The sequence below is a fragment of the Centroberyx affinis genome, unplaced genomic scaffold, assembly GCF_046629955.1.
Source record: "Centroberyx affinis isolate AG114_WGS23_722 - 3 ecotype Tasmania unplaced genomic scaffold, CSIRO-AGI_Caff_v1 ptg001062l_1, whole genome shotgun sequence".
NCBI classification, from domain to species: domain Eukaryota; kingdom Metazoa; phylum Chordata; class Actinopteri; order Beryciformes; family Berycidae; genus Centroberyx; species Centroberyx affinis.
Genome location: NW_027279612.1, coordinates 65,583 through 205,000, shown reverse-complemented (window position 1 = coordinate 205,000; position 139,418 = coordinate 65,583). Strand labels below are relative to the sequence as shown.

Sequence of the window (139,418 nt, the reverse complement as noted above, 5' to 3'; positions counted from 1 at the left end):
GGATACTGTAACGCATCCAGTCAATGGATCCAAAAAGCTTCCCTTTGGTTAAGTGGAAATCTACACTTCAAAAGAAAAACGTCAGTAACTTTAAAAAAAAAAGAAGGGAAAAATCCACCTTGAAACAGTCGCTCAGAATCAAAGAGCGAGGGCTTCTTTCTAGAGCCGCCATTTTGCACCGAGAGACGTTCAACAATCATACAGGGAGAAACCCATCGTAGAAGAAGAAGAGAGAGACCAGTTTCTCCACCCACAGGAGCAGGAGAGAGACCAGAATGCACTGCAGCAGAGAGACAAGGTTGGGTTCTGAGTAAGGAGCACGACTCTCACTTTATCTCGACTGGATAGACTCTTGTTATCTCTCTCTCCACCTACATGTTTAACCCACAGATGAATGCGACTTGCAAGTTCAGGCCTGTTCTGTGGGGGTTGTCGAAAGGCATTCTGGGTAATGTAGGAAATCGCTAAAGTAGAAGCAGACGAGGCAGGTTGAGGGAAAGTGGGTTCACCAAAAAAAAGTAAATGACAACACTTCATCACAAAACAGTGTGAGAGTGTCTGTTCAGTGTTTTTTTTTTTTTAAGTTTAGTCTCCATCTTTGTTGCTGTGGTGTTTCTGCACTGCACTTCCCAGGGATCACCTGTCAATCAATCATGGTGGCTGTCGCTGCTCATGCTCAACTACCCAGTTCTTCTTCTCCTTCTGTTTATTCCAAACAAACCGGAAACGACGGAAGAATAACCGACTTACTAGGTCAAGAAATCATATTTTCAAAGACCTTCCAATAAGACATTTAGCTGGGCAGGAAAAAAGCATTAAATCCATTATTTCTGAGTTTCCCACTGAGCTGTTATTGCCTCTTGCCTTTCTAGAGCAGATATATACCGATGATGGATAGTTACATCCCAGGTGCTGAGATGTATTGCAGCGGTCTGTGTGTTTCTGTGTGAGAAATCTCCACAGCTGTTCAACTAAAACAACTAAATCCTCAGAAGAAACGACTCTCTGACCCTCTGAGCAGCTCTGCACGTCCAGCAGAGGAAAGTCGTCAAACTGTCGATGCATATTTGCATATTTGCATTTTGCAGCGGAAGGAGCAATTCGATTCTGTGTGCGGGTGTAAATGAAGTGTGGGGAATTCATATCAGGGATCTGAGATGAATAACATTTACATTTTACATTACATTTAGGCATGCAGAGCGACTTAACACTCAGCACAATAAGCTTCAGCTCCTTGATCATCAACTTCACAAGCAAACAACAGTAGGGAATTCAATCTAATCCGATCTAAGGCTATGTACACTTTCATTTCCAAATCTCATATCTTGGTGTATGTCTCCATCCATTTTCAAGCCGTTTATGTGACCAGACCAGACATGTCTTTCCCCCCCAAAACCTCCTCCAGCTCCTCCTGAGGAATCCCCAGGTGCTCCTACAGACCGAGGCAAATACCAACCAAGTCTGTTGCTTCACTTTCTTTCCTTTATTGTGGCTTTATTGAGCTTTTTTGCTCTTCGCCCTGATTAGAAAACATCCGATCTGTGTCATCATCAGTGGTGGAAGAAGTACTGAGATCTTTTACTTAAGTAAAAGTAGCAATACAACAATGTAAAGATACTCCATTACAAGTAAAAGTCCTGCATTCAAAATCTTACTTAAGTAAAAGTACATAAGTATTGGCAGCAAAATGTACTTAAGAGTATCAAAGTAAACGTACTCATTATGCAAACTGTCCCCATTTAGAGAGTTATATTTTTCATAAATTATTGGAATATTAATACTGATTTATTGACATACATGTACATGTAAGCAGCATTTTAAAGTTGTCAACGTGAAGCTAATCTTAACAATTTAGCTTTACTTTTGGGTAGTTTAATCTATAACAATGCTATTTTATAGTTTATAAGGATGATCAAATGTTTTAAATATTGATCTGAAAAGTAACTAGTAACTATAGCTGTGAAATAAATGTAATGGAGTAAAAAGTACAATATTTCCCTCTAAAATGTAGTGGAGTATAAGTACAAAGTAGCATAAAATGGAAATACTCAAGTAAAGTACAAGTACCTCAAAACTGTACTTAAGTACAGTACTTGAGTAAATGTACTTAGTTACTTTCCACCACTGGTCATCATCTGTAGTGGAATTTTCTGTATTTAGTTCGTTTAGGTTCACGCTGCCCAACAAGCGAACGGAGGACTTGCAAGTCACATGACTCAAAAGCAGCTTGTTTCATTGGACAGATTTTGGCAGTCGGGGCATCAAAACAAATCCAGCTCCAGTTCCTTACTTTATCTCAGCATGATGGACTCTGTGTCTCTTCTTCTGTGGTGTTCATACCAGTTAAGAACACATGAAGAAACAGCTGAATATGAGCATCAGTCCAGACTTCGTTTTGTTCTGCTTGGTTTTTCCAAGCATAAGGAACTGCATCTGTCTCCTTCTACCCATAATCCCCTGTGTTTTGGGGTTGTTTCCTGTATCTGGTAGAACACTGTAGAGTCTGAATAAACCACTCCAAACATGCTTGGTGTGAACGCAGCCTAAATAAATCTTCCTCTGACTCTGGAACGATCATGTAAGATGGAGGACTGCTACAAATACAAACCAGAGCAGAACAGAGGAAAGAGAAGGGATTTCCTCTGACTGAATAACAAGAGTGTATTAAAGTGAGTAGAGGAGGGAGTCATGATTCAATCTGTGATATAATTCATTTTGCATTAATTCATCTTAATGCAGTGTGCAAAGGGGGCTTAAGCCTCCACCTAGACTACATAATGTTTGCAATCTGCTGAAAAGACTCGGCCTCGTATCACACTGAGCAGCCTGGGAAACAGACGCTTGACTTGCAGGAAAAGAGACAATATGTGCTTCATGAAAACCTTTTATCCTCAATGTCTGTGATTTTCTCACTTGGATCTGCATCTCTTAACACTTTCAAATATACTTACACCCTGGCAGATGAATGAAAGTACACAAATTCTCTCCTTTCTTACTGAAAACACACACACACACACACACACACACAGAGAACCACACTCTCACTTAATGTGTTTCCCTAATTTTCTATTTATATGCATTTTGTTGTTTTTGCACTCCTAGTTGTTTTGTATTCTTGTTTTTCATCTTGATTATTTCTGACTGTCATTCTGGTTTCTTTCCTTTGTGTTTTCTCTTATCCAAGGGTTTTTTTTTTTCATCGTTTCTGCAAATACACTAAACTAACGTAACAAAGGCCGAATCCCAACAAGCACACTCTTTGATATGAAATTTCACGTTTCATTTCTAAAATATGAAATATAAAATGTTAAATTCTTGCTCAGCACATAGAGGTTTATGTAAATTTCACAATCTCAGGACTCATGACACCTGTTCAAGGTGTATTCTATAGTTGGGCATCAACAGTAAAATAAAAAACTCTCTTCTTAGTTCCTGCAAAGCTGGCATTTTGGTGATAAAAGCTTTCCATACAACAGCAACAGAGCATCTTCAACTGCTATCCTGCAAAAAATTTAATTTAAACTCAAAATCTCTTCTTTTTTTTTTAAAGCAAGTGAAAGATTCTGCCAATGGGATGAGATAAGCACCATTTGTTCCCAGTACAGTATCAGGAATTCTCTAAAAATAAGTGTAAATATCTTGAAACAAGTCAAAATAAGACACATCATTACACTAATATCAAGAAAATTATTCAAATTAGTGAAATTCTCTCACTTTTTTCACTTGTTTTAACCAAAGATTTTAAGACTAAATGACTTGTTTATGATGCATATTTTTGCAGTGTAGTTTTCCCAGGTGTGTGTGTGTGTGTGTGTGTGTGTGGCTGCCGGACACCCAGCTGTGTTAATCCCCTGAGGCGCGGCCTCCTGGTTGGAGGTTAGAGGGTCAGACGGCTCGACGCTCCCCGACTGAACCCGTCTCCGCCGGGGGTTCAGCCAATAAGAAGCCAGAACCCCTGTGACCTCATCAGCCAACGTCTGTCCGGCCATATGTTCACTGCGTTCAGGGTATCTATATTTGTCTGCTTGCATTAATCCCACGTATAAAGGCTTGTTGGTGCGGGGGGTTGGTCCTGGATCAACGATCGCAGGTTGCTGTCAGAGTTTTGAAATAAAACTGATCATCAAATGTGACTTTAGAAAGAGAAAGACTTCATACACACATAAATACACTATATTTACACATGCACACAAGGTCACCTCCTCATTCGATATTGTTAAACTGCTAAAATGTTGTTATAACTCTGTCCATTTTCAACCTGGACCCTGTTTTCTCATCTTTTTCCATCATACCGATCGATTCGGCCCGAAATCTAATCAATGTCTTCCCTATAGAGCCTCTTACACGTTGTTTTCCTGGCTGCGGCTCTCCAACACAGTCCTAACGGGCTGATGGACTCTCCAAAAATCAACCCCAAAAAACCACTCAAAGCCTGTCTTTTACAACACACTGACTGCTCAGTGTGTAATGAGACATGTCGGTAAAAAGATGTAAATGAAAATTAGCCAAAGTCTTCATACAGTTTTGCCAGCATGTCTATACTGGCCGCTGTGTAAAGTAGTGCAAAACACATACTTAAAGATCAAGGACTCACTGAAAATATAAACAATACTAGCATGTAGTAAGACGTGTAGAAAAAGAGGCTTTGAGTGCTTTTGGGGTCAATTTATTGGGGTATCCATTTGCTGCATGCAGACAAGCAGAAGATTCAAGTCGCTCTACAATGAAGCAATTGACGAGATTCTGTTTAGAATCGACCGGTAGGGTGGAAAACGATGGGAAAATAGGGTCTGGGGTTGGGTAATTAGGGTCAGAGTTAAGTTTCTGCCCTCGATCCTCCTTGTCAAACAGGTCAGGGGAACTCTGCTGTCCTCAGTCTGCTGCTAAACCAGTTCACACCAACAGGAACTGCACATTAACCCAGTTACCCAGTATCTGATCATTAGAGGTACTGGCACAGTGGAACCTGGACTGGAGTTAAAAGGGGAGAGAGCTTCTAACAGCTGTGGCGACTGCATAGAGTGTGTGTGTGTGTGTGTGTGTGTGTGTGTAAAAACAGGGTCATTTGTTTTAGTGCTTGAGTGTGTGATTGGATATTGATTGTGTATGCATTTGTTTGCGTTTTACATGCCTACATTTAAACATTGAGCTGAGTGTATGATATGGATCGGGAGCATGTGTGTTGAGTGTGTTTGTGTGTGTGTTGAGTGTGTTTGTGTGTGTGTGTGTGTGTGTGTGTGTGTGTGACTGGGTCAGACTCAGCCTGGGCTTTAGCAAAACTCATTTAATCTTGTTGAACGTTCAGCTCTTAGCCAAGCGGCAGGCGAGAGTGTCTGAGTGTGTGTGTGTGTGTGTGTGAATGTGTGTGTGTGTGTGTAGGTGCCTGAGTCAATGACAAAGCTGATCTTTGCCCCAGTCTCCTCTTCCTCACTGTAAAAGTCAAGTTACAAAACCTGTATGTGTGTATGAATATTTCTATTCCTATACATCATAATAAATCTAAAAATTAAAACATCTTTCAATATGTGTAAAATAGAGAGGATCCAGTCTGTAAAAGTGTAACAATTTTGTCAATCAAAGACATAAGATACCTGCTTTTTTTAGCTTTGTGACATCAATAGTTTTCTAACACTATTTCAAATTATGGAGATCTAATTTTTAAAACAAGTGAGCGTTTAATTCACCACTACAGTTAGAAAACCACGACACAACTTCCAGTGGTTTGATGCATGTTTGAGGAGCGCACACTGGAAAGCGGTGCGTTCAAATCCCTCAACCGGCTGGGAAAAACGTGGGTGTGGAAAAGTGTTAAAAAGTAACGCTCTCCACTCCTTCAGGGTTCAGAGTGTGGAAGTGTGTGAAAGTGAAAAAAGAGCAGTCATCTTTCCACGGTTAATTAAAAGTTAAAGCACAAAAAAAAACTTAACACGATCTGCCATCTGCGAAATGCCACTAGTGCCTCAACTGTTGTGTCACGCAACAGATTTTAGCAGCACGAAAAACAGCACGCCTCAACAACATGACTGTGTGTGTGTGTGTGTGTGTGTGTGTGTGTGTCAGTCGTGACTGACGCCAAAAGCCTGTGCGAGGGTGAGTAACAGTGAAGGAACGAGGGCCGGATCGCTGACACCAAGACCAGCGTCGAGGACTATAGGAGCCCGCATCCGCCGCCGTCATGACGACAGCATCCCCGCAGCAATCTGTCATCCGTCCTGTAACCCCCCCCCCCCACCCTCTCCCTCCCCCCCTCCCCTCCTCCCCCACCCGGCACAGCAGAGCGGCGGTGATGTAACAGGGCAGGCAGCCTGTTTGTCTGGAGGTGGTGGTGCTGCTGACTATCTACCTAGCAGGGGCTGGCTGCTGTCCACACACACACACACACACACACACACACACACACACACACACACACACAGAAAAAGACAATTCACCTCTAGCACGATAACTATAAAGATAACTACAACTATTAAAAAATGGAAATCGTTCTAAGTAAATAAAAATGTCTGTGTTCCCACTACGGCGATAACAACAAAAAACAAAACGATAACTATATTTTTTGGGGTGCGGATAGAGCTGCAACTATTAATCGATTAGTTGTCAACTATTAAATTAATCGCCAACTATTTTGATAATCGATTAATCGGTTTGAGTAATTTTGTAAGAAAAATAAGTCAAAATTCTCTGATTCCAGCTTCTTAAATGTGAATATTTTCTGGTTTCTTTACTCCTCTATGACAGTAAACTGAATATCTTTGGGTTGTGGACAAAACAAGACATTTGAGGACGTCATCTTGGGCTTTGGGAAACACTGATCCACATTTTTCACCATTTTCTGACATTTTATAGACCAAACAACTAATCGATTAATCGAGAAAATAATCGACAGATTAATCGACAATGAAAATAATCGTTAGTTGCAGCCCTAGTTGCAGAGACGATAAAACATTTTCAACCAATTAATTTCAAGATTATTGTTTATCGTCTTTCAGTGGAATCACATTGTGATAGTGTGATACACAACGCTGCTGTCTAAATTGATGATAAGCTAATTGTATTTAAAAACTCTGACAAAATGAGGCATGAAAAATCTGTGTATTAGCTGAAAATGTCTTGACATCACAGTTTATATTAGCATGCAGTTCAGTGCAACGAACATCCATTTGATCATTTAACGTGATTTTGCAAACATAAACCATATTGTGATATATATACCGTATATTGATATTGAAATAATCGTGGTATTGATTTCCAAACCAGCATACATGCTCAGTTTACTTTCTCTGGATGTATAAAAGCTAAAAACAAATAATCAATCTGTCAGAAAAGTGTGTACAGCCTAATTTTTGTATGCGTACACTCGATGTAAGACTGCATTTATGACTGTTTGACTCTGTGTATGAGTGAGTCAGAGGTTCAAAACCCTGCAAAAGCCGATGTCTGTCCTGTCTAAGTGCCTTTGAGCAAGACGCTGAACCCTCTGCCTGCTCACTGTTATTCACTCTGGATAAGAGCGACAGATAAGAGCCTAAAACTGGTGAGGAGTGTCTGATCCTCTCTATGATTTATTCTCTCTCCAATTATAAACCTGATTTTCTCGAATACTGACACACAAACCCACTCAAATGCTCCAAATATCTGCCAACTCACATCTTAAATGCAAATTATGCGTTATGTGTCGTTAACCGTAAAGCGCGGCGGCGAGTCTGTGAAAATGAAATGTGAACCGGCCTTTGCGTTCCCCATCAGAGAACGTACTCACGGGTTCTTCATTACGAGCCAAATTATGCATACAGAAGAGGAAAACTAAAGTATTGTGGGCGTTTTCATTTTCAGATTTTGCATTAATATTTGACTTAGCTTTATGCATCCATAGAAGGGCATGAGATGTAAACGCATTAGCAGATTGCCTGATCCAATTGAGTCATCGGTGTGAGCTACTCCTCTCCGACTCAAACCCCGATGTGTCACTACAAGCTGTGATCTAGTTGCACAAACCGGTCGGTCTCTCACTCTCCTGCCTCGGGCCTCACGGCGCAGAGTTCTTCTTTCACTTCGTCCCAATCTGACGAGAGGGAACAGTCCGTCGGCCATGTTTACGTTTTAGGGCATTTTTTTTTGCTGATGCCGTTATCCAGAGGAGCAGGGGGGAGTTCAGTGTTCGGACAGTTCAACGAGATGCACGGACACACCAACAGTCCAATCAATACGGTCCAGTTATCTATCATGTGACCGTCAATACAGTCTGCAAAATTGATCCTATGATATTTAAAGCTGCACCGGGCAACTTTGCACATTGGCAACTCCAAAATGGCAGGGAGAGGTTTGAATATCTGGACTTCAGTACCCAGAAATCCTGTAAGGGGAGGTGTAAGAGGTTTAAGGCCCTTTAAAATTACATATAAAACCAATTTTGCAAACACAATAAACATGAAAATGAAAACAAGTGTAAGGCCTGTTACAGTATATTTCAATGTTTCAACTATTTGTCAATGGAAAACCAAGAAACCGCAAAATTCTCAAGACCTCGACAACTGAGAACTGATCAATACCTTTAAAAAAAGCCTTGAATTTAGATAATATGAGACATTTTATGACCTGCAGACACTCTGTAATTACACATAAACCCTCAATTTTCATCAACAAACTTTGGTATTTTAGGTATTTATCCAGATGAGATGGCAGGTAAGGGTTCGGTGTCTTGCTCAAGGACATGTGGCTCTCAGAAACAAACATTTTGGCTTCAGGACGGTTCCTCTCTCGCCCTACAGCATGTTCCTGCGCTTTTAATTTCTGAACCCTCCTGCGAGGCAGTAAAAATGTCACCAGGTTCTTTTAACGCCTCTCTTAACTTTGAGGAACGACGGTTTGAGGGACGAGGGCGGCTGAGAGGTGAAGTGTTAAAAAAAAATCAGAAGGGGGGGGGAAAGTCAAACGAGGAGAGAGGAGAAAGGAGAGAAAATGAAAAAAGAAAAAAAAACAATGCCACTGGCCTTCCCACCATGCCGTGTTACGTAACTGCCTCATAAAGCATTACTCACTGCACTTCAGCCCCCTTCCAAATGCCTTCTGCATTGGCAACGATTCTCACGGCTCGTCGACAAGAGACAGAGACGAACAAACCCCCCCCCCCCCCCCCCCCCCGTGTTTCAAAACGTCCCGTCTCTAAACTGGTGGGATGCACAATTATGAGGAAAGAAAATATCGAAATATTGACTAATTCCGCAAAAGTGTGGTTTTAAAAGGTCGCTTTCTAAACAAGTTATGCAGACTCAACAAATCAAGTTGCATGTTGGATAGAGCTGCAACGATTAATCGATTAGTTGTCAACTATTCAATTAATCGCCAACTATTTTGATAATCGATTAATCGGTTTGAGTACTTTTTTAAGAAAAATAAGTCAAAATTCTCTGATTCCAGCTTCTTAAATGTGAATATTTTCTGGTTTCTTTACTCCTCTATGACAGTAAACTGAATATCTTTGGGTTGTGGACAAAACAAGACATTTGAGGACGTCATCTTGGGCTTTGGGAAACACTGATCCACATTTTTCACCATTTTCTGACATTTTATAGACCAAACAACTAATCGATTAATCGAGAAAATAATCGACAGATTAATCAACAATGAAAATAATCGTTAGTTGCAGCCCTAATATTGGAGAGAATATTTCATTTTGTCCAAACTGATTAAGTCCCATAAGCATTAGCGTCTCATTTTGTCTCTACCATACAATTTTTTAACCATTTTTTAAGCAAAGAAGAACAAGTCGTGTCTTCCTCACGTCTCGCAATTCCCGTCTTTATCGCAAGAGTTGGCGACAAAACACAACAACCTGATCTTTCTGTCAGTGGCTGAAGTCCAAGCAGACTTTTTCTGCCAAATCCCCACTCTTCCTCTCTCTTCCTCTCCCTCTCTCTCTCTCTCTCCTCCACTGACCTGAGAAATCCGCTGCAGGAGGCCCGGCATGTTTACTCCTCATCCCGGTCTCTCGCCTTCTCCGCTCTATCCGCGGTGTCCAAATGCCGACACTTTAACAGACGTGACGAGAAAAAACAAGCGCAAGTACGTGACGCAGAGGTAGCTCTCTCTCTCTCTCTCTCTCTCTTCTCTTTCTCTCTCCTCTCTCTCTCTCTCTCTGTAGCCTTCCAAGGCTCCAGGCTGGTGGGAGAACCGCCAAAAGCGAGGCCTATTCATGAGATATGAAAAGAGTATGACGAGCTTAAAACCCGGTTCCTGTTTATCTGCCGGCGTCACGCCATTCACGGCGGAAAAGACGTCAGATGAGAGAGCGGCGGAGACGTGATAGGTTCACATGTGACAGGCATGTGCCGCGAGAGAGAGAGAGAGAGAGAGGTGGTCGTCGATCGCCCCGCCGATAACCTGGCACGCCAACCGCCATCCTTTTTGCACATGTCAATCAATACCGGCTGGGATTGCTGTGGAAACGTGACGGTCTTCAGCCGCTGGCAGGCAGACCATGATGTATGCGTGTTTGTATATGTGTGTGTGTGTGTGTAAGTGTGTGTGTGTGTGTGTGTGTGTCAACAGCACACAGGGCGTCACGTGTCCCAGACAGACTCTCTGATGAGAGGCAGGTCAGATCCGTCCAGGGGGCAACAGGCTGCTATCAGTGGAAACGGCGACATGATGTTGAAAACAAGATGGAGGAGGAACGCTGCGCTGCATTCAAAGTCAGAAGTCGGGAAATTCAAAGCTGATGGTGGGTCAGAAAAACCAGGGGAGAAACATGGACGCCCGCAAGGTTTCGTTCCTGTTTGAAATGCTAAAACATTAAGCATAAGTCAAAGAAAATCTTGTAGGCGTCCATGTTTCTCCCCTGGTTTTTCTGACTTGGCTGTAATGTAATGACCTACATGTAAATCTAAATACACTTAAGTTCAGCATCACATTTTTACGTAAAATCCTGTTCCCCATGCAGCAGCTAAAGTTATGCCAGTGATATTTGACACCATTAGCTAGCTAGTTAGCATGTAATGCTAGCAACCGTAAGTGCAAGAGTACATTTAAATTTGATGTTTAGCCATTTACCACATAAGTGTTTTGATGGATTTAAGGTCATGTGATGCTGAAAATTGATCTTAAGTGTATTTAGATTTTCTTTGACTTTGACGTAAAATCCAGCTCCCCATGCAACAGCTAACGTTGTCAACGATATCGGTAGCTAGTTAGCAGAGAGAATTAGCGTAGAGTAAGTGTAACTTTACAGTTCAAAGTTATAACTACAGTATTTACGAGACAGGTGTTGGATAGATTTAAGTTCACAAATGCTGAAAATCGAACTTAAGTGTATTTTGAGGATTATAAACATGTTAAAGTGATGCTGTGTAGTGTTTACAGCATTTACAGCTGCCATGTTGTCCGAGTTTCCTATTTGTTATTTCCACTTGAACGGCCGTTTCGTTGCAGTTTTCCTTGTAGGAAGCTGGAATTTCTGACTTGTTTTTGAGACTAAATGACATTCGTTTACTCATTTTCCAATTTCTCTTCTTGTCAGTTTAGCCTGGTGAGAAGAAACTGGCAAAAACATTACTGGGGGGGGTTCATTGGTTCAGCTCACTTATTCATATCCGGATTGAAGGGAAAAGCAGAGTGTCATAATGTTTAGAGAGACTGTTGTACAACCAGGTTCACAGGTTCAATCCCCCACAACAGCCATGAAACCTGCACGAGAGCATCAGGAAAAAGTGTGAAAGAAAAATGTATCGTTTAGTGTGAATGTTGACCTTTATATTAGAGGCATAGAAGTGTTTTTGGGTTTTGCTGTTTGTGAATCAGATACTCAGCCTGCTGACCTGCAAGATACTCTGGATAAGAGCGTCAGTTTCTGAGTACCGAGGCCGATATGTAGCGGCTTGAGAGGGAGATTTGTGGATTTGTGAGAAGCGTGGGTGATATTATTATTAAGGGGTTAGTTGCAGTCCAGCAGGCGACGGCCTCCGCTCCGAACAGACTTTTCCAAAATGACCTTTCTCCACACAGAGGCGAGCCGACTGACCGCGAGCGCTGCAGCGATGACTCAGCGCTGACAAAATGTTTGTACACTGCAAACGCCGTTATTTCAGTTCGGGTTCAGCTGTAAATCCCAGTCATTCTCAAAATGAGTGAGAAAAAAAAAAAAGATGGAGTGAGATTATTTCTTTTTCCAACGCAGCTCGGCTTGATTTAAGAATTTCCTTCAAGTGACATCATGTTGAATCGAGGCTTATTTCAGGATGATTTTCTTACTTATCCTGAGAAAAATCAGATTTAAAGAACGAAAACAAGATTATGACTTGTTCAGATGAATATTCCCAATCATTCTAATAATGAGTGAGAAAAAAAATCAGATGCAGCTCAGCTTCAAGAATTTCCTTCAGTCAAGTGGCACTATCTTTAATGAAGCATGATCTGCCTTATTACAGGATGTTTTCTAGAAATTTCCTAAAATAGGTGAAACTGGATTGAAAACAAGTGACACTATCTCACCATTCTGTGACTTGTTTTTAAGATTTAGGTTTTAAAGAACGAAAACAAGATTATATCACTTGTTCGGATGAATATTCCCAATCATTTTCAAAATTGTGAAGTGAGATTATTTATTTCCAAGAAAACTCAAGAATTTCCTTCAGTCAAGTGACATCATCTTGAATCAAGCACAATTATTGATGATTTCCTGAAACAGGTGAAACTGGGGACACAATCTCACCCTTCTAGACTGATTTTCTGACTTATTTTAAGAAAAGATCAGGTTTAAAGAACAAAAACAAAGAGTATACCACTTGTTCAGATGAATATTCCCAATCATTTTCAAAATGAGCGAGAACAAAAACACCTAATTTCTTTCTAAGAATTCCCTTCATTCAAGTGACATCGTCTTGAATCAAGCCTCCTTCTGGACTGATTTGTTGACAAAAAAAAATCAGGTTTAAAGAAGGAAAACAAGGCTACATCACTCGTTCAGATGGATGGTATTTGCAGGGTTTTCTGGTCCACACTCACCCACAAACAGACGCAGCCTGCGGAGAGATCAGGCACGACCGCCGGTGCCAAGAGGCTCCGGCGTTCTCACACCTCCTCAGACACTTATTGAGCAAACCGTTATATAAGGCCTCCAGTGAATGGCGCTCCGATTATAAAAAAAACCACGTGTGGCTGCTGTCGTTAGCGGAGGCTGTTTCCACTGATTGGCCAGAATGTGGAGAATCTCCTCATGGTGAGACAGGGGAGAGGGGGGGGATCCCAGATAGATAGAGAGGAGGAGGAGGAGGAAGCACACTGAGCTCTTTGTCTGTGTCTGTCAGTGTTGCCCTTTGTCCCCCCCCCCCCCCCCTCTGGCAGACTGCAGAGAGGACGAGGACGGCCCCGAACGCTCGCAGGTCGCCTCTGGACAAACTACTGCAGCATCCAGTGGAGCAACAGTAGAGGAATGTGTGAAGGGTTAGCCCAAAGTTTAAAAAAGAGAATCTGACAAATGGAAGATTTGAGAAAAGGTGGACAGCTACGTTCACACTGCAGCTGAAAGTGTCCCAAGATCTGATGTTTTCTAATCAGTATTAGCAGTAAAAAGCTGTAAAGAGTCGCATTCTTTTTCGATTCCTACCTGTATCAAATGGACGTGTGCTACAAAATCACATCCTGAAGCAATCCGATCTACATCCACCTTGTATCTGAACGCTCAAATCAGATTTTGTCAGCGTTTCCGTGACAATAAGTAAATCTTCCGTCATTCACCTGAGACGGTTGTCGTAATTTTGGTAGTCTGGCTGAGCAGCGTTAGCATGGAAGACAACGAGACACAACAATAGAAAGAAAGGCAAATAGTGACTTGATTAGTATTTTGGGAAACGCCTCAGTTCAGTCAAACCTGAAGCGGAAGAGGTCTAGGTAGAAAAACGGAATGATTAACCGGTAAATCGTTCCATAATATACTGTACAGTAGCTCTTCTAATGTCCAATACCAGGCTAAAAGAGCATTTTCCTAATACAATTCTGAAAGTCACATCTAACTTCAAAAATCAAAGCAAAGTGAAATTATTCTCTGCTTTTTTCAGGCAAGGAGTGATGTTAGATCTCATTAACAGAGAAAAAAATGGTTTTCATCTTAATCATTTTGGTCTAAATAAGTATATGAGGTGATGGATCAGATCAAAACTCAGTATCTGACCAGTACTAAATTAGTATCACATGAGAAAATTTGCTTTTTTGTGTTAATAGTGTGCAAAGCATTGTGGGAAATATCATTTCTAGTCTAAATGCGTACAGCAGTTTTGTCTTAAAATACAAACGGCCTGGCCAGATAAAGCAGGTACACCTCAAATAGCTCCAGCTAGATAAAACCATATCCGCTGCAGCCGGCATGCACACAGGAGCTGCTATCTTCCCCGTGTCTCTCAGGATGTGAGGAGGCGGATTCCCATAATGCCTCATTCACCGTTTCCCAGGAGTCTCGGCTGCCCGACTCCTCGGCTGAGCCTGAATCAGCTGCGGCGGTTTCATTCATCGGGAAGGAAAAGAGCTCAGACTGGAGTTCAATGGACAGAGCGAGGCGCTTTGGATAAAAGCATCCACAAAATGGCATGCAGTGTAATTTATATATTTTATAACTTTTTGTTTACATATATTTATACACTTATATAGCACACATATACACTTGTATATAGGCTACTCATTGGCCAAAATAATTGGAAAACCAGTTGTCCATAAAACATAAAAGAGCTGTCACATGTTTACTGTTTTGTGACTTTCAGTTCATGTGCAACTGTTAGATTATGGCTCGTTTTTTTTTATGAGCATGACTTTTAATCATAATTATCTATTAATCATATTATTATCAAATAATTTATGAATCAAATGCTACGGAGCCCCTAAAGTCCTGAAAAGTGATATTTTTTTTATCTTGTGCGCACAAGTTAATTATCTTGTGGGAACAAGTTATTATCTTCCCACAAGATAATTAACTTGTGCACAAGATAAAAAAAATATCACCTTTCGGGACTTTAGGGGCTCCATAAAATGCTGATATTTTGCCAATAATAAGTGAGTAGGCTATACTCTCCAGCTAATCTAGGACAAAACAGTGTCAGTCTCTATACTCTGCTATATATGGATTCCAGTGAGTGAGAAGTGGAAAAACTGTCATGTCATGTGCAAGTGTTGGATTATGGCCCAGTTATTATCATTGTTTATCATTATAAACATTCAGTACTTTCACAAATGCTTTCCTTTTCATCGTCGCCTCCAGGGGGCGTAAACATGCGGATTGGAATAGTTAAGAGAAGAAGAAGAAGAAGAAGGAGGAGGTTTGGACTAGACAGAGCGTCAGTCCGGACTCAAACAGCTGAAAACTGGATCCCAGTCCACCTGAACTGCTCGACAAAACATCAAACTACTTCATATATATTATATTTCGCTTACAGAGCCGACAAAGAACAGAAAGACATAAAAGCCCATGTGGAAAAGCTGCAACAAAGCTGTCCAAGGCAGGAGCGGTGACACATTTCTTGATGGTTATATTGATTTATGAAGTTAGTATTGGTATTAGGGTTGCAAAATTCCTGGAATTTTCAAAGTTGGAAACTTTCCATGGGAATTAACGGGAATTTATGGGAATTAACGGGAATTTATGGGAATAAACGGGAATAAACCAGGAATTTACTAAATTGAAGGTATGCTCTTAATAGGGAACTTAAATATAGTTGGCGAAAATATATTTTAGCATAATCCTGACTAAAACAACCAGATATCATGCAAGTACAGTTGAATATCTATGCTATTCCTCAATCACATGCACACATAGCACACTGCTTACTGCAGGGCTATTGAGACCACGCCCCCTACATGCAACTCAACATTCATGTTTTTGTTCTTCAATGAAAGAATTGATTGTTCAATAAAATATTTAACACTTGATAAAGTTCTACTTACAAATAAATCTGTTTTAATTGTATTATTTTGGATGGATGTCTGCTTATAACAAAACAAATATTTATGCTTGGATATGATACCTTTCCATTAAATTACCCTCAATTCCCAGTTAATTCCCATAAATTCCCATTAATTCCCATAAATTCCCATAATTCCCATGGAAAGTTTCCAATTTGGAATATTTCCAAAATTCCCCAGCTTAACTTCCCATGGAAATTTACCGGAAACTTTCTGGAAATTTACCGGAAATTTTCCACCCCTTTGCAACCCTAATTGGTATTGTCAAATAGTATAGTATTGGTAAGTCAAAACAGGTACGGGGTTAAAAAAAAATCATATTCCAGCCTGTGGGGATTGTTTTTGTTTTCATCTCTTCATTCACACACCGAGTCGTTTATTTTTTTTTTACTTAAACGGGGATCGAGGAGAAAAGCTCTGTCGGCGTTTAATCGTCCTGCCGCTGATCACTTGAGTGGAGTCTCTGGTAGGTCGGAGCGGCGTTGCTAATCCTCGGATCCTGCGTGGCCCACAGATACAAAGATAATGAGATTTTGGCTGAATATTGTGCGGCCGGAGGCAAGGGCGGTCGGTCAAGGCCTGGATTAATCTCACAGGCCACACACACACACACACACACACACACACACACACTCTTACTGCATCACCTCTAAGACTGCACAATCAGTCGAACACCAGAAATATTAAAATCACTGACTGCTGCAATTTCAAAATCCCAACAGGCTGCTTTTTTTCTTCAGAGGAAAACGTGTTTCAGACAAACTAATAACAAGATATTACAGCGCTGTGTGGAATCCCAGGCCTGCAATTTAAGTTGCATCTCAGAAAAAAATCTTTAATTTTGCTCAAACTGAGCAAATTATGAGCATTAGCATCTCATTCCCTCTTGGCTGCAGAGTGTTTCTGAAGTTCTGTAGAAAAGGCCATGTGAGTCACAGTTCACATCCTAATTGTGCAGAAGGATTTTGTCAAACCGATATGTCAGGTTTACTTTCTCCCAGCATCACCTCCCTTTTCTTATTTCTTTCCGGATGTCTCACTCCCTGATTCCCCTCTCCTCCTCTTTCTGTAAACCGTGACTTGTGTGGTTCAAAAATGCAACAAAGAGGAGGGAAAAAAAAAAAGGTACGATTTCAAAAAACGCAGATGACTAGATCATCTAAAATGCCACAATTTTGTCGGCAAACGTCCGAAGATGTGGAAAATATTCCCTAACGAGTGACAGCAAGGTTTCAAACCAAAACGCCATACAGTACATCTGTTCTGTGGTGGAAACCCCCCCCCCCCCCAAAAAAAAAACACGTGTTAACCTCACATTCATGCTGCAACATTTTCCAAAATACAGAGGAAAACACATTCATGGAAGTCACACACGCCATGACAAATCCCACTTCCACGCTGCCAATCATCTCATCAGCCCCGGGGGATATCACACGTTCCCTCTTCCCCCTCATCTCCTTCCTCCGTCTCTTCATTCCAGGTATTTTTTGGCTTGTGGCGGCACGTTGCAGGTCCTCGGAGTGGTGAACGCCATTGTTTGCCTCCTCTCAGAGGACGAGTCATTCTTACGTAACCGTAGCCGCCCCCATGCAACAAAGGCTTCTGTTTTTCACACCGTCTTAAGCCCTCGCTTCTCCACTGAACACCCCCAGTCCGCCGCTGACGAGTATCAATCCTATTTCTACTAATCAACTTCAGCGCGTTGGCGGCTCCCGGTACCCGTTTGAAAAATGCTGAACTTCAATACCCAGAAATCCAGTGCAGTGAGGTCAGTGAACGTCACACAGCTCGCTCATGTTCACCAACCAGCCGGTCTGTGATGCTTTAAACCAAAGAGACGAGAGAGGAGAAGATCTAACGCTGGTGAGTCCAGCTTTCTCTGCTGCTGGTTAGGAGACGGTTTGGATTTCACTCTGAAGTTTGGATTCGCTCACTTTCTGTGGTCAGAGAAGTGACCGTACCGAAATACATGGGACACGGACGCGACGCGTCACGTAGGCGAGGCGGAGCGGGGTTTTTTACCTGCTACACAGACTCCATCTTTGTATCGTGTGGTTGCGTGCCACATAGATGATCGGTTTCACTGTTTTTTGAGTTTTGCCAAGTGATAATGCAGTTGGTTATGCAGGGTTTGGAAGTGTAGGCGATATTTACTGGTACTGAATTAATTAACTAGATCGTTTTAACTACAGGATCATGGATACACATTGATTTGATTGATTTATTTTAATGTGCAATGTAAAAACACCCACAGGGTTGCTCTGCTGCGTCACATTGCCTCTGGTACAATGAGGTATTTATTTTAATCATTTTTAAACAGATTGTACTCGTTTTTTACACAGTTCTATGGAGTTTTTACCTGTTTGAGGGCCGTGTAGCAGCTTCAGTTGATTATAATGGACGCACTCTGTTGCGGGCGTTCTGCAGAAGACGTGTCGCACCGGGTCCGTGTCCCATGTATTTCGGCCGTAACGCCGTTGTCAAGCTGTTGTCAAGCTGTGCGCCGGAACCAAGGAGGAGTAATAACAACAATGGCGGCCGCTATAGACAAGATAGACGCTGCTATCCAGGCTGTTCTAAATCCATTAAAAGTCGTCGTACTTTGTTCTTACTTCGCTCCGTGTCGTCAAAGATGCTCTATACTTTCTGAACCGTCTCTGGTGTTGTCATGGCTACGCATCAGTGTCGATTTAAAATGACGTTAGATTCAGGCGGATACGTTGGTCTCTAGTGATTGGTTAGGGAAAATCGAATCCCCCTCCCCCACGGAAATCGGTTAGAGTGGAGGCAATGTCAGACTGAAGATGGAAATGGAGTGGAACGAGTTGACAATTCTGTCTGATAACAGGAAAAAAACAGGTGTATTGCTACACAAAACTCTTCCCTAGTGCAGCTTTAAATAAATTGCATATTATTAAGGACTATTGGCTTGCTGCTGGACACATCAGGTTGACAAATTAAAAAGGGGAAAGCCACTGATTTCCCCTGAGTGAATCTCTACCGAAAAACAACAAAAAAGTGTAAGATAAAAAACACATATAATCATGTCTAAAATCCTCAAATCTGATCAATTCTTCTTCTTGGCACATAAATAACATTCAGCCGCTATAGGCTTCCTGTAATAATTAACCAAGTGAAAGGCTAAAAATGAAACCAAAAACTAGGTTAAAAAAAGTTAGGGGTCACAGCTCACCTCTCTGTGGACGTACAGGGTCACAGGCCTGAAAATGACAGCAACATCATGGGAAGGGAAACGAAATCCGCTCACAAAAAGATAAAATTCATTACATTAAATGCGGAGAAAATGCAATAACCAAAGCGACACAACATTGAGAACTAACAGGACCGACTACAACAGCAAAGAAATGAATGAAAAGTGTCACGAGTTAAGAAATTGGCTAATGCGAGTTAAGAAAGGAGTGGCATTTCAGTTTCGCAATGTCACCACCCATCAGTGACTGTAATAGGAACCTCAAGAGCATCACAGTTACCACAATAATTATAATGGAGGCTGTAATCTGTTTACATGTGTATGAATTATGTCTTTTGTTCACATGAAGTGTCAGGAACAAACAATAAATACAACCATCATTATGATACCTGGCCCATAATCCACTGGGGGAAAAGCATTTTAACAAAGCAAATATTGACCGCCGTCTGCTTGTGTGTGTGTGTGTGTGTGAGAGAGAGAAGTGTAGGAGGGGATGACAACACTTTAACAGATGCACACACACTTCTATTGTCTACAGTACACACACACACACTCACACAGACACAGTATACACACAGATATGCACGTGCTTTAATAACCCATGATCTCCACTTGCCCTTACATGCCAGCTCCAATAACAATGCGGCCCATGTGTTCACCCAGCAGGAGGATCAATGGAGCTCAGAGTGTTTCCAACATGAGGAGCTGCTATCACGCACTCCCATCAACACAGTTATTTCCAGCTTAATTGCCTCAGCCGCCGTAAATAATGAAGCGTCCTCGGGCTGATAACCACCTATCAGAAAGCGGGCTGGTCGCCAAGAAACGCCCCGATGAAGCTACACGAGTCACAACTGTGAGTTCATGTGCTATTCCTACAGTCAAATCGATATTTGTGGACAAACAGCTCTCTCCCGAGGCAACTAAAGTATTAATACTGTGTGATGTCTTCAGTCTGCTCCTTAGACAATGAATAGAGGCCTCGCCACAACATTACCTCTTTCCTAGCAACTATGTCTGGTGCCATCATACTGTATAACAAACTGGAGAGCTAGCTGAAAAAGCTTGTTGTGGTGTGGCTGTAGATCCATTCAGTAACATTCTCAGCAATCTCGGAACCCATTGTCTATCGGTCTGGCGATGATTAGACTCTTGGGGCGTCGGCCAATATTTCGGGGTTTCCGGTGTAGCCAGCGGACATCCGGGCCAAGACTTCCTCTCCGTGCGCTGGTCATTGTTTACAGTCTGATTAGCAACTTGAGGCGCAAGAATGGAGTTGGAGTTGAGAGACGACGTCTCATATGCAGATATCTGTTTATAGAGATTAGCCGAAATGTCGTCTGGACCTAAAACACCATCGATGTTTGTGTATTGTGTGGAGAAACGTTCGACTCTCGCATCTCAAGTTGCTAATCAAACTGTAAACAATGACTGGCGCACGGAAGAGGAAGTCTTGGCCCGGATGTCCGCTGGCTACACCGGAAACCCTGAAATATTGGCCGTCGCCCCCCAGAGTCTAATCATCGTCAGACCGATAGATGATGGGTTCTGAGATTGCGTTCTCAGTAAAAGTGAATAGTGTGATAAGGTGGATTTGTTTCCAAATGTAGGTTACTGTGACACAGTAAACTGTCTTGTCTTTAGCCCTAGTCTCTACTCCAAAACACTCTGAGTTGTAGCTTGAGAAGAGTCAGCTCAGTTAACCTGAACAAACTGTTAGCTAGCTAACTAGCCAGCATGTTAAATTGTGACAGCTATAGCCACAACTAACACTAGCTTCTACTAGATATGTTAGCTAGTGTGCTAATCAGATGTGTTGGTTAGCTGACAAGATACTATGGTTAGCTAGCTAACAAGCTGACATTATCTAAACAGAAAATCAACTGGATGTAACAGCCAGTTCCCAGCCAAAAAGAGCACAGAAATTAACCCTGTCTGCTGAGACGGCCAAGTTATACATTTAGACACGCAATCAGTCATTCACAGCCATTGTTTCCCAAGAGCTGTGGACCTCCAATATGGCCGCCAGAGGGTGCATAATGGGGAGCGTATCTATGTTCCCAGGGTCCTATGTTCCCCAGTTCTACATATGTGCTGTCCCAGGGTCCTATGTTTAACCCTAACCCCTAACCCTAACCCCTTACCCTAACCCTAACTAACCATATTAAGCAGGGTCAGGTTCCCATTATGTGCTATATAGAGCTGGGGAACATAGGACCTTGGGAACATAGGTACCTGGGAACATAGGACCCTGGGAACATAGGTACCTGGGAACATAGGACCCTGGGAGAGCACATATCTAGAACAGGGGAACATAGGACCCTGGGAACATAGGAATGACTCCGCATAATGTCACCTAAAGGCCCTCAATTGGAAAAGATGGGGTAAAGGTGATTATGAGAACATCCAAGGGGATGAGGCACAGTTTTGGTTCAGTAACGATATATTATACTACTTGAAAACAAAGCTCATTGGAGCATAAAACTCAAACATCCTGCATCCACAAAAACAGTTTTGCTATGGTTTGCATAAGTACTGCACATTTCCAAATCTGCACATTCTGTACATGCTACCTGAATAAAAAAAACACACCAAGACAATTTCTGTACAGACAGAAAACTGAACATGTTTATGGAGAAAACAAAGCCTCAGCCTCTGCAGTGGTTTGCTGGCTGAGCTAGTCAAATTCTTCACACCAAACACCACTGCATGGACATCTGCAACCAGCCTAAAATATCACATTGGGCTGTGTTGCCTTGTGGGAAAGCGTCTCCATTTCCTTTACCGGTTGATTGCCTCTGTTTACATCTCCATTCTCAGGTGTATCAAGACCAAAATTGCTTGTTTTCAATCAAATATTTTAACTACGACTATGAGTTTGTTTTTGACTCTTCTCTCATTTACTGCAGGCTGCCTATTCTTCTTCTCTGCACCTGTCACCTACAATACTCCGGCGTGCAAAGGATGTAATGTTTCAAACAGTGCATCTGGCTGTAATAAGCCTCAGGGTCGAGGCGCACCGCAAGACTTCTTGAACTAATTAGCTCGAGTCCCATAAGTGCCAGTATCATCATTACAAAAGCCAGAGTGAGAAAGCCTGTGAGAGAAACCTGACATGAATACGCCGTCTCCTACAGGTTCTTAGGTTGTTCGGTGATGACGGCAGACTGGAGGCGGCAGGATATACACATCAGCTTTGGAAAAGTAAAGGCAACACAGGAATACAACTGATCTGTGTGTCCATCAACAGCTGAAGTGCTCATGAGCAAGAAAAGCAGCTCAAACCCATTCCCATCTGGCCGTGTCATTAGAAATCAGAAGGATATGGGAAGACGTCACTGATGCCGCCATTTTCTGCACATAAATGCAACACAGTAGGCAGTGAATATGCTTTTTCATCAGTTTGGGGAATCTATTCTTGGTGGGCCATCACTATTCATTCTGCATATGAGAAACGCCTGTATGGGCCGACTGCGATAGTGAAAACACACTCGTGGATTCTCTCAGTTTTAAGGAGTCGCCACAGAGCCTAGATTGCAAATATGATTTAATTCACAGCATAAAAACCAAACAATTCAATGAAAACGTCTTCATCAGTGCAGCTCAGACTGGATACCATTGGCTCATATTGATATATGAAAGAGGGAACACACACCAGTAGACCCAACTGCAAAGAAGAGCATCCTCAACCGTACTGTTACTGTTTAAAACTGACGTGTTTTGACATTGTCTTTGTCAAAGCTTTGTGGGAGTTTTCGTGCAGATTGGACTATTTTTAACAAGCAGGGAAGGCCGCTTTGTTGCATCAAACTATCCTCAATCATATTTGCATATTTCAATGAGACGAGCTCACTGAAACTTTGGTTTTTATGCATTTAACAAAGCGTAATTTTTTCCCCATCGAGGCTACAAGAGTGTGGCGATTCCTTATGTTTCAGCAGGTCTCGTTCACTTTCCCTGCTCACATTTTCCCACTTGCTTTTTGGATTCAAACCGGCAACCTTCCAGTCATTTTTAGCGTTTGAATTCAGTGTTTGTGTGGCAGCTTCACTTCCCATATCTCTTATGTCTTTCAATGAAAAGAGTCGGTGTGTTTTTCAGGGTGACGGACAGGAGAGAGACAGGCTGAGTGGATGGATTTCCAGGTTAGACCGGTGTCAGGTTGCTGCTCTGCTACCAGAGGGATCAATAGACAACTGAACACACACCGTCTGTCTCATTAACACACACAGCACCTTTCTCCACACAGGCTCTTTCACAAGCCCAGACTTTATCCTGAACTGGTTGATTGGTTCTGTGTGTTTCGGTCGATGTTAGATCGACCAAACCAAAAAGTCTGTATCACTCTACAGCTGAAGATTACAAAAGATCATCATTTGTGAAATAGCAGAATCTCTACATCTACAATGCGTGATCGTATGTGTATTTAGGACAGAGCAGAGTATTTTTTTTCCAAACTTCCACACTGTGAAGTTCCCAAACAGTTCAGAACCTGAGGCTGGGTTCACAAAAGACTTAAGATAGATATTTAGTTACGTGGGAAGAAATTTTAGCGAGTTCCCCAATATTTTCTTAAGATTTGTCTCATCTCTTACGAACTTATATTGGTTTCTTACATATTGGAGTGACTGTATTTATGGTTTATGCTTCTTTTCATGAGACGTGAGACAGGCACCAAATAAAAATAGGGACAATCTAAGTTTAACAATAAAATGTTCAGCTTAGAATGTAAGATTGACTCAAATCTGAGAATATTTTTATTGTCAGATATGATTTTGTCCAGAATCCCATGACTATCTGTATTGTAGGTGGAGAGATAACAGAGAAACTATGATCAAAACAGTCATTCTTCTACATTCTCTAATTGTATTAACTTCTTATAAATTAAATAATGGTGAAGTTTAACAATTCATCAGTTTGCTGGGGACCCCCTGGAACCCCCTCAAGGACCCCTGGTGGTCCCCAGACCCCACGTTGAGAACCACTGGTCTAAAATGTGTGTTTAAGTGAATGAATTTAGAGGCTTACCTTTTCACTGCAACAATTATAAGACAAGTTGAAGGTTTTCATAAAGGAATGAAAAAAATTAAGAACAAATTTGAGAACTTCGTTCTCAGAAATCTAATTTATTTGTCTTTGTGTGTGTGTATTGTGTATTTGTGTGTACGCATGTATAAACTGTATGTGTGTACATGTACAATATGCATGTACTGTATGTTTGCAGTACATGCAAATATGTTGTTTGCATGTATTTGTGTACATGTATTTACATGCTCTCATTGTCTTGCTATTCAATCTCTCTTTCTTGTCTATAAAGCAATGTGTCCTGGAATGAATTGTGTTGTATAAATAAAATTTGACTTGACATTTGTAAGTTTTTTTCTTAGGAAGCAAAATAAGAAATTGAAGAAAATGAAGAAAATACTCTTTTCTTATTATATTTTGATGAATAACAACTATTTTTAACTTATACACTTAAGATATGTTGTCCTAAGAGGGTTTTGTGAATCCGGCCCCATGGGAGTAATAAAATTCCCGTTCCACACTTGCAGATTTTCCAGACCTGCATAATGTCTCTCTGCTTATCAGATGATATGAAAGCTACAACAGGCGGAAAATTCTGCCTTTTCCCATGAGACTCGGACAGATAGGGTGTGTGTGTGTGTGTGTGTGTGTGTGTGTGTGTGTGTGTGGCTGCTGTCAGCGAGCCTGGAGATGCCGTCTCGTCTCTGTTGACCCACTAGCGGATACACAAAGCGACAGGCCACGCGGCATTTTATTCCCCCCCGGCGGGCTGCGGAGCTCCAGCCTTGACGGGGCGCACGGCATGCTGGGATGCCGGGCCCGACGCGAAGCGCATACACAAAAGACAGCGGAGCATCAGCTCAGGGCCTGCTGGGGTTTTATCAGGCTGCGACTCCTGGTTTCTGCTGACATTTAAAGGAGAAATCCTCCCAGTGTTGTAATTTACTTTCTTGGTGAACCCACTTTCCCTCCACCTGCCTCGCCTGCTTCTACTGCAGTCACGTACGTTTCCCAGAATGCCTTTCAACAACCCCCAGAGGACGGGCCTGAACTTGTCGCGTTCAGCTGTGGGTTAAACATGTAGGTGGAGAGAGAGATAGTTAGAGCAAGAGAGTTTTTCCAGTACAGATGAAGTGAGAGTCGTGCTCCTTACTCAAAACACTCAACCCTGTCTCTCTGCTGCATTGCATTCTGGTCTCTCTCCTGCTCCTGTGGGTGGAGAAATTGGTCTCTCTTCTTCTTCTACAATGGATTTCTCCCTGTATGATTGTTGAACGTCTCTCTCGGTGCAAAATGGCGGCTCTAGAAAGAAGCCCTCGCTCTTTGATTCTGAGGGACTGACACCAAAACCAAGACGTTTACCGCTGAGGTTTTACATCCTGAAACATTTTCTCATATCAAACTCCACTGGAGCTGCTGGAAATATCTGGAGGTGACGTCTCCTCGTCTACGATTGGACAATTATCCACGAAGAAGAAAAATACAAACAAACAACAAAATGGACCCAGAAATGCATGTTAAGTGTTAAAGTAAGGGACTGTTCCTTTTATATGCTGCTGGTTATGATCCAGACACAGATGGGGAGATTAAATCAGTCTCTTCTATATGTTCAGTCTAGACAAGACCCCCCCCCCCCCATTTCCCCTCCCAAACACACTTTAGGCTATGAACCCCCATAAGATTTTGTCTGAGGAACTCCTACATGGTACAGAACTGTAGGTAGAAAGAGTGAAACCTCTGATTACAGAACAGATTCCTACATTATTCTCTCACTGTCCTCACTTCAAATAAATGCAGTAATGTTGAATGTAACTGGTAACTGGTTATGCTGGTTATGTTTTCATGCCACAAACAGAAACTCATCAGGGCTTCAGACCTTCACTTAGGGATCTGTGTGTGTTGTTGTTGTTGTTTAGTATTGAATCGTATAACGGCCTCCACTGTACATGAAGAGTAGGGCAGCAACTAATGATTATTTTCATTATCGATTCATCTATCGATCAATTCAGTCTATAAAATGTCAAAGATAATGACAAATGTCCATCACAAGTTATGAGAACCCCAAAGTGATTCTTCAGATTGCTGATTTAAAACCAAAAGTATTAATTTTATAACGATGTGAAATGGAGAAAAGCAGCAAATCTTAGAATTTGTGAAGCTGCGGCCAGGAAATGTTTGGTATTTTTACTTGATAAATGCCTAAAACGATGGATTAGCAAAATCAAAAATCGCTTAATTTTCTGTCGGCTAACTGATTAATCGACTAATCATTTCACCGCTAACGAGGAGATCATAGTGGTCAGAACAGACACCTATGATATGAATAATCACTCTTACACATTCTCTAAATGGGATAATCTCCAGTGGATTAAACTATAATGATATTAAACGCGTCCTCGTTTTGCTGCTGACCCCTTCAGGGACCCCTGGGAGACCTCAGACCCCACTTTGGGAACCTCCGGTGTGGACATAACGGATAACGGGAGTGTAAATAACGAATACAGCATCACTGAACACAACGTCCCCATGCGCTCATCCGTCCGCCGCTGCTGTAACGGGAGGCGGCAGACTCTGACCGGGATGATCGACCCTGATGCGGTCGGACATCTTCCACCTCGCCGTCCATTCCCACAATGCCCGCTGACCCCAATTAAGCCAAATATCTAGGCTAAACGCCCTGCTTCAACAGCACCGGGCGCGTGGCCTAGCCTCCATGCGCGCGTCCCCGTTACCCCCCCATCACTCGTTTCATTAAAGCAATATGAGGTTTTGAAAGCAGATGGATGTGTATGTGTGTGTGTGTGTGTGTGTGTGTTATTATGGGATGTGTGTATCGGCTCTCTCAAAGACAAAAGAGACGCGGACTCACCATCGCAAAGGCTCAGCATCGTGCCGCCGCCGACAGGTTCACGCGCCGCATCCGCTTCATCCCCGACAGGTTCGATGCTGCTGGGAAATTAAAGCTCCGGATCCCCGAGGAACACCGAGCGTCTTCCTTCCATTTTCCGGTTTAATTCCCCCTCGGTGGGCGATGTTTGCCTGCAGGGCGACCGCACCGCTCCTCCGAATAAAACAACACACTATAGAAGAAGGATGAAATATCAACCTGCCTGCCAGCACCATGTGTGTGTGTGTGTGTGTGTGTGTGTCTGTGTGAATGTCAGCAGGCTGGGGATGAGATGTGCGCTGCCTACATGTTGTCAAGCCTCGGCTCTGGATGGATATTAGGCACAAACACACACACACACACACTCACACACTCACACACACACTACACGGTACGTCGGGTAAAGAAGGTGGTCTACACTGCAAGAAATGACGAGCTTGGTGTCTAATTTTATCCTGAATCCGGACTTGTACAAACCTGCATTCACGTGCTATCCGACAAAAAAAAAAATGTTGTGGATCAAAGATTCTTTTTTTTCCCCCCACTTTGTAAATGAAATAAAAAATTATGGCATTAATTTATACAAAATGGAAAAAAAATGAAGTGCAGGCAGTAAAGACATTTGACGAATTAGATGAATTTTTAATTTAATATGGGTTGCCGAAATGAAGCACTTGGCTCTTTTTAAAAAAAAAAAATTTTTATGTATATATATTTATTCGTCTTATTTTTTAGGCTAAATGTTATTTAGTTAGCTGTGATTTGCTGTGTTTATGATTTAGGCTATATGACTCTGATGAGCAATATGCAGCTATTTCTCTTTGTATTATGAATTTTGGAAGGCTATCTTGTTAATTAAAAATAAATTAATGTGCTATCAGATCTGTCTGGGAAAAAAAACAACTTTGAAAGGCGTTCATGTGAAAATTCAAAGAAGGAAATTCCACATGACGATCATTCAAAGTTGGAAAGTTGGAAATTTTGCTAGCCGAGTTTCCGAGTTATCATGATGCAACTTATGACAACCTTTAACCTAAGTCGCACGTGAATGCAACACTTAACAGCCAATTTGGAGGTCACTGATGTTGAACTTTACCACCAGCGCCTGAACGCACAATATTTCACCATATCTTTAGTCAAATTAGCTTTTTGCCATGGCAGATAATTTTGCTAATACAAAAAAATGAAACTTGTTTTGGGATAATTTCCCTTGTTTCAAGCAAAATCTCTGAAACAAGTGACATCATCCTGAGTAATAATAAATAAAGTCGGAAGATGTAGGAAGACATTTTGAAGAAAAATATCCCGAAGTAACCTTGATGTCTGTCTGTGTAAAAGGTAAAATTACATGCAGAGCTCGTCATTTTTTGCAGTGCCTGGCAGCGGCAGGACGCCCATCACGCAGCGCTGGATGAGCGGCGTCAAGTTAGACAAAGTTAGCCGTATTACGACAGGAAGTTGGGTGATTTTGCCTTCAAAATAAAAGCAAATAAATTGTGAGGAGACATCCTTCTTAGTTGCAAACCTGGGGCACGTTCAAAGTTCGCACCGTTTTTCTACGTTGCAAAACGTTTTCCGGCTGAACGATATGTTTGCTCATAAAACCTTCATGCTTTCAACGCGCTACCGTTTCCTTTTAAACTTCCTGTTTGCTACGTTTTGGGGCAATTGAACGTGCTCCTGGTAGGTTTTGGTTTATGACTTTACAACTAAGGCAACGGAATCACATAAATCTTTATGGCAGAATTTCATGGTATACATCAGAGTAAGCAGCATCAAACCATGTAATTTAGGCTATATGGTGTCTTTTATGTAAGAGTGATACACAGTAATACGAATATAGGGTCATTTAAAAAAGAGTGATCTATGGATCAAATAAACCTAATGAAACCCAATAAATAGCATTGTATGATACAGCACTGTGATCTTGTATATTATAACGTGCACGTTTAATCCATATAGCATGTATCTTATTTTGAAATTTGGTATGGTGAATGGTGGACTTACACTTTTAATTTGTGAAATGTTCAAAGTTGATTTGAAGAAAAAAAAATGTAACTTTTACGTGTCTATTTTACCACATCTATTTATTTGTACACGGCGAAGGAGGAAGCCATCATATCAGATCCCGTCTTCGACCAGCTGTTTCTTGCAGCATGTGGTCAAGTAACGTGTTAGGACCATTTAGGCTAAAACAACAAAAAAAACATGTATATATATGTGGCATCTTACATAAGTCCATATGGCTATGAAAACAAACCCTTAAAGAGTCTTTATTTTCACGCTTTTGTGTCACTACAAAAAACATTACAAGACATGCGCCAAAAAAGATTTTATTTTGAAAGTTCAAACCGGAAGTAGTGTTGTATGATTGTGTCAGGCTTGACAGTGATCGGGCTGTACCACGTCTTCACAACGTGCAGGGCCGCCTGGGTTTCAACTATTTCTGTTTGTGCGACATTTAAGGCGATAACAGTGTTAAGATACTATGAGAGCTAAACAATAATCCTATAATGCATTTTATAAGGATTCTAAGGAATTTATTATAGGAATATTATAGTGATACCATAGGAGATACAGATGGCATTAAGTAAGATAAAGTCTTATAAACTGACTATTAGGCACTACAGAGACACTATAAGTCTCTATAGGAATATTAAAGGAATATTATACAGATTTTGTCATCAGATATAAGCTGTCAGCTCAGTGTTTCCCTATATGCATAAACTACAGTTTGTCCATTTTGACTGAATTGGCCTGCCCTAGATGTAACAAATGAACTGTTGTTGTGAAGCTTAATTCACCTGAATTCACCTGTATGAAATCATTATGGGATGTGTTTCACCTTTGTCGTCAATAGGGGGCGGTACACACCAAGAGGACACATGCATGTACACACACTTGTTTTGTTTTTTTCACAGATTGAAACAGTTACCAGTGACCAATCCAGTGTAAATCAATGACCAAAACCGAGTTTAATTTACTTAAGTTAACGATTCTTTAAAACAGATAAACAGTCTAAAGTCTAAAGTTAGAAATGATTTCCATTATGGTCCTTGATGGTAAAAAAGTGGTAAGATGGCAGCAGCATACAGAAGAGTCACAATATACACTTCAATAAAACATGAACACAGTCATCTACAAATAAATCTTATGCACAGGAGTTTAGCAAGCTTTCACACACACACACACACACACACACACGCACACACACACACTTATAGCAGCACAATATCAGAGCCTACCATCACTGTAAATACAGTATATGTATTGATTATGTTTCTTATCATGCAGAAGGCAAAGTCTAGAGTTGAGTTCATAGTTAAACACCCCAATAAAAGGCAGGATTGATTGAGCCAAGGTCCTTCCACCTGGCTGTAGGGAAAGTCATGTATATGTGTGTGTGTGTGTGTGTGTGTGTGGGTATGGGTGTGTGTGTGTGTGTGTGTGGTAAGAGCTGTCGAGGAAACAGCAACAGAGCGGAAGCCACTAATCAAACTAATTTGTTTGTTGTAACCAAACTGCCTTCATGTCGTTTTCTTCTTCTTACACAAGTCTGAAAAAAAAGGATGGAAAGTGAAACAGATTACTATTATTAACAATATCGTTTGGTCCTGATACACGTGACAACACATGGTATGCAGAGCTGAACCCACTGTCGTTTCACATACTGTGATATTAGATGTTTTGAATAATCCTCAGTTATTGACTGCAGAGTCGTTCTTTACAGTTTTATTGCCCAATCTCTATCAAATCTTGCAAAACCCTCAGGGAAAATGCTGGCTTCCTGCATGGAAAAATGACCTGGAACGGCCTTCAAATTGTAATCCCAAGCAGAAAACTCTGTAGCAAACACTGTAAACTCTACACAGCATTATTTTTAACATGCTTATAATCCTCAAAATATACTTGAGTTACATTTTCAGCATTGCATGACCTTAAAACATCAAAACACCTGTCTGGTAAATGGTTAAATACATAAAGTTGAGCAAAGTGGCATCAGCCGTACTGATTTGTCACCAAATGCTTCGGGATTCAACACACTAACAGCAAAAGTACCAGATTTGTTGCTAGTTGCTTCGGAGAAATAAAGTTGCCAGTGTATGGAAATTTGAAATGGAAAACATTAGGGATGGGACGATATGTTTATCTCACAATACGTTTCGATACGCGATTCACGATTCAATAGAAACGATGTACGATGTAATAAATATAAGTTCAGTGACAACGAAGTCTGACTGTGCAGCATTCTGTTTATTTCTGAGACACAGATCTTAACACAGATATAAACAATTTAAAAATGTCATTACAAAGTGACAATAATATAATTTGGATGGAGAGCTTGTGAGACTGTGATGGCCTAATATCCCGATTCATTTTTCTGCCGTATTGTCACTGTTTTGTATCGCGATATATTGAGTTTTGATATATCGTCCCGTCCCTATAAAACATGTCATGTTCACCAGCTCAGCGGCGCCCTCCTCAGGCCCTGGGCAGGAAGCGCAGGCTGATGGGCTTGGCGGGGATGAGCAGGGTTCGGGTCTTGGGCTCGACGAGCGGCGCCCCGTCTTCAGGCTGGACCTCGTAGTGCTGCATCAGCTGCGGCAGGAGGAGGGAGAGAGAGAGAGAGAAGAGGGGATTTAACGACTGCCGGGGTTACACTGAGGATTTAACCGATTTTATTAAAGAGTCACTGAACACCACACACACATCTGTACAGCCTGACATCTAAAGGGAACAAGCATGCTACTGAAATGGCCCTCTGCTATTGGCTGATCTTTGGTGCCAGGTGATGTCACCACTAGGGTCAGGGTCAATTCATTAATTAACTCATGAATTCCAATTCAACTGATGAATTGGAATTGGAATTTGAAAAAAACAAAACCTACAGGAAACAGTATTGGAATTGAATTGGAATTTCAAGTTTAATTTGATTCTGTGAAATTCCATGTTTTTTTTAGTTTCTGAGATTCCACATTGTGTTATATATTATCAACACTGAATATCATAAAATGTTAAAGCAACCTTTCAGGTGGTATTTGATGCTTAACATGTAATGGTAATCCATACATTATGATTGAATGTGTTGATTTGTTGAACTGTCTTTTATTTGATTCATAACGTTTTGATTCATAATGTTCAGGGAGTTGAGACAAACTCTCTCTGGGAGACTTTCACATTCACACTTCCAATTTACCATGTGTTCTGAATTCAGTTCATGAATGGACCGACCCTCTCTCTCTCTCTCTCTCTCTCCCTCTCTCTCTTCCTCTCTCTTCCTCTCTCCCTCTCTCTCTCCCCCTCTCTCTCTCTCCCTCTCTCCATCTCTCTCCCTCCCTCCCTCTCTCCCTCTCTCTCCCTCTCCCTCTCTCTCCCTCTCCCTCCCTCTCTCTCCCTCTCTCCCTCTCTCTCTCACTCTCTCTCTTCCTCTCTCCCTCTCCCTCTCCCTCTCTCTCTCACTCACCCTGGACAGGGCGAAGTACATCTCCAGCTCTGCCACCCTCTTGCCCACGCAGGCTCGCACCCCGATGCCGAAGGGTATGAAGCTGTACGGGTGATGCTGGTACCCGCCGGCCGCCCCCCCACCCCCACCCCCACCCCCACCCCCGGGTGCTCCGGCACGGAGCCAGCGCTCCGGGACGAAGCGCTCCGCATCCGCAAACTCTGCCTCATCGTGACAGGAGGCATAGTGACACAGATGGAACTGAGTCTGGGAGAGAGAGACACAGAGAGAGAATGGGAGAGAGAGAAAATGGGGGAGAAAGAGTGGAGAAAGGGGAAAAGAGAGACAAAAAATAGAGACAGAGAGAGAGAGAGAGAGTCAAGTTAAGTCATCACAAGTTTTCAAAGTGTAACTGATCAACAATCAATCACAAAACACAATGACAATCATGCAAGAAAGCAAATACAACTAAGAGTGGAAGAGAGAGAGAAGGGAAGAGAGAATGATGAGATGAAACGGCTGCATGGAGCGTCGTGTGTTGCATTCAATTTCAATTTAATTTAATTCATTCAATTCAACACACAGAATCAACAACTATATCACCCACAATGCAATAATCATGGCATTAATCTGGAAACTCAGTTTTTGGTTTTGTTCTGTTTTTCCATCTCTAAATTTAGTAATTGATGTTTGATTTACATTTTAAGCTTATGATTTGTTTATCTTATTACCTTAAAAAAAAAAGAGATTGTATTGTGACCTGGTATAAGCAATGTACAGACATAAATGAAATGTGACAATATATAAAAAGTAAAAAATATATATAAAGTATATATGTTATATATTGGGATGTTTCGACCCAAAGAAGTGGCAAATACGACTGGGAAAGTCTGAATTTTCTATAAGTGTTGTCGTTGTGTGAGGTTTAGCGAATGGAGAACATGTAAGTCACATCAGCAACTAATGGTAATAATGATTTATTGATAATTGATTGTTTGTCTTCCCATGTACATAACTAGTATTGGTGTAGGTTTCTATTTTCACTCTTTTAGTGTCACACATTTCTGTTTTCAATAAATTAAGACATCAGTTGCATGCCTGACATGGATTTTCTCCTCATCATTCTGCCACCGCAGCACAAAGTAGCACCTTGTTGCTTAATTTCTAAAGTAAAACATCAGCCCAAAAAGAAAAATACTTTTGTTATGGGGTCCATTTTCTTATTCTTTCCAACCTTGAATGCGTGACAACTCAAATGCAAATGATATGAGGTGTGTGTCATTTGCATTTTGTTGTACTTAATTCTTGAATGTTGGTGATGTTGATGTGGAGCACTTTGTTGTTGTTAAATGTCTGTCTTTAACTGTAATGTCCTTTCTGTTGTGGTTGTATTTGTCTGACAGTTGCCACATGATACAGTGTTGTGTCAGATCCTGTGTGTTGGTAACACCTACCCTCTTTGGGAACCAGTAGTTGTCCACAACCACTTCATTTTCTACAGTGAAGCGGCCGTTTCCAGGAACCACAGGATACAAGCTGCCAGGAAAAAAGACAGTCAGGCTCCAAATCAGATACGGAGTGAAACATTTTACAGTGACAAAATGGTGGGAGAGTTGATGTGTATCTTTTTGGTTGGTTTCACAAGCTAGTTTTCCTGATAATGTCTGATAGGTGGTACAGTATGCTCCAAGAGAACAAAACTAAACAAAATACCAAACACATCTGCCAAGTTTCCGCTGCCACTGGAAGTTGGAATGAAAATTTTGTTATCTTACTTTGAGTGTTTGTGCAAGCCACAGGAAAAAAAAAAAAAAACCACATGACCTGCTTCCTGCATCACTTTGCGAAATCAGGACCTCAGATGTTTTTCTGATATCTGTCAAATGCTTGCTGAGGTTTGTTTCTGTGTCTTTGTTTAAGCCGATGCACCAAAAAAGCCCCAACACTACCTTCCAGATCAGTTTATATTCTATGCAAGAATAACACGTTTACGGGTTGAAACGATAATGTGTAAATTTGAGATTTTTTAGGCTAATTTGCACTCTTACCGGCTTTAGATTTGCATTAGTGTGTGTTGGGTCTGACCATACTGCAGCATTGCCCTGCTATGTCATAACTTGGCTTCAGACACACACACACACACACACACACACACACTTCCTGGCTGCTTGGCCTGTCCTTACGTAACCCTGTCTGTGTCCCACTCCCTCGGTGTGAGGAAAATGCCAACAAGACTGCTGCTTATCAGCTACTGGTGTAATTAGGGCATCTCTAATCACACATGAGGAGGCACTTTGACGCAGACACACACACACACACACACTCTTTGATCAGAAACCCACAGCTGAGGTGTGTGAGCAAATATCCCGGTGATTACTTCCCAAATTGCTCTGAAATAACCACATATTTTTGAGACTCTTGAAAAGCACTACACAGATAAAATGCATTATTATCACAACTTTAATGTTTGGTGGGTCCATGTAAAGCCCACCGCTCACCGTAAGGTCTCTTTGATGACGGCCTTCAGGTAGGGCATCCTGCTCAGGTCGTCGGTGGTCGGCTCCCGCCTGCCGGGACACACCGAGTTCACCTCCCTGTACAGCCGCTCCTGCACCCCGCTGTCCCGCGCCAAGTGGTACAACGTCCACGACAGGGTGTTGGAGGTCTGGGATGGGGGGACGGGGGGGACGACATGGGTGAGGAAGGGAAGGAAGGAAGGAAGAGAGAAGGGGAGGGGAAGGAAGGAAGAAACAGGAAAAACAAGCAAAGACACATCGATATGAACTACGAGGCACTCGGCAGAGCGCGAACCTCCACCAACGCTGAACAATTCTCCAAATTGCAAAGCTGCAGCCTCTGCATCAATTTAAGTTTGTTCATTGTTTGTCTTCTGGGTTTTGATTTTCTGACAAAAAAAGCACCTGAATGCAACGCTGTTTAGCAGCCGACTTGGAAGTCCCAAAGGTCGGACTTTTCCACCAGCACATGAATGCAGCATAATAGCTGTTCCTAAGAAAGGGAAATCTGATGGTAGAAATTCCAAACATGGATCACCACCAACGACTGTCCACCAGATTTCATCCAAATCCATTTGTAACTTTTCCCGATATCTTGCTCACAAACAGGACATTGAGGCCAACACTTCTTTAGCAGAGGTAATAAAAAGAAAACAAAAAAAGTCTTACATCCAATTGCCCGATCATTACAGGATCTAGTTCAGAATCCACAAATGAAAACACTTTATCCATTGTGGAAAAAAAACAGTCACTACATGAGATTAATCATTCAACATCTCCAAAGTAAAGAGGATCCAGCCTGTAAAAGGACTTAAGCTACCTAATAACCCTTAAAAGTACCAGAATTTATTTTCACGTGTCACTTTGTTTTTTTCAAACTGTGGGTATTAATTCTGTAACCAAACACCTCCAGTACAAACATCTGGTGTGAAAAGTGCGGTCGGCTCATGTTACGGCTGACGGTGCTGAAGCGAGCTTGAGGTTGGTGTGTTTGCCCAGACCTCAGTAGGTGAAAGCAGCCAAACAAGCCCAGCCTCGACCTGGGAATGCAACCTGACTGGCTCTGTGACAGTGTATCTGTATGTGTATGTGTGACTGTGTGTGTGTGTGTGTGTGTGTGTGTGTGTGTCTGCATGTAAAAACACATGCAGCTGTGACTGTCTCTGTACTTGCTCATGTTTGTAAAAGAGATTTTATAATAAATTAATTTCGCAATGAACAAAAATATTCATGCCAAAATATGTATCATCTAAATGAAACATTGGAAACTTGCTGCTACAAAGTTATCAATAAATCACTTATGAATATGTCTTAAGCTGTTGGCTCTTTCACCACCCTTGTTTACGAAATAGTCACATTTGAGAGATTGTAATCATCTGCATATTTGAAATATTGAGCAATGAACTTCTACCTTTATTCATCATGGGAAAAGTGACTGAGCACCTATGCTGTTTTTCCAGCAACACCCTGACAATTCAGTGTTATCCCCGTCAGTCTGATGCCCTGAGGTAACTTATATCACACCTCTACTGCATGTCTACACTAGAACAAAGATCAATGTACATGAAGATCCAGAATTAAATGCACTACAGAGTTGGGAAATTGTAATCTTGAGATAGATAGAAGTTACAAGACATTGTAACCTCAGACAGACAAACACACCTTTTATATTCATGCCCAAAGTAAAACCACATAAAGGGAGAGTTTCTACCTGACATTTCAAGGAATATTTCCAAATTTTACCACTCTGTCAGAAAAACAAAAGCTATCAATAGTACTGGTTGAGGATGAAATGTGAATGATGTCGTTGGGTTGCCATAACCTCAGTCGAGTATGCTGTGCCATATGTAAATATAACATTTTTGGAGCTATTAGAATTAATATGATCAGTTACAGACTCATGAATTGCTGTTGAATGATCCTGTCATTATATTTAAACCTGACTGGTTCATGTTCTCAATGTGTCCGTGTGTAATATTGTTGGTGCAATTGTTACCACATATTCCTTTGGCAACACACAGTGTTTTGTCCTGCGAATAAAGCCTATTTGAATTTTGACAACATCCCTACAACCTACCTCGCTCAAAATGAACTGCTGTCCCGGCTAGCAAAGACTTCCTGAATAAAAAAGCCATGGATGTGACAGTAAAGTCTATTTTTGAGGGATTCCATTTCTTCCTGTGGGTGTCAGCTCATTGACAAGCAGCAGAGCGGAGATAAAAACACTGAACTCAGCACAATGAAATCAAGAGGAAACAGAAAGTTTCCTCCTAGGGATCCCCCCTCCCCCCGTCCTCACCGTGTCGACTCCCCCCAGCAGCAGCTCGGTGATACTGATGTAGACTTCGGCCCGGGACAGCTTGTCAGAGGACAGCAGGTAGGTCAGGTACATGCCCTCCGCCGGCTCGCCGCTGCACACCTGCGCTTCAATTTCAGCTACTCTCTTGTTAATTAGGCGCTGGGCTGCCATACACACACACACACACACACACACACACACACACACACACACACACACACACACAAACATATAAGCATGCATCCACCCTTGTGAACAGATATGGATGCATATACAAACGCACAATAAATCTCTCCTTCCTATTCAGTAGAGGGTAGAGGATAAGATGTGACAGGTATGAGTCTGTTTTTAAGGCTTTCGTGCCAAAATCAAATGTGTCCATTTTGGGAACAATTTGTTACCCTGAAGTTCATGATTCAAAAATTAATGGTTCTTAATTTTCTCATTTTGTTCAGCTTAATTTGGTTATTTTGCTCAATACTGTGTAAACCAGTGAGAAGATAAAAGCACAAAGACTGGAGGTGATCATGTCAAACACAGAAGAGTTGCAAAAAACACAAAAAAAAACACTTAAAAAAAAAAGGCCTGGAAAATTAGCCAGCGCTCTCAAAAATAGCTGGGTTTTTATTTAGCACTCACAAATTGGATGCAACCAAATAAAGACACAGTTCTTTCACCTTTCGAGAAATGCTGGGGTTACCGTGAGGATCTTTTTCCCCGTTATTCTGTATTTTGCTCCCTACCTACGTCGTAGAGGTCGTCCCAGGCCTGGACGAAGCGCCTCCAGAAGGGGAGGATGCCGCGGCTCCAGCGGGGGAAGACCTGCAGCGTCTCGGACAGCGTCAGCATTTCGTTGACGGCACCGATGAAGCGCAGCGTGTCTTTGGGGATTTCCTCCTGCAGGCAGCCGAGCCTGGTCTCGAACAAGATGGAGGAGATACCTGCAAGGGACGGGGTTTACACAGGTTCTAGAGTGAAGATGTTATAGAAGCTTGAGAAGTGGGCTAAAGTTTCCTTCAAAGTAGATTTCATACAGAAGAATAAAAAACAGGAGAAAGCAAGATTGTTTAAGATTTCTAACTCCTGGTTTCCATAAGAGTTGGCAAAGCAATTGATAATCATTCAACAAATCAATAATGAATCAATAAAATAATTATCAGCACGATAACAATGTGTGTTTGACCAATCAGATTGCTTATAGTATCTTAAACTATGCAGTAAATAGAATTGGCTGTTATTCAAATCAATGTAAGCCAGGGCGCCAGGCAGAAATCTTTGCCTTCTCCTGTTTTTCACTAGTGCTTTAACAAACAAAAGCAAATTAAATAGGATAAGAGGGTAAAAACAATATATTGTTAAAAAACGAATAGGATAAAAGACATCACATAAGAGCAAGTCTGTAACAATATCAGATACTGATGCTACCCTGATCACAGGAAAAATCGCCCCCCTCGGTATTTGCAGTAATTCCCACCTTCAAAGCCAAACTTGTAGAGCTCGGAGGACAGATCGGACACAGTGGCCTGGTCCGGGCTGCGATGGCGGAGAAGCTCGATGCGTTGCAGCAGATCTCCAACCACCTGGTGGATGATGGGCGCGTAGGCCGTCACTTCCCGTAGCTTCAGCATCTTGGGATTCAGAGCGCTGCGGATTCGGTACCACTGTACTCCTTTTCTGGGGGCAGGAGGGGAACCGGCGTTAGGAAAGAGCAAAAGAGCGTTGAAGAAACTCTAGGGTGTTCTTCACATCACAAACTTAGGGGAACCCATGATGGTACCTTGAGGAATCCCTGGTACCTTGAGGGTTCATGAACCCAGACGGTAAATACACAAACATATAACATATGGGGGTTCTTTATGGAACCCTTTAGGGATATTTTATCTAGAGTGTTGTCTTATCCAGCGTCTTGCTCATGGACACTTCAGCAGGGTGGACGCTTGCCATGGGAGCTTGAACCACAGTCATTGGTTTAAAAGAATGCACCAAATTTTTGGAAGATTGGCCTGTTGGTCAACTTAGCCGTTAAGTGATAAACACACAGACACCAAAATCATCCATGTGTCCATGCATTTGCTCCAGTGCTCCATGCTAACACACAAAAAGTGAGAAAATTAAAACTTGTAGCAGCTCCAAAGCTAAATGGTAAACAATCAATATTTCAAAAATAAAATAATCCTAACTGACACACAGCTAAGTCTGTCATTTTTGTGTAGGAGATTGCAATACAAGCCTTTCCAAAACCAACTACTCAGAAACAAATGAGTCATTTCCTGGGCATGACTGGCTACTGTAGACAGTGGATTCCAGGTTGCTGCATGCTCTCCTGAAAGCCCCTGCTTTGGGCTTATCAAATTCTGATTTGTACACGAACAAAAGAGCCAGACTGATTTTATTCATATGCCTAAATGTGAAGGTTATGAATGGATACTTGTATGTATTGACTCTTTCTCTAAATGGCCTGAAGCTTGGCCTTGCAGAAAAGCTGATACTACAACTGTCTGTAGCCAAATATTTGCTGAAAGAAGTAATTCCCCGATTTGGCATCCCACATGCTCTACACTGTGACAGAGGAGCTCACTTCACAGGAGAGATAATGAGAGAAATGTCATACGTTCCCCTACACCTAACATTAAGATGGACATTTAATGTAAAGCTTTATTTGGTGTAGGGCCAAGTAGGCCTCTGTCTCATGTCTGTTGAAAATAAGCTAGCAAATTTTACAGTTATCAACAGCAACCAATGTTTAAATCTTTTCATATACTTCATCAGTTTCAGTTGCCCTAAATAGGTTTTTACCCAATTGTTTTGTAGATGGAAGCACTAACCCTAGCCTCAATGGCAGTAAGCCTAAAGTCTGTTAACCATAATTAATTCAGGCCCTATTTTGAGAAGTTCTTCAGTAGGAAAATTAAAGAAATTCGTAAGAAATGAGACTGTTACTAAGAAAATATTGAGGAATTGCACTTCTTAATAACTTCCTAAAATTTCCTCTTATGTCATTATTTAAGAACACATTGGTGAATCCGGCCCCAGAGCATTTCCTCATATGGTATAAATTTATAGAGGGGGGTAATGGGCTGAACCAAGACTCACTGCTCCAGAGGACAGAAACATAGAAAGAAGTAATCAATACACCAATCCAATACATTTTGAAAAATTCACCTGGATCCATGCCATGTTAATGCCTCCTTTTCTTATCCCTGGTGTGTTCCTCAGTTAGATGGAAATCAGGTCTATAATTTGTGTTTAATGAATTTTACTGTTCCTCTAGATTAGATCCTACTGTGCCCTCCCAAGAATTAGGGATGCACATTTTCCAAAAAAAACTTGATTGATTTTTACTCAAGTTGCCGATCAAATATCGATGTTTGTTTGATGTTGTTCGATTTTGTCTGTCTCTCTATTCTCTCTGTCAACTCACTCCACATGCAGACCGTAGGCCTGTCCCCTCAGGTCCCGGTACTCCTTCCAGTGCGGCAGCTCGGCCCGGACCGGGTAGCGGCCCTCCTGCCGGATCACCTGGGCTATGAGCTCCGGAGACGCCACGTTTACGATGTCTAACGGGCCGAACCTGGAGCGCCAGATGGGTCCGTACAGACGCTTCTGTTCAACCTGTGACACGGTTCGGTGTTGGGTGTGTTAAAATGAAATAGATAAATAGATAGATAGATAGACAGATAGATAGATAGATAGATAGATAGACAGATAGATAGATAGATAGATAGAAGTTTGCTAGCTTGTTAGCATTTTGTGACTTCCAGAAAAAAAACACATTTTAATGATGATGCACCCACTGAGCAAAAGACGTGATTTCAACGTTGCGTCTATGCTTTAGCTCTCATATAGCCCAGGATCATTACGGCTATGTATAGACGTATTTTAGACCAAGCAGTAAATACATTATTACAATGAATAAACATCTGTAAATACCAAAAATATGCACCAGAGAAGTCCTGTAGACTAGCCTACAAGATAATTATCTGAGCACATGAAGTAATTTCAACATTGCGTCTATGCGTAGCTCTCATATAGTCCAGGATAATTTTGTCTATGTACAGACATCTAATAAACTTTCACTTTTCAACCCCATTTAAACTTAATTTAGCCTAGACAGCTATGGGCCATTTAGACGTGTTTTAAACGTCTAATCAACGTAAAATTGCTCAGTAGGCAGTTCTTTGATAACTGTGAAAAGATAACGACAAATGGTTAACACCATATACATTTCACATAAATTATCAGAATACAGAAAAAGCAACCACAATGTCGATTTTTTGTTTTGCCCATAGAAATACAGAGGGGCATATCACTTGTACAGCACTATGTGGGCGTGGCCTGTTTGAAACGTCACGCCATTCTTATCTATCACAGATCGCGAAGGAGCTACGAATCGTTAACTAACTTCAGGTTCGTTTACTTTAATCAATTACTGTAATGGCATTACTGAAATTTAAAGTAATCATTGCACTACTCGTTAACGGAAAAAGTAATAGATTACCTAGTAATGCATTACCACCCAACATTGACATTTTTCAAACCACGATAACGGTTTGACGAGTTGAAAATATGGAAACGGCTGGTTTATGCGCTGGGTGGTAACGGCTACGGTAGCTATACAGGGTTCGTACGGTCATGAAAAACCTGGAAAGGTCATTGAAATTATCCAGGCCCTGGAAAAGTTATGGAAAATAATATTTTTGGAAAAGTCATGGAAATATAGCTAACGTTGCATCAAATATATTTACTGATTAATCCAAGCATGAAAATAGTCGCGTAAATTGGCACCTAACCATCGCGGCATTTCGGTGGTGCGAGAAGTTAGTTCAGCCTGGCTCATTCTGTTTACATGCTCGCCCACTACAGTTACTTTCTGCTAACGTATAGCAGTTAGTGAACTTACTTTGCCGACAATGTGCCAGGCAAGTGCAGCTTCGACAACCGAAGGCTTTTTAAGGAAAAGTACCAAGACACTGACCCAAGACGTGCTACACACAACCTGTGCTGTAAAACCTTCGATATTTCCAATATGGGAGGGGCCGTGCTTACTAGCCACGTGAGGGGGAAAAAAGCACCAGACCGCAGCCGCTGTTGCAGGCAGCGCGATTCCTATCAGTGAGTTTATGAATGAAACAGCCAGATTGCAGCAAGATTTGTCTGCGGTGAGAGAAAGTGTGCTGTGTGCACTATTTCTCTCTCTCTCTCTCTCTCTCTCTCTCTCTCTCTCTCTCTCTCTCTCTCTCTCTCTCTCTGTCTTTCTCATTCATTCTCTTTGTCTGTCTCTCTCTTTCATTATCTTTTTCTCATGCTCTCTCCCTGATATAACATGTGATGGCATTTTTTATTTATCTTTTGAGACATTGACAAAAATGTTAAAGTGGTATTGGATTTAAAATATGACAAAATCTAGGTGTGTCTGGTGTTTATTTGTTCTCGAGAGGCACCATATGTTTGAAATGCAGACCTAATTTTTACTTGTACAGTGTTACAGTACAAAATTTCCAGTGGTACCACAGAGCAGTAATTTCTTTTGGTCATGGAAATTAAGTTAAAGGTTGTGGAGAAGTCACGGAAAAGTCATTGAAAATCATTAGTGAAAAAGTGTATGAACCCTGGCTATAGTGTATATTTCACAGGAGTTGAGTAACGTTAACGAATGAATACTTCACCCCCAGTAATGGCATTACATTTCCCTCTCTTTACTAATTCCAAAATAAGTGACGAGTAAAGAGAAACGCATTATACTTCTGTGCTTTTGTGAGTAGCCTAACTAAGCCAGCTCTGTGTACTTAAATCTGACCGGAGAGTGATTGACAGTCCTACCTGCAGTGCATGGCTCTTGTCGGCATAGCCCTTAACAAATAACCAGTACAGCGTGGTGGCCAGACTGGGTCCCGGCAGGTCGTCAATAGTTTTGTGCTTCCCCGCTTCAGTCGTCGTCGTCGCCTGTACGTTCAGCTGTCTGGTTGAAGCGGGTCGGAGCCGGAGCTCAGGACCGAGCCGGGCAGCTGGCAGTGTCCGGGTCCAGAGCGCTGAGAGCCGGAGAGAGCTGACAGCAGCCGTCGGGGAGCCCATGGTGAGAGCTGTGCATCTGTATCTGGGAAGTGTGTCTGTTGTTGTTGGGTTTTTTCTTTCTTTCTTCTTTCTTTTTTTTTTCTTTTTTTGGCGGGGGGGGGGGGGGGGGGGGGGGGGGGGGGGGGGGGGTGTTACTTGGTGTTGCGCCTTGCTCAACACCATCCTGCAACATGGATGCTTGCAACTTGCAAAATGAAAATGAAAAATGAAATATTGTATATTTTTAAAATAATGATCTTTTACAATTTTAGAATAAAATTATTTCAGTAGCCTAATTAAAATAAGCCAAGTGATAAAAATGACACAATTCTAAAAATATATAGGCTATATACATATATAAAATTACTATGATTAAGAGATGACTAAGAGTATTGGCAATACTGTAACGCGTTACAGTATTGCCAAAGCTTTTTTATTTTAGCTCTAATTTTTTTATTTTTTTTTATTTAGGCTATAATAATATTAGGAGATTAAAAACAGTAGGTTAACATCCCTATAAACTCACTACTGAGCAGCACAAACACTCTACAAGTCCCTGTAGGAATATTAATAAAGTTTATTATATCCATACTATAGGACAAGTCAAATAAGGTCACTATGAACTCACTATTGAACCGGTGAGTTTACAGTGACCGTATCGTACTTTATGTTACTCTATTTTTAATATCCTATGGTATCACTGTAATATTCCTATAATATTCCTATTGGAACATATAGTGTGTCTGTGCTACTCAATAGTGAGTTTAGAGTGATCTCGTACTTTGTTGTATGTTTTTTTTTATTTTATTTCTTATGGTATCACTATAATACTCCTATAGTGACATTTTGTATTGTACATAACGCCATATCTCACGAGTCAACATCTCATCATCTTCTTCACTGAAACACATTTCTGTTGTTTTCCATCCAACAAAATGAAACACCTGGGAGTTGCTACCATAATTGAAACATAATAGTAGCCTGACCTCATCAAACAATAGCAAATGTGAGACTTTTTGAATTGTTTTCATAATCAAATCATCCCGGGACCAAAATTAAGTGAGTTGAGCCTCTCATTATGTGGAGACCCTTCATAAAAAGCCTTTAGTTTCTATAGTTTAAGAGTAGTTTAAAGAAACATTGATCAGTTGTATGATGCTGACATCTAGTGGTCATGTTGGACTAGTGCTGTGTAGGGATAGTATTGAGCGGCTGTTAAAAATATAAAGATAAAGAGTCATTTGTGAACCACACATGCTACTGGAGGTGATATAAAGAATATAAATATCTAATATATATATAATATCCCCACCCACCCTGTTACAAAAAGCAGGCCAGAAAGCGACTTTTGAAAGCCAGAAACCTCTCAAATCACCCTGGATCCTTCTTCTTCTGTCCAAAAAATGCATACTAACAAACTGGAGAAACAAAAAAAAATCACACTTTTATAAAGCAATGGTATCATCTTATCAGTGAATACATCACCATAGAACAAACCACGATACCTGTATCTATTTATCTATTTTCAGTAAAACCTGGAGCCCATTAATTACCACCTGAACCTCTCTGCCACCTGATCATCCCCCACTTTGTATAACCTGTCTATTTTTTTTTTGTCTACTTTGTCGTGTTTCTTTGCATTTAATCCCCCCAGTATTTGATGATATTATGTCTGATTCATTGTTGTTATTATTGCTGTTATTCATTTACATATTATTTACTTCTTTTTCTTTCTGCACATGTTCAGATGTAGGTTTGAAGGCATGTGTGTATTGTGTGTATTGCTTTGTATCGTGCATGTTCATTTGGACACTGTTCACACTGTCTTGTAATACAAAGCACTTTTATTGCTGAGCTTTCGGCCTTAGGCCATCATCAGAGCAAAGTGACTCACTCACATTTTCAGTGAACACACATTCATTTTTTAATTTCTTTGACATATGGACTTAATCTCTTCGATCATGGCCTCCAGCTGGGTGAGCTTGTTGTTGATGGTGGTGATGCTGGGGACGGGCTGAGGTAAGATCACCTCGATATCCGCCCCGGAGACGGTGGTCTTCGTCTCACACCTTTCTCCAGAGAAACCCGTTGGACATTCACAAATTCTCTCCACGGTTCCCGGCAGCCACTTGCAGGTGCCGCGGTTCTGACAGTCGGGCTGACGGCACGGGTTCCAAAATGGATGATCGATCTTTGGAAGTTTTGCATAAAAGGAGAAGGAGCCACCACTGCATGCATCACTGATGAACGGCGCTGGAGCCGCAGAAAACTGGTCGTTTTTAAAAACATGCAATGCTGCAAAAAACGTTTTTAAACTGTACGCAGGATCTAACTGACTACCTTCGTCAGCAGTACACGTCATTTGAGAGACCAAACTTGAGCAGTACTGATTGTCAAGGCATGTTTGGGAGTTTCTCTTTATAAAATCCAACTGTCCTGAGTCCTGCCTGTAGTTTGTGCGAATCACAGCTACAGTGACCTCGTCAAAGCGAACCAAGGTGGAACGCTCAAACTGGTGGTTATCTTGGTCTGCTGTTTTGAAAATCACCACTATCCAGTTATATGAGCTGTACCTCTTTTGCAGCCCGTCTTTGATTTGTGTGGCTGATTCAGTAGTGACTTCCAAGGTAAGTGATTTGCTGATCTCCCTTACAGCAGGCTCTATGTACTCATATTTATCAGCACAGCTCATCACAGCATCTTTCTGGGCTTTCAGTACCTGGTCAAACTGTTGAACGTTCTCTGCTGCCTTGGCATCACCTTTGTAACCCCTCAGTTTATAATAGAGCTGGTTAAGCACCATTCCTTTCCACAGCAAGCTGTTGAAATAAAGACTGTACCTGCCCATATCATTAATGTCACATTTATACTTCTTGACCATTAAGCTAATCAAGTTTCTGCTGAGAGATGTCTCCCTGACGGTCAAATAAAAGTAGAGACTGGCCACACTGCCCTCAGCGGCTGTATTCTCATAGAAGCTGACAAATTTGGCGGCAAATTCAAGCTTTTCCTCAGTGCTCAGAGCTGATTGGCAGTTCTCACGGAACCTGTTAAACTCATTCCAGGAGTTGAGGATCTTGTTTTCATCTTGAGAATAGATACTGGCATAGTTGTGCCACTCTACATCAGTTTTAAGGTCAGCGATTTGCTGGGAGATGGAGTCCAGCTTGTGATTGACCTCATCAAACTGCGACTTCACATTATCCAAGGGACTGTCTGTGGAAAAAAGGACAAAGATATTGACGATGGAAGCAACCAGGCCACCTATGCCGGGCGCCAGACTGGCAAAGCTAGCCAGACCTTTCAGTATGCCTGTCAACTGACTTGTGTCAACTTTCTCTAGAACCTCTTTGATGACAGTTAGTGAGGCAGTTACTACTTCCGCGGATTTTTCTACTTTCCCCACTGTGCTTTCAGGATAGGGTTGTTGTCTTCTGCTCCTGTGTTGGGGAACCAGGCCAGATAGTGGAGCGCTCTCTTCAGCACCGGCGGTGATGCAGGAGAGGGTGAAGAACAAGGTGGTCAGGCACAGCAGGACCGAGAGCCACGGTGACGCCATGACTGCAAAACAAGATCAGATTGTTGGTCATAGGTGCCTGAGCAATGGAGCAAGTGGAGCAAATGCATCCACATTATTCAATTAGGAAGAGCAAAGTTATGGTTTTGCTACCCCACTTTTTGTCTTTTTAAAAGTAAACTTATCATCATACAGTCCCCGCAATCAGGTGATTATATTTAAGCAGCCTATATCAATGATCATTTTACTATTTTCAGCAAGTGACAAAAACAAGTAATAAAAAAATCACACATTTTTGGACCACCCTTTGAGTTGGTTCAGTCCAACCCGTCGCTGATCGTTTGCCACGGCATGCTTTGGCTGTCAATCACAGTCTGTCAGTGAATCCACACAGGAGTCTGTTACTAAGGTAAGAAACATGCCATGTAGCTTAACTGCGATCATTGACTGAAAATGGAACATAGGAAAAGATAGACTAGCGTATGTTGAATGAACCTGCTTGGCCCACTGACTCCAGCCAAACTTTAAACTAGCTAAAAGTAGGATTGAACTGTCGCCGAAATGACGAACCGATTTGCGAGTCAACGTTAGCTACCGGTAACTTTGCCAATCGAACGTGTTTAATATTATCGGAAGGTAGGTGCGCTCTCTCCAGCACCAAACAGGAAGCAGCAAACCGGGTAGTGACTTTGGTAACGGCTGAAAAAACTCCTCAAATACCGTCTCACACACACATGATAGACGGTGAATTAACAGTGTTATGAGTCGGTGTTTAATTCGGCGTGTATCTGATCCCTCAACCAGCACTTATTTCAGTGAGAAATCTAATTTTTGAAACGGTTCGCCTCTCATTCCCACGGTCTTCTCCCAATACAATAGCGCAGCTAACCAACGGAGGCTGGTAGCCAGTTGAGGCAACAAAATCCAAAATGTAAAGTTTGTACGGAAATGCAGTTATGTGTTTTTACGGACACGTAATGAATTGTTAATGTCATATTTCTTAAAGGGAGTTTGGCGTAATATTTTCCCCGGAGAGCGAAGGGAACTTCAGTTTAATTCACACTGCTAATATGCATATTTTTTAACATTTTGTCACCACTACAGAAACACTAGGTAACTGCTAACGTATGATAAGGTTGTCTGATGTTGACTGCTGTTAGTTATTGGTTTGATTAATGGTTTAATAATGTGTGTTTGTATTGATTACTGATGGTGGCTGATCAGGCTAATTATCAGCTAATTGTACTCAGTTTGGCTGTTTCTTGACTTACTCCAAGAGGTTAGGTGGTGTAGAAATGCAGGAAATTTGTTTTAAATTACAATTTTATATATTAATACATATATATATGTATGTGTGTATATATATATATATGTATGTGTGTATATATATATATATGTATGTGTATATATGTGTATATATATATATATGTACACATATATATTGAACTGCTTCTCACAGCAAAAAAACTCATCTCTGACTTCTGACATGCTATAGTCTTGACTATAATTTATTAATGTCAGCAGTCTGCAATGTGTTAAACATGAAGGTGTGTGCTGTTTTTTGTGCCATCAATAAAAACTGAATGCAGTTAAAATGTAGTAAAGAAGCGCTTTATTCATAATGCCTCTGAACACCATTTTCTTGCTGTGATAAGCAATTTAATATATTCATTTTTTTATCCATAGAAGCAGCATTGCCCACATATTTCTTTTTTTTTTTTTTTTTTTCCCTAGTTAAACTGTGCAGCCAGCTTCACCATGTTGACTTCAAATCAAATCAATTAATTTATTCATACAAAATGATATTATCATTATTATTATTATCATTATTCACAAAATAGCTGTCTTACCTTCAGAGTAACCAAACCTGGTGCAGAGCGCAGGCTTAAGGTTCAGGATGCAGCAAAATAAAGATGATGGTTTCTTCTGTCTCTCTCTCTCTGTCCTGGAGTGGCAGACAGTGTTCGGCTTCAGTTAGACCACTTTATATTGGCATCGCCACAACGCTAGTATCCAATCAGCAAGAAGGACCTGTAAAAGGCAAGAGACAAAAGTCAAACAGGGATACATAGAGAGAAACATAGTGTGTGTGTGTGTGTGTGTGTGTGTGTGTGTGCAAATATAACCACGCAGGGTACAGCAGGACAAAGGGCTGATCGATGATGACTTTGGAAGGGTTGAGTGGGTTTTTCCCCCCAATTCTTGCTTTTTATTGTGCAAAATATCATTCTGGCCCTTTGCTTTCCAGGCATTGATGGATATTGCACAACAAAGTAGTTTGCCTGCTTTTAATCTTTTTTTTAGGGAAGGTTTGCTAAGCAGGCATGTTGTTTTTCTGCAACGTCCTGCTTCACATTTATAGAGTTGCACTCATTCCCACCTGGGAGCTGCCCAGTACAAATCTTCTACTGGTTTCCACTGAGCAGCTTTACTGGAGCAGCTGGAGGTTAGGTGCCTTGCTCAATGGCAACATGGAGGCAGCTGTTGAAGGAGGGGAGAGAGCGTCTCGTTCAAATCTCTCAACTTGGATTTGAACTGGTGTCTCTCCTGTCAATAGTCTGCTTTACACAGCCAACAAGCCGTCAATCGATTAGGGTAAATTTAATTCTAACTATTGTTTCTTTGCTTGATTTTGAAAATTTAACATCAGTGGTTTGTACAGAAAGAGAGTGTGGGAAACGTCATGAGGGGGCATCTTGAAAGAGGAGATATTTCAGTGCCGAAATTCAAAACAGCAATCAACTGATGAGGCCTTTGTAGTGCTAACTAACCCGATCCGACTGCCACCCCCTTCAGTTTCTGCTTTGTTTACCCATCCTTTTGGGAATTGAGGTAAATTACAGGAAGGATTTTGTAAGCATTACTGTCATTGCCACAGCCTGTGCACCTGCTGAACCCTGGGTCGATTTATTTTGCAAGAGCAATACTTGTGCAATTATTTGTCTGGTGCAGAAGAATATGTAGGCGACAGCACAAACTGAGACAGGTTAAAGGGACAAAAATCAGTGCAAGGGAACAGCAGATGACATGCAGCTGTCAGGACACAAACTGTTCAAGCCCTCCCAGCAAGCAATTTTGCGTTTTAAAAGACGTCTAAAAGCCGTCTATACGTAGACCTGACGTCTAGGCTAAAACACTGCTAAATTTGGGCTGTCAGTGAAAGTTTAGTAGACATCTAACCATAGCCCAGGTATAGCCTAGCCATCAATTAGACGGCTATTGAACAACTACATATATACGTCTAATAGACAACAAAATAATGGCTAAAGGATTCTTTTTACTCAAATATAACATGTTCTGATAATAAATGTCAATCCATCCAACAAACAACAACAAACAAGATAAATATATAAAGAATTTATTACAAAAATTACATACAGGAACATTTTAAACAACATATTAAAACATGATAAATATATAAAGAATTTATTACAGAAATTACAATCATGGAACATTTTAAACAACAACACAACTTCTAGGCAGGCTAACCGCTAACCGAATGCTAACGCTAACAGGCACGTTTTGAACGGGCACTGCACTAGTTTTAGGAAATACAGAAACAGATGCAACTTGAACACACATCGTCTGCTGCTGTGAAATGTGCATGAATATTGTGCCAGCACATGTGCTTTCTAGGTAGCATGTTAAGCTAACCACACTATGGCTTACTCTACACTGCTCAAAACAAACGGAACACCGGCACTCACAGAAAATTCATCTTCTAATTTATTATGGGCAAAAAACGAACGTGTTTCAGCTAGAAGCCATCATCAGCGTAATCAAAACAGCCGAAAAAGGACATTTTTATATACAGGTGAGGTTCAAACACCAACCAGAAAAGAGAAAACATACATAATACATAATAGGCCCAAATACAGCCTCTCCTAATGAAGGAGGTGGGGCCACGACAATCAGAAAAACCAATGGCTTGTGTCACAAGCTGAAGAGTAATAAATAAATGAAACTGAAGGCCCAAGACTGGAAACATATAGCAAGACACTATAAAAAGAGCTATACAAACCAGATTAATAAGTGAAGATGCACACACATAAAAAATATAAACTAATGAATGCTCTATGTAAATAGAGGGCTCAAAACTACTCAATGATAGAAAAAAAATAGCCTGAAACAGGAAATAAATTAAGAGCTATATGACCCTGTTAACCCAACTAGTTTAAATTTTACAACAGAGCATCAAAAAACATAAAGAAATACCCTTCATAATGGACATACATACACATAGTATATGGCCTCAATAGAGGAAAAATAGTAATTCACAAAATGCATATACAGAATACAAATATAGCAAGGACCAATAGCATGTAAAATTTTTTAAGTAAGAGCTATATGCCCCCGTTACATATTAGAACCCTATCAGGAGTATATAGAAAAAATATAGTAATATATAATAAAGATAAATAACATGTAAAAGGAAACTAATTAGAAGTTGTATGACCCTGTCAACTAGAATGAAACCTCTCAAGAGAGCACAATCAAATATCATAGATAGCCAACAATGTCAAGGGTAAATTACAAGAAAAATCTAAACTAGGAAACCTAATATAGTGGGGACCCCGATAGATTAAATGAAGCAACCCAACAGTAGTTCTTCATTCAAACCGTTTGGGCTCTCCGTTTGTAATGTGTGAATCCAATATGCTTCCCTCTGTAACAAAAATCTGTCCCTATCACCACCCCTTTTGAAAGGATGTACCATTTCTATACCTTGAAATTTCAGGGAACAAATATCATGGCCAGCTGAATTAAAATGTCTGGCCAGTGGGGATTTGTCATCTTTATTCCTTATGTTACTTTTATGTTCTGAAATCCTAGTTTTAAGCTCCCATTTAGTTTTACCTATATATGCTAACCCACAAGGACATTTCAAGAGATAGACCACATATTTGGTTCTACAAGATATCCTGTTCTTAATGTTGAACTTTTTGCCAGTATGGGGATGTAGAAAAACATCTCCTCTAATCATAGCACTGCACTGGGCACAGCTCAAACAAGGGAAATTGCCACCTGGGGGGTTAGACAGAAAATGTTGAGGGGGAACATAACAATCAGCCCTGACCAAGGTGTCCCTTAGGTTCCTGGCACGCTTATTAGCGAAGATAGGCAGATCTTTGAAGCAATGACCTACTAAAGTGTCACTGGATAAAATATGCCAGTGTTAAAAGTCCCACTGAAACGGAAGTTAGAGCGTCTTTAGCTTCTGTACTGTGACGTATTTCCCAGTGAAACGGAATATTTGAGCGGTAGTGGTGTACAGTTACAAGAGGGATTTAAATCAAATCCTTCGCATTTGATTGGACCGCTAAACAGTGGGCGGGGCTTAGAGTTTAGCACGGTATGGAGCTACAGAGAGAAACGGAGCTACAGTGGACTGTTGGCTCCACACACCAGGTTGAAGAATGATTGATGGGTGGATGTCATGATATTATTGGTTGAAATTGGTTGGTTCATGCTTACGTAAGCACACGGCATATTTTGTTTTACAGGAAGAAAACATGAGTTCATTTTGATATAAGAATACAAAGAAATTGATTTTTTAAAAATGCATTTTTCATTTCATCTCGACTTTAATAACACACCTCTTGATCTCATAGGATAACGGAGAAAACGTGTTTTTTTTGAGTCCCTCTTAGAGGGAGGTTTAAGGGCTAATAAACTGTTTCTATCTACGTTTTTCACTTTATCCAAACTGTTGCTAATCACATGATCATTATAGCCTCTATCTCTGAAACGATTACACATATCAGTAGCTTGTTCTTCAAATACATTGTCCGTGCTGCAGATTCTTTTTGCTCTCAACAGTTGACTATATGGAAGACCCTTCTTTAAACCTGGAGGATGATGGCTACTGAAGTGTAAAAGTGTATTTCTATCAGTCTGTTTTCTATAGACACTAGTATTGAGATGTTCAGTTTTCTTTACAAGCACATCGAGGAATGACACAGATTCTCTACTGTACTCTAATGATAGCTTTATAATCGACATACAAGAATTTAGATGTAAACTGAAAGCCTCTAATTCGTCAAGAGTACCAGAGAATATACAAAATATGTCATCAATATAACGAAACCAACATTTTAACAGAGAGAGAAAAGGGTTACTGTGATACACATAATCATCCTCAGACTTTCCCATAAATAGATTGGCATAGTTGGGGGAACATGAACTGCCCATACTAACACCTTGACACTGCAGGTAGAAAGAATCTTCAAATTTGAAGTAATTTTTGTTGAGAACCAGCTGGGTAAGTTCTACCAAAAAACCAGTAGGGGGGGTCTGATTCTCTCTCAAACGTAAAAAATGAGTTAAGTGCTTCTAAACCTTCTATGTGAGGAACATTTGTGTAGAGGCTTGTAATGTCCATAGTACATAGTAAATCTGTCTCCTGAAGATCCTGAATAGAAGAAATTTTATTAAGGAAGTCAGTGGTGTCTTTGAGATAAGAAGGAAGCTGATATACCAATTGTTTGATATGAAGATCTATAAATTGTGATATAGGTTCCGTGAGAGACTGGTTTCCCGCGACTATAGGGCGCCCAGTGACCGGTTCGATGCATGATTTGTGAATTTTAGGGAGTGTATAGAAAATAGGTTGTACTGGATGTTGCTGCAACATAAAATCAAATTCATTCTTTAATATCAGCTGATCATCTAAAGCTTTACTAAGAAAACTTTTAATCTAGTGGGGTCACAGCTTAGGGGTCTGTAGAAGTCACTATTACCAAGTAGGAAGGTGTGTCTGTTGTTGGGTTTTTTCTTGTTTTCTTTTTCTTTTTTTCGGGCGGGTGTGTGTGTGTGTGTGTGTGTGTGTGTGTGTGTTACTTGGTGTTGTGCCTTGCTCAACACCAACCTGCAACATGGATGCAACTTGCAACAATCAATCAATCAAAGAATGAATGAATCAATGCATGGATACATGAATAAATGGGTAAATAACTAACAAATACATAAATAAAAATATTATATATTTCAAATAATAATCTTTTACAATTTTAGAATAAAATGATTTCAGTAGCCTAATTAAAATAAGCCAAGTGATAAAAATGACACAATTCTAAAAATATATATGGCTATATACATATATAAAATTACTATGATTATAAAAGTGTTGCCAAAAATGTGTTACTGGGAAGAGTATTGGCAATACTATAACGCGTTACTGAAAGAGCTTTTTTATTTTAGCTATCATTTTTTAAAGCCTTTAGTTTCTATAGTTTAAGAAACATTGATCAGTTGTATGATGCTGACATCTAGTGGTCATGTTGGACTAGTGCTGTGTAGGGATAGTATTGCAGCGGCTGTTAAAAATATAAAGATAAAGAGTCATTTGTGAACCGCACATGCTACTGGAGGTGATATAAAGAATATAAATATCTAATATATATATAATATCCCCACCCACCCTGTTACAAAAAGCAGGCCAGAAAGCGACTTTTCAAAGCCAGAAACCTCTCAAATCACTCTGGATCCTTCTTCTTCTGTCCAAAAAAATGCATACTAACAAACTGGAGAAACAAATAAAAATCACACTTCTATACAGCAATGGTATCATCTTATCAGTGAATACATCACCATAGAACAAACCACGATACCTGTATCTATTTATCTTTTTTCAATAAAAACTGGAGCCCATTAATTACCACCTGAACCTCTCTGCCACCTGATCGTCCCCATTTTGTATAACCTGTCTATTTTTTTTTTGTCTACTTTGTCATGTTTCTTTGCATTTAATCCCCCCCAGTATTTGATGATATTATGTCTGATTCATTGTTGTTATTATTGCTGTTATTCATTTACATATTATTTACTTCTTTTTCTTTCTGCACGTGTAGGTTTGAAGGCATATGTGTATCTTTTGCTTTTATTAGTGTATGTCTGTTTATGTGTGTATTGTGTGTATTGCTTTGTATCGTGCATGTTCATTTGGACACTGTTCACACTGTCTTGTAATACAAAGCACTTTTATTGCTGAGCTTTCGGCCTTAGGCCATCATCAGAGCAAAGTGACTCACTCACATTTTTAGTGCATAAACATTCATTTTTTAATTTCTTTGACATATGGACTCAATCTCTGCGATCTTGGCCTCCAGCTGGTTGAGCTTGTTGTTGATGGTGGTGATGCTGGGGACGGGCTGAGGTAAGATCACCTCGATGTCCCCCGCAGAGACGGTCGTCTTATTCTCACACCTTTCTCCAAAGAAACCCGTTGGACATTCACAAATTCTCTGCAGGGTTCCCGGCAGCCAGTTGCAGGTGCCGTTGTTCTCACAGTCGGGCTGACGGCACGGGTCCCAAAGTGCATGATCAGTCTTTGGAAGTTTTGCATAAAAGGAGAATGCGCGTCTACGCGTTCTATCAATCCAGCAGTTACCGCTGATGAATGCCGGTGGATCGTTATAAAAGTTGTTTCTTAGATATATATGCAATGCTGCAGTAACGTCTTTTAATTTGTACCCAGAATCATCATCAACCGTACACATTTTATAGTCCGAACCATTGCACATAGACTTAAGGCATTGTAGGGCTTTTCCCCATATAAATTTTAACTGTCCTGAGTCCTGCCTGGCGTTTGTGCGCATCACAGCTACAGTGATCTCGTCAAAGCGAACCAAGGTGGTATTCTCAATCACGATGAACTGTTGCTCTGCTGTTCTGAAAGTCACCACTATCCAGTTGTATGAGTTGTACCTCTTTTGCAACCCTGCTTTGATTTGTTTGGGTAATTCAGGAGTGTCTTCCAAGGTAAGTGATTTGCTGATCTCCCTTACAGCAGGCTCTATGTAGTCATATTTATCAGCACAGCTCATCACAGCATCTTTCTGGGCTTTCAGTACCTGGTCAAACTGTTGAATGTTCTCTGCTGCCTTGCCATCAGTTTTGTAACCCCTCAGTTTATAATAGAGCTGGTTAAGCACCATTCCTTTCCACAGCAAGCTGTTGAAATAAAGACTGTACCTGCCCATATCATTAATGTCACATTTATACTTCTTGGCCATTAAGCTAATCAAGTTTCTGCTGAGAGATGTCCCCCTGGTGGTCAAATAAAAGTAGAGACTGGCCACACTGCCCTCAGTGCCTGTATTCTCATAGAAGCTGACGAATTTGGTGGCAAGTTCAAGCTTTTCCTCAGTGCTCAGAGCTGATTGGCAGTTCTCACGGAACCTGTTAAACTCATTCCAGGAGTTGAGGATCTTGGTTTCATCTTGAGAATAGATACTGGCATAGTTGTGCCACTCTACATCAGTTTTAAGGTCAGCGATCTGCTGGGAAATGGAGTCCAGCTTGTGATTGACCTCATCAAACTGCGACTTCACGTTATCCAAGGGACTGTCTGTGGAATAAAGGACAAAGATATTGACGATGGAAGCAACCAGGCCACCTATGCCGGGCGCCAGACTGGCAAAGCAAGCCAGACCTTTCACTATGCCTGCCAACTGACTTGTGTCAACTTTCTCTAGAACCTCTTTGATGACAGTTAGTGAGCCAGTTACTACTCCCATGGATTTTTCTACTTTCCCCATTGAGCTTTCAGGATAGGGTTGTTGTCTTCTGCTCCTGTGTTGGGGAACCAGGCCAGATAGTGGAGCGCTCTCTTCAGCACCGGCGGTGATGCAGGAGAGGATGAAGAACAAGGTGGTCAGGCACAGCAGGACCGAGAGCCACGGTGACGCCATGACTGCAAAACAAGAGCAGATTGTTGGTTACATTCCAGCGGTCTGGTAATGATTGTTCTTGCAGTTTATTAAAGACCCCATGAAATGGCATCTTTGCTTCCTGGATTCGATGCATATCCTGTGAAAACAGGTTGTTGGGGTGGGACATAACGCAGTGAGGGATCATTCAAAAGTCTAAGCCAATGTAATATGAGTCAGGGAGAGAAAGGCAATTGTATTTGATGGGAGGGGTGCAAAGAAAATCTTGAAGTTGAAATTTTGAACTCTGAATTTTGAAGTAATATCTCAGAACCCACTGGTGAAATCTTGACGAAACTTGGAGAGATGATCATTTTGGCACCATGTTCTTGGATTTGAAAAATGGACTGATTGGCCTGATGGGGGCGCTGTAATTAAAGGTAAAAATTTCAAACTTTGAACGGCCATAACTGCCATACCACTGGTCTGATTCTGATGAAACACGGTGGGATGATTCATGTTGTTACTAACTGGCCCAAGGAGTGTTTGCATCATTCGTGAGGGACGACATGTTGACTTGTTTCTATCTCAAAAACGCTTATAAAAAGCTTATTCTACTGTTGCACTAATTGTAAGTTCCTACATGACTAAAATAAAACTAAATGCAGTGAATTCTCCCCTTAAATCAGTTCACATGCTAAATAGGCTTAGAAGAAATATAGTTAATGTTTAATAAACTTGGTACACATGCCTGGACCCAAAGAGGCTTTCCTTTTCTTTTTGATATATGCTCTTTCACACCTTTTTTTTTTTTTTTTGAATGAAGATTTCTATTCCATCCTCACTTAAACTGGGGTGAGGAATTTGTGAAAAATCACATTTGCCCTCTACTACTACATTCAGACTGCCACAGTAGAGTAGCACACAGTGGAGTAGCAAATAAGAACCAGATTACTCATATCTTACTATTACTATATCTATGGTCAGTATGTTGATTCCATTTGAAATAAATGGGATATGTATTCAGAAGCCGCACTTCCGTTGATATTGTAACAAAAACCTCATAACAAATGACATGTTTTTACCTTTTGTGGAACAGTATTACATATTTTTGACAGAGGGGAAAACCTTATTTTAAAAAATATGTGGGCAATGCTTCCCACATATTTTAAAAAAAAAAAAAAAGATATATATATATACAGTACATATACTGTAAAAAAAACAAAAAACTCTTCCAATTCCACTCCAGAATAAGATAAAATTTTGTTCAAATCCATTATAAGTACATTTTAGTAGAGATGTAACACATTTAACTCATCTCTGACTTCTGACATGCTATAGTCTTGACTAATTTATTAATGTCAGCAGTCTGCAATGTGTTAAACATGAAGGTGTGTGCTGTTTTTTGTGCCATCAATAAAAACTGAATGCAGTTCAAATGTAGTAAAGAAGCGCTTTATTCATAATGCATCTGAACACCATTTTCTTGCTGTGATAAGCAATTTAATATATTCATTTTTTTATCCATAGAAGCAGCATTGCCCACATATATATATATATTTTTATTATTTTCCCCCCCTAGTTAAACTGTGCAGCCAGCTTCACCATGTTGACTTCAAATCAAATCAATTAATTTATTCATACAAAACGATATTATCATTATTATTATTATCATTATTCACAAAATAGCTGTCTTACCTTCAGAGTAACCAAACCTGGTGCAGAGCGCAGGCTTAAGGTTCAGGATGCAGCAAAATAAAGATGATGGTTTCTTCTGTCTCTCTCTCTCTGTCCTGGAGTGGCAGACAGTGTTCGGCTTCAGTTAGACCACTTTATATTGGCATCGCCACAACGCTAGTATCCAATCAGCAAGAAGGACCTGTAAAAGGCAAGAGACAAAAGTCAAACAGAGATACATAGAGAGAAACATAGTGTGTGTGTGTGTGTGTGTGTGTATGCAAATATAACCATATAGGGTACTAAATAGGACAAAGGGCTGATTGATGATGACTTTGGAAGGGTTGAGTGGGTTTTTTCCCCCCAATTCTTGCTTTTTATTGTGCAAAATATAATTCTGGCCCTTTGCTTTCCAGGCATTGATGGATATTGCACAACAAAGTAGTTTGCCTGTTTTTAATCTTTTTTTAGGGAAGGTTTGCTAAGCATGCATGTTGTTTTTCTGCAACGTCCTGCTTCACATTTATAGAGTTGCACTCATTCCCACCTGGGAGCTGCCCAGTACAAATCTTCTACTGGTTTCCACTGAGCAGCTTTACTGGAGCAGCTGGAGGTTAGGTGCCTTGCTCAATGGCAACATGGAGGCAGCTGTTGAAGGAGGGGAGGGGAGAGAGTAGGGCTGGGCAACATATCGATATTATATCGTTATCGTGATATGAAACTAGATATCGTCTTAGATTTTGGATATCGTAATCGTGATGTGGCATAAGTGTTGTCTTTTCCTGGTTTTAAAGGCTGCATTACAGTAAAGTGATGTCATTTTCTGAACTTACCAGACTGTTCTAGCTGTTCTATTATTTGCCTTTACCCACTTAGTCATTATATCCACATTACTGATGATTATTTATCAAAAATCTCATTGTGTAAATATTTTGTGAAGGCACCAATAGTCATCCCTACAATATTGTCGCAATATCGATATCGAGATATTTGGTCAAAAATATTGTGGTATTTGATTTTGTCCATATGGCCCAGCCCTACTTACAACTGAACATTTAGCCCACTTCGTAGAAAATACCAAGATATATATAAACATCGAACAAAAAGTTCGGAACTTTGTGTTTGGTAGATTATTTCTCTGTTGTAACAATGCTTCTTGGCAATACATTTTATACCGTTGGAAAGCCTGTTTATTTCCCTTTTAAATGGTGCCTCATTTGTAAGGAACATGCATTTGTGGGATGAGCAGCACAGCTGAGTATGTGGGTTGCACTCATGAAAAATTTGCCAAATCTTCTCTGCCAATGCCAAACAGCTTATTCTGCTGTTGCTATTGACTCTTGTTTTGAGCTTCCGGTACCCCCAGGTGCTGACAATCAGGTACCTGATTGGCACCTGCACTGGAACCTGAACATGTGGAGGAACGTTATGTTCAGCGATGAGTTCAGATTATACAACAGATAGTTCCGACCAAGCAATCTGATTGGTCAACTAGACATTTAGAACGTGCTCAAATCAGCATGACAGCACACCTAGCCGTGCTCATCACTAAATATTACTCCGCCATATATTATCATACAATATATTTAAATATAACGCTATGCTAACTCTGTTCAGCCTTGATGTTACCAGACGCTCTGCATCCTCCATCAGCTGTGCCGGTGAGTCGGTGACACGGCGCTACTAGCTTAAAAATACATGTGAAGTTCGCGGACATAGTAGCTAAATCTGTCCATGGAAAAATTATTTTTTTCAGCAGATATCTTAGTTACAACAAGATTGAGCTAGCAAGGCAGTTTTGTGTTTATATGTGTGGTATTTATTCAGTTTGGGAAATCCCGCGATCTGTAGAAAGCATTAGCTCAAGTTGGCTGGCTGACTTAACAGGGACTAGAAATCGTCTCTGTTGCTAGGTTGTTACTAAGGCTCCGCCTACTTGCTGGAGTAGTAAACTAGGTTCCATTACATAGGAGTCTACTGACGTGACTGATTGTTTTCCAGTTATTAGTCAGACCCCATGTATTTCCAGGGAAACGGAGATAACACTAGCAAAAAGTTTTTTATTTTGAAAGCGAATTGCCCCACAATATGAATACATTTTGTTTATATCTTTTATTTTGTTGGTAGCTGTTGTATAATCGCAATATTACACTCGAGGGTGTGCTTTACCGTCATTATTGGCACGACAGTGATGCGGTCAGGACCGAGGCGCTTGCGCCGAGGTCCGTAAGCATCACTGAAGTAACGCACACCCTCTCGTGTAATATTGCTTAATTCTGCCTACGGAAGTTGGATCGTAGGGTCAAAGTGTGGAGAAGACGGGGAGAACGCTATGCTGATCGCTGCACCGATAGAGTAACACCTTTTGGTGGAGGCAGTGTGATGGTGTGGGGCGGCATCTCCATCACTGGAAAAATGAGGCTTGTCATCATTGGAGGCGATCTCAATGCAGAGAGATATCGAGATGAGATTCTGCAACCGGTGGCGATCCCATATCTCCACAGTCTGGGACCGAACTCCATCCTCCGCTCTGTGGGGGCGAGCGTTGTCATCTTGGATCCTCCAAGATGACAACGCTCGCCCCCACAGAGCGGGGTTTATCAGAGACTACCTCCAGAATTTGGGAGTAGAGAGAATGGAATGACCTGCCAACAGTCCTGACCTCAACCCAATTGAACACTTATGGGATCAGCTTGGGCGTGCTGTTCGTGCTAGAGTGACCAACACAACCACGTTGGCTGACTTGCGACAAATCCTGGTTGAGGAGTGGAATGCCATCCCACAGCAGTGTGTGACCAGGCTGGTGACCAGCATGAGGAGGAGGTGCCAGGCTGTTGTGGCTGTGTATGGTTCTTCCACACGCTACTGAGGCTCCTGACTGTTTGTTAAATGAATAAATTCTAAAATTGCCAATATGTCTTGTTTCTTCCTTGTTACTGATAGACTTCAATCATCCAATCCACCAAACAACACCAAACAAGAGTCAATAGCAACAGCAGAATAAGCTGTTTGGTATTGGCAGAGAAGATTTGGCAAATTTTACATGAGCGCAACCCACATACTCAGCTGTGCTGCTCATCCCACAAATGCATGTTCCTTACAAATGAGGCACCATTTAAAAGGGAAATAAACAGGCTTTCCAACGGTATAAAATGTATTGCCAAGAAGCATTGTTACAACAGAGAAATAATCTACCAAACACAAAGTTCCGAACTTTTTGTTCGATGTTTACATCGTGTATCGCCATTCAGCCTAAAAATACAGAGATATGATTTTTGGTCCGTATCGCCCAGCCCTAGGAGAGCGTGTCTCGTTCAAATCTCTCAACTGGGATTTGAACTGGTGTCTCTCCTGTCAGTAGTCTGCATTACATAGCCAACAAGCCGTCAATCGATTAGGGTTAATTTAATTAGGTATTCACAGTGTAGCTGGGAAGACCTATTGTTTCTGGTCAGATTCATTATTATTCTTCTTCGACTATTGTAAACGCCTCTAGCTCGGCGTGTGATTGGTCAAAAGTTTTCAAATTTGGCGCACACATGGCAAACTGCACAAAGCAGGTCTCCAATCAGTTTTTACACATTTCGGCCACAGGGGGGCGCTATTGCGCGCGGCGAAAATTAAACGGTCCTCCCGGCCGTCCCGTTTGACCTAGACACTTGAAACTTGGTATATAGCTGTCATTTGGTCTGCTGAACAAATTTCAAATCGGGACCCATGAGGTCCGCCTGGATAGATTGTCCGCCATCTTGGAAATTTGGAAAAACCTTTGACAATCTTCTCCTCTGGAACCGCAAGTCCGAATGACACCAAATTTGGTATGCGTGGTCCATGGACGGGCCCGAACAAAAATACCATTTTTTGGAACGATCGGGTAAAAAATGGCGGAGTTATTAGCAGATTTTGACAAAATTCGACCTATCACAAGTCGCCTTCACAGTGACCTATGACCTTGAAACTCGGTGGGCACGTGGGTGACCGCGCCCTTAGGGACTGTACCGAGTTTGGTGTTGATGGCTCAAAGAACGACGGCGCGGTACCGATTTCAGTTTGTGCTAAGCTAACCGCTAACGCCCGAAATTGCGTGTTAACGGCGTCTACCCGTAAACGGCGACTCACGCTCGCTCCCGATCGCTCGTGGACGCTTCTCGCACCGGTCCCGAGTGATTTTCGGAGGCGGTCGCTGTACCGGGCGGTCGCACGCTGTGAATACCTGGCGAGGCTGCTTGCAGCTTTAATTCTAACTTTTGTTTCTTTGCTTGATTTTGCTTGATTTTGCTTGATTTTGCAAAATCAGTGGTTTGTACAGAAAGAGTGTGGGAAACGTCATCAGGGGGCATCTTGAGAGAGGAGATATTTCAGTGCCAAAATTCAAAACAGCAATCAACTGATGAGGCCTTTGTAGTGCTAACTAACCCGATCTGACTGTCACCCCCTTCAGTTTCTGCTTTGTTTTATATAACCCATCCTTTTGGGAATTGATGCAGAAGATTGGAGCAGAAGAATATGTAGCCTACAGCACAAACTGAGACATGTTAAAGTTTGTCTCAGGACACAAACTGTTCAAGCCCTGGAGATGATCAAATTAACTGTCCATAGTTTTCCAAACCTGCGCTGGAAACCCTGACTAAAAATCACAGGCGTCACACCCAGATGTGAAATAAATATCTTTTATTGTTTTCATCGTCATAATTGTTGTTGTAATTATGAACACAGAGCGTCAGCTGTTCCAATACTCCAGAGTTTTGCCAAAAAACAGCAACCATTCGTCGGCACCGCTGCGTCTCTCAGGACCCAACCATGCATAAATTCTCCCATTTAAAAAAAAAAGGAAAATAAAAAATATATATTAAAAAAATTATGCGTACCACTGATATACAGATCTGATATAAACAGGCGTATTGGTCACAAACCAATTAGAATTATAAACATGGCTTCTTTTACAATACACAGAGACCAAACGTGTGGGATATAAGTGTACTTTTCTTTAAAAAAAAAAAAAAAAGGGTACATTTTTGTTTTATACATTTGTACATGACTTTTTTTTTTGTACTTTTTTTTTTTTTTTTTTTACCCCCTACAGTCAGAATGCTCAAGGCATTTTGGGCGCAGTGTCCATTGAGCACAAATTGCAGTAAATGCACGTTTACAACCGCTCTCACACACACACACACACACACACACACACACACACACACACACACACACACACACACACACACACAGGAGTGGCAGCAGTGGCTTTAGACACAAAAGAACTTGTAACTTGTAAAACTATCGGTGTATCTTGGGGCCGCTTGCTGTTGACAAATACTGTCCTATTTCCAGGAATCGAGGAATTAATCCACTGTGGTGAATGAGGCCATCTAACGGTAAAAATGAAACGTTACATTCATGGACGAGTCGTCGCTAACTGAACCACAACCGTCAGCACACACGCATCTGCACATGCACACGCACACACACACACACACACACACACCTGTGTAAAAATAAAAAGTCTTTAAAATGTGCAAAAAAGGTCATCATCGCTGACAGAAAGAGACACAAACAGTCAACGCGTAACCAAGCTGTACGAGCGACAGCCGGAGAGGAATCGTGAAGAAGCATCAGTGAATCAAACAAAACGGTAAGCGTCGTACCTTTGAGATAGTGCATAATGGTAGTGCGGATCAAGGTTACCAGTGCTGGCGGCAAATTCACCTGTATCGTTTCTTTCAGCATCTGCATCCATCTGTACCAGTCGGGCGAACCCCGTACTCCAGAAAACCACAACGGTTTTACTGTGGGGAGACTGATTTGCCCATTTGCTTTTGAGAACTTTTTGTTTTTGTTGCGAGGCAACGGTAGCTTTCTGGACACGTAAACTATTTGAAGCTGCATAATGCAAGTGAGAGAGGAGTTTGTTTCAATATGAGCCTGCATATTCCCAGGACAGAGGAGAGAGGCTTCCACAACCTGTGTGGGCCGAAGCTGAATTCATGGCAGCCGGCGACAGAGGCAAGAACAACGGAGTTAAGGTCTGCATGTTTTATACCAGCTGAACAAGAACGCCTGTTCAGAAACTCCTGACTCGGTGAACTGTGTGGAATCTGAACACTTTCATTTCCACTCTGCACATGCTAAGTGGAGGATAAATGAGGGAACCAAGACCTGTTTCCACCAGCAGTTCACATGCATCCTGGGGGAGAGCAGAGCAGAAACAAGTCAACACCTCCAGCACGCCGCTCTCCAATGGACGCCTATCTGATGATTTTAACAAAACATGTAAAAGGGAAAATCGATTTTAAAAATCAGGTTTAGATATTGCAAAGAAAAATGATTTTGTTAAAAAAAACACAGATGTCAGTGTGCAGGATTTACTGAGTTTGAGTATAATGAAAGGTTTTCACCAACATTGTACTTGATTCATGGACCAAAGATTACCAGCAGCTCTAATACACCTGGTTTAGAAATCCATTTTGGACGCAACTCTCTAACCAATTAATTGCAGCCTCTGTGATTTGGAAATTGAAAAAGGTTCAAGTTGCAATTTCTATTTCTTTTTTTAATATTATTAATTGTTCAACTCTTAATTGTTCAGTGTGGCGCCATCAGTGAGAACATTTACATGCACACCAATACTCTTGATTACTGGGAATTTTGGCAATATTTCAGTTATGTTTACATGGCTCGAAGTGAGGCAATTTCTCTAACAAACCAGTTTAAATGGCTTCATTTAATAACCGGCCTACCGCTCATCACTTGCTGCACTGTGCAATTTTGTTTAGTTTGTAAATACATCTGGGTTACTGCGCCTGGTGACCTTTGACATGTACAGTTTGAAAAAACAAAACCGCACATGAAACCTAAGGTGTTTACATGGCCCAAAACATCCAAAGATTGAGAAATCTAGGTGTGTTAAAATTTCAATAGTCAGAGAGTATTGCCTTAATTATGGTAAGATCAAATTATTAGTGTGCATGTAAACATACTCAGTGTTGCAGCTATAGGCGGGACAAACAGTCAAACTAGCACGTGATTGGTTGCTGATAGACCGAGTTGCCCAATAAGTTCAACTTTTCTACACTGCCAGCTGAAGAGACGAGGCGACTGTGGTCAACGTCTCCCAAAGTTTCTCTGGTTGTAGAAGATGAATGGAGTTCTGCCGTTTGCTGTATCTCTCACCACCTGTACAAACAGTGAGTCTACAGTTTATTGGTGCATAGATATCTAGCCTATGCTATATACAACCACCATATATCAATAATATTCAAAAGACCGAGGCGTGAAGGATGCTCGGCCCAGGAGGAGACGGAAACCGCAATCATACCAAGCAACGAACACCACGCTACGACTGCATTGTACTTGTTGAACGGAGCATTTGTGGTGTGGTAAAGTGACAAGTTAAATTTGATGCATTTCTTTTGGCAATAACAGTGACTGCAGCACTGATTATGGGTGTATGGCAAGCTGCTTAGGTTAAGGTAGAGGAACCGAGCTCTGTGAGACCGTGATCTTGTATTTTGTAAACCTCTTCAGTGTGTATCTACTCTGTCAAAACTATGGAGTGTATGCTAAGTCAAAAAATTACATTTGACACAGAGTGCATCGACACGGCACAGTGGTGCCTTGGCTGAAAAACATAATGGTACCGTTTCTAACACTGGCGCATATGAGCAGGGTTCCTACACATTTTCACATTTTAAAAGTCCATACTTTTTCCCAGACCTTAATTTCTAGTGAAGTGTGAAGTTTTATGCTGACAGAGACTGGGAATACAGACTGTCAACTATGTCACTACACTCTACGGTTAAAGATTCACCAGGTTTACAACAACAAATATGCAAAGTGAGAGTGTGACAGCCTCATAAAATGTGTCACGTGGATATCAGAACTAGGTTACTGTATTTTTCCAGACTTTTTGTGCATCTCCCAAACTTAGCAACCTGGAAAATATCAAATTCATTGTCCCTACTACTTTGTAGATTTTTCAGACCTGTGTGGGGAACACTGTGTTAGCACATACTCGCTGTACCGAAGTAACTGGATAACATTGAATATTTTGTTATCTTGTGATGGTTTTGACAAGTCAGTGCAATGACCTGTTAACTGTAAATGTACCTGTGGGCTTGATGGCCGATTTGCGAGCAGCTAGCGAGCCAAATAGCTCTTCAATGACGTAACCTTAGACAGAGCCAGAATAGTTTTTAGGCCAAACCAGCCAATGAAATCTAAATCAGCAATACAACCGACAACACCGGGACAGCGTCATACAGCCAGACCTCTGGCCAATCAGCTGTGAGCTTCCTTCCTGGCCTTGTGCCACTGGGTCCATCATCCAGCTCTGGGAGATGAACTGATAGGTGAGCGTCGACACTCTTCAAATGCAAATCTCCTCAGATAATAACGCTGTGTGACATTATAGAACTACAAAAGCCCAGTGTTTAACGTCTTGACTGGATTTGAATGCTTGGTTGGTTTTCAGTATGATGTATGCTGATAGTGGCTGGGCAATAACACACCTAGCGCTGGAAATTAACTATTTTGTCCACCAGTCACAGTGTGTGGTTGATTCCATTATTATTATTACATTACGTCATTTAGCAGACGCTTTTGTCCAAAGCAACTTACACTAAGTACATTTTGTCAACAGTAGTCAAACTGACTGTATATCTCAGTCTTCATCAGCTAAACCTTCAGTTAAAACTCCAAGCTTCACCGGTCATTTTTGCTAATTTAACATCGTGACTAACCTGTAAAATTGAATTCTCACTGCTAATCCATCTCTCCTGCTTCCCTTCCTCAAAGTAATCTGCCTCGACAAGACTGGTGATGTCATGCGGCAGGAAGCCAGCTCCAACCAATCCGGTCACTGAATACCTCCAAGGAGTAGAGGAGGGAAGGATGCACTTGAAGAGTGTAGACGCAACTGGACACTGTTTCATCTCTAAGGGCTGAAAGTAGAGGCACCAATCCCTGTGTGCGAGTACCGAGGGTTTCTACTTTGGTGAGCTGACGGACCGACGTTCAGTGCTACGTTTCAACCAAGGCAGGAAACTATCTTTGTGAGGGTGCATCCTGAAATTCACCCGCCACCTTCACTATTTTACAGGCCAACTAAGGATATTTGGTTACCTGCCAAAGAGGCTGGTACAGTAGACAGACTTCCCAAATGCAGCCAACATTTACCAGTATTTGGTTGGTGGCTGGTGGTAATTTCCCACCCTGGTTTCAGCGTATCTGGAGCTGAGCTGGGACCAGGTTGATACCAGGAATCCCTGTTACAGAAAAGGCAGAGACGGACGTTAGGGCTGAACTGAGATCAGCTGGAGTCGGGCTAACGGTGTGAAGGCAGTTTATCCGGGAGGCAGAAACGCTGAGAGAACCCCTCCAGCTATGACCGCAAACTCAAGACACGTTCCTACACTGCGTTTAAAAAAAAGAAAAAAGGCACACGGCAAAGAACAAAGATGGGAGATTGAAGGGAAGGAAGAAGGGAGGAAGGAGGACAGACGAGCTGACGGACGGACAGACAGAGAGACAGTTAAGCAGAGAGACAAGACCAGCAAAAGAGAGAGAGAGAGAGAGAGAGAGAGAGAGAGAGAAAAAGGAACAAGGGATGAGAGCAGGTCGGTGAAATCGGTGTGTTTTTTGGGATGGGGAGTGTTCTCTGCATCTCGTGTGTTGTTTGGGTTCTGTTTCATCTATAGCAGCGGGTCCAGGTTCACCCATCGCTCTGGGTTTTGGCAGGAGAGTACATTCTGGGGTCAGGTAAGCAAGGGGGGGAAGGGGGGAGGAGCCACTCCAGAGCCAATCACCATCTAGGTCCACGACACCGACACCATCCCACTCCGACAAAAAAAAAAAAAAAAAAAAGACACGTTCCAGGAGAGAAATCGTACAAACATAAAAAAGGAGACATTTTCAAAGAGTTATTTTCATCGTTTAAAGGGGGAAGTGCTTACCCCCTTTTTTGTGAAATTAAGGTGCAACGTTGCCGAAAAAAAAACAAAAATAACTTTTCATGTCCTCTATGGCAGTCTCTTACAAACAGAGACCCGCCCCTCCCCCTCCTCCACCTACACCCCCTTCCCCTTCTTCCATACGGTCCAATGGGGTTTCAGCGTGGAACTGGAGGGGGCGGGGTCAGAGGCAGGGAAACCCCATCAGGTAAGGCCATGTCTGGCAGTTCCGGGAAGGAAGGAGGGAGGGGGGGGGTTCGGGGGGTCGGGGGTCAGGTTAATGTACAAAGATGTGCCTCAGTAGCTCGTCGGCGGACGGCCGCTGCTTGGTCTCCACGAAGATGCGCTTCAGGAAGTCCCGGCAGTGGTCGGACACGTGGGCGGGCAGCACGGGGTTGGTGGGCTGGGTGGCGATCTTAAAGATGGCCGCCATGGCCTCGAACTCTGCCCAGGGGGGTCGTTGGGTCAGCATCTCCACGACGGTGCAGCCTACACTCCTGCAGGCAAGAGAACGGGCGTTAACATCAACAGAAGCTGGCGGATCTTCTAGTGTCCTTCAAGTCAGATTTACTTCAAAGGTGCGGGTTCAACAAAAAGTGATGTACAGAGAGATTTACAAAGAACAGAAGACATGTCTTTATGCTTGGGCAGCACAATTAATCTGATATTAATCAAGATTACGATTACGGCCACGGCGATATGGTAATCGTGAAAAGTCGCGTTTACTGCATTCCATTTAAAAGGCTACTCCCGCTGTGTCAAAATCTGTTTTTTCTAACTTAGTTTCAAACTGCTCTAAACAGCAAATGAGTGTTGTAACCAATCACAGACGTGTCCGTTGAGCTCGTTGAGTGCACTGGCCAATCAGAGGCTTTCACATTATATGACCAATCCCGAGCCGAGCTGCTGAACCTGCATGAGCATCTTTTAAGAAGTGTGGATTTCTCCTCTGCGGTAGCCTCCAAAGCAATTTGAGAGGCAGGCCTCGATCAAACTGAGTACCATTGATCCAAGCTCATTTATTTTAAAGTGCAATAAGGACACCGTTATCGGCTTGATTTGTTTTGGTTATTTATACAGAATACAGTATATGCAGTTGGCAACACAAAATAAGTATTTAATTGCAATTCTAGTAATCAAAATTATTATATGAATAATTCAAGGGAATTAATTAGCAATTATAATTTTTGTGATAATCGTGCAGCCCTACCTTATGTGTTCATCTACAGCATGTCATTATTTGTCACCACGTCATTATGTGCATTATGTATGAGCAGTGTGTCAACTAAACTGGAGAAACATGCTGACTGGACAAGGACAGTCAAGTGTGGACTTGCACTATATGTCAACATGTGGATCTGCAGCAAACAGGAAACCACTGTTTGCAATATCTTGCTTACTTTGCCAAATGTTGATTTGTAATGATTATGATTACGTTGTCATATGTTGCTAAGACTGCACAGGATAGCAAATGTAGCATTGTATTTTTTGTTTGTTTTTGTGACAGCTCTTGTGTCATGTTTCCTTGTCTTCTGTGTCTTAAGTTTGTTGCTGCTCTGACAGTTGAATCTAGCTATCTAAAAGTGCTAACAAGATAAAAACAAGGAAGAACAAGACTTAAGATACAGGGCCAGAACTTACAAATACGTGTGTGATGTGTGTGTGTGTGTGTGTCTCTCTATCCAGGTCTTACCAGATGTCAGCCTTCCTGCCGTAACCCTCTCCACTGATAACTTCCGGACTCATCCAGTAGGGGGTGCCAGTTACTGACTTGATGCCTGTTCCTGACAGACAGATGGTCTGCAGCCGCCGGCTGGCCCCGAAGTCTCCCAGCTTCACATTTCCCACCGAGTCACGGAGGATGTTGGCCCCTAAACAGACAGGAGAGTGTCATGCTGCAGGTACAACACTTCGCATCACCCTCATTTACTCTGAAAATGCTTTTATCCATCTAACTTTCTATCTGTCTCCTGGTCTGTTATTTCTTCACTTAGCGCTTCTCTATCTTTGTACAGACAGAGGAATATTTGTTGCATCTATTGCCAGGAGGGCATTTCTCTGACCATACTTACACTACGAAATTCCATACTTTTTCCAGACCTTAATTTCTTGATTGGATTTTAAGATTTTGGTGGGTGTTCAACAGGATGTAAATTATGACTGTGGCTGGTTATTCTGTTTGGCAGGTGACCAACCGTCATTTGATGGTCCCTTTCTATTCTAAAAACCTAGTTGGCTGGCAAAATGGTGAGAGTAGCTGGTGGATTTGGGATGTGCCAAGACACTGTGCACCCTCCCGACCACCGGTGACCGGCCTCCTCTCACCTTTGATGTCCCTGTGGACGATCATGTTGCTGTGCAGGTAGGAAACCCCCTCCAGGATCTGCCGGGTGTAGCGGCGCGTCACGTTCTCCGTCAGCGCTCCGTACGACTTCAGCTGGTCCTTGATGGAGCCCTGAGGGCCGCGCATTGGGGAACACATATGAGAAACATGTAACTATTGCCAGTGGGCAGAGAAAAAAACAAAAAATTAGCATAAGGCAGTGCAACTTGATTTCCTTTTTGTTTTGCGATTTGTTTTTTCTTGCCATTTTTGTTTTATTGGATAGCTGACAGCGGAGAGTGACAGAAAGGATGAGAGGAAAAGAGAGATGAAGCCTCACAACTTCTCATCTCCTGATGTTTCCACATATGAAAGGATCAAAACTATTGGAAAAGGTTTTTAAATCGGGATGCACTCACAGTGGATATTGAGCTAGAAACAGACCAATTTCCCAAATACTAAATTCTGAGCTGTGCAACAGGTCAGGAATCAAAACAGTGACTTGTTTCTCTGCCTTTTCCCACATAGAGAGAAGGATGTTAGAACTCTATAATGGAGAAAAATGACTTGTATCTCAATCACTGTTGCCCAATGACGCCAAACTAATGGCCCAAGTCAATACTAATATATTGGAGCACATTTTGGATGATAATTCAAAGTTACGTAGTGGAAATTTGTGTCAGTGAAAAAGTGGTATCAGTAAGGGCTAAAATGGTAATCCTGTTTCTTTTGTCAGATATTATGATCATGATAATCAGAACTAATAGTCAATCATTTGAGGAGCAAATATTTTTTCAACAACAGCAGGCACTGTTTTGATATTGCCAATATGCCAATAATTTTGCAATCATTAAATGTGGAAGCTAAAATGAAACATACTATATGATTCAGCTCTAGTAACCCTTGCATTTGCATTCATTTAGCCTGTGTGTAAACCTGAATGCAGGGTCAGTGCTGTTGTCTTTGCAGCACTCACCCCAGGCATGTACTCCATGAAGATGGAGAGTGTTCGCTCCATCGTGTCCCGCAGACAGCCGTAGTACTGGACGATACGCTCATGGCACAAGTTCTTCAGCAGCTGGATTTCACACTCCAGGGCGCTCACCTCCTACATGACAGAAAACAAACAAAAAAATAAAACATTAAAAACTTTACTCCTTTTTCCTCCCTTGCTGTGTTATTTCTTTACCTAGAACTTCTCCAATGGTATACGCCACTGAATTGAATTTCCTTTATGCTCATAAAAAATAATAAATAAATCTTGGAGCAGACTCCAATACACTGTTCCATCCATTCGTACTCATCCATCAAATCAGTTTCTGTCATTTACACAGAAGCATAACACAATACACAAAGAATAATACCAAAAACAAGCAAATAGGGTACTGTGGCAGGTGATCAACCATCACTTGGAGGTCCTATCCCGTGCGAAATGTAAAAATGTCAATTGCAGCTGGTGGACTAAAAGTTGGCTTCATATCAGAAATAAAACAAGCATCAAACAGGACAGGCACACAGCAAAGTATCTGAATACAAACAATGATACAAAACAAAGAAAATGCAGCGGAGGCTCTCACCTTGCTGGTCTCGGGGCTCTCCGGGTCAAACTGGACCTGTTTAACAGCCAGTTCCCGTCCAGTGTCAGCGTCGTAACAGAGGAAAACCCGACCGAAGGCTCCCTGACCCAGAAGCTTGCCCAGACGCCAGTTGGTCGGGGCACGTGGGGCTGGAGACATACAGATGGGAAATACATGTCAGATACATCAAATAATCACTGGAACATCAATCCACCTTCAACATTTTAACCAGTACAGTAACTGAAGGGTTTCATTTCAAAATGCTGCACACTTTCTTACTACCGAAAGTCTTTTAGTTAGCTAATAACTTCAGTAATATTTCCAGCAATCATTTTGTCAGAATAGGTGACACATTTTACAAATGGTCGATGTCTTATTACCTCCGCCAAGGAGGTTATGTTTTCGGTTCCGTTTGTTTGTTTGTTTGTTTGTTTGTCTGTTTGTCTGTTAGCAGGATTACGGAAAAACTACTGGCCCGATTTACATGAAACTCTGTGGAAGGGTGTAGCACGGGCGATGGAAGAACCCATTAAATTTTGGAGCGGATCTGGATCCGACTCACGAACAAGCAATAATAGCACGAACTTTGGCAGAGGTCTGCGCTCTCCGAGTGCCCTTCTAGTTTTGGAATGAAACACCTTAACTTTAACCAGTGTCTAAGTTTGGCTGGATTAGAGGTAGGGTTTGGGTTTGGGTTTGGGTTTGGGTTTTAGTTACCCTATAAGCTATGAAAGTTGCTGATGCATTTTGGGATTTACCAGGACTAAATAAGTTATTTTCCCTGGTTAAGATTCTCACTATATTGTGCATCTTTCCTGCACTGTATGTGAGGTCCTGTTACATTTTGCCTGCATAAAGTGTTTCAATCCTATATTGTTTAACTCTCTTGAAATGTATCAACACAAATTAATCAGGTCAAATTCATTGTGTGGTACACGAATAAAAGCATTTCTGATTCTGATGAGCAGTTCTGTCACAGAGGGACTCACAGCGACTGGGGGGGCTGATGTCCATGACGGACAGGGTGGGGGTGGGGGTGGGGTTGGGCTCGATGTCGCTGCCTCTCCGCGGTCGCCTGGCGGGCCCCGGGGCCTCCTCGAGGTCTGGGGTGAAGACGCTGCTGCCGCTGCTGGTGCTGGGCGACTGCTCCGTGGGGCTGAAGCTGACGGGCGAGCGGAAGCCGTGAACCTGGGTCCGCCGGGCCCGAGGGAAGGTCTTCCTCCCTGCCGAGGAGAGGAAGAGGAGGAGGAGGAGGGGGAGGGGGAGCATAATAAGACAGAGAATAATAAGAAAATTTGCCTGTGTCAAGAAATGAAAAGTTCTTGAGACGTCAAACTGGACTGATCCCTGAAGGAAAAATTATCTTTTCTCTTGCCAATTCAGGTTTCCACACTCATAAGGAGGCCAAAAGTCATAAACTTCTGCCAAAACTTCTTAAAATAAAATCAATACTTATTCTAGTTACAAAGAGGAAGAGAGCAGGATTGAATGTGGAAACCTTTGAATCTGAATTCTGCACTTGGCAGTGTACACCAGCCTGGACTGCAGTGAACAGGAATGAACTTGAATTTAAAAGTAATAAAACCAAGGTACATGTGAATGGGCTGAACAATGAAATGTGTACAATTGTTATATCAGCAATTCTGAAGGATTTCATTTCATTTGGAACAACCATTGCAGTTGTAAATAGTTAAAATATTGATAAAAGATTGTTAGTCAAATCATCATGACTTGCCACAGTGATTTATCATTGTAATCCCAATATCTAGCAAAATAATTTGGATTATGATTTTAGCCAGATTCATGCAGCCATAGTATGACAATCATATTCACATCTTAATCTTAATATTAATATTGCTTCTTCATATTGACTCACCATCACTGTAATCCTGAAGGCCGAATGGGATGCCGTATCGCCGAGGATACGTTCCCCCCTTCCCCGACTTCTCAAACACTGGGATGTCATATTCTGCAGAGGAAGAGGAGGCGGCCAATCAACATAAGGTACTGGAACCACTATCATAATACAGTGCGTATGTCATTCATGTGATTCACTCTCACTCACTTACACACACACACATACACACCATTTATATAAAGAAATAGCTGCAGCCTCTGATGTTTTTTCATTAAATGAAGCCTCAAGCGATTTTTCTCTCTGTCTGTGTTCTCCTGCCACATCTGTGGTATTCTGGGTATACGAGTCAATAGCCTGTAGTCAGCTCCACCAATCACAAATGTAATGTACTCTACCATCAATAAAAATTCATCGATTAAGAGCAGAGTCAATCTTGGCTTGGCTGGCTTTGTCTACGACAGCAGGCTCTATTGCCCAATTTAGAAACATGAGATTATTCAGCTGAGACAAAGGAATGTAAAACCCAAATATGATCAAATCTATATATTATAGCTGATTTTCAAGAACTACGACCCAGTCTGGTAACTCAAGAATCTATGGTTTTACCAGCATTAGATTTGTATTAATGCATGTTGGGTCTAGCCGCTATTGTTTTAGCATTGATTTAAATCCTGCTATCAGTGAGCTGTTCATACCATGCTCTTTTGTAACTGTTAACCACAATACCCTCGACTTCAAAAGGCACACTGCATTCCTAGCTTCCCAGCACACCCATACAAACAGACAATCTCACACACACACACACACACACACACACCTGGAAAGTCCTGGTGGTTGTCTGGGTAGCTCTGTGCCCTGGGCATCCTGGATTTGGGGTAGTCACTGTGCAACATGAAGACACAAGTCACAACCAATACAAGCCTTATACAAGCAGGCTTAAACCAACAACCAACAGTCATACATATCAACACAAAAGCCAGCCTATTAAGTGTATATTTAGGTGTATTTTTAAATGATTCAAATCCACAAATTTAACAGTTAATTGGAATACTATGCTACTATGCTTGCGGAATGGCATTTAATTATTATTATTGATTACAAATAAGGGCAACATTTATGTTCCTTTATCACAATCGTGCATCACTGTCATTTTATAAAACCAGTAAGCCACTCAAGGCCACACTTTACAGTGGTTTTGTAACAGCTGAAGGTTTTCACAGCACCTCCTAGCTGTTCTTAAATCAGTGTAAAGCACAGCCTCTCATGGCTTCCTGCCTGGTTTTGCAGTCCTGACCTGTCCAGCGGGCTGTCTAAAGAGGGACAGCTTCCAGACGCCGAGTTCTCCGGACTGCTCATGGACAGCGGGTCCAGCATCTGAAGAGGGGAAAGAGGGGAAAATCAGGATGAGGAAACTAACTTTTCATCCACTTGTCATAGTGGCAAATCCATCACAAAATTCACTAGCCATTTTTCATATCGAGGAGAAGAGGAAAGAAGGATGCACTTGAAGAATATCTTATGTTCGTTAGGCAATGTTCAGCTTCTAAGGGCTAAATTGGTTAATCTGGTAGCATTTGGTGCTTGTACTATATTAATGTAATCACACTATCCCCAGACAAGGCCTTGCTTTCTAGACACTACTATACACTTGCAAAAATTGATGCTTTTTCTGTTAGAATTTGTCTTAATATCTTAGAAAATCACAACAAATGATCAACAATAAGGAATTTCAGTACATTTCAGCCTGATAATTAACACCAATACTGGTATCAGAACATCCATATGTCAGTTTTAGGATCCAGTCTGGAGGCCCTATGACTCCTTCCCTCTGCCCCATCATATACAAACTCCTGGTGGACTTACCTGGTCCATGCTCTCGGGGATGAACTCTCCCTCGCTGTTGATGCTGGTGAAGGAGCCGTTCCTCGCCACCTGCTGCAGGGCGTCGGGAATGTAGCCTGGCGGAGGGGAGCTGCGGTCTGTTGAATGGGAACCTGAGGTGGAGGGGGCAGGGAAGAGAAACTTTTATTTACCATTTTTCACATCTGATTTATCAGTGTCTAATTGATGAGTCTGAATGACACCCTGCAGATGCTATATGCATCTTGGAGGAAAATAACCTGAATTTAATATTTCTCCATCTCTAAAAAACATAGTGGATCCAGTTTGTATCATTTTGTCGACCTAGGAGTTACCAACTATCCTTTAAAAGTACCATAATTTAGTAAAATTTTGTGCCATCACTCGTCCCCCATTTAATACATTTTTGTGTCCTTTGCTTTCTGTAAAGCACTGTGTGACAATCCTGTTTTTTATAAGCACTCTACAAATAAGCTTTCCTTGATTATTCTAGCCTGTTACCGGCCCAGGATCAAGTGTGTGAAACCATTTTGGAGTAGTGTTTCCATGAGAGTGTATTCACCTATCAAGGCCAGCATGCTCTTCTTGTCGGCGACCCTGAATCCCGTGTTGTCCAGCTCCTCGTGGGACGGCAGCAGGTCCATGTTGGAGGAAGAGGTCTAGAGCCACACAGAAACAAAACAGGCCGTTAACATTCGAAAGGCAAAATCCAACGCCTTGATGATGTAGAATTTATATAAAATAAGGCATTTTTCAAAACATCAGAATGAACAAGCAATGAAAGCCTGTGGACAAGCTGCTTGTTTTGTATCCTATTTCTGAGCTTCCAACTTTGTTGACATACTTGCCCATGAAAACATCTAAAATGAGAAGGTAGGAAAAAAGGTAAAACTAACTTGAAGTACCCAATGAAATACATATTTTTTTTGTAGTATACTTTATTTTACTCTCTGTATTATTAGTGGAAACACAGACAAATAGAACTTATTCTAACTACTGTGATGCAGCTGAAGAAGTCAGTTAAACGCTCTCCTCTGGTAGAAATACTATGCTTAACTAATTAGTTAAAAGCTAATTCAATTAATTGCTTTTGAATAGGCTCAGTCAGCAGTGCGACCATCTATCATGTTGGCAGGGAAAGGGCTTAACCAGGACTGCTACACATTTTGGTGTTTAAAATACCACACCTTAAAGGCCTAATATGTAAATTTTCCGCATTAAAAGGTCTAAAAACGACTAGACCTATGTTATATATCTTGTTGAGTTGTGTACTTACATTATCCCCAATGTTTCCAACAATTTTCAAACCTAGAGAAACCCGTAATTTTAATCATGGTAACGGTCTAATTTATTTGGTCGCCTGTCAATGGCGTCATATCCCCTTTACCCCCTGATCATCTTGTGCGCATGCGTCGGCGTTGTGGTTGTCTGTCATAAATTGACTTTTTATCCAGTTTTAAGCCACATTTTTACGATACACTTTTTAGATCTTGGTCATTTTTAACTATGTCTTTTAACCGGATGAAGGATTTTTGTCATCGGACGTCTGGATCTTAAGTTATCAGAGAAACAAGCTGAGCAAACGTTAGCGGCAGCTCGGCTCGCAGCCCCTCCGGACGTCCTCTGTCCGCCGAACAGCGTCAGAGAAACACTGATTTTTAACGTGAAACTGCTTTATTCAGTGTTTTTACCGGTTTTAATTACCGGGTCTGTTTGTTTTGGAGGGGAGGAGACCTCTGCGGATAATTTGGCTCCCGGTAAAAACCTCCTGAACGATGAACACTGAAGGAATCCTAACCGGGAGAAGCTGACTGCAGAGCATGCTCTGTCTGAGAGAAACCGTACGACACAAAAACTCCCATGATCCCACGCTACTTCACGACGTCATCAAACTTCACGACGTCATCGTCTTTTGTTATTGTTTTGATTGAGAGGCCCCTAGCTGCAGAAAATTACATATTGTGCGTTTAACTTCAAGATTTGAAGGTTTGGGTAAGTTTTCAATATGATGCATGCTGATAATGGCTTCAACTGTATATAATGCGTAGCTACACATGTATTGGGACTGAACAATATTCTTTCAGACATTGTGTGGAATTTTTCTGGATTTTTTCAAGACCTGGAAATTATCTAATTCATTTTCCATCGATTTCCAGACCCTTTATAACCAGTATAACCAGACCCTGCTGACCTGAGAGGAGATCTGGAGTACCAGGAGGATCTTCAGGCTCTTCATGTGAACGCTGCGATCCAGCAGCTCCACCGCCTTGTCCAGGTCATCCTGAGTCGTCAGTGGGATCACCAACTGGGAGCAATGGGAGACATAGGAAAAAAACAATCAGGAGGGTGGGGAACAGAGTCTTGGTGATTGAAGAAGAGACTGGATCAAATCATTTCCTTAACTGACTCCCAGTTTCTCCCTGCTTGTTTGAAACAGAACCAAACGCAATTTTTTAAATTTACTGTCAAATGACTCGCTCTCGATTCTTCTGACTGTCAGTGAAGCTCAGACAGCAGAGTGTGTTCAGTTCAGTTCAGTTCTCTGCAGCAATTAAGCATGAAGAGTCTAGTTTGTCCTCTTTCTCGCAATGCGCTTCACCTACAAGGCTGCTGCTCCTGTGCCACAGAGAAATGAACCGACACGCACTCCTCCATGAGCCTCACTACAACACGTCACAACACACAGCGTCAAGTTGGAACGCAGAATTTAAATGACAGACTCTGAATTTCTGAGTGCTGCAATGGTATCTAAAATGAAAATACTGTAACTATGAAAGGAACCGATGAGGGAATTGTTAAGGAATCGGATCGTTTAGAAGGAATCATTCAGAAATCAACATTAATAACATCCTATCCGTTCCCAACGCTACCAATCAGGGATGACGATGCGGAGGAACAGAAAAATGCCTTGTCACCAGTGGCCGGGGCTTAGCTGTGCCATGGCAGTGTTTGGCAAAAACCCAGTGCCTCCACTGTCTTCAGGATCAGGCCAAACCTGGCTGGGCTGAGTCTCAGCTAAACGCATTTCACAACCAGACCAGAGTCGGCCACAGGCTCAAAACATCAAGGATTGACTGGGATATGTGCAGGTTTAAAAAAAAAAAAAAACATATTGACAACATTGAATATAAGCTCAATTTGAAAATCGAAATAAAGAAACAGCTGGCAAAATCAGCCTATTTCCTACTGAACATAGCTAATGAAAGTTCTGAAACCACAAATGCGCAGTAGAAGAAAAAGTAAACAGGAAATGAATTGCATGAAGTCCAGTTAGTTTAGTAAAGCAGGTACAATGTGTTTTGCATATTGTATTATTGCAAGAGTGGACACGCAGTGCAAAGAAGCCCGTCATTGTTGTTTCTCAACAGGATGTTTCCTGTCTAGCAGGGAACAGCTTTGTGCAACACTCAGTTGTGATAGTATGCAATAAATTGACATGTTTCACAAAATAATTGATTAGGCAAGGAATAAAGATGAAACTGTTAAGTGTCTGCTGTTTGTTTTGTTGCTCTCTGCCTCTTGCGCTAAACCAATTTGAGGGTAATTCTGGGCTTGTTACTTTTATTCCTGCCGTTTAATCAATGAAGATGCAAACCCAAACGATACCAATGCTAGCCCCAACCAGGCTGAACAGAGCAAATCAAGACAAGGCAAAAGAGAAGGCAGGAGGAGGGGCGAAATAATGGGAGCTAAAAACATAAATCAGTATGGAATTGTAAGTATCTGAGCCAGTATCTATCTACCCTGCCTGCGTGCGACTATGAGTCTTGCAGCTACCTCGTTGTTGGTGTAGTGAAGGTCCATCACTTGACCGAAAGCCACTTTAGCTTTCTGCCTCAGGTCGTCCAGCTTGACGGGCCGCGGGAACTGCAAGATCCTACAGAGACCGAGAGAGGAGAGGAGAGGAGCGGTCACAGGAGCTCAGCTGTGACTCTGCACTGACAACATGAAAGAGATGAACCTGGTCGAACCCTCACCTCTTCTCCCCTTTGAACTCGAACTTCACTCTTACGTCGTTCTGTGGAAAGACAGTCACACCAATTTAAGCAACAGGAGAAGAGCATCTGAACAGGCAACATATCCAGTGTTATGAATGTGAGGATGTGTTGGCAGTACACAACTGGATGGAAAACAGTTTGCATAAGAACCAGGGTAGGAAATTAACTTGTGTCAGAGGGCATTTGTGGCCCCCTTGATCTAATTTTTAGCTGCATTTTGGCCCTTTTGGGGGGCAATTTCACTGAACGATGGAATACTACATTTGCATTCCATATAGGCAAATAAACAATCAATTTGTACCACTAAGATTGTAAATCAGAATATATTATCACATAAACGTAGTAAAAGTCAGACATAATAGTGTCCTAGAAAGGTAAATGAAAAACATATGTCATTTTATCTTTTTAAATCTAACTAGAGTGTATGTAATAACAATACTAATACAAACTATTAACACATTTGTCTCAATTCATTTATTGGTCATTATAGTTTTTGTCGCCCCAGTGGTTTATGTTGGTCGGCATTTTCTTCTACTGCTGGCTGTGTGGTGCCAAAGTTTTCTACTGCTTCAGGCTGCGTATTCAGTTGTTTTCTAATCATAAACCGCTCCATTTTTCTCAGACACCCACAAATCACGCACTGTCCCCACGAGGGACAGTGCTCACATTCATAAGTGAATATCTGACATCTGACTTGCATTTTAAGAAAATTCATGGGTATTTTTCCCCTCTGACCCTGATAGGAACAGAAAGGCTACCTGGTTCTTGGGCGAGGAGGCTTTGGGTTTGCCCAGGTCCGACAGGGACATGGCAGGACGGCTGGAGCGGTGCAGTTCGGCCAGGTCCTGCATGATCGAATTCAGCGCCTCCTGCTCATCTGAATGACGCAGAGAGTTACGCTTAGTTCCTCGATTTGCACAGCGATAAAACATAAAAGTGAAGTGATAAAACAATGTGATGAAATAAAATGACTTCAAAAACACACAGCAAAGATAATTGTGGTGAGATAAACAAATAAACATCAAGGTAATTACAGAGACGTCTCACTTCAAAACAAACAAAAACAAACTTTTAAAAAAAATCAACATGACAAAGACAAAACTGAATTGGATAACAGAATCTAAATGCCAACAGAACCTAACAAAAAAAAATCAAAGACAATTACATCTTAGGTTCCTACACGTTTTCATTTAAAAATTAGGCTACATGCTGTTTGCAAACCTTAATTTCTTGAATGGATTTGATGATTTTAGATGTTGCACAACATGATGTAAGCTAATGGAGTGGGCAATACCACTGTCAACTGGACCACATCACTCTAAAGCTCAAGATTATTCTTCACAACAACGAATATCACTGTACGATAACTGCCACTGGAGTCTACAACTACATGAAATGTGTAGTCGTATGTTTAGTAGTGGATACGTTTGTGTAATTTCCACACTTTTCAAGACCTAGAGAATATACGTTGTCAATCAATCAATTATTTTCAATGCCTTTCCAGACCTGTGTAAGAACCATGTTACATGCTACTTACTATTATGAGGCAAAGAACATGTCAGAGTTGCTTTAGTAAATGAGAAACACACTCCTGGGGTTGTGGGTTGACAAAAGAGGATGTTGGCTTGATTCAAACAGTAAAATGGTCTTAACACAAACACCCACACACACACACACACACACACGTACCCATCATCATGGCACGTCGATTGACCCAGGAGGCCAGGAAAGAGGATTCTCCCATCAAAGGGATTCCTTTCTCCTGCAACACCGAAGGATCATAAATCAAGAAAATTCAATTGATTAGGACATCAGCTATGGTCTGGAGCTGTTGATTGCTTAGCAGTTCCTCTAAGTAACCTGTGAGCAGTGACTCTGACAGACAGTGGCCATGCTTCTACACAATCATCACTTGCTGTAATATCTGTATTTAACTTGTAGTGGCTGCTGTTGACGTACAATGCAAAACTGTGGATAGAAAAGGCACCATCAGTCTGAGAGCTTTGGAAATAAAAGTCTGCTGAGGCAAGATGGCCTCTCTTGTTGTGTGTGTGCTGAACAGATATTATTTATGAGGGTCTATCATCACCACTGATTGATCATTGCCTGCATGTGACGCATAATTCAACAATATCATCACATTGATATGGGCTGTAACGTTAGCTGAACAGTTGACCCATCTATAACATACAGGCCTTTGCAAACCACTTTACCACAGGATCCAATGTTATTGGTCACAACAAAGTTGATGCTAACAACAATGCCACTGTATGATTTCCTTTGCTAGATCATCACCTTTAACTTAGCTAACGTTAGCTAATTATCTTTAGCTTTACAAGCATAAGTGAGCTAACATTTGCTAGCAACTGTTATATCGCAAGCTATTTCAGTGGACGCATCAAAACATTTAACTGCAGTTTTATAAAGGAAGTGGCATCCCGAAATGCAAATAATAAGCATAACTGGTTACATCGACCAATGTTAGCTGATAGGAGAAGCTGAGTAGCTAACGTTAGCTGTGAGTTCCGTGTGTCGTTACAGCAAGCTGTCAGTGTCAGGCCAGGGAAGTTGTCAAGCTAAGCTAATGCTAACGTTAGCTATAACATTAACGTTAACCCAGCTAACGTTCCTCCAAGCACTCCCGCTCTGCACGTCGTAAAAGGCAACGAGTAAACATGTAAATGACAGGTTTCGGCTCAATTGTTTCATCTCTGCTATCTTACCTGGGGTTGGTTGGGTTTTTATTCACTTCCTCATCCACAGGGCCGGTGACAGGAGCCCCGGGCCCTGCGGAGAGCTGTTTGAGGAAGCAGAAGTTTGGGAGTCCGCTCCGAACTTCACTCGAGTCCTGCTGGGCCACGAGAGCGAGGCCCAACGGTTCTGAATTTCGTCTGCACAAGATCCTTCCAGGCGTTAAAAATGGCAATATAATGCTATATTCAAGTGAGTAGCTCCGTATCTGTTCGCAATAAGAAATGAAGTTACTCGACACCTTTCATTTTGTTGCACTTTACACCTAGCTGACTGGCTACGGTAGTCTACACACTAGCTTGCTTCGCTCGCCGCTGCCCCCCAACTGCGTCAAGCTAGCTCGAGCTAGCCAGAAAATACCGGAAGTAGGAATATTTCGCCTTCAAAACAAAGCGTAAAATGTATCACTTAGGGGAAATGAATGAGTAAGTATTTCGTGTTTTATTTTGAAACTCATAACCGGAAACTTGATTTGTCATTCGGGCAGGCTTGACACTGATCTGACCCCCAACCTCGTTGGAAGAGTCCAACAACAACACAACCTGTGATGTCAGAGAAATGTATTGCCTTCCTGGATTGCGCTTGAACCCTGTCATGAAATAATGAATTCTTACTTTGAGGTTTGATAATATGATTTAACACAGACCATATGAACATTTTCTGCGTTCAAAAGGGACTCTTTTGCACCTAAAACTTATCAGATGTTCACATCATTCATGATTATTTGTTATGTCTGTGTTTATAGATGCACAGTTCACTACAATTAAATATTGCATTAATTAGATATGACAAACAAATGACAAACTCCGTTTATTTATTTATCATCTCTCGGCTCATTTTAGATCCAGAACTATTAGCACTAATTTGAAATAATAAAGTTCATTTAGGTGTAACTGTTCAAACAAATACTCTTTCAGTCTACTCACACAGATGATTCACTGTCAAGCCATTGCCCATTAATCTTAATAAAACCACAGATTAAAGTATCTTCATGTCTGCTGACACTGAACCGCTGAAGATCGCAGGAACAATCAGTGTGAAATCTGTTTTAAGTTGTATTTATCTGACTTTTTAAAGAAAACCACTAATATTTGTTATTCACACATAATATCCATACGCATTTTACATTTCAGTTTAGTGAATATTCTCCTCTGCTTCTTGTAAACCTATGTGGAGAGGCTTGGTAGATTCCCATCCAAACTTTATATTTTTAGAGTGAAACTGAACCACATCTGTTGTATTTCTGATGTTATGTCGACTTTTACACATTTGGCTGTCTCTGTTGCCAACAGACTGTGTGTATCTGAGCCAAATGGGCCACTTATCTTCCTCTGGTCTTGACCTAACACCCACTCATGTCTGTGTGTCATCACTTGCAGCCATCACTTATGTTTTTATAGATTTAAGGATGTGTTTGTGTGACTAACTGACGAGATAAGCTTGGCTTTCTGAGAACTGTTTGGGTTCAGGAATGAAGACTGAAAAATCCCCTAATGAAACAAAAAAACATATAAAATCCATATAATGATATATAATCATATAATGATATAAGATGATGGCAGTATACCCTATTCACTATGTATTAGTATTAGTATTAGTGGTAGTAGTAGCAGTATGAATAGTAGTAGTAGTAGCCTTTATTGCGAAACCGAATTTAAGAAAGACTCTTATTTTGAAAGAAGCCGCTAATTTACCTCACTTCCGGGTTAATGTAGAATTCTCACAACAAGCCAGCAGGCTAGAGGTTCAGGTAGCTGACTGAAGCTACATCCATTGTCATTAAAGCTTTTACAGCCCACACAGGAATATCATGTCAGATACGGTAAGGTGTAACTTACAGCTTAAAGAATTAATGTCGTTTTTGTCTCCGGGAAACGTAAAAAGAGGCAAATAAGTGTTTTTGTGCCTGCTGCCTCCTATCTAGCTATCTAACATGCTAGCTTATCTAGCTCCAGGCCCTCAACTCAGTGCTGTTAGGACTGTTTTAGCTTAACAAACGGTGGCTAGCTTTGTTGTCATTTTATTTGCAAAGCTATGCTAAAACTAGCAAGCTTCATCAGTGTTTTCAACCCGAAAACGTCTAGCTATGTTGTGTTAATGCTAGTAAAATTAACGAATCAAAATGTTCAGGGCCTATCTGAAGTGTTTGTGAAATGTTTGCCACTGAAGCAAGTTGATTATTTGTTGTTATTTTGCAGGAGACAAAACCATCCAGCCAAGATGGAGGGGAGAAGAAGGATGGAGAGTACATCAAATTAAAAGTGATTGGCCAGGTATGAACACAAGGATGACAACTGGGTCTAGCATACCGACACAGGAATATTTAGTGTTTATTTTTATTTATTTCTCTTTAACACACTTTGATCTACAAAGTGGGGCCCAGAATTTTGACTTAATTGATTTAAAGGGGAATAGCACTCAATCTTGACAACTCTAATGTTATTCCTGTGGTTTAGGACAGTCAAATCAATGTGTCTGAAAATAAATAACTCCCTACCAAAGCCAACAACACAACTGAGATGCAAATATCTGATTTAATCAAAACAGAATATATTTGATACAACATTGGATATTCACTTTGACTCTCTGATACTGTAGGAGCAACAGATGACGTTCATGAGTTCATTTTCAAAACACTACACATGTTCATTTTGGGAAAACAATCATTACAAGTTCATTATTAAATAGATGTAAAATACAGAGGATCCAGTCCATAAAAGTGTAAACAGTGATTTGAATTACTCTAAAAAGTTGCTTTTTAATATCTTAATATCTTAATTTAAACTGTATGACTCAGTGTGTGATGTGGTTTTGATAACAATTGTCTCCTTCCATGCTGGTTACAGTACAGTATGTTGTTTTGTGGTTTTAATTGTTTTCTCTTTCTGCCCTCAGGACAACAGTGAAATCCACTTCAAGGTGAAAATGACAACGCATTTAAAGAAGCTCAAGGAGTCTTACAGCCAGAGACAGGTAAGAGGAAAGAGGCAGGGTGGGAAAGTACCATGAGCCACCAGACACTTCCTGTAACTGAGACACGGCAGGTTTGATTCATTCCTGGCCAAGAGTCCATGAGCAAAACCTGTTCATGAGAAACACATTGGAAGTTGTACTCGATAAGAATCAACTAAATCAGCCTCAGACTCAGATATAAATATTAAGCTATGAGTCTGAGGATGTTTACCCCCCTTTCCTCTAATATCTAAGCAAGTTTTCTGCATATTATTTCATAATAAATGATGATGCTGTGTGTATTTCTTCCAGGGCGTCCCAATGAACACGCTAAGGTTTCTGTTCGAAGGCCAGAGAATCGCAGACAACCAAATTCCTAAAGAGGTAAACCGCTCTCTCTTAGCTCCATCAACCTTTTGCTCAATTCTTCTTTTCTTTTACATTGCCATAACCACATATTTTTTTTAGCAGTTGTGACCCCAGTTAGTGCCACACTGTTAACCACAGGATTACTGTTGCTCAACTGTTGTTTCAGCCATCTCCAATAAGAAAATGAGAGTTTATTTACTTGTAAACTGTCAAAGATGCACTCAGATGCATTTATCTGTTTCCTAGAATGGCATGATTAAGACTACAATGATAATCCTGATTTTACTGCTAAATATTAAGACATTTTTTTCCTTTCCTTTTGGAATCTTGTATCAACATCTTGCTCATTTTCAACTACATAATCATAATAATAATAATAAGCTATTTCTGTGAAACTTTTGTCACAAAAGGTACAAAGTGCTTCACAATTAAGGGATTAAAAACAAACACACATATATTGGAAAAGTTAGAAGATGCAGCAAAGCAAAACCAAAGGACAAATAGCGTCTGCATAATTTGAATGTGAAACGAAACAACAAAACAATCAGAACATAAAACAAGAATGAATGCAAGTCGATAAAAGTGATTTTTCAGTTGTCTTCTTAACAGAAGATACAGAGTGAGATGAACATATTTCTTCAGGCAAATTGTTCCAAAGTTTAGGCGCTCTGACTGCAAAGGCTGGATTACAGTTATTATCGTCTGCTGATCTAAGACTTCGCTTCTGCACATGAGGAGATAACCGCTCCGAAATATAAGCCGGACACTCAAAATTAAATGTTTCAGTCTGGACAGCATGTCAGTCTTGTGTGATGATTAATTTTGCATCAGAATCACAGTACATGCAGTACAGGGGGATAATGATGAAATGATTTCTCATAGGTTTGATGAATAATACTGAGTATGTAAAACTCTTATGGTGTTGATTTAATTGAGCCACCCAACCAAAATCTGTCTCTCCTTTTTGTTTTTCCCTCTCAGCTGGGAATGGAGGACGAGGACGTCATCGAAGTGTATCAAGAACAGACTGGCGGACTTCGGAATGATTAAACCTCCTGCTGCATTTCTTACTCCTTAATTTTTTTTTTTTTTTCTTATTTTGTATTTTATTTTGTATGTATCTATGTAATTTTTGTTCTGTTTCAAACCATCTGGATCAAAACCGACTCTTATCAGGGCTTCCATGTGTGAGGGGCAGAAAGGTGAAGAGAGGGAGGTAAGGAGAAGGAAAAGGATTAGCGGAGCGGGATGACGGCGGTCGCTGTTCCTCCGACACGCAGGGATACTCGTGTTGTCGACCCGTGCGTTCAACCTCGAGTGTAACACCGGAATTTAAATTGATGAATTACATTTTTTTTTTTTTTTACTTATTTCCTCATTTGAGCTTTTTTTTGGGGTGTCAGCAGGTCGACAGCGGTAGCAAATAACTCGACTTTGTTTGTATTCCTGTTAATAATTTTGTTAGGGAAACGTGATAGGCGAGTTGTCGGATGGCGAAGGTAAAGTCATTTCTAGGGATGGGACGATACATCGGATTTCAATATATCGCGATGCAAAAATGTGTATCGTGGGTCAGAAAGATGAATCGCGATATTAACTCCATTTTACTCTGCTGTAGTAATCACAAATGAGACGCTTGACCATCACGGTTTCACAATCTCTCCATCCAAATTATTATCTGCTTTTTGTGAAGACATTTTTAAATTGTTTCCATTCTAGCGAGCCAGTGCCATCGCTAGAAAGGTTTGTGGCTCAGAAATAAACATAATTCTGCCGTCAGACTTTGCTGTCGTTGATCTTTTATTTATTACATCGTATCGTCGTCGTATTGAATCGTGAACCGCGTATCGCGTATCAAATCGTATCATGAGAGAAGCATATCATCCCATCCCTAGTCGTTTCTACATGAGGCAATTAATTCGACATCTGTTCTACATTTAAATTGAGGACATTTAGCAGACGCTCTTATCCAGAGTGGCTTGCAGTGAGCGAGCAGGTAGGGTTCAGTGTCTTGCTCAAGAGCACTTTGACCGGACGTGGGGATTGAACCCTTGGCCCACTTCTTACGGGACAGTCTCTCTACAGCTCCACTTTCTCACCTGACATGATGAAAAGGACGTAGCATCTTGTCAGGATTCGTCAGACCGAGAAAAGAGAGGTTATTCTCCTAGGGAGTTTTCAAACTTTTTTGTTTTTATTTACATTTCCGGCCTCAGCGCATCGCATTTTGAGAACGCAAAATCATCATCATGAAAATTGTAAAATAATAATTATGACAATAATTGACCTGATACAATAATATTTAAGATTTGAAAGTTTTTTTGTGCTTACCTTGTACATGTTGTATTCAGTATTAGAGTGTTTGAGTGATGCGCCATATGTATCTAAAGTGTCGTCTTATTTATATTTGAAGGGTTTCATTCTTTGACAATATATATAGTCATTTTGGAAATATTTTACTACCTGACAGGCAGGCAATATTTTAAAAACACAGATGATTCTGTCCTCTAAAACAGAACAATTTCATAAGCAAAGGTGTTGCAATGAGTTATAAGTAATGTTTTACTGTCTAGTCAGCCTTTGTTTTGTAAGAATAGGCCTCCATTTTTATTTTGTTTTTTTTCCCAAATGGTGGATTTGTCACTTTGGAATGAAACTTTTCATTTGTACAATGTATAAAGTTCCTCAAAAAGCTTAAGCTCAGCAAGCGGTTCAGTCTGTGTAATCTCTGAAGGTAGATTCAGTATGACGAGGTGAATTACAAAGATATTTAGATAGAGGAGATGCTCAACTCCTGAAGGTAAATCTGAAAAAGTCACAACACATGTTGATGTCGATCGACAGTCTTTGGCTGTTCCGATCTTCACACTTTCTTAAAATCTCTGGTTAAAGCTGCCGTGAATGATGGATACGCCGCACCTCTGAGCCGGTCTTCAAGCGATATCTGACTTTGGCTGAATATTTCCAGCACGTACTCCTCCATGAGTTCAGGAGCGGTGCATTAAAAAAAGCCTGAAAACAGTCCTTCAAAGTAAAACATGGCCTCAATAGGATTCTCTGAACCTGACTGTCTGTTGTTAGTGTGTCTCTCCTTAGTGCTGTTGGTAGTGTGTCAGTGAGTGGCTCAGGTTAATGAAACCCCAAGCAGGAGGTGCTGTGATTGGAGCCACAGCTGCAGCCATACACTGATCTCAGTGAAGTGAAACGACTATTCATCACTAGAGGAACATTGATGCAGATGGTTTGAAATTCTGGGGATGATCCTTTTGCTTTTTTTGAATAAAATATTTAAGAAAAACAACCACAGCGCTCTGCATTTTGTTCTTGTGTGAAGTGGTAATCTACTTGTAGCCTACTTTAGGTGCTTGTACTCTACCTGAATATTTCCTTTTAACAGTATATTTAATCCTTTACATTTCAAGGGTAACATCTGACTTTTACGTTTAGTCCACTACATTTATCCAACACCTACAGTTAATAGTTAACTTAAAAAATTAGATTGTGTGTCCAAAATTTGTGCTAGATAATGTAATATGTCAAACTGTATAAAAACGTCCCTCTAAATTAGTAATTAAAAATGCAATCTGATGTAATGTATGAAGTAAAGTACAGTATTACATCAGTCTGAAGATATTGCAATGTCTGGCATTTTATTAACAGTTTTTATTGCATTTCTGACTCATTTGCAGAGCCATTCCGGTTATTATTGTAACTGGCAATCATTACATTATCAGCTGTTACATCAGTTGTGGACAATAAAGTTTCGTAATTGCAAATTACTTCCAGGTATCACTGCCACCACCTTATCTGTGTCTTAACATGATATGAATGCTAAAGACAATGGGCTGTGCAGGCAGATTAACTATGCAGAAAGTTAAATAATCCAAGGAAGGAAGGAAAACTTTGTAAAAAGATGCAAGGATCTCCAAAAATAAAACCCTATCAATGTTTCTATTATACTGACAGTTGAACTCAAGACAATTCTGTTATGTGTTGTGCCCCAACCATATTCTTCTGCATTTTATTCTGTTGCAACAAAACAGCTTATATGAAAATAAACAACATACACCTCAATTTGTTCAAATATGTGACACCAGGCTTAAATATTTTTTTTGCCAGGTATGAATCATAATTCATGCAGTCATTTGTGCTGCACCCAAAGTCAACATGAAGCTGATGATACAAAAAAATCCCCCAAACAAAACAGATTGCAAGTTCAGTTGATTTTACTGAAGTATCAATGCAGGTGCAGATGTCAAAGCACCATTCAGTGTTGTTAAAATCCTTCCTTGTTGCACTGTGAGATGGTTCCACTGTCCATTGAAACATCAGCGCTGTAGTGTTTCATAAAAGTCTGGGATGGTGAAGTTAATCTGAGTCGCTGTCCTCCAACCTTCTCTGCCTCTTAGCGGCAACCTGATCTCCAGAGGTGGAGGGAGCCGACTCCTCAGAGGAGCCGCCATCTTCTGACCGCTGCCTCCTCACTGACCTTCTTTCAACAGAGACTTCTGCCTCACCAAGGCTTCCCTCCGGACTCCTGTTAGGAGATTCAGCAGGTTCAGAAGGAGGAACCAAAGAGCGTCTGTTGCCGCCAAGACCCAGTTCTCCAGACTGATCCTCAGGTATCTGCTGATGTTCCTCAGGTATCTGCTGGTGAGGAGCAGCGGGAGCAGGGGGTTGATCCCAGTAAAACCTCTGGTCCTGCACTGGGAGGTGTTGGTTGAGAGGAGAGGAAGGTCTGGAGTTGTACAGAGAACCATTATCATCATCAGACTCTTCTTCCTCCGCAGACAGGCTCTCAAAACCAGAGTCGTTGCCGGTCTCGTCAGGCAAGTCCAGGAAGTTCAGAAGTGGAAGAGGCACCTGCCAGGCGAACATATCATAAAAAGGATGCTGATGAAGATGATGAAGATCACCATCAGGGACTTGCTCGTCCTCGTAATACATGTCAAACAGTGGTGAGTGTCTTTCTGTGCAGATGCAGTTTTTTGTGAAGGAAGCTCTGGCTCCTAGCTCAAAGTTTTGTGGAGTTCTAGAATGTGAGCTCTCTGTGATGTCACAGTAAACTTTACTTATGAGGTTTTATTTGTTTCTGTGAATAAGACAAAGAAATCAGATTTCCTCATGCATCTTGTCCCAAAAGTGCCTCATGTCTTTCATCTAGACATGACTGAAAGACAAATTCAGAATATTACGCCCAGTATTTCATAAGGTAGAATTAAAGAGACAAAAGTCAATCAAAACGACTCAGTGAAGCAGCTTGTATTGAAGTATTCTCATTTTGAACAGCATTTTTATTTGATTAGAAACTTTCCCTTTCCCCATTGGGAGGTAATGACTAAACGCCAAAGTGTCACATGTTAAAACCTCCAGAGAACATGAGTGCGTTTGCATCCTTTCCCAATTACCATCGCTCCAAAGGGACTAACTAAGCACAATCTGCATTTACATTACATTACATTACATTTAAGCCGTTTCACTGTTGCTTTTATGTGGAATAGGCTTCAGTTCTTAGATAACCAATATTGCATGCAACCAAAAGTAAGGAGGTCAAGGGTCAAACTGAGTTATGACATTTATATGTGTCAAACCAAAACTTGGTTTCTATAGTAACCAAGAAAATGTAGAACAGAATTCTCCCTGCATGTAAACATAGCGATTGAATCCTTTGGATGAACAGCCATATAAGTCCATTTTTTTTATGTATTTGCAATTGTACAATCAATCCAAATCATTTAGAGCAGTGGTTCTCAATGTGGGGTCCGGGGACCACCAGGGGTCCTTGAGGGGGTTCCAGGGGGTCCCCAGCATATTGATGAATTGTTAAACTTCACCCATTATTTCATTTACAAGAAGTTAACACAATCAGAGAATGTAGAGGAATGACTGTTTTGATCATAGTTTCTCTGTTATCTCTCTACCTACAGTACAGATAGTCATTGAATTCTGAACAAAATCATATCTGACAATAAAAACATTCTCAGATTTGGATCAGAGAGAAAACTATCTCATCAAATGGGGGTCCGTGGCTCTAATGGGGACTAAATTAGGGGGCCTTGATATGAAAAAAGGTTGAGAATCACTGATTTAGTGTACATGATATTTTACATCACTCAGAAGTGTCCAAACTTTACTGTCCTTAACAATGAATACACATAGCATTCAGATTTTAAATAAAGAGATTTGAAAACATCACTCATCTGCAGTAAAAGCTTATAACATGTTACTTATCTGAAGGATTCAATTAAGCAAAATCAACATATGATAATCTTTTTGAAAATATGATGTTTTATTGCTGCATTATTAACATAGAATTAGATGGCACTCATTACATCATGACTCCCTTACATTTAAAAATTACAGCTTTAACTCAATAACTCTATTTCAGCCAATGTTTTCCACATCATCACTAAACAACAAATATCGAAAAAAAAAAAAAAAATTAAACCCGAGCAGCCACTTCTTAGCCTTTGCAGTGAAGGTGATGGCATTAAGGCTATGCATTCCTCCATTTCTATCCTCCAGAGCATAAAAAGAGCAAAAATAACATAATTAAGGAGTGTTACGGTTGTATGTGTTCCCTGTGCTGTTTGTCCCTTTTCCTCTCCTGTCTCTATAGCTCCGCCCAGGTCTTCTACACCTGATCAGTCCTCAATGAGGTGCACCTGGCCCAGGAAAGGAAGTGGTTAAAAGCTCCAGGCTCCTGTTCCAGGGAGAGGCTTCTGGTTTGCGGACTGCTGGTCTTGCTGCCTCTCAGCCTGGGATTCTATTTAGTGTTGTTGTTGTTGTCTTTTGATGGTTGTTTGTAGTCTTGATTTAGTGTCTTGGTTGTTTTGTATGTCTTTATGTTAATAAATCCCATGGCTTGGGTATTTTAAAAGGTGTCGGTAGAGTTTTATTTTGGGTCAATGGTGGAGTGTTGTTCGCCCCATAGGGCCGACCAAGGGTGGGGCGTAACAAGGAGCTCTAGGTTTTTTGACCACTTAAATAAAATGTTGGAATCATTACCGGAAGTTCATCATTCAATACTTCCACAAAAACAAAGGATCCAGGCTGTAAAAGTGGTGTTATATTGTAAACCAAGGACTTAGGTCACATCCTTTAAAAAGTACCATGCTTAGTTTGAATTTTGTGCGATCAATCATTTTGTCAGTTTATTGAAATGATGAATCTCTCATTTTGCAATAAAACTCTTCATATGTTGAAATCTTTGACAACAGTCATCTAATCCGCTTTGACACTTTGGTATCTTTGGTAAACTCTGTCACACTCAAGTATGTCATTCAGCCTTCAAACACCAGTAAACTGTTCACAAGTGTTCATGCAACTCAAATGCCGGGTTGTCTTTGCCCCTGGATTCGGTCAAAGTCCCTCGACTCTCGGTCACAGATTCAGGTCCTAAAGCCGCCGACCCGTCCGGACGCACCTCTTCTCTCAGAGAGGGTTGGATCCTGAACTCTGATCTGGCAGGAAGCCTGTAGGTTAAGAAAATAATCCCAGTGACGATCATCAGGACTGCGGCTGCGATCCCGAGCCCGATGCCGGAACCCACGCGCTGCGAGTCCGGGACCTTGGGCATGTGGAAGTCGGGGGGGAACTGGACGGTCTGATTGGTCACCACCGAGCTCAGGTTCCACAGGAGAGGCACGAGCGACATCGTGGCAGCCAATAGGAACATGGCTCCGGCGGCGGAGAACACAGAGCGGATCGGCGCACTCTTATCCAGCCCTAAGTAGACGTTCCTCAGGGCGTAAACACCGCCCGCATTCCCGCCAAACCCCACGATCAAGGCCAGGAGCATGAGAACCTGCGCCGCCGCGATCTCCGGGGGCGTGAAGGCGTCGGTCAGGCCGATGCTCCTGCAGTACATGATCCTGAAGTTGGGCGTCACCAGGGTGTGGCTGTTGAAGCAGGCCCTCCAGACGCCCACCCAGGCCACACCGGAGCTGATGACGCTGCTGTCGGCCACGTGCCAGACCCTCCACTGGATGATCCCGAGGGCCGCGGCGGTGAGGGTCCAGCCCACGCAGCCCAGCCAGAGGGCCACGAGCTGGTGGTGGGCGGTGTGAACCAGGTAGGTCATCGCAGTAGATCCACTACTGAGCCTCAGGAAACCCAGGAAGCCCGGGAAGCCCAGGTGGCCCCCGAATCGGACATCATCAGAAGCTCAAACCCTCCTCGTTGGAAGATGCCATCTATGTTTTCACCCCGGCTTCAGAATCACACCTCATATCCAGGAAGAGAGATCTCTGTCGCTCTCGCTCTCTCTGGCGTTTAGTCTCTCTACACCTTCCACCTTCGTCTTTTCCACCGATCCTCTCTTGTCACCCGGGTTACTTGGCAAACAAAGCACCAGGCTCCCTCTGCGAGGAAAAGGAAAACACAGACAGACACAGGTGTTTGTGAATGAAAACAAACCACCTCTCAAGTATCAGTACGCACTCAAGAAAGGCAATAGAGCAGAAGAACTAACGGCACAAAGTTCTTGAGAACATGTAAATTTAGTCTACTCTACCGGCCACTTTGATCATTAATGAACCATCATTTGGAGTCCTACTCTGTTTTAAAATTCTCACTGGATGGTAAAATAGTCAAAGTTACAAGTTAATCTCCCGTGGGATTTACCATTAGGAAAAGGAGAGAGCTAGCAGGTTTAAAGCTTCATTGTTGTCTCTTTTTCACCGACCTTTGACATGTAACCTATGTTCTGAGGTTTCTGAAGTCATAAAAGTCCACTAAGGTGGCCATTTTGGAAAGGTATTTAAGACCTGATGTAATCCTGACGAAGGCTTTCTGCCAAAACACGATGGTTGCTGTTGTACCAGTAAAGAATTTTTTTTTTAAGAACATCCATCGGCCTCCAAGAGGAGCTGAATTAGTTTTTCCTTGGCACACAATGGGCAATTAAGTTTGTGTTCATTAGTGTGCTCCCATTTAGTGTTAACCTCAAGAGACTGACTTGACTGTATTTTTTGTGCGTACGCAGTTTCAGCTTGTGAGGAAGTGAAGTGTGAACCACAGAATGATCACACATTATTGTGTCAGAAACAGGAACATCTTCTGACATTTGTTTTATAAATCAATATAATAACCATTGTCAGTGAGATTGTCAGAGAATTCGCAAAAAAGGAAGCTTGACCAAAAAAAAAGGAAATTATCAGAGAACAGAGAACTTATTCTGCCATTGCACTCACGCTAAAATACTCTGGATAAAAGCAACAACTTAACCTAAAATTCAAAAATGTAAATTACTAGGGAATATAGCTTTTTTCATAAATGCAAAACCTGTTATGGCAGATTTCAAAGTGGAAATAATTGTAATTCAATGGAATTAATAACTGTGTTTAGTTCCAAAGAGTTTAGTTCCAAAGTGAGATATCCACCATTTGAAAAAAGTGACACCTGCTCTTAGTATATGATTAATAGCATAAAATTAAAACAGGTTGTGTTACTTTTTAAAGGACAGTAGATAACATTCTTCCTTTACAGACTATATTTTGATGATTTTCCTGCCAAGACTGGATATACATAAACAGTATTTTGGAGTCAAATTCTTAATTTGGCTAATGGCACTTACCTGAGTGCAGAAGTCTCGCAGCGTCCAAACGACAAACACCTGTGAACAGAGCATTAGCAGTCTGACAGTGGGAATGGACACCAGAATGAAAACCTTTGAGGAAGGTAACGCTTTTATTGACAGAAACAGCACTACACTTCCTCATCTTGCAACCTTGCAACCCATAACCTAGATACAGTTTCTCATCATGTCTGTGGCACTGTAAATGATTGACTGTATAGGCACTAATGGGAAGGCAGGGCGACTCGGGCCATCCCCCTCCTGCCTGCAACCTTTTCTACTGCACTGGTGTACCATGCCGTACCAATACTGTAAGGTATGTTTTTCCATGAGGTTTCCACGGTTTGTGCACAAAACTTTCAACCAAGTTTTTGGAAGTGACAGATTGCATTTAGTCTTGTTACTGTAGGCTAATTGAGTAACTTTTTTGTGTACTTGCTTTCTGAAGTCAGTAATTTTACTTTTACTTGTATATGAAGTATTGTGCTTCACCACGTTTTAAATTAAACTGGTGTAGGCTAATTATGACGCTGCACCTGTATCAAACCTGTGCTAGCATGTGGAGGAAACACTAAGTTAACTAAATATAATGTTAAAAGCTAGAATTTCTTTTTATCCATGATAGCTTATTAACATTAGCCAAAAAGCCATCCATCCAGCTACAGTTTTATCAGTTTGTGTTAGCTTGGTTGTGGTCATTACTAGCCTTGCTAGCTAGCTGGATAGCTAATAGCCTAGCAGAATAAACGGGAATGTAGCAATGATATTTAATAATAGAGAAGGGCTTTTTCAGTTGTTTAATCACTGAACTATTATTAATCATTAATCACTGAATCATTGAGAAACTGAATAATGATAAGAATTTCAGAATCTTTTTTTTTTTTACACAGCTTTTACACAGTTGTCTATAACAGCATGTGCAATCACGTATTGAATTCACGTATTGAACTTGCAATGAGAAAGTTCATATAGCCTAATAATGTCTGGGTTTTTTTAAGTAACCCATCTTTTACTCTTAGTACAATTTGAACAAGATCCTTTCTACTCTTACTAAAGCAGATTTTTACACCACTAATTTTACTTATACTTCAGTAAAGTTTCAGCATAACAGCACTTCTACTTGAGTAGGATATTTTGAAACTGTTTCCAGCCTGGCTAACCGTACTAAAAATGTATGCAGTCATGGTACTGTGAGGCACTTGGGATTAAAGTGTATGGTACAGGTATGCTAGAAATGTCCCATTTCTAAATAGTTCTGGCGCGGATATCAGCATGACATTCCTCTCCTCCACAAACAGGTTGAAAATACACAGCACTGTTCAGTACTCCAATGGAAAACCAAAGCATACTGATACTGTACCGCACCCACAGCAGGTCCAGCACAGTGCAATGGAAAAACTCACAGCATGGGGTTGTAAATGCATGGGGTGTTGTTTGCTTTGTCGTCTTATTGAGCAATAGATGAGAAAACGTCATCCGACAGACAAAGAGCATGTGTTTGATACTTTGTCCAGGGATAGGTGTATGTAGTAAACAAATGCAAGATTATTATGAGGGGCGGAAGTAACAAAAAATTACTTTCATATCATGGAGACCTAGAGTGCGTCACATGGATAAAAATATAATCATCAAAATAATATATTTGAAATTTATGCTTCGGGTTGATTCCTTTGTAATTAAATAAACCAGAGCCTTTACTTTCACACAAACTTGGTGACAAATTTTTCCATTCGTCTTACTCTCAAGGGAATGAAGAGTATAGTTTCCCCATGTACTGCTGCTGGCCTGGGATCAGATCCAACCAGATCCTTCTCCCCTGGGACTAAAAGCCTGCTCAATTTCCCTCTCGGGTTTCCAGCTCTGCCCTGCCAAATCAAACAGCAGTAACTACTTTCGGGTGTTTCTAAGGTCGTGACTAGGGTTACACCGATATGGGTAGTTGAAAGCTGATACAGATAAGAGAACAGAGCAATATTTTGAGCAAATTTGACCATTTTCATGCCAAAAAATTACACGTATTTAGTGTTTCGCCCCCAAATTTTATTCTTGTCAGAGTTGAAAAGCCTCTAAAACAGCATTTAGACCATTATGGGACACTAAAACTCTCCACTGAAACCCAGACTCATCACCTATTCAGTGTTAGGGAAACTCTGGGATACATTAATCATTTTTCTCAGTTTTACTACTTTTTCTTTGTAGGGCAGTAAGGGGATTGGACTGTCCACTCTCCATTTAAAATAAAAGAAAGCACTATTGATTTTGATTGATTTTACAATATGAAGAACAAAGACGTGACCTCTCAGCTTAATCATTTATTGCTTTCAGGTTGATGAGAGAGTGCACTGCATACATGAAGTGTGGGCTGTGTCGGCACACACCCGCACCAGTCCATGAAGATCACAGTGGTGGGAGGCTACAGTAGGCACATCTTCAGAGATATACTGAGAGAGAGAGAGAGAGGGAGAGAGAGAAAGAGAGAAACCAGAGAGTAAAGTGCTAACTTTATGATCGCAATTTCACTTAACTTTGTTGGGTACGATAGAAAACACCAACCACACCTCAGTCCTTTTACTCGGATCAAAGTAGAAAAGGAACATAATTCGGGAAATCATGCCTAGCGGCGAGAGAGACCGTCCCGTAACAAGAAGTTCACATGTTTGATCCTTGTGTCCTTTCTTGGTCGCTCTGGATAGGAGCTTCAGCTAAAAGCCCAAAGCATAAATGAAAATCTGTGTGACTACAGGTAAGAAAAGCACGAAGTTGTGACTGTAGTTGTAACATTAGCAGTGTATTACCTTATGGCGTGAAAAAGAAATAGAACAATATTACTGCTGGAACAAATCAGCATTGTCGTCACGGGAATAAATTCCAGTTATCAGAATCATATCAACTCATGAGGCCTATATATATATATATATATATTCTAGCATAATCTGAAGAGTTTCGTTCCAAAATGAGATATCCACCATCTGAAAAAATGACACCTACTCTTACAAAATAGTAGACCACACAAATGTAAGGGAAAATATGGTACTTTGTAAAGGAACTTAACTTAAAGAAACTTAAAAACTTGGTTGACAATTTGATAACACCTTTAAGAGACTGGATCTTCTATATTTTGGACATAATGAATGACGAACTTCAGGTAACATTTCTTCCTAAAAACAGATATGTAGCACTTTGGAATCAAACTCTTCATTTCGTTGTAAAACAAAAAAACAAGTATGTCATGAGTGAAATTAAATTACGGGGAAAACATTCCCCCCTTCTGCATATATAAGTATTCAAAAAGGCTACAATAAATTACTAGAAAATATTACTTTAAAACACGCATGATAATTAAGCACACACCCAGCCATATAGCAGAGTGTAAAGCATCCCAGTATCAAAGATATTAAAGGGAGATTGGAAACACTAGAATATGAAGAGATGACTAAAAATGGATGCACTTAAGCGATCATGGCACATCTGATTAGTGTTTTATTTTTAACGCTTATCACAAGTAACATGATCATTTGGTCTGCATATATAATATATCTATTTATAACGATTTGTTTATATTGTAGTGTTTCAAATCCATGCTCTGCTTCACTTTCCCCTTCTTGTCTAGGGGGGGGGCGCTGTAGTGTAGCTGATTGTGACGAGACAATGTCCATACAGGGATCAATAAAATATCACGATTAATATTAAAGGTGCTATGTGTAGAAGTTTAACATCAATAAATCATTACCACATTGATTTTGAGACATTAGTAGTAAGTACTGTAAACCAAAGAAACCATCACTGAGGAGCCTGTCAGCCTCTACTCTGCATTTTCCATTCTAACGGGGCATTGTAACGGGGCTTATGGGAAATGTAGTCTTAATGTGGAGAAACACTAGACCTAACAATACTACTGGTGTGAGATACAGGCGACCAATCAGCTATGGTCTCATTTGTTAAAGGTAATTATACCAAGGTATCACAATTAATTTAACAATGATGCATTGATGTTTAAAAATGCCACACATAGCACCTTTAATATAAAAATGTAGTCCTCCAGCAGCCTGGTGCTCGATCTAGTCCGACGCTCCAGTAGCTCTCATGGAAAACCACATTCCCACCGAGTCAGAAAAGCGCCCTCTGCTCCAGCGGCAGACTGTCCACCAGGCACTTGAGCTGCTCCTCGCCCAGCTTGATCTTGTCCTCCAGCTTGCGCTGCTCGATGATGAGGGCCGACTTCATCTTGACGAAGTGCCGGTAGTCGTCCAGGCTCCCGGCGTCGAGGTGGGCCTCCATGATGCCGGAGACCAGGCGCTCCCGGCGGTCCAGGTTCTCCTTCAGCTCCTTGGCGTCCTCGTGCTGCCGCATCAGCAGCTTGCGCTTCTCCGTCAGGGTGCGCTGATGGAGGGAGGGGAGGGATGGAGGGAGGGGAGGGATGGAGGGAGGGAGGGAGGGAGGGAGGGAGGGGAGATGGTATGAATGGCATGAATCCAACATGATAGACGTAGGTCAGTATGATTCAATTAGGCCATATCACTCTATAGCTGAAGATTGTTCTCAACAACACTCAGGATTCCCATTGGTCCTGGAATTCCTGGAAAATCATGGAATTTAGAGAGGAGCTTTCCAGACAGGGGAAGTCAGGGCATTTGATCAGTTCTCTGGGGAAGTCAGGGAATATCAGGGAATTTTAAAAACGAGTCACTTCACAGGAATATAGCAGAATCTATTTTACAACTTGTTTCACATTCATTGCATTAGATTGTGTTTTTTAACTGTATTTCTCCACAGCAAGTCCAACTGTGGTGATTATAAAAGACCTTGACCTCTTAAGAAATTTTCTGAAGTGAAAAACAAACCCTTTTTTTTATGGTCATGGCAACGCTCCAACTTAGTTATGTAAAAAGTCATTAAATTTTACATGACGTGTTAAAATGATAGTGAGTCTACACTTGTTAAGTTACTAGTAACCTGTAACTTAACACGCTAGTTTTTCAATTCTTGCAATCCATTATTAGTTACTTTTTAAAATTAGAATGTTGTTACTTTTATCTTTCATATTGATATATTTTTTGTTTTTGTTTTTTTTAAAAAGTATTAAAAAAAAAAGTGAAATTCCCATGGCATCTTGTGCAGACATGCCACTAATGGAAACAACACACACATACCAATGTTTTTGTACTCTGTGGTACTTTTGATAAAGAATACCTTTGCAATGTAAATAATTACTTTTAAAAGTAAGTAGCGAAGTACTTGCCCTGCTAACGTTTCTTTAAAGTGGTCGATCATAGCTGACTTGTGTGTAGCACCAGAATGGACATGAGGTGTTTTGACTGAAAGCCCTGCCTCACCTCTCTGACAAGCCAATCAAAACATCCATCTGGTGCGTAGTTAGATTTTTCTACGGGCCTCTCTGCGACCCCTGCCGCCTCCATTACCGTCCCGAGTACAAAGTAAACTTTAACTCCTGAAAACTTCTCACATGACGGCCACAAAAAGCGCCTCCCTCCCTCCCGTCCCGTCCCGTCTCGTCTCTCTCCTCCCTTACCTTCTCCTCGGGCGGGGCTTCGTCCTCCAGGCTGTTGAGGGCGTTCTCCACCCGGGCCAGCCGCCCCGACAGCGACAGCAGCAGGCTCACCACCTTGTCCAGGTCGCCCACGAACATGCGGAACTTGTCGAGCTGGTTGGGCTGGCAGAGGCGCTGCACCGTGGCCTCCACCTCGCGGCCCAGAGCCTCGTTGTCCTCCACGTCCTCCTGCAGACTCTGCCGAGCCTCCCGCAGCACCTCCAGCTTCTTCGCCAGGCTGGAGATCAGCTCTTGCTGCAGAGGGGGGAGGGAGGGAGGGAGGGAGGGAGGGGAGAGGCAGGAGAAAGAGAGAGAAGAAGTAAATTAATTAACAAATGAGAAGAACAAACAACTACGTACCTAAAGACATGGAAAGAAACTTCTGCCTCTGCACCTAAAGTGTTCAAAGCAAATTTACACTTGCAGACGACTATAAAGCTTTTTTGCCTATAAAGCTTTTTTGCCTATTGTATTCTATTGAATTGTGCAGGACTCAACAACAGCATGATTATTGTTATCGTTATTATTATTATTGTTGGCTCAACATAGAAAAACAGACATTGTTGAGGTACATGTTTTGTTTTTCATAGATTAGTGATTTGGTCCCAAGCATTATAATGGTAAATTACATAATAGATGTCAAAAAATAATTTTGTTAATGATTAATTATTGAATAAAATAAACTTCATCTTTTTCTGGTGTAAAATGGGTCTCTTGTAAAGTTGAATGCGCCTTGGTTCACATTGTTTGGTTAACTGATGGTCTCATAATCTGCTACATTTTCATATACATAAAAGTCTGTTTTGCTGCTATCACCGACTGCTCTAACACAACTGTGATGACCAAACCTGTATCCAGTCCATGAGAGTTTTACCTTCTTGCTGGCCAGATCCACGTCCAGCTCGTCCTCGGAGTCCTGCTCCTCCAGCTGCTCCTGCATGTCCTTCATCTTGATGAGGAGCTCGGCTTTGGGAGCCGACGTGTTGTAGTAGGAGGAGCTGGGAACCAGGGAGGCCGCCGCACACACACCCTCCTCCTCCCTCCTGACACACACACACACACACACACACACAGATGAACAGAGGTTTCTAAACATTTTCTTATTTCAACTTTCAGACGCAATAAAATCGAGTCTGATTTTGAAGAAACTTGGAGGGATGATGCATCTTCGCACTGTGTTCCAGCTTTTAAACTAATACACTGATTGGCCTAATGGGGGTGCTACAATTAAATGTGAAAAAATGTTCAACTCAAATATAATATCCCAAACACCAATGGTCCAATTTCGACCAAAGTGGCTGGATGGCACTGTGTTCTGACATTTAAAAAATGACACTAATTGGCCTGATTTGTAACTCAAACATGATATTTCAGACACCACCAGTCTGATTTTGATGAAACTGTCATTCAGCAATATGACTGTAACCTAGGTCATATCAGTTAATAGATGAAGATTCAATGAATTTAACAAACGGCAATAACAAATACGTGAAATGACGGCAACTACGTAAAATATGACCTCATATTCTAACGGATCTGAAAAAAATATATACTTTTGACGCAATTCTCAAACCCCTCAAGACCTCACAATTATCAAATTAATTTTTTACACTTTTCTCTTTTTCATAGGGATCCTGGGTTAATATGACAAAGAAAAGTCCTCCTCTCAATGTTTATGGAGCCTTAAAACCATTTTATAACAATGACAGACCAATAAACAGACCAAGCTTGGGTACAGCATGTCCCTTTATGATTGTAGACTAACCGATCTGACATCATCCATTTTGAAATTGTTTGGCAAATGTCAATAAGAGCGTTTGTTATGATCATCATCGCTATTGCTATTTCTCTATGGGAGAAAAGAAGGGAAGGGAGTTTACCACCAGCCAAACAAAGGTTTCCAACAACTAAACCATAGTCAGGAGATTATTTTCTATTCTAAATATCTGATTTGACTGATTTAAATAGTGGAAGTGGCTATTTTGAAGTCCATCAGCCTCTGTGGCCGGTGGATTAAAATGTTTCCTGCCTCGGAAATAAGGTGAGAGCAAATCGGAGAGCAAGGAAGCAGGTCGACTTCCTCAGAGTTTTCACTGGAAGAGACAAATGTGATGCAACGTTTCACCACCAGAGAGCAGGCTGTGTAAAGGCCGACCAAGATCAAACCTTCAATGCGCTCACTCACTGAACAATAGTATAACAGGCTGGTAAAACAGAGGAGGTCTCAGTTTAATGATCAATTTTACGAACCAAAACTAGAAGGGTGTAAAGATCAAAACTAACACACCTCAAAGGAAGGGAGGAAGAGCTGGATGGGAAAGTAATGTTTATCTGCGAAGCCACTTTGTCTTATAATATAACATCATTTGCAGGTCCTATTATGCTCTAAAAATCTGATTTGTCTTCTAGAATAGTGCTGCCCTGATAATAATTTGATTAATTTGATTCTCTTTTTGTTTCTGGGCCTAGACAGGGAGGTCAGAGGTCAGAGACAGATACCATTCATATTACCATGGGAGGTCTGCTGATTTGTAAATTTTTATCGATTATAGTTTTGAGAATCAATTCATCGTCAATCAATTCATCCTAGTAAATATACCAAATATTTGCTGGTTACAGCTTCACAAAGGCTAAGATTTGCTGCTTCGTATCATTATAAAATTAATAGTTTGGGGTTTTTTGGCTGCTGGTCGGACAAAGTAAGCAATTTTAAGAATCACTTTGGGTTCTTGTAACATTTTCTAAACTAAATGATTGATTAATCGGAAAAATAATTGATAGATTAATCGATATTGAAAGTAATTGTTAGTTGCAGCCCTAGTTTAGTTGTGTCGACTACGTTTTTGGCCCAAAATAATAATTCCCACCTTTCATCCGTACTCCTGGGCGACGAGGCGGGCTGCCTGGAGCCAGCGGAGGCCTTCCTGCGCTGGTGGGCCCCCTCCAGGATCTGCTCCTCCTGGGGGAAGAGTCCCTCCATCAGGTCCATCGTGGTCTTCCTGCCGCTCTGGTCCAGGATGTCAGCCAGGGACTTGTCTTTCCCCATGATGTCCCTGGCCAGCTCCTCTCTCTTGGCGTCCTCCTCCGAGCGCCGGGTGTCGGCGCCGGTCCCCTCGACTCCCCGCTGGACGGACGGCGAGGCCCGACCCGGGTCCGGGGCCTCGTGCTGGGCCCTGGCCCGCTGCGTCCCCTGGCGCGTGTAGGCGCTGAACAGGGAGGAGGAGTGGTGCTCCGGGGAGCCGAGGGCGGAGATCTGGGGAGGCCCGGGCGGCTCGAAGAAGCCGCAGGCCTCGTTGTTCTGAGCCAGGTAGGCCCGGCCCTCCCGCTCCGAGCTGCTCTCAGCGTGGACGATCTTCACGGGGACTTTCCTCACCGGACTGCTCAGATCCATCACTTCATTTTCTGACCTGGACCGGGACAGATCGCAGCATTAGTGCCCCAAACCACACAAACTGTTGCTATCCTCTCATCCATGATATAAAGAAAACTGATCACACCCTGCATCGAAGTGATAAATTGTTGATCTGTAAACTGCAAACATCTGATCAACCTGTAAATCCGGCAACAAAGACGCTTTATGTAATATTCATTTATCTGCCCTCGTCAATATGTTCTTTTGTTATAATAATTTGCTCTATTATAAAACGCTCTGTTTGCTCTCTTCTTATCTAAATCCTATTCTTTGCTGCTGCAGTGACCCAGTTTCCTCACAGGGATCATTAAAGTTTAATCTAATCTAACCTAATCTAATGATTGCATAATTTCTTCTTTTTTTTTCAAAATGAAAAGTATTGGGGGAATTCATCCCGGAAGTTCAGAAGATAATGTCAGTGTTTGTATTAACTTATTGTGGATTGAGGCAAGATGATGACAACACAAGCAAGCTTCGCACACTATTTAATGTTTAACACATTTAAAAGCAAATTTCTGGCGTGTTACGGGAATGTTATGTATTCTGCTTTTAAAACCTTTATCTATCCAGGGAAAACTGACTGATATTCTCATGTACTCATTTTCTTTCCAGCATTGCTGTGCTTCAAAATGTCACAGTTACACTCATTTGAAACTGGAAGCTGCAAAGTACAGCCATCATTTTCTACCAGTAGCTCCTGAACAGCTTCTGAGGTGAGTAAGAGCCTTGAGAGAAATTAATTATTCTTCCTAAATCTGTGATCACATGATTAATTGTGTATGGCTGCCTGGACACAAGGGGTGGCTCAACTTACCCCGCTCTCCCCTAGGTGTTTTGTCATGTAGATAAGCTTAGGTTCGATCACTTCTAGTCTAGTCATGTTTATTTATATAGCTCTATATCACAGGCATGTCTTAAAGGGCTTAAGATACCATTATATATGTGTCATATGTCATACTACATCATGTGTACATGCTACACACAGTGCTGAAAGCGTGTTTATCCAGAGGTCAGGGGTTAAAGCCACAGTGGTCTGACAAAAAATAAAATAAAATATAGTAAATCACTGCTGTCTTGTTGGTGATTTTCATGTTTTAACTTCAACAGAAGGATTACATGTTCCTCTACGGGTTGAGAAAATTCTACCACCCTTGGTCTCATGAAACCCTTTAAAATCTCATTGGATAAACTCAAACATGCATGGTGGTCAAGCTGAAAACAAGGCTGTTTTTCTTAGTTCTTGTCATTTTGGAGATACAAGCTTTGTCCCAAGAATAAATATAGTAGAGTGGAGTAGAGAGTAGAGAGGAGGTGCTGGGTAAGGAAATGAGAACTTAGGAGAAAAGGTAGAAGCTTTTTTTCCTTAATAAACACCGGAGCTACAGGCTGTCGCGCTACAGAGAGCACACCGAGTCGACCGTTTCTAATTAAAGGATGGATGGTAGAGCTGCAATGGAAACCAGAGGTCATAGTAGCCATATGGGTTTAACAAAATTACAGCCTCAACATCCACGACACACAGAATTCCAATGCAATTCAGAGCCGAGCGGAGCAGATGAAATCAATTTAGACTTGATTCCAATCGACCATAAGCATAATCAAACCCAGATCATCCTTTTCACATTCCCGTTTTTTACATTTTAGGCATTTATAGTAGCCGACACCCTTATCCTGAGCGACTTACAATGAGTGCAACTGTAGAATAAGCTCCAATTCCTAGTTCATTCCTTCATCATGCTTTCTGTTTTTTGAGCACAACAGAGATGTCACTCTCACTCAAAGTATTGTTTGAGGTCTGATGTTTCTATAAGCCTCTTTGTTTTTGTTTTTTACAACCTCACCTGCACAAATTAGTCATTTTCCTCTCTTTTCTCTGTGTTTTACATCGTATTTTCTCATCGAGTCTTTTTTAAAATCATTCCGCTTCTATGGTTTATCACTTAAAATAAATAAAGCTAAGCTAAAGCTGGTATTTAAAGCCTCTTCCACTAGTACAGCAGGGAAAAGCCTTACGTAATGATGAGGGTAATAGGCGAGGGGAGGTAAGGCGAGGAGAGAGAGAGAGAGCGGACCTGAAGTGCTTCGGCTAAGCTGCTTACCTGGACGGGGAGGCATCCTGCACGGACACGGCCGGCGGCTTGTCGGTCAGCCTCAGGGGCGCGAACTGCGGAGAGGGAGAGCGCACTCTGTCCGCCAAGGGAATGGGCAGAGCGGTCGTCCTGGAGGAGAGAGGGGACGAAGACTCCTCTCTTTCCGCACCTCCTTTACTCATGTCTGGTCCGGACGTCCTGCCGAGGCGAGGGGAGCCGGCCGGGGCGGGGCCCGCCGAGGAGCCGCAGCCCTGGGCAGCGGGCGCATGGCGCTGGGTGTCTGGCTGGGGGCCGGAGCCGGACAGGGGCTGGAGCGCCGCCGGCTCTGCCTGGGCGCCAGGGAGGAATTCCTTGGAGGAGGATGTGGTTTCTGGGCCTAAATGGGGCCTGGGCGGCGGCAGGAGGCCCTTGGTCTGGGGAGGCTGGGCCGGGTGCTGGGAAGCAGGGCCGGGGCTGTAGCTGGGAGGGCCCGGGGGGAGCGTGGTGTGGGAGGGGCTGGCAGCGTCTGGTTTGGTTCTGTGGTCAGGGAGGCCTGGGACCGGGCCATCCCTGCCCTGGGTGTCGCTCCTGGGAACCAACAGGGCCGGCTGTGGGCAGTGGTCAGACTGGCCCGGCTGGTGTCGCACCCTGCTCTCTATCTTTCCCCTGCAAGACGAGAAGGGATAAGAAAAAGACAAACTTCATTAGTCCCTGAGGGGAAAAAGGTCTTGGAAAGGGAAAAAAGCACTGCTGCCCACAGTACAAACATAAAAGACAACCCAGCAAACATTTTGACATTGACTAGATGTTATGACGACCTGCTCAAACGTTGAAAACCTGTGCAAATATGGCACCATAATGAAAGGTGAAATGACGTCTGTGGCCGTTACCTGCATCGTTTTGAGAAATCAGGACATAGATATCTTTCTGATATCAGTTCAGTTGTTTAAAATGTATTTTTACCGTTCTGTATTATGACATTGTGGAAATTTTGTGAACATGGCTGCCTCCTGCATGTCACTCTCCGTGAAATGTTTTGCTGGGAACAATATAAATACATTTTTTTTAAAAACAAACATATAAATTCACAGAAAATACAAGTTCCAGTGACAAAAGTTCTTGTGTCCATGCATGCGGTCTCCTTGTTCAGTAGTAGGAACCAGGAGGAGCTTGTATCTATTCAGCTTACAGTTGGAAAGCTTATATCTTCTTCCTGATGGCATCAACTCATACTCCATAAAGAGAACAGGAGTTTGGTCAGAAGTGATTTTCCTGGCCGACCTAACCACAGCTTGCTCAAGAAGTTTCCCCCAAGAAGAAAAACAAGTCAGCTTCATGTTATTCCAACACAGTCACGTTGGTGGTTTCAGTAAAAAAAACATCAGAGGGTTTTATTCCACAACTCTCAAAGTCCATTTTGGCAAAATTTTGCCACCTATAAATTCATTAGTCAGTATTTTAAAAACCACAGATGATTCTATGCTTGTCAAAAAAGAGAACAACAATGCGAAAGTGTTTCTTGGGTGTTTGGTTTTACCTCCATTGGTGTTCTTTGGGAAAGGATCAGAGTAAAAAATGAGAAAGTCCAAGGCACTCACGAGGGGTGTTGAGTTAAAAAGCATTTATTTAATTAGGGCTCATCTCATTAAAATCCTTACTGCGACCTACGTGTTGAGGCTACCAAAGTCGTCTTCAGGGTCAGATGATTCAATCCTCAGACAGAAGACAGAACTATTTTACACCATCTATTAATCTCTTGATTAACTGAATTCATTTTGTAAGAATAGGTGTCACTTTTGGAACAATACACAAATAAACGAACGCACCTTGACATTCATGTGCGTACATAGTGAAAGCACTGCTATTCTCCACTAACCTATGGGTTTATTTGGACCCCATTAGCGGCTATACCTATTGCCTTGACTAGGTAAGAGGCTTTAGAGGAGCGTTGCCTGGGTAAGAGTGAGTGTGTGTTACAGTCCAGGCAACCTGAGCCACGAGTGTGAAAGCCAAAGAGACAGATTGGATTACACCTGAGCCAGAGACAGAGCCAGGATGCTTTCAAGTAATGATCTGTGACATTTTCTTATAAATAAATGTCTGTTTTGCAGCTGTCTATCTCCAACTGATATAAGACACACAACAGTGATCCAACCTATATCTAGTTCATGAAAGCTTTTCCATTGTCTGTTCTAAACACCTGATGTCTGGTAGCTCTTTCCTGGGAAAAATCCTCTGTCACACTCCTCTGAAAGTGATGCGTTTTACGTTTCCAGTTTGTTAAACAGAAGAACTGGGTAGTTAGCATGAGCAGCCATAGCCACCATGGCTGAACAGACAAAGAAAAGAGCGCCGCCTACAGAAACTCAAACTTCATCATCAGGGCATCCAAGCTCCGCCCACTCTGTTTGATTGACAGGTGATCTCTGGGAAGTGCAGTGCGGAAACACCGCAGCAATCAGCGCTGAGCAACAAAGATGGAGACTAAATCAAAAACACAAGAATCTGATACTGATCATCTGAGAAGCACAACCAGGGCAGGAGACTAACTTTGTTTTGTCCATATGCCACAGTGGCATTGAAATCTGAAAATTCACCAGACACTTTCACAATTTTACCAGACAAGTAGAAGTTTAGAGTAGAATAGGGCCTCCAGATGATGGCTGGTTACTTGCCAAAGTGGCTAGTAGAGTAGCCACAACCAACAATTTACTTTTGGCTGGTGACTGGTGGAGAGTGTTTAAAATGGCTGAGATGATATTCTGGCACAACTTCACCTACTAACAAGGTGCATGGAATAGGCAAGTAACACTGAGAGGAAATTCAAGCAACATTTGTATTGTCAAGAGCAAAGATTTATTAGTGCAACGCATGCCGAAATGAAATTCTTGCTCTCAGTGCTGAAAGTGTTGCTCGAATTTCCTCTTGAGAGGGGACGAATGCTGTTCTAGGATTAATTTCACCATTTTACCATGAAAAGGATCACATACAGTACTCAACACCGGCCCAAAAGACAAAGTGATATGCTCCCCACCCGCCATAACTCACACTTATTACGCACACACTTATGTAAATCGGGGTGTAGTTTTACCGCGTATGTCAGTGGGAATAACAGCGTCCTAGAGATACCGTTCGCCTCAACATGAGCTCCAACAAAAGGAGACAATGTTGGAAAGAGATCTAATATGACAGAGAGAGATCATATCGTTTCAGCCCAGGAAAACTGAGACCTGCTCTCTTTCTGCTCAGAAAACCAACCTCTCACCAACCGACTACATTCCACATTTACATTAAACATCATAGGCATTTAGCTGACGTTCCAGAGCAACGTACACACTGAGCGAGCAGGTAGGGGTTCAGGGTTTTGCTAAAGGACACGTAGGTGTTGATGGACACATTGGAAAGTGCAGGGATCAAACCTGTGACCTTTCTTTTACCGGACGAACTCTTTAACCTCCAGACCTCCCCCCCGCGACCCTTCATTTTGACAGGCAACTGACGCTTTCATTGGGTAAATAGCTACTGAGTGTTCAAAGCAAAATAACTCAACATTAAAGAGTTGGGGTAGTTTGATAATTTGCTTATTCCGCTGTCCATTTCGCTTGTTTTTTTTGTTTGCATCATTTTTGGTTTGTTATGATTTTATTTGTTTATTTTCTCTTGGAGTGAGATGTTTTTATAAGCCCCTTAGGATTTCATCGTCTCACCCACATGATTTGGATTTCTTCTTCTTCATGTCTTATATATAACACTAGCGGAGCATCATTCCAGTGTGCAGGTATTTTCTTTTCTTTCTCTTTGGTGATTCATGGTGTACTACCTAGAAGCTAGTCTACTTTTTTTGGATGTGCATACACTATATTTCTTATTGTTTATATGTGCAAATACACAAAACCTTAATCTCACCTGGTAGTGTAACTGCTCTGTTGGCCCTGTCTTAGCTCCATGTACGGGTTATGAACAGGGTCTCTCCAAGGCTCAGGAATGCTCTGGAAAAGAAAGGAAAAGTTAAGGGTTTCTTCGCAAAATTCTGCACATACATCTTGGGAAAGAATAGTCACAGCTTCATATTTCTTTGAATACTGCCTAATTTAAAGTGCAAAATACTAAAAGATGCAACAGAAACTAATAATAAGAAGACTCAGTATGCCGTTCATCATTCTGCTGCGATTACAACAAAATGGCAATCTATTTTTCTGAAAAACTAATGTAATGATTACTACTGTAATCCTCTTCTCTAATCGTTCAGTATTAAGCTATAAATATGCACATGGGCTCACCTGTGCATAGAAGTCTGCAGAGGGAGAAGATCTGGATCTTTCGTGGATGCAGACAGCCTTCTCCTCTGCGTCTGCATCCAAGATGTTCTCTGCTGAGTGATACCTCCCTTGTGTCTTTGCCTCCGACGGCTTCCTCTGTTTGCTCCAGGTGGCCTGGTACTCAGCGAAGGTCCCCAGCCTCTGTTGCTCTAGCAAGACCTGCTTATGCCCAGGGCTAAGGTGGTTGGGGTCTGAGCCTGGGTGAGCCTTCTGAGGTTCTCCAGAGAGAGCTCTCACTTTGGGCTTGCCTGCCTCACCAAGGTCTGAGCCCGAGCTTGGTTGACCGGGCTTGGGCATGGGTCTGGAAAAGGCCGGTTTGGCCTCAAAGAACTTCCTCCGCTCTCCAAAGGAACCTGTGTGAGGCTCCCCCTCCACTCCCACCTTGTCTATCTTGTCCGGCTCTGAGAAAGAGTGCATCCTCTTGGCCAGGGGGAAGCGCTTACGGCCTCCGATGCGGGAGAGGTGGCCGTTGGAGGGTTTTACTGCCGGGGCCTCTGCTCCGAGGGGTTCTAGGTCTCGTCTCTGAAAGGAGGTGGCCTGGAGGACCCTGGCCTGCGCCTCCTTCAGGTGGTCCTTGTAGGTGTTGGAGAAGGAGCCACCAGAAGACATGGAGGTCTCCATGGACCTCCATTCCTCTGCCTCCTCTTCCTCAGCACTGCAAGTCAGGGTGGCAGCGCTGCGGCTCTTCTGCAGCTGCGCACGCTTCTGCTGGATCTCATTGCGGAGGGCGGTGGCATAGCGGTCGCTCCGCCGACCCGCTTTTCCAGCACTGGTAGCCATGGCATCTCCTGTATCCTGGGTGGAAATGCTGCTGGAGTTGTTAGCGGCCGGTTGCCTCTCAGCCAGGCTGCGACTCTCCTGCGTCAGAGAGTGGAGCAGGGGCGTCTTCAGCGGGGATATTCGGTGGTCTTCTTGGGGCACCCATGGGTCCTGGTGCCTCGGAAGACTGACCTTATGCTCATTACTGTGATGAGTTGGGGAGTGTCTTTTGATGTCATTCAAATGTCCCTCGCCTCTCTTTGTGCCGTCCTCTGGGCTGCTGCTCTGAACAGATGCAGACAGTTCAGAGGCTGGGTGCTCGTATAGTAGACCGTTCCCCAACTGAGAATGGCCGTTGCGCTCCTTACTGTCTACATAAGGCAGCTGGGACTGAGGTAGAGAGTACTTTGTCTTATTATTGGTCCTCAGGGAACTTACGAAGCTTCGGTCATTGCTGTTCACCCAGTGGGGTTTCTCTGATTCCCCCCTGCGGCCCTCTGCCTTGCCCTGCCTGGCCTGGTTCTCAGCTGCCTGGCCTGGCTGCTTGGCTGCAATGCAGTAGTATCTGGTGTGGCCCCCATTCTCCAAGTTTGGGTTCACTGCAGCGCCCGTCGTGGATGCCGTAGAGTGCCTGACTGCCTGTTTGCGGCTGGAGGCATTGGTGGGGAGATCCTGGAGGCTGCGATAGTAGCTTCCCACGCTCTGAGGCTTGGTTGGAGGAGCTGACCTGGTCTGCAGGTAGAAGGGGCTTTCGTCACTATACTGCCTCTGGTGGTTGGGCAGATAGGCGAATTGAGACTGGGTCTGTCTAACATCATTGCTGGACAGAGAGAAGAGTTTGTTGGGGTGCAGCTGGTTGTGGTTGTGGTCGGCCGCCACACTGGGGTGGAGGAAGTCTTTGGTTTGAAGGGGGTTCAAGCTACGTCTGGTCTCAGAGCTTTTCTCCTGGTGGGGAACGGTATGGTGGGATTTGAGAGCATTCTGGTCATTAGCTTCATTCAGTCTATCCACTGCTCTACCATGGCTCTTTGTTTGACCAGCAGGCCCTTCAGGGTAAGGGAACACCTTAGTAGCGGCAAAACTGTCACTACGCAGGGGAGGAGGTGGAGGAGGAGGAGACTGGGACTTTTTCTTCTCTGGCACCTGCCACACTGGGCCAGCGCTGGGCCTGCCTGCACCAGGGACCCGAGAGGCGGGCTGCTCCTCCACCCGGGGCCCCTCCCAGCCTCCGTTCCCCAGCGACGGCTGGAGGTACCTGGGGCGCTCGCCCTGCCTGTGGCCCTCGCTCTGCAGGCCCTTGAAGAAAATGTTTTCAGTACTGGTGCCCTTCCTATTAGACAGGCAAGGGTCAGGAACAGGAGGGCTGGAGCCGCTGGAGAAACAGCTGAACCCGGACTCTCTTTTGCCTCCTCCTCCAGAGAGAGGTTCGGTGCTACTGGTGTATTTAGTGGGGGAGAGGCGGCCTGGTGGGTAGGGATGAGAGGGACGCTCCATTCTCTCCATGTTATTCACTGAGCTGAACTGGCTGGATAGCTGACGCAGGTTACTCTGGTCTCCTTGGCTGGACAATTCTTTGGACCTGGTAAATAATGGCAGATAAAAAAACTTGAATTGATGATCTTCAATGTGTTAAAATGTGTGAAATGTGTCCATATTATGTATCTAGATTCTGAGAATAGACACCGTGGGAAATGAACATTGTAGGTTTGTCCACTCTACTAGCCACTACAGCACGGTATCACCTAGGCTCTTTTCTATTCTAAAGAGCACATTAGCTAGTGCAATTCTCAAAGTAGCTGTTGATAAGCTAAGCTAAGATCCGAGTCTCACCTTGCTTCATGTTTTGGCTGCCAGACGGGTGCTGGGGTGGCCTCTCTCCCGGCGGGCTCTGACTCCTCTTCTGTCAGCTTGGAGGAGTGCCAGGAGTGGGGCCGCGAGACCGGATCATTCTTTCTGTAGAGGAGAACAGCAGGGAAATATGTTACAGAACAGCAAGGGAGTGTTTGGGGGAGCATTATAGATTCACAATAGCAGGGTATTTTAATAAGATTTTGTCCAACTGACCCTTGTCTGAGAAGATTTTTTGGTGGTTAGATAGGATTTGGTATAGAATTGTACCACTGTAGGTTGACACGTATACAAAATATGGCTTAATTCATACATTTTTTCATTGTGCAATAATTACAATCTCATTCTCATGTTGTTGGGGACCCCCAAAATTTCCTCAAGGGCCCCACTTTGAGCACAATTTCTGTTCCCATAGTTCTACAGTGCAGTGATTATCAAACAACCAGGAATGAGGTATGTGACCTTAAATAAATATTCATACTTAAGCAATAAGATGAGGAGGTGCAACAATTCTCCAATAAAAACTCTTTATATTCTATTATCTGTATCTTTGACCTTATCTTTTTTAGTTAAAAACATTATATTTCAGTTGATTGGGTTGTTTGTCCAGAAAAACGACGACCCAAACAACCAAAGCAATGTTTTCAGCTGAAGAGGCACATTCCAAATTGAAATATTCACCATTGGAACAGTCTCTTACTAAGATCAAATTTGGTATTGGTGAAAATATTGGAATTATAGGAGATGATCAAATTCATTCCCCATACTTTTCCAGACCATCCATACAGAAAAGATTCCTCCTAGAAAACAGAATACTGACATTGCTCAAAACCACAACACAAACACTGATTTGGACTTTGCAGTGTCTTATCAATCAATCAGTCAATCGATCAATCAATCAGTGGTGTAATTACTGTACGATCCACCTCATACACACTCACACATACCCCTTGAAGCGGTTCTTCCTGGAAAGCATGTTGGAAAGAAGAAGAAGTGTACATATTTATTCAGTTATACAACTCAATTCAGCACAAAATATGAAACTAGAGACTAGAAAACTAGAAAACAAGCACTAAAGTTAAACCTCACATGAACTGAAAATGACAACAAAAACCAACAAACAGGATGACACAAGCTCAGAATCAACTTTAGGACAAAAAACTACCACAAACTCCAAGCTTCAGGATACACTTGCACACACACAGTACTGATTTACCATCTAACCTCACATGTTCACCTAAGGAGCACAGCTACACCAAGGGTCACACTGAGAAGTGGTCAGGGGAGCACAGAGCAGGATGGACGAAATCGATGACTAAAGAGCACTGGGGTTCACCAAACACCAAACACTAACACCAAACACTAACACCAAACGGGGAAGATCTGGGGTCGACATTTCCGTCCCGTTGTACCTCATAGAGCTTCGCAAAATCTTGGTGAGAAAGCTCCTGGCCACATGAACCTCATTTTCTGATGGCATTGTGCGGGGCGATACGATGTCAACCATTTTCCCCTTCCTGAGCGGCAAATGAGGAGGAAAAGGAGGAGGAGGAAAATACATCGGCATCAAACGGTAATTGGATTTTGTTTCAAAGCGATGTGAAGAAAGCGGCACCTGCTCTAAACACAATGATGGATAACAAAAAAAACAAATTATTGTTCTTTTTTAAAGCAGGGATTTGCAACCGTGTGCCATGGAGTGTCAAGAGTCTGCAGGTTTTCATTCCAACCAAACACTACAGCAGCTAATTTCACTGATTTACACCCCTTCAACCAGAGAACGAGAACTAATCAGTGAAATCACCTGTGAATTTTTCTGCCTTTTTCACACCTAGAAGGATATTAGCAATCTCTAATGGAGAATAATGGATTATATCTCAGTTACTTTGGTCACATAACCCCCAAATAACGTCCCAAGTCTGTATTAACATAAAGGTAAAATGAACTTTATTTTACTTTATTAGGTAGTAGGCCAATATTCAATCATATTTTTCAAGTAAAATACTTTTCCAGACCTTGAATTGCAGATTTATCATTCATTTTTACACCACTGACTACAGGATAACAATATTACTGTTTTCCTGTAATATTCCTATATTGGAATACACAGACACTCACACTTATCTCCTATGCACTATAAGCCTCATGGTTAGAGAGACCGTCCCGTAACCGAGAGGTATCAGGTTCGATCCCCACAACAGCCAACATGTTTCCATCAACAGCCATGTGCACATTGTCAGTCGCTCTGGATAGCAGCTTCAGCTAAATGCCTACATTGTAAACAGCAGAGGGGAACGATATGAATCACCGTGCTGAGTGGCCCGGGTCGACATCCCTGTTTTGAGTTAAAACTGTACACTGATCTTATTTCCTAAACCATGATTAAGCGGGCTCTAGCTAACAAAGCACTGAAAGGCCTAATCTCCAAGAAATCCAGGAAATAAGTCCCACCAGGCTCGCCAAATCTGCCTTCAATCATTTCCGTGGGTACCGGATCAGAAACACAAGCAGCACTGCCTCTGCAAAAGAAGACATGGAGTATGGTTCCCAGGTGCGGTGGGTTACCCATACAAAAAGGGTTTTATAAAAATTAGATAAGGTCTGCCTTCTCTGATTTGTATATGTTTTGTGTTTATATTTGAGATCTATAGGTTTTATAGTGTGAAAGTGGCTGCTTTCATTTTTACAAAACTTATAAACCCATATAACTTATAAGGTTCATACAAAATTAATAGTAGATTTTTGTAAAGCCTCACATACATGGGTGGCTTTAAAGTTGAAAGTGACATATGAAAGGCAATTTTGTTAGATTCTTGTAAATCCTCTCCATGTGGGTAGACCACCTACCTCTGGCACCAAAGTAAAGCAACCCCAGCACTGATTTTTTTTTACACTACTTAAGTTTAATATTTTTCCATTATTCCCATTCTCTGACAAATCAAGAATGCACTTTACTGAGTGCTTTTCCACAGTGGATAAGCCCAGTGACGGTGTAATGGTTAAAACCGCGACCTCTGAATCCATATATGACAATGCTGTCCTACCTATTGCCTAAATAAATGGCAAAACAGTACAGGGAGCTCACTCTACTAGTAAATAAGTAAACATGTCGTCGCCCATGCACCACTTGGGCCAGATGATAGGGTTGTTGATCAGTAACAAGTTTAATCAAAATCAGACCAGTAATGTAGCAGTTACAGTATTTCAAAGTTGGACATTTTAGTTATTTTTTAAACACCAGAACACAGTGCCGACATGCATCCTTTCCTCTGAGTTTCGTCAAAATCGGACCAGTCTGGTGTCTGAGAAATCACATTCAAGTTTAAAATTTTGACCTCTATTTATAGTGCCTCCTTTTGGCCAATCAGAAAAAAAATGATTTGTGTGGCAAGTTTGAGGTCACTCATATGAGTTAGAGTATTTCAAAGGTTAGGAAAATAGCAAAATAGCAGCAGAATAAAAAGCTAAAAGTCAAAGTCAAACTGAAACATGTTAAGTTGCAGGCGTTTAGTGCCTTGCTCAAGGACAATTTGCATTGGTTGTTGCAGAGCTCGAACCTGTGACCCCTCACTTACAGGACAGGCTCTCTACCCGCTGTCCCACCCAGCACACCGAGGAGGGACATAAAGAGAGAGAGACGGGGATCTTCCACAGCCATATGGCCCAGGACAAACATGCTGCAGACGGAGCTTAACCTCTTAGCTTTTCCCATTAGAAAAATGAGTCCAGTCCACAGGCTGGGAGGAAACCCCCTGCTCCCCACTCATTAGCTTAATTTATTTATCTGAACAGAGATAAAGGGATAAAACCCGGTGAGGAAACACAGAAAGAAGAGAAACAGTTTGTGCAGGTGAGGTTTAAGCATTTGTGTGTTTGCGCAGGTTTAAACATGTTGCTTAAATGTGGAAATGAAGATTCACACCAAAATTAAATATCCACCTAATCTTACAAAGTCATCCATGGTACAAAATAAAAATAAATAATGCACCTGGAGGATACCAGGTAACTCAATTCTTACTGTAGGTTGAAAGCTGTTAGTGATAAAAGCTTTACATTAATTATATAGCACCATTCATTCATGACATGCAACTCAACTAAAAAACAAACAAGGAAACAATAAAAGAGCGAAATTAAGTGCAGAATAAAAACGATGATGGTAAAAAAATATTCTAGATTTTATGCAAATGCCAGCTTAATAAAAAGTGTGTTTTCAACTGAGTTTTAAAACTATTTACAGAAGAAGCCTGACGAATCTGAAGAGGGAGACTGCTCCAAATCTTTGGAGCAAAAAAACTTAAACAAAAAAAAATCAGCCTCTCCACTTTTGATATTGCTTTACAGTAGGAATGTTAAGTAAACCGGCATCTGATGATCTCAAACAGCGACTTTGAACATATTTCTTCAGGCATTCTGATATGCATGGAGGCGCTAAGTCATTTAGTGCCGTAAAAACTAGTCAAAAAAATGTAAAATCAATGCAAAGTTGTCAATACAGGTGTGATATGTCCACTCTTTTAAGGCAGTAAGGAGGGCATTATTATAATCAAGGTGAGAAAAAACAATGACACCTTTATAGACTGAATCCTCTATATTTTGGAGATACTGAATGATGAACTACAGGTAAATAGTGTATAAAGTGTTTTGGACATTTACAAATCTTTTCCCTTTTTGATGTGCTGCAACTTTATTCCAAAATGCAACTATTTGAGATGTTTTCTGTCTTGAGTCCTACAAGCTGAAATGTTGCACCAAGTTGAACCATCACTGTCAGACTGAAGTCCAGGCTCTCATACTGAAACCTTAACCCCGCCGGCCCTCGACGGAGACGGCGCATTCTTTAGCCGGAGGAATGCAGGGAGGTATTTTTCCCTGCCATACCCCTCGCCCGAAGTGGGACATCTATGTTGGCCATCTCCCAGAAGTCCTAGCGCTTTGCTTTGAGAGAGACCTGCAAGTCAGTGTAGTGGAATAAAGGAAGTGTGCCTCCCTTTTTCTGCTTTTATACCTCTTTTTTTACCTTTTTCCCCCTACCTCCTTTACTAGAAACTAAATGGCAACTAAATGGCTACATAGATCAGTCAGTGATGGAGAGTACCAAACATTTATTTATGTGAACATGCCACAGATTATTACTTTAACTCTCTGCCCATGAGATGCAGAAACAGAGAGACAGAGACAGACTGATAAAGTGAGAGAGTTACGTTGCAGCCTCCAAACAAGCGTCTCCACAATGGAAATGCAAATGTCCATTGTAAAGCGTGAGGGTCTATTGTCAGGGGACACAGCTGCTCTGTCACAGATATTCCACAGGGGAGGAGACGGGGAGAGCGAGACGCCACAGTTACTCCCCGGGAAATAAGAGACTTGTTTCGCTTATTCAATGAAAACCATAACCATAAAACTGCAGCAAAGATGGTTGTGAGTGAACCAGTCAACAAGAGAGGCAGTGATAGTTTGTGTACAGTACTTGTCTTGATAAAGTTAAAGACGTGCAGTAAAATAAAAGAAACAAAACAAAGATATTATGAATCAGCTGAAGTAAAGAAATTCATTAAATCCAAAACAAAACAAACAAAATAGACAAATATTACAAAATTGAGAAAAAAGGGACTGATCAGTTAAATGTGAGTCTATTAAGTTTTCAGTTGTGTCTTAAAAGAAGATACAAAGTTTGCTAAGTCTTATATCTGTATAATCTGTATCTGTGTAATAATATCTGTGATAAAGACCGAATGGCAACAAGCATCCGATGCGTGACGCAATTTCCGCACAGCGACCCTTAAAGTTTCATCTAAAGCAGCAGGTGTAACGGACAGACAGCGGCCCAGACTGAGAAAACTAACTCGTCAAGTCAAGGCGCAAATCTCTACGCAAACAAACCGACTTGTGTCTGTCCGTGTCTCTTAATAAAATGGATGGAAGTAGAAGAAACTGGATTGTCAGTTCAAAACAGGTAGGAATACAACAACAGAAAGTGCAAAAAAGAAACTTGACTTACCAACTATTTGAAACTTTAAAAAAAAAAAAGTTGTTGCAGGGCTCAAGGCAAAAAAAAAATCTGGACAATCCTCTCTTTCAAAGAAGTGGGAAAGACACCGTTGGTTTAAAAAGGCCGATTCCACTTAACTTCTCCACTGTACATTCCTTCAAAAACACTTCCAAGGATAGAAGACAGACGCACTTTAACACCATAACTCTCTAACACCGGTCCGACAGAGGTGAGTGCCGTGAGGAATCTAGCACTTCCATGACTCAGAGCCCCTCCTTTCTCATATGAACACAGAGCTCAGTGACACACACACACACACACACACACACACACACTCCACCTTGTGCTGGAGTAGGAGATTTCCTTGGGGATTACAGGGGGGGGGGGGGATTTGAGACGAGGGGGCGGAGTTATTGTCCTGCCCTGCGTCCTTGATGTAATCTAGTGTTTGGGCTGTTGGGGCCTGGGACTGTATGACTGTAGAGAAAGTAACAAGACGTAAACACCAGGCTGCTGTCAGTCTCAATGTTAATAGAGTTTGATTTCAAATGCAAATATACATGTATATAACCTGGATGAAGAAAATTGTTGTTACTTGATGCTCCTTTCTCAAAATTTCCCACAATAAAAGACGATTCCATCATTGAAAATGTCACAGTTTGGTGAAAAAAGTAGTTAGGGTAGCAGATAATGTCAGAAATCACTAATAATGTGCTTTACTTTCAGGCTAATAAACAATTTATCAGAGTAAGTGGTCAACTCAGGATTCTAAGGTTGCAACTGCATTTAGAGTTGTTTCAAGATACTCAGCATTAAAGGTGCATTAAGTAAGATTTTAGCTGAGAGATTTATAAGATTTATATAGGATTTTCATATATATATATATATATGGGGTTGATAGGGTTGTTGATCAGTTGATAGTCTTACTACCTTTGTCAACAGAGGATGAAAGCTCTCACACAAAGCAAAATGAATATTAACCTTTGCATGCTTTCTATCATTTAAATAATAAAAAAAAATCTAACCTGAGCTACATGTTTGTAGAGCTACATTTATGTATGTATAACTTATTTTTGACGCAATTGTTCAAATGAGACCGTATAATTCCAGTATCATGAGCTGTTGCATTTTATCAAACGGTGGATATCTCATTGTGTTCACCTTCACAAACACACTGACTAATCTGCTGTCTGTCCAGTCAGCGAAGGCTTGACAAGAAGTAAGTTCCTCAGTAAAACTATCTGTATAACACTGAGGTCTTGACTGGAACATTTCATGTTCTACTAGAACCAAATGAATATGAGTAATGTGACAATTTGTTCATCACCATAGGGAAACAGAGGGCGTGACAATCTGTGGCAGCCATAGTGGAGGTCAACAGCAAATAGCACAGATAATTGTTTTTCCAACTGTGTTCCAAAAAGTAACAGACATCGCTAATTTCTGTGCTGTTTTTGACTGAGAAATAATTTCATCACGATACACCTGACTGATTTTGTATTGATAATGTCAGCTTGTTAGCTAGCTAACCTGTTATCTAGTCAGCTAACCATCACTGTCTTGTTGTTAACACATCTGATTAGCACACTAGCTAACGTATCTAGCAGCAGCTAGCGTTAGCATGTTCACATTAACATCAGTGTGTTTGCCGAACAGTTTGTTCAGGTTAACTGAGCTGACTCTTCTCAAGCTACAACTCAGAGTGTTTTGGAGTAGAGACTAGGGCTAAAGACAAGACAGTTTACTGTGTCACAGTAACCTGCATTTGGAAACAAATACACTTTTACATATAATGTTACTTAACTGACCTACAGCCACACAATCTTTTTCAGCTAGCTCTCTTTTTCTAGCCTGGTTTTTAGCCAATATTTGCACACAGCCAGACCTCCACGATGGCGCCAGACATGGTTGCCTGCAGATTTGTGACGCAACTGCAAAGCTGCTATTCTCTTTCTGTTTGCCCCCCTCTCCTCCACAGGGAGGACAGAGGTCAGAGGTCAGGGTCAGATACAAAACAGCGTCTCTGGAGCTGTTGGGGATTCAGTGTCTTGCTCGAGGACACTTCAGCAGGGTGGGAGCTTGCTGACACTGGGCCTTGAACCCAGGTCCTCCAGTTGAACAGACTCACTACGCGGCCCTGCTGCCCAAAACCACTGAGGCCTGAACAGGGACTTGCACCCTGGAACCTGAATGCAGTCAACTCCGTATTTCCTAGCATTCTTGTGACCACACCTCCTTCATAAACAGTCTGTCCTCACACTGTAAAGTCTGCGGTGGCATGCTGTCAGCACTGTTATCACAAGTTAACTGGGCCAAATTCCTACTTGGTTAAAAAAAAAACACCAGTACCACTTTTTCACTGCTAATGCTGAGTCAGAGTACTAACCTTTAATGGTGCTACATGAACACATCATTGTCAAGTTGATTGTGATTCCTTGGTATAATGACTGTAAACAAATAAGACCATTAGTTTGAGATAAAATATTTTTTTTCCATGAGAGAGATCTAATATCGTTTTCATTGTTGACCTTTTACACGAGGCTCTCACTTTCAGATTTTAATACTGGGGAAATCCTCTGATAGCAATACTGTATTTTAACCAGGTATCGGCCTGATATCTGATCCTAGTATTGGTACCGGTACATTCCACCGCGACTCATCCCCGCTATATTTCACAAGTCCTTTTCTGTTGAAGATCTAATCCAGTGTCCTTGTCAGGAAACACGGTACAGTCAGAAAATTCTTTGGCCCCCGGCCCCAGTCTGTTTTGAGAGATACCAGCCAATGTCAGTCGGGTGTAGGGGGGAGGAGGGAGTCCGTTTGGTGGATTGTTTGGATCAGGAGTCAGAGAGAGAGGGATGCTGAGAGACTCCCTGACCGTGAAACCGACACTCCTCCGCTGAGGGGAGGAGAGGCTGGAGGCCTGCAAGCTCTCAGTCTAAACACAAACACAAATCACTGCTGTATCCACTGTGTGCTGCTGAGTTATTACCGGGCTCCAAAAAAAATCCTACCAAATCGAAGAATCATCCGTCCATCCATGGGAAATCACATGCCAGTCAGATGCTAGTAAATTTAGGTACATTTTTCAACTTTACCCGGCACTTTGGCAGGTGACCAACCATCATTACGAGGTTCTTTACTCTTCTAAAAGTCGGAAAGAAGAAGAATTAGAGAAGTGGCCGGTGAATTTGGGATTCAACGACTCATTGTGGCCAGTGGTAGTGATTTAATGGAGCGTAAACCCACCTAAACTCAGATTACCTCCCTTTCTAGCCAGACATACATCTTGATGGAGGTGAATTTATAGTATTCTACCTAAGTAAGTAGTATCAAACTGATTTAAGGGATATGAAAACAGTCGTTTAAGGGGAAAAACGCAATACAACTCATATTTTCCTGAACATGCAGATTTTTGTTCATATTGGTGGATGTTTGCCCGATTTCAGGTCATTTAACCTTTATTTAACCAGGAATTCTGGGAGATTTGGCCAAGACAGCAGCATCAGCAGTAACAATACAACTCCTACACATGATAAACAGGGAAAAAGGGGATTGCCTTGTCTGTTAAAACTAGAAGCAATGACACATTTCCCGTTAAGTGACTTGAATCAGGTTTTTTTTTTAGAGGTCATAGTTCACCACCACCACCAAAAACATTTACCCTTTCCCTTCCTGACCTGCGTGTCTCCATCCTCCCTCCCTCGCCCGCCCGCCCGCCCGCTCCCAGCTCCTATCAGACGGGCGATGGCGGCTGGTGAATGGTGACACATAGTGCTGATTCACCAGCTTGCTCGCGAGCCCAAACAGCCGGGCCGCTGGCGGCTCTCGCCCCGCTGAGCCCGGCCGGCCGGCTAAATAGGAACGACACAATAGAAAGTGCCGGCGTAATCACAGCTGGGCTTATCGTCGTGTCACTCCCTGCCCCGCCGCAAAAATAAGAGCTAGGTGAAGAGGAGGGGAGGGAAATGTGTTGTGGGGGAGAAAAAAAGCAGAAGGCTTGACGCAGCAAACACCTGGAGATGACCAAGAGTTGAAACATCTGGCTCTGCGGTAACTAGAATTAGACCTATATCAGGCCGATATTGGCTTTTTATTAAATATCAGATATCAATCAGTCAGTGTCGTCCACCTCTGATATGATGGAGGTTTCTCCTGACCACAGATACAGAAAAACAGCCTGAAAACCTGCAATGATTTTTTATTTTCTTTGTACATTTAATTGTACAATAATGGGGTTTTTTTTGTAACTTAATTCTTCATATTAAAGGCAGACATGTATCCCAGAGTTTCCTCTACCATTAAATAGGTGAGGTGGGTCACTCTGCCTTAAGGAGCTGCTAACTCACTTCAAATATTTTCCTTATTATGGGTTTCAATGAAGAGTTTTAGTGTCTAAAGGCTGTTTCAGAGGTTTTTCCACCCTGCTGAGAATACAATTCCAGAGGAAACACTGAATACTTGTACATTTTTTGGCATAAAAATCATCAAATTCAAATTTCTGCCTTAAATATCAGTAAACCCCATCAGTCAAACCCTAACAGTGACTGTTAAATGTTCGAATTTGCCGTTTTCAGCACATTCAGTCTCTCCTGTTCCATTATCAGTCGTAGGAAAAGAAATGAATGTCAGGGAGTGATGCGTTTATGTCCAACTGCTATAAAAAAAAACTTCCAAGTGTAGAAAATCTCTCTCCTATATCTGTGGATAAAACTCGTCCTCCTTGTTTTAGGAGGTAAATGCCAGCAAGGTTTCCTCTACACTGCTGCTGAGAAATGTCTATTTTTTGTGACACTCTCTTGAGGGGGAAATTCATCTTGGTAGGGATTCAGTGTCTTGCTCATGGACACTTCGGCAGACACTTATTGTTACTTGGGAATCGAACCGGGACCCTCCCATAACGGGAAGGACTCTCAAACTGACTGTACTATGGGTAAACTGCCAACCTTTAGAAACAAAAGAGCTTTTTCCTCACTGTAACCTGAAGTGTGAAGTGTGTGTGTGTGTGTGTGTGTGTGTGTGTGTGTGTGTGTGTGGGTGGGTGGGTGTGTGCGTGTGACAAAGAACTACAGGTTAAACAGCTGTAAGAGTGATGGCCTAACACACATCTGAAAGAAAAATACACACAAATACACACACACCTGATTTGCCTTCTAAATTCACCTGCTGCATCCCTGCCACAGCTGAAGGATCAGTTACACACACACACACACACACACACACACACACACACACACACACACACACAGATTTGCTTTAACTTGTAACATCACCAACCTTCACATAAAGTTGTCATTCATCCCTTTTCACCCGCGTTTGGGAACCTTCAAAAATCCTCAGCACACATAAAAGAAAAAGAAGAATTTTCCCTTCAAGCACTTTCTCAGGTTTACTACATTTACAACTGATCCTTTGGGGAAAATGGGTCACTGCCTCTCCACACCCTTTTAATGCCATCTAGACGACCAAAAAACACATAACCTGCGTTATCTCAAACTCATTTACAGCTTCCTGATTTAATCCAGCTTGTCAAGAAACCAGATGATTGAATCACAACTCGGCTAGAGAGGAGATGAAACAAAAAAAGACAGAGAGAGAGAGAGAGGGAGAGAGGGAGGATAAGACAAGTACCTGGAAATCTTCTCAGAGACTCTTTATCTTCTGAAAACAAACATCCAGAGAGAGAAAAACAACAAAAATATAGAGAGACAGAGGAGCCCACTCTTTGCTTGTTGGAGGAGGCAGCCTTGCCAAAGCCCCTGAAAACAATGGGGCTGTGCTGATATGGCCTATCCCACTAAGCACTGTCAACTCACCTAGGCAACATGGGAGATACCACTCCTCCCTGCAAATAGGGGGGGGGGGGGGGGGGAGCCGGACTGTGAGGCGGACTCGACGGTTCCCGGGATCTACTTTTTAAATCTCGGCGGGTGTGCCGTCCCGAACCGAGCCCGATCCTCGCTCTTCCAGCCGGGTCGGATGAAGTATTTGTTTGGTAAAGAGGTGTAGGAAAACCCCCTGGCAGCCCCCCCCACCCCACCCCCCTCCCCCCGCCCTGTGTTGACTCGGTCTGCTCTGCAAAGCTGAGCCCACGCCTGTGGCTTTGCAACTAGTAATTGGATTCAGGCTTTAAGACTCTGTTGCCATTTGCCAGTCAGCAGGCATATAATTCTGACAGGACACAAGAACTGGACTCTAATAATGAACCGGGATTCAATGCTGATTTACTTCTGCTGCAATATCTGATTTTTCTGCAGTGGACCCGCTGTTTCCCTTCATACAAACACAGCTGTACATGTGTGCATTACATAAATCATGAATAATCAAACATAAATTGACAAAACAGGGATTTTGAGGAGGGTAACCCCACCTGAGCTCACTTTACACACCTTTTTATTTGGGAAGAGAGTTTTTAGGCTCGACTGTTTAGTTCATAGTATATATTATAAAGTACTATCAAGCTGATGTAAGTTAGAATTATATCATTACATACGGATATATTGGATATGAGCCTTGGTCTAAAATGGTCTAAATTAATGCTTTTTTGAAAATATTGTTTTTTTGTCACTACATCACTGCCCCAAAACTAAAAACAACAGGATCAATCACGAAACTTCACGATCAATGGCAATCTTTGATTTTTTTTTACTTCAATTTAACTTTAATCAAAAAGCCACTAGATGGCCCGAGTCATTCACTCCCACTTGTTGATCACCATATTTGCTGGTAACTAGTTGAGAGACACCAGAGTTTTGTGTTGCAGTATACTAAATATACTAAAAATAAATCAGATAGACTGAAGGGGCTGGGGAAACTCAAAGCTGGCTGCCTGTTAATCAATCCAGCCAGTCATGTTGTTATTTAACTGCCTGTGTGTGTGTTTCTATCCTTGTGAGGACCACAAGGATAGAAACATAAGAAAAAATCCTCCAAAGTGAGGAGTGTTGTCACTTCTAAAAGGGGTTAAACTTTACAGTTAGGATTAGAATTAGGGTAATGAATGAATGAATGTCGTCAATGAAAGTCCTCACAGTAATACAATGGACTGTATGTATGTGTGTGTGTGTGTGTGTGTGTGTGTGTGTGTGTGTGTGTGTGTGTGTGTGTGTGTGTGTGTGTGTGTGTGTGTCAGCGTGTGAAACGAAGGGCTGCAGGACAAACAACCGGGAAAATGATGCCCTCTGTCGAAGGGATTATCTCTCTCTCTCTTCCTCTCTATCTGTTTCTTTTTTCTGTCTTTATCTTTTCCTTTCTTCCTTCATCCCTGCTGTTTTCCTTCTGAAGGAGGGAAGGAAAGGAAGAAGGGGTTCTCTCTCTCTCTCTCTCTCTCTCTCTCTCTCTGGAGACACAGTCCAGCTCTCTGAAATGTAATGTGTAAATCTAAAATGTACACTTATTGGCTCCTCATTTTTAACTTCACAGGCGTTTGATCAACTTTCTGCCCTGAACATCTGTTAATTAATCTGAGTGAAACTATGATCAAAATCTAGTCATTCTTCTACATTCTGTAATTGTTCTTGTAAATGAAATAATGAAGTTTAACAATTTGCTGGGGACCCCCAGGAATGCCCTCAAGGACCCCTGGTGGTCCCCGGACCCCACGTTGAGAACCACTGGATTACAGGACAAAATAGCTCGAATAGCGATGCCTCAACACACACCTGAAAGAAGTATCCCTCTCTCGTTCTGTCTCATACACACACTGCTGAATCCTAGACTTAAACTGTGTGTGTGTGTGTGTGTGTGTGTGTGTGTGTGTGTGTGTGTGTGTGTGTGTGTGTGTGTGTGAGAAAGACAGAAAGACTGCCGGAAAAACAGCTGGAACAGTGATGCCTTAACTTCTGAAACATCTGAAAGAAGAAACCCTCTCTCTCTGTCTAACACACACACACCCTACTGAATCGTAGCCTCAGAGTTATCTGTGTATATACAGGACTCACACACACACACACACACACACACACACACACTCAGGGACAGACAATGCAGCCTCCGAGTCCTCAGGCCGGCATTGTGCGTTGGCTTGGAAAAAAAAAGAAACACCCCGGCTGTGTTTTGTTCCACTAAGTCAGTAACAGCGTCATGGTTTTCTGTCAGTGGGCGAGGCTGAACGCAAGGTGACGGCCTTGAAATCAGACAAACTCAAATATGTAAATCCTAAGAGTTTGTATATCGGGAAATATGTAAATCCTGTGTGTGGCTATAGTGCTCATCACAGCAAACTTTGGGTTATTTGAGCGTAACACTGTACGGCAGACAGAAACTGTCACTGTTGACAAAGGGAGGTGAAACCTTCTGAAGTCCAGCACATAACTTTATTTTCTAGAAGGAAATAGAATCAGCAAATACAGCCTGCAACAGCTGAAGAAATAATTAAAAAAAAACTTGAATTTAACTGTTTTTTCCTCTAATTGTGTTGTAGTAGGCCTAGTACGCTCAATTTGTGGTTCCTTAATTTTGGTGTGGCATTTTAGTGAGCTATAAACATTTAAAGGAAAAATCCACCCTAAAGGACTTGAACACTATTAAAAACAGAGAAAAGACAATTTCCCTACCAGGATTAATACAGTATCAAATTATTATTTCATTGACCAGTATAGCTCCAGCCGGGCTTTCTCACCCATACAGGTGTACTTCTGTATCCGGATTGAGGTAAATAGAAACTGCAGATAATTAATAGGTATATAGAAGCTAACAAGCCAACATGCTAAGAATGCTAAGATGCTAAGATATCAATATCAGCCAACATGCTACTAACAAACAGTCAGAGCAAAACACTATGTCAGCTAGCATGCTACAAACACCAAAGCTAACAAGCTAATGTATGAACACGCTATAAACAAGAATATAATGTGATTGGCTGAATCTCTGTGCTAACATCCTGCAACTCTTTCAGAATAATCATTAGCCGTCTTTGCTGCTCCTCCACCACATCATGCTGTTGTTGTTGTTGTTGTTGTTGTTGTTCTCTGAGCTTTTGTTACTGCTATTTTCTGGGGGGTTTTTCAGAGGTCATGAACCGGTTACCACTTTAATCTTCATGCATCCTCACTGGTGTGGAGTGTAAATAAACAAACAATACAAAAACCACAGCGAGTAGGCCTATGTAGCTTTTATACACACATTTGTATGCGGCTGTGTGTTCGACTGTGTTTTCTATTTCAGGCAAGTTCAACTTCATGGTAAGCATACTGACACCTGAAGTCAAAACTGAAGAAATCTTTGGAAACTATTATCTATTTTGTCAATACTGGTGTAATGTATCTTCATGTAACCAGTCCTGGGAGACTCAGTTAGGTCAAAGGTCAACCTCTATGTCCCCAAACCTCCAGTAAAGCAGTGCTGGTGTGAGGCAGGTTAGTAGATGTTTGGTTAGTCGTCTCACACCCAGCTGATAAAGGGGAACTCCTCTCTCTCTCTCTCTCTCTCTCTCTCTCTCTCTCTCTCCCTCTCTCTCCCTCTCTCTCTCTCACATTTAAGAGTCATTATCTGAGCTCTGAAATAACAGTGTTGGCTGGGGCAGGACCGGCTGGACAATGCCCCCTTTTGTTTTTACCCCCAGGGGCAAACGAGCTACGAGAGGCCCATGTCAGCCCGGGTCCGCCTGAGCCCCCCCCCCCCCCTCCCCCCTCCCCCCCGCAAAGAGAAATTAGTGATTAGTGAAAAAGTACAACAGGATTATAGGATTATAATGAGCTCCTATTGTGCTTAGGAGCAACATATTACTCCTTCCTACCTTTCTACCTTTTCTCCTTGGCTTTTGTTTCTTAATTTCCCGAGCTCTTCCCCATCGTACACGATTACTCTCGGGTCACCAAAATATTTCGTTGCATCTGTTGTCAGGGCGCTGCGGCTTTGACCTTTGACCTCCTTACTGCTGGTTGCTTGTAGTGTCGGCGATCTTGGGATTTAAGACTTTTTCTACTGTTGCACCCATTCTCTGAGGGTCAGCCGCTCTGGCTGAACCATATACGATACTGATACAGCAGTGTGAAAAAATTTAATCACTAAAGTGCGTTTCAATATGTATAAAATACATGTAAATGATGAATTAATTATTGAACTTTGCTAACAGACCATACTCAAGGCCAGACATACTATTTACTCCGTTAGTAAGTTTACATGCACACTAATAATTTGATCTTAATGTATTTAAAGCAATACTGTTGAAATTGTCATGTAAATGCCTTTATTTAATTATCTTTATCGGAGTAAGGTTATAACATATCATTAGATCTTTTTACCATCGCTTTTAATTAGGTGCTGGTTAATTGGTTTAAATGTATTTCGTGTTTTTCTTTTACTTGTGTATTCCTTTATATTTCTTTGTTTTTAATCCCTTTTTATTATTCTGTAAAGCACTTTGTTAACAGTCTTTTTAAAAGGTGAGAATGAAGAATCTTATCACAGACTTTCTGACCCTGCTGTCCTGCCCATTCCTTAGGGAGATTTTCAAAACAAAGTGGGGTGTCTCCCTCCGGAAATTTTAAGATTCAGAAACCTTATTTCTGGCATTCTGGTGACTTTTTATGCATAAATATAATACAAAAACTACATCCAAAACTCTCCACTTCTACATTTCCTGAGCTAATATGCTGTATAATACCATAAAACCATAAAGACCACATTTATGGTGTAACTTATTTTGTTGACCGTTCAGAAACAGCAGTGATAGCATAGGGACTACATTTTTTTTCTGTTACTATTTTTAACAAATATAGTCAACAAGCAGATTTTTAAATTTGATCAATATATGGGAGAAAATCGGGAGAAATTACACAATGAGAGAAGAGCAGGAGTCCCCGGGATAAATTTGGGAGGGTTGGTAAGAAACGCGGTACCTTCGGACCACCAGGGCCAGGGTCTTGTGGGAGCTCTTCACCAGGCAGATGGCCTCCTGCCGGGAGCCGCTGAGGGCCACGGCGTTGACGCTCACCATCTCATCACCGGCCTGGAGACGCACCGCCGCCGCCACGCTGCCCTCCTCCACCTGGAGACACACACACACACACACACACACACACACACACACACACACACACACCACATCATGTTGTATGAAAAACAAACTACATGCAGGTATACATCAATTGGTACACTGTAAAAACAAATTCTGTGTAATTTACGGTAAAATACTGGCAGCTGTGGTTGCCAGAACTTCACCGTAAAAAATATGGTGACAATGTATAAGACTTTACGGTATGTTTTTTTTGGCAACCGTAAATTTCATAGTTGAGAACTGTTAAATTGCTATGAGAAAAACAGATATATTGTAAACCTGTTTACGGTAATTTGCTTTAAAAATAACAGCTATAATATAAACCTGTTTACGGTAAACTATTTTAAAACCAACAGATATACTGTAAACCTAATTACAGTCTATCTCAGTGATAAACACAGTACAGCTGTATGATATATTACGGTATTATATTGCAAAGTTCAACTTTACAGTAAATTACCAGGGGTTTTAGGGATTAGGGATAACTCATATCTCAGTTTCTCATAAATTTGTTTATGGTAGGACTGGGAATTAAGTCATTAACTCATTCACCGTCTTTCAGTGGAATCATATTGTGATGATATGATGATATCGTGATATCGTGACACACAATTCTGCTGTCTAAACTGTTGATAGCAAACACATTTTAGTGAAAAAACTCTGACAAAATGAGGTATGAAACAGTTTAAGGAATACTATTTGAAAAAGTCCTACAAGTTTTGTTTGGCATCAGACTTATCATTACCTTGCAATTCAATGCAATGAACAGCAGTTTGATTACATCACTTGTGATTTTGCATACCTGAGCTATATCGTGATTTATATCGATACTGAAAAAAATCCTGATGATTATCATAATATTGATTTCAACAGAGGTGGTAGAAGTACACAAATTCCCTACTCAAGTAAAAGTGCAAATACGCATTTAAAAATATACTCTGGTAGAAGTTGAAGTACCATTTCAAATCCTTTACTCAAGTAAAAGTATAAAAGTACGTGGACTTAAATTTACTTAAAGTATAAAAGTAAAAGTCGTTCTCTAAAAAAGTCATTTCTGATCTTCTAAACTGGTTTTCTGTTGAGCGTTCCTCTGAATCCCAGATGAGAAAGAGTCTGCAGCTCAGATCAGGAACCTGAACCCTAGCAGCTGAATTCACTAACGTTAATTCTCTCTCTCTTGTTGCTTCTCTCTTCTTCGTGTTGCTTCTCTCTCTTGTTGCTTCTCTCTCCCTTTCCCTAATTTTTGGTGTCACTTTGCTGAACAGGCAGCCGATCACATCTGGCTCTTGATCAGCTGCTTCCGGGATGGATGCTGTCTGATGCTGAAAATAATTTTAGAAAATCAGTTGATGATTTCCCGAGAGTAACGAGTCTGTTTTGAATGTAGTGAGTAGAAAGTACAGATTTTTCTTTTGAAATGTAGTGAGTAGAAAGTACAGATTTTTCTTTTGAAATGTAGTGAGTAGAAAGTAAAAAGTCTTCAGTGAAAGAAAAACTTGAGTAAAGTACAGATACTTGAAAATCTTACTCAAGTACAGTAATGAAGTATTTTTACTTTGTTACATCCCGTCTTTGGATTTCAACCACATCGCCAGCCCTAATTTATAGGATAAAAAAACTCACTCAAATCTACTCTAGTCACCAGCCAAAGGAGAGCAGATTTTAGCAATGGCTGTTTAGTTTTCCCCCTCTATCGGTCACTTTGGCAGCTAATCCACCACCGTCTACCTATAGATTCTTTTTCATCCTAAAAATTACCTAAATTCCCAGAATCAGAACGTTTTTTTATTATTTTGCACTCTGGTCCTGGAATAATCTCCAGTCAAAGCTCCAGCTCCACTGTTTTATTCCCATAAATCAGTTCAAACAAATTATCTACAGTCTTGGAAGTCCTGGAAGCCTTTATTTTACCAAGAAATAAAGGCTAAAAAGATTTAAAAAAAAAAAAAAAAAAAATAGAGGAAGTGGCTGGTGTATTCAGGACTCCATTTCGGAGGAAGTCCGGTTCCTAGTTTGGATGCAGATTGCCTTTCTCATGTCAGCAGGGAGAAACAGCAAACCAGAGTGGGGCCGTTGATGTAAACAATTACATAACTAATTTCTTAGTTTCTTGGGAATTTCAATTCCTCGAACCTACAATTAACATTTTCATCTCGTTCCCCCCCCCCCCTCATTATATCAGAGGTACCTCATTCTCAGCATCCCCGCTCCCCATGGTTAAACAACACACAGGATCGTTACATCACATCCTGTGTGTTGGGAAAACAGCTTTGATTAGATTATAAGCTCAGAACAACACAGGGTTCCTTTGATGGAGACGGTGGTTTGTGGACATTCTTGTCCTGTAGGGCCCCAGCGCCAACCTGGCATCGGTTCAGCCTCATTAAGTCCAAATCAACAGAGCGGGCTTCCCCATCCCGCCACTTATTGATATTTACATGAGAGGTAAAGCAGTCGCTGGGTCCAAAATATATTTACAAGAGAGGTAAAGCATTCGCTGAGTCCAAAATATATTTACATGAGAGGTAAAGCAGTCGCTGAGTCCAAAATATATTTACAAGAGAGGTAAAGCAGTCGCTGAGTCCAAAATATATTTACAAGAGAGGTAAAGCAGTCGCTGAGTCCAAAATATATTTACAAGAGAGGTAAAGCAGTCGCTGGGTCCAAAATATATTTACAAGAGAGGTAAAGCAGTCGCTGAGTCCAAAATAGCATGAAAATATTAGAACAATTTAATTCCAAAACGCTATAGCCTCCATCCATTTTGGTAGGGCTGGGCGATATGGTTAAAATCAATATCAGGATAATCATATGGATTTTTTTCGATATCGATATATATCACGATATGGCTCACGTGTGCAAAATCACGTTAAATAATCAAATGAATGTTCATCCCATTGAGCCGAATAGTAATGTTAGGGTGTGATGTCAAACAAAACTGAAATTTTCAAATAATATTCCTTAAAGAAAAAGTATTTTTGCACACCTAAAAGTCTTTGAGTGACAGATGCATAGGGCCAAAAAAAAAAAAAAAAAAAAAAAAATTGAGAGAGAAATAAACCTGCACTCTCCACACTTACATAATACTTGTGATGTTTACCTGATGAAGGTCCTATGACCGAAACATTGCAATACAGTTTTATACAAGTGTAGACAGTGTGCAGTTTTTAAGTAAAATTTGCTTGTTATCATCAGTTTAGACAGCAGATTATACCCGAAAATCACCATATCATGACAATAAGACTCTACTGAAAGACAATAAACGATAATATTGAATTATCACCCAGCTCTACATTTTAGGTATGCGATGTTACTTGATATTGATTGCTCAAATCTCATTATATCATCTAAAATGTTACTGTTTTGTAATCAAGGGTTTTTAGTTGGTTATTAACTTTATAAAATAATCCATGCTGAGTTTCACTTTCTTCCCTTTCTCGTCTCTTTGGCCACACAGAGCAGAGCGGCATGTTGTGTCAGGTGGGTGGGAAACTAAAACCAGCCACCGGCCAAATGTTGTTAAATTTGCCCTTGGCTGGTAAGACCATTTTGGCAGGAAACCAAACATCAGTCAGGTTGTTTTATATTCTACAGCGTAGTTGACTGTTACAAGTAGAACAAGTGTCTCATGCCCACTTACTCAAAAACTCAACCTGTCTTGTGGCTGCATTGCATTCTGGTCTATTGAGTCTACTGTCGGAGGAGAAATTGCTGCAGGAAATATCCCAACATGATGTCAGATTACATTTGGCCAGTTATCTACTGGAAGAAGAAAAATACACCAAACAACAAAATGGACCCAGAAATGCAAGGTATGTTACCAACAGCTGCTTAAGGGAGGATTTTTCCTTTAACATTGGCTGAGGAGGGAACAGAGAAGGTGTTTTTAAAAGTGTTAAGATGGCGTTTCATCGACCAAACCCAGGAGCAACTGAGCAACCTGAGTACTGTGATTAAAAATTTAACCCCATATTGGCTGTAACCTGAGTCAGGAGGAGGCTGAGCAGCACTCTGACCAACACTGTGCCACTGGCCTGGCATCTATCACACATTTAGATACTGGATTTATAGTCTGTTATACAGTGGTGGAAGAAGTACTGAGATCTTTTACTTCAGTAAAAGTAGCAATACAACAATGTAAAGATACTCCATTACAAGTAAAAGTCCTGCATTCAAAATCTTACTTAAGTAAAAGTACATAAGTATTGGCAGCAAAATGTACTTAGAGTATCAAAGTAAACGTACTCATTATGCAAACTGTCCCCATTTAGAGTTATATTTTTCATAAATTATTGGAATATTAATACTGATTTATTGACATACATGTACATGTAAGCAGCATTTTAAAGTTGTCAACGTGAAGCTAATCTTAACAATTTAGCTATACTTTTGGGTAGTCTAATCTATAACAATGCTATTTTATAGTTATTTTATAAAGATTATCAAATGTTTTAAACATAAAATATTGATCTGAAAAGTAACTAGTAACTATAGCTGTGAAATAAATGTAATGGAGTAAAAAGTACAATATTTCCCTCTAAAATGTAGTGGAGTATAAGTACAAAGTAGCATGAAATGGAAATACTCAAGTAAAGTACAAGTACCTCAAAATTGTACTTAAGTACAGTACTTGAGTAAATGTACTTAGTTACTTTCCACCACTGCTGTCATACACTACCAGTCAAAAGTTTGGACCCACCTGACTGAATGTTCTCTGTTCTTCATTCTCTTAAAGCCATTTTGATCTAAAGGCTTCTGCTTAAACGCTTGAAATTAGTTTCTTAGACAAATATAAAACGGTGAAGTTGATCCTATGAATTTCTTTCCAAAGCCTTTTCCTTTCCATCAAGGCAAAGGGCGGCTACTCTAAAGATTTTGTTTAACACTTTTTTTGGTCACTGCATAATCCCATTTGTGTTATTTCATAGTTTTGATGTCTTTACTGTTATTGTAAAATGTGGAAATTAGTAAAAATAAAGAAAAATGTGGTGTGTCCAAACTTTTGACTGGTAGTGTAGCTTAATGGGTAGAGCAAGGCACTAACACTGTCAGAGTGAGGGGTTCAATTCCCATCACCAACAAGGATTAACTTGCATTTGATCCACTGTGATCTACACTGTGCAAGAACTAGTTTAATTTAGACCATCAGCCCAAACATGTTTACTGTTGTTACCTTGGTGATGAGCAGAGGCTCCCGGTGCTCGCTGCCTCCTCTCAGGGTGAAGCCCCAGGTGTGCTGTGCCTCTGAGCAGCACCCGCACCAGCTCTTCATCCTCCTCTTCATCATCGTCATCCTCCTTCTCCTCCTCCTCCTCCTGCCCCCTGCCTCCCCCCTCTCCACCTCCCTCCACCACTTCATCCTCCCTGCTGAGACCCTCAGGTCGTCTCTGTAGTCCACGACGTCCATGATGTCTCCATCAGCATCAGTTCACCTGACAGAGCATTTCAAAACTGATGTATGTTTCCTTATGAAGAAGAACAGGAGTAAATCTATAATATATTTCAGAGAGATACTATACAAATACCACAACAGCTACAAGTCCCTACAGAAATATTATAGGAATATTACGGTGATACCATAGGAGGTGAAAAGCCCATAAAATACAACATGGTCACTATAAATTCACTATTGAGTACAGGCAGACTTTCTCCTGGTCTCCTCCATTAATAACTCCCTTAGTTCATTTGAAAGGGATTTTGCATGAATACAGTGGTGAATTAATGTAAATGTAAGGTTATTTTAAGGGATTAGTGGTTCGTAAATGCCATTAAGTTCAATAAAGTCACTATAAACTCACTGCTGACTACCAGAAACACACAATAAGCCCCTATAGGAATACTATAGTGATACCATAGGAGATAAAAACACCAAAACGTACAATAAGATCACTATAAACTCACTATTGATTACCACAGACACACTGTAAGTCCCTATAGAGATATTATAGGAATATTATAGCCTAGACTTTCGTTCATTTTCAACTAAAGCATTTTGCTGGCAAATGCCATTCTACATTCAACAAGCGTCTCCGGATGAACGAGATGAGCGAGATGGATTACAAAGAAGCAAGACTTTCTAGTGTTCCCTCATCCAAATAAGAGCAAAATATTGTGTTTGACGTTTCCTTAATCGATTCTTAATTGATTGACTCACTTGTTCTGTTGCTGTGGATCTTCTTCTTGCTCTGTGTTTCGGGGAGACTCCGCGTCCCCCGTCCCACCAAAACACTGACATCATCAATTATCCAAAAACCCACCGCTTCACTTTGGCGTTTCACCCACTCGTGTGATGATCGGTGACGTCACACCGCCCCCCAGCGGCGAAATCTCCCAAGCTCAGGCTTCTGCTGCCTTCAGGAGCTCCTCGTAAACTTCCATTTTCCAAGATAGAAGTCGTACATAGAGCGTTTTCCTGCGCAGTATAAACAGTTGAACCAAGTTGATACCGGTTTTATTGCCAACAGTTGTATCCCCTACAAAAAATGTGTAAACTGTAGCTTTTTCTCACTGCACTACTTTTCTACTAAAGAAATCTCCCTGGTTGAGCAGACGCAAATTTTACTGTTTTGCCTTCAAGCTCTCATCAGACACTCCTGTTTCTCAGGTTGGAAATGCAAATATGACTTTTCCTGCGTCCTTTGGTCAAAAATGGTAGGCTACCATACGAAAAATGGTAGGCTATCATTTTAGAAATCAAATGGCACAGAGAGCTAACAAAGAGGAGACTTGCAGACATACAATTGATGTTTTCATTTATTTATTAAAAAACTAAATTGTTAAAAAATGGTAAATGTTAAAAACAAAACAAAAAATATATAAGCAATAGCCTACTAATTATTTAGCCTACATATGATGCCAAACAATAACACAATAATAATAAAATACATCACTTTCATAATTAGTTGTTGACACATTCTGCATCTGGGACTTCCATGTCGGCTGCGTTGCATTCACGTTTTTTTGTCAGAATATTTTTTTGTTTTGTTTTTAACATTTACCATTCTCCTCTTTGTTCTGCTGATGCAACAAAAAGTAGCTCTCTGTGCCATTTGATCTCTAAAGTTATACTAGTATTTAGTATTTAGTATTTAGTAGGAAAACGCTGTCAGTGAATGTTACAGCTCTATTTACGACTTCAAACTTGGAAAATGGAAGTTTACAAGGCGTTCCTGAAAGGGGGGGGGGTCGGGGGTTGGGCGGTGTGACGTCACCACTTAATTTGATGAGAGAACACACAAGTCTTGCTTCTTTGTAATCCATGTTTCTGTGCAGAGAATGGTGTTTGCAAGCAAGATGCTGAAGTTGAAAATGACCCCAAAAAAAGTCTATAATATTCCTATAATCTCTCTATAGGAACTTACAGTGTGTCTGTGGTAATCAATAGTGAGTTTATAGTGATCTTATTGTACGTTTTGGTGTTTTTATCTCCTATGGTATCACTATAATATTCCTATAGGGGCTTGCCGTGTGTCTCTGGTGGTCAACAGTGAGTTTATAGTGACTTTATTGAACTTAATGGCATTTACGACCCACTAATCCTTTAAAATAACCTTACATTTACATGAATTCACCCCTTAATCCATGCAAAATCCCCTTAAAATGAACTATAGGAATTACTGGAGGAAACCCCATCAAAACCATCTTAAACACCCCCTTAATTTTTGACTTCTCTTTATAATATAATGAAAATTCATGGAGATAGGAACTTTCCATTAATAACTCATTAATAACTCTAAACTATGCACAAAAGGTATGAGAAAAATCCCTTAATTACTAGTATCTCCACCATTTAATAGACAAACCCATGATACTATAGTAGCCTATCATAAAAAAAAGCTATGCATAAGATAAGCATAGCTTTTAAAGCTATGTTATTTTTAATGGATAATTAATGTATATGTAATGAAGAAATTAAGGACATTTCAGGGATAATAGAAAAGAGTTTGGTTTCATAATATATGGTATTAGTATAGGACTTTTGGTGGAACAACTTTTGAACTATAGCTGCTGCATGATATCTTGAAGTTTGATGTTTCTAAAAAAATATATTATAGTTTTATTATAATAGGCCAACTACTGGATGGAGAAAACATGGCATGTATATGAATAATGATGCAACATAATCATGAATAAACAGGATACACTGTCAACAAATCCCTAACAAAAAAACAGTCTAATATTTCTATAATTTATATATTTTATGCATGGTTTACAGAGTTGTTAATGAGTTATTAATGGCAAGTTCATGTCTCCTTGAATTTTACATTAAATTAGAAAGTAAACAGTCAAACGTTAAGGGGTGTTTATTGATTCCTTTGGGGAAATGTAAGGTGGTTTTGATGGGGTCTCCTCCATTAATAACTCCCTTAACTAATTTTATGGGGATTTTGCATGAATTAATGGGCAAATTAATGTAAATGTAAGGTTACTATAAGGGATTATTGGCTCGTATAGTATCAATATAGTTTTCCTATAAAATGCCTGTAGGGACAGGAAGTCTGTGAGTTTGTGACCTTGTTGTATTTTATGGTATTTTCACCTCCTAATGGTATCACTTTTGCTGTTATATTAATATTTGTATAGTATTCCTCTGAAATATATTATAGATTTACTCCTGTTGTTCTTCAAGGAAACATACATCAGTTCTGAAATGCTCTGTCAGGTGAAGTGATGCAGATGGAGACATCATGGACGACCTGAGGGTCTCAGCAGGGAGGATGAAGTGGGGGAGAGCGGGAGAGGGGGAGAGGCAGGGGGCAGGAGGAAGAGGATGAGGATGATGATGATGATGATGAAGAGGAGGATGAAGAGCTGGTGCGGGTGCTGCTCAGAGGCACAGCTCCCTGGGGCTTCACCCTGAGAGGAGGCAGCGAGCACCGGGAGCCTCTGCTCATCACCAAGGTAACAACAGTAAACATGTTTGGGCTGATCGTTTTAAAATTATGTCATCTAGGTCTTGCATAGTGCAGAACACAGTGGCAAAATGCATCATACCCCAAAATTGGACCAGTGGAGTCTGAGAAATCACATTTGAGTTTAAAAAATTGG

General features: G+C 41.5%; 6 protein-coding genes across 6 annotated transcripts; 1 reads left to right on the top strand and 5 right to left on the bottom strand.

Annotated features, from left to right (window-relative positions):
• Positions 1–29,301: 29,301 nt before the first annotated feature.
• Positions 29,302–43,425, bottom strand: cyp27a2 (cytochrome P450 family 27 subfamily A member 2). Its single transcript, XM_071523085.1, has 10 exons — positions 43,144–43,425; positions 40,745–40,935; positions 38,798–38,997; positions 38,067–38,264; positions 37,324–37,487; positions 35,007–35,173; positions 33,963–34,044; positions 32,530–32,775; positions 31,529–31,664; positions 29,302–30,621 (listed from the first exon to the last, which is right to left on the bottom strand). The coding sequence occupies exons 1-9, from the start codon at positions 43,393–43,395 to the stop codon at positions 31,548–31,550; spliced, it is 1,617 nt and encodes a 538-aa protein (XP_071379186.1). The 5' UTR covers positions 43,396–43,425; the 3' UTR covers positions 29,302–30,621; positions 31,529–31,547.
• Positions 43,426–54,951: 11,526 nt separating this feature from the next.
• LOC139647214 (SE-cephalotoxin-like) lies at positions 54,952–56,583 on the bottom strand. The gene has a single exon (XM_071523080.1). It carries the CDS (start codon positions 56,581–56,583, stop codon positions 54,952–54,954), a length of 1,632 nt encoding a protein of 543 aa, XP_071379181.1.
• A 6,307-nt stretch (positions 56,584–62,890) lies between these two features.
• On the bottom strand, positions 62,891–82,815 carry map3k2 (mitogen-activated protein kinase kinase kinase 2). The gene is made up of 17 exons (XM_071523083.1): positions 82,502–82,815; positions 81,468–81,540; positions 80,537–80,655; positions 79,758–79,798; positions 79,558–79,657; positions 77,972–78,085; positions 76,343–76,439; positions 75,784–75,914; positions 75,215–75,294; positions 74,738–74,802; positions 73,939–74,031; positions 73,052–73,285; positions 72,063–72,211; positions 71,462–71,593; positions 70,488–70,617; positions 69,856–70,033; positions 62,891–68,659 (listed from the first exon to the last, which is right to left on the bottom strand). The coding sequence occupies exons 2-17, from the start codon at positions 81,520–81,522 to the stop codon at positions 68,440–68,442; spliced, it is 1,938 nt and encodes a 645-aa protein (XP_071379184.1). The 5' UTR covers positions 81,523–81,540; positions 82,502–82,815; the 3' UTR covers positions 62,891–68,439.
• Positions 82,816–84,252: 1,437 nt separating this feature from the next.
• On the top strand, positions 84,253–89,142 carry sumo1 (small ubiquitin like modifier 1). Its single transcript, XM_071523082.1, has 5 exons — positions 84,253–84,351; positions 84,728–84,802; positions 85,425–85,502; positions 85,794–85,865; positions 86,832–89,142. The coding sequence occupies exons 1-5, from the start codon at positions 84,340–84,342 to the stop codon at positions 86,898–86,900; spliced, it is 306 nt and encodes a 101-aa protein (XP_071379183.1). The 5' UTR covers positions 84,253–84,339; the 3' UTR covers positions 86,901–89,142.
• Positions 89,143–91,169: 2,027 nt separating this feature from the next.
• Positions 91,170–95,502, bottom strand: LOC139647220 (claudin-34-like). Its single transcript, XM_071523086.1, has 2 exons — positions 95,428–95,502; positions 91,170–94,213 (listed from the first exon to the last, which is right to left on the bottom strand). Exon 2 carries the CDS (start codon positions 93,931–93,933, stop codon positions 93,160–93,162), a length of 774 nt encoding a protein of 257 aa, XP_071379187.1. The 5' UTR covers positions 93,934–94,213; positions 95,428–95,502; the 3' UTR covers positions 91,170–93,159.
• A 4,032-nt stretch (positions 95,503–99,534) lies between these two features.
• LOC139647213 (protein Shroom2-like) lies at positions 99,535–135,729 on the bottom strand. Its single transcript, XM_071523078.1, is given in 12 exon segments — positions 99,535–99,807; positions 100,958–101,230; positions 101,850–102,018; positions 103,843–104,382; positions 106,487–107,122; positions 110,363–110,445; positions 110,737–113,113; positions 113,365–113,487; positions 130,213–130,361; positions 135,544–135,603; positions 135,605–135,706; positions 135,709–135,729. Coding segments are annotated over 12 exon segments (4,806 nt in total).
• Between the last annotated feature and the right edge of the window lie 3,689 nt (positions 135,730–139,418).

What these genes read in the sequence shown, in the direction of transcription:
- cyp27a2 (XM_071523085.1), bottom strand. Translation starts at nt 43,395, where the DNA reads ATGGGCTCCCCGACGGCTGCTGTCAGCTCTCTCCGGCTCTCAGCGCTC. An exon ending in ACAAGAGCCATGCACTGCAG is followed by an intron (nt 40,936 to 43,143) that starts GTAGGACTGTCA and finishes ACCGTGTCACAG; the next exon opens with GTTGAACAGAAGCGTCTGTA. An exon ending in CTACAAGTTTGGCTTTGAAG is followed by an intron (nt 38,265 to 38,797) that starts GTGGGAATTACT and finishes CGTCCCTTGCAG; the next exon opens with GTATCTCCTCCATCTTGTTC.
- LOC139647214 (XM_071523080.1), bottom strand. Translation starts at nt 56,583, where the DNA reads ATGGCGTCACCGTGGCTCTCGGTCCTGCTGTGCCTGACCACCTTGTTC.
- map3k2 (XM_071523083.1), bottom strand. Translation starts at nt 81,522, where the DNA reads ATGGGAGAATCCTCTTTCCTGGCCTCCTGGGTCAATCGACGTGCCATG. An exon ending in TCATGGAGTACATGCCTGGG is followed by an intron (nt 70,618 to 71,461) that starts GTGAGTGCTGCA and finishes CGCGGCCCTCAG; the next exon opens with GGCTCCATCAAGGACCAGCT. An exon ending in GGCAGGAAGGCTGACATCTG is followed by an intron (nt 68,660 to 69,855) that starts GTAAGACCTGGA and finishes TCTTGCCTGCAG; the next exon opens with GAGTGTAGGCTGCACCGTCG.
- sumo1 (XM_071523082.1), top strand. An exon ending in AATTAAAAGTGATTGGCCAG is followed by an intron (nt 84,803 to 85,424) that starts GTATGAACACAA and finishes TTCTGCCCTCAG; the next exon opens with GACAACAGTGAAATCCACTT. An exon ending in ACAACCAAATTCCTAAAGAG is followed by an intron (nt 85,866 to 86,831) that starts GTAAACCGCTCT and finishes TTTCCCTCTCAG; the next exon opens with CTGGGAATGGAGGACGAGGA.
- LOC139647220 (XM_071523086.1), bottom strand. Translation starts at nt 93,933, where the DNA reads ATGACCTACCTGGTTCACACCGCCCACCACCAGCTCGTGGCCCTCTGG.